This window comes from Onychomys torridus, chromosome 7, assembly GCF_903995425.1.
Source record: "Onychomys torridus chromosome 7, mOncTor1.1, whole genome shotgun sequence".
In the NCBI taxonomy this organism is placed as follows: domain Eukaryota; kingdom Metazoa; phylum Chordata; class Mammalia; order Rodentia; family Cricetidae; genus Onychomys; species Onychomys torridus.
Window position 1 is genome coordinate 114807560 of NC_050449.1, and position 144179 is coordinate 114951738.

General features: G+C 44.0%; 1 protein-coding gene, 1 long non-coding RNA gene and 1 pseudogene across 8 annotated transcripts; 1 reads left to right on the forward strand and 2 right to left on the reverse strand.

The window, feature by feature from the left end:
- Nucleotides 1–709: 709 nt before the first annotated feature.
- LOC118587171 lies at nt 710–40221 on the reverse strand. 6 transcript variants are annotated; one of them, XR_004945436.1, is made up of 6 exons: nt 39849–40216; nt 7666–7771; nt 3403–5027; nt 2633–2809; nt 1542–1647; nt 710–741 (listed from the first exon to the last, which is right to left on the reverse strand). It is a non-coding gene; the product is annotated as an uncharacterized LOC118587171 (long non-coding RNA). The 6 variants fall into 6 exon arrangements; XR_004945437.1 differs by lacking the exon at nt 710–741 and having other exon boundaries at nt 1347–1647; nt 3403–3616; nt 4627–5027; nt 39849–40148; XR_004945434.1 differs by lacking the exon at nt 710–741 and having other exon boundaries at nt 1347–1647; nt 2928–5027; nt 39849–40221.
- On the forward strand, nt 40106–73428 carry Abhd5 (abhydrolase domain containing 5, lysophosphatidic acid acyltransferase). 2 transcript variants are annotated; one of them, XM_036192912.1, is made up of 7 exons: nt 40106–40317; nt 52825–52910; nt 55750–56122; nt 64007–64161; nt 67900–68011; nt 70668–70854; nt 71352–73428. In XM_036192912.1, the coding sequence occupies exons 1-7, from the start codon at nt 40271–40273 to the stop codon at nt 71439–71441; spliced, it is 1050 nt and encodes a 349-aa protein (XP_036048805.1). In that variant the 5' UTR covers nt 40106–40270; the 3' UTR covers nt 71442–73428. The 2 variants fall into 2 exon arrangements, with proteins under 2 accessions (XP_036048805.1, XP_036048806.1); XM_036192913.1 differs by lacking the exon at nt 40106–40317 and adding an exon at nt 40325–40450.
- A 2241-nt stretch (nt 73429–75669) lies between these two features.
- On the reverse strand, nt 75670–76553 carry LOC118587506 (annotated as a pseudogene).
- Nucleotides 76554–144179: the final 67626 nt, after the last annotated feature.

The window sequence follows — 144179 nt, forward strand, 5'->3', positions numbered from 1 at the left end:
CTCTAGAGTTATTTTAGAATATCTTCATCATATAAGAATGACTCACTAAATAACCTCTGGCTGTCTCCAGCATGGCAACTCAGATCCTACATGACTTCCAGCTTGCCTCGGTTTTCAGACGGAGCCCTTGATTTCTTTCAGCAACAGAAAATGTCTCTTAGAGGAAATTCGCAAAACTGAGCCCTTCCTCATGTGCAGCGCTCAGAGCTGCAAATCAAACAGGTTCTTTGTCTGTCTGTCTGTCTTCCTCTTTCTCTGTGTTCCAAGAAGCTGCTCAGCCCATGGACCACAGCAGCACAGCAGTGATTTCCTTGTCCTCTGCCTCTGGATGGGTTTGGTTCCTGAGGCATGGGCAGAGGACTGGGTAGAAGTAGGAGGAGGTCACAGGCTTCAGTGTTTGGCTCTCTCTGTGCTGACTCACTGCAAGCTGGCGAGTTGGCTGTGTCATCCACAGAAGGCCATAGCTGTGACCAGGAAGTCTTCCCTATGGTTGAGTAACTCTCCTGCTCCTTGGCTCTAGAGCTGGCATGGTGGTGGCTCCCAGTCATCACTAGTGTCTTAGTCACTGTTCCTTTGCTGTGAAGAGACATTATGACCACTGCAACTCTTACAAAAGGAAGCATTTAACTAACTGGGGCTTACTTATAGTTTTAGAGGTTTAGTCCATTGTCATCATGGTGGGGAGCATGGTAGCAGGCACACATGGTGCTGGAGAAGTAGCCGAGAGTTCTGCATCCAGAGCTGTACTTAGCAAAAAGAGAAAGTGATAGTTGGCCTGGCTTGAGCATTTGAAATGTCAAAACCCACCCCCAGTGACACACTCCTCCTACAAGACCACACCTCCTAATCTTTTTTATCCTTTCAAATGGTGCCAATCTCTGATGACTAAGCATTCAAGAATATGAGCCTATGAAGGCCATTCTTATTCAAAAAACACTGCAACTAGGCTCAAATTGCCAACCGTGCTATATGGTTTCCCTGCATTCTACCCATGCCTTTTGGAATAGTGTCTTTAAAACTCTGCTTAAAGGGAACATACTTTCTGTGTGCTGCCCCAAACATCCTCCAGCATCTGGAAGTAGCTCTATAGTTGTTACAGATTTGCCTCTTCCCAACATGACTAAGATGTGACTTAAAATTCCATTTGTAGTATTTGCGTTTAAAAATCTTGGGATGGCATCAAACAAATATTTTTTAAAATGAAAAGTAGAGCTGGAGAGATGGCTCAGTGATTAAGAGCACCTGATACTCTTGCAGCGAGCCAGAGTTTGATTCTCTGCACCCACATAATGTAGCTCACAACAGCCTGTGACTCCAGCTCCAGGGAATCCAATTTCCTCTTCTAGCACACCCATACACAAACATACATACACTTAAAAACAAATACATTTTAAAGTGAAAACTTAGGACTTAGGGCTAGGACATAGTCCAGGCAGAAAAGTACTTGGACCTGGTTCATTCCCATAACTCACATCAAAAAGGAAAGAAAAGAAAAGAGATGAAAAAAGAAAGAAAAGAAAAAGAGAAAGAAAGAACTTGACCTGGTGCTGTGGGTTTGTAATCCCATATGAAGAAAGCAGACAAAGATAGATCCTGACCCATAACCAGCCAGTGTAGCATGATGGAGTTCCAGGCAAGTGAGAAGCTCTATCTCAAAAAATCAAAAAACAAACAAACACCACATTTCAAGTTATGGCCTCCACATGCATATATACACACGTGTATCTGTATACATATGAACATGCACACACATGAACACACATATAACACACAATGTAAACAATAAGGTTCTAGAGAGTGATGGATAAAAAGTCTATATAAATAGCAATGTTGGTGGAGAATTACCATTCTGATTAGACAAATTTACATTTAAAATGTAACACCTGACAGTAACCTTTAAACCAAATCAATTATAGTCAAATATTTTGCACAATGTTTAAAATGTCTCAACAGATCAAATAGAAATAAGTGGAAAAGAAGATGACCTTTAAATTTTCATTAAGATTTTTTGATGTTTTGTATGTCGATATTGAGGAATGAAAAACAGAAGCTTATTTTCATATTTTAAAGATCTGTTCCATCTGTCTGGAAAGGAAGAATGCAAATTCTTTGCATCGTCCTGTAGTATGGAATGCAAACCCCTCTTTGTTAGGATGGGGTTGTATCATGTAGGTATCTTTAATATCTGACTAAAAGTGCTACTTTAGTTCTGATGTGTTTTGACTAAAAGCCTATACCATAGAGTAAGACCTGTTTCTCATCTGTGGAATAACCAAAGACACAATTTGGTTCCAGTTGCCTTTTCAATTTCTTATCTTAGCAGGGAACAGGCTAAATGGCTCATGGCTCTTTCTCATTCTTTTGTGAGTCTAATACATTCCTGGGACAGAGCCATTGGAGTGATAGAATCCTCCTGAGATTGCTCACCTGAGGAGAACCGCACACTGTCAATGTTGGGTTTCGATTCCATGGGTAACTTAGCTAGCAGAGTCTGTTATCAGTAGAGCCAAGAACCACACATGGTTTGAGATTTTATTCACTCGTGAGTTAGCCAGTTAGTTGGTCTCAGCTTCACAGATGCTGCCAAAACTCATGAGTGGGCAACTGGGTCAGAGACCAAGGACACTCTCACCTTGTGCTTTGTGATAGTGGTTCCTGTATTGCCCACAGGGTCACAAGAGCATTTAGGCAGCTTCTCATATTCATCCTATTGGCTGTAACATGGACAGATGCTCAGTTCCATGCTGTCATCCTCAGCAGAAGACTTCTCTTATTCTTTAAGGAACTGTATGCAAACTGGGATTTGTGGCTTTGAAACAGAAAAGAATTGCAGAATTAGCCACTGGGAAGCAGAGTTGAAGTTTTATTAAAATTCAAAAAGGCTCAAGAAATGACTGACAGGCTCTAGAGTCACATAGGAGACAGACCTTGGGTGTGTCTGTGAGGGATTATCTAGATGAGATTGAGGTGGGAAGTCCCATCCTAATGGACAGCACCATCTCATGGCTGAGGACGAATAAAAGGAGGAACTGATCTGAGTGCCAGCATTCATTTCCTTCCGTGAATGCAGTGTGACCAGCACCTCACACCCCTGTCACCATCACTTCCCACCATGATGGACTGTACCCTCAACTATGATCCAAAGTTTCTTAAGCTGCTTTAAAAATTTTTTCAGTTATATATATTTTTAACCATAGAACAATGTTCAGTAGCAGCACAGTGTGACTGGGTGATAGGTCAATGCTGGGGTTCAATAGACAGCAGTTAAAGTTGTTTTTGTGGGAAGGATTTTGTCCCAGTGACAGGAAAAGTAGCTAACACATCACCTTCATTTGTTGTTGTTGTTGTTTTTATTTTTTTTTAATTAAAAGACATGAAAAGGATTTTCCTTTTGCAGTCTACCTGCTTCATTCAGAGACTTTCAGATTTCCTTCACCCCCTGCTGATGACCACAAGCTGAGTATGGCCAAGGGATATGGGCATACTCAGCCATTCCAGGAAGAGGACCCACATGCAGGGACGCAGGGAAGAGTCCATGGAAGGTGGTGAGAAAGAGAGAATCTTGAAGTGGGTGCTGAGGCCAGGGATGTGTGCAGCAGCCTGATCTCCTACACTCCTGTAAAGAGCAGGGAGCCTGTGAGGCAAGCTACTTGGCGGCAACCTTCTCACTGGGGATATCCTTCCTTGCTTCACTGAGCCTCACTGAACATCTCAACCCCAGCCTAAAGCACGTACAGAACAATTGAGCTTTTTCTTACCCTGTGTTTTCTGCTTCCTTTCCCTCCCCTGAGCCTCCAAAACTGAAAACAACTGATTTCTATCTGGGTTGAGAAGCCCACATCCCGCCCCCATCCCAAGAGCAGCCAGAGAATCAGGGCTAAGGGTAGCTCCCTGGTCCAGCATTTTATTCTCATTGGGCACCAGGGTGGAGTGGTTATCAGAGATAAGAGATTGACTCTTAGATGCCCCATTTCATGGAGCTAAACCAGCTCAGCTGCCCCTGCACCTACATTTTTATCCTTTGTGTCAACCAAAATGACAGAACAAAAGATAAAATAAAATCAGCACCATTGGATGATAAGCCTGGAGCTGCCACTTGTTCTGATTATATCATACATTTAAAATTATTAATGAGATAACTTTTGGAACTCAAGCTCAAATTATGCTTGGCAAGAATGGTTTCCTTTCCATAATGAAACATTTAAGTAATCCTTGGCTAACTGGACTACAAAGTATCATTCATAACCTCCCAGTTCTCACTATAACAGAGATGAAGAGGTCACTCATTTTTCTCCAGCAAGAAATTGGTGTAAACCAAAACCACATTTTTAAATGTAAATCTTTGTTGATCACAACTGAGGGGAAAGTTAAGGGAAAAGCTTGCTTCTGATATTTTTATACAATGCTAGTAAAAAGACTATAAATTTGAAAAATTTGAATCATAAGTACTCATTTGAAAGCATATGTCATTGTGGTATGATTTTTAGCTGTCAAAAATCAAAGCAATTAACAAATGTCATGTGGGATACTCAATCTGCTCGATGGGATATGAATGGGATATTGTGACAAACCTTACTAATCATGAAAATCGAATTGTATATTTAAAAGGTAAAGTACTTAACTCACAAGTGTCCAGTGACAACTTGATTTGTGGGTCTGAGTCCCATGGAAGTGTTTCTCCTTAGCCTGTTGAGGAGGGATTCATAGGCTGTACCGCTGTACGACAGCGCCCCCAAGTGGAAGGGTGAGCTCAGTGTCGCTCTAAACAGTTACTGGGGCTTTACAAAACAACTAAACAGCACGTATAAGATTGCTTTACAGAGTTCCTGAGAATTAGGACAGGATGGCTCAGCACGGGGCTTCAGGCTGAGTCTTTCCCACTCAGATTGTCACTTGAGGCTTCAGTTGCAGGAGGCTGGGGGTCTGATCACACAGTGGCTGGCACACATGACTTGGCAGGAGGTCTCAGTTCCCCACTGACAGCTCCAGAGTGGCCACTGGATACCCATGACATAGCAGCTGACTGCCTGCAGAGAGAGAGAGAGGAGGGAGAAGGGGAGAAGCTCTGGAAATTGTAATGATTTTGAATCAGCTAATCTTCAAGTCATGCAGCATCATTTCTGCCTCTTTCCTTTTGTTAAAAACAAATTAAGTCCAGCCCATGTTCCAGCGCTCCACTATTTGAAGAGAGTGCTAAAGACTGGCATTTCAAATCAAGGCTGTAAGGCAGTGAAGTTAGACACAGATGCAGCAGGCTCCATTTACACCTTTCCGTGATCAAGGGGCTGTGATCTAATGTTAGATCTCAAAGCCACACTTCTCAAAGAAAGCTGAGGAATCAATGTGTGCTGAAGACAGACAACTCTGCTTTCCATAAAACATAATCTGATGTGCCAGGGCTTCCTGAACAGGAGGCACTGTCATGGCAGCCCTGCTCCTACAGAGGATATTCATGTATTATTGGCACAAGGGGTTGAACTCATGGTAGTGTCATTGGTCCAAATGAGCCTTGTGCTGAGAACTGGGCTTGCAGAAGTTATGTACTGGGACAGAGTGGAATGGCAAGAGAGGATTTTCAGGGACTTTGGAGCATTCCTGGACTGCACCTCAAGTGAACCTCTGGATGAAGCTTCACCAACACCCGAGGCTGTCCTCTGACCTCCAGACAGTCACTGGCCTGTGGACATGATGGCTAATCTTGGTTGTCATCCTGACATACCTCAGAAGGGGGAACCTCAACTGAAGAAATATCTCCATCAGACTGGCCTGTGGGCATGCCTATGGAGCATTTTCTTAATTACTAATTGATATAGGAGAGCTTACCATCCCTAGGCAGGTAGGTGTGGGCTATATAAGAAAGCTACCTAAGTAAACAAGAAGATCCAAACCATTAAACAGAGTTCCTCCATATTCTCTACTTTCAGTTCCTGCCTCAGTTTCCCTTGATGATGTAAGTTGGAATAAACCCATCTGAAAATCCCTTTTGGTCATGCTGTCTATTACATTAACAGAAAGCAAACTAGAACATACCCACACATACCCCCACACAAAGAAAGAGTGACAAAATGTAAGATAAAAATGTATGCTAGCTTTTATTGTGGGGAGAATTTCCTTAACGCTACCCCATCTGCTCCAGTAAATCTACTGTGGTGTTTCCAAACCGGCATGGAACCCAGCACAAACAGAGGCATCTGGCCACTACTGACTGAATCAGAAAATCACCTGGGGATGTGGGGGAGACAGAGTGCTTTCTGCAATGGCCCCAGCTCATTCCTCATTCTGCATCAGCACCCCAGTGTACCAGGCTTTTTCTTTTGGGCCACCAACCAGCTCCCAAATCATGTCATTGAGACTTCTTAGTTATGAATGCTCGGCCTAGCTTAAGCTAGTTTCTAGCTAGTTCTCTTTAACTTAAATTAACCCATTTCTCTTTATTTAATCTTTTGTCATGGGGCTTTTTACCCTTCTGTCTGTCTGTCTTACTTTCCTGCTGTCTCCATGTCTGGCTGCTTAGCAGCTGCCTGGCTTTCTGGTCCCAGGCCTGTCCCTCTTTTTCTCCCTCATTCTCTTCCTTTTTCTCTCTCCTCCTATTTATTCTCCCTGCCCACCAGCCCCACCTGTCACTCTCCTGCCTAGCTATTGGATGTTTAGCTTTTTATTAGACCAATCAGGTCCCTTAGGCAGGCAAGGTGAAACAAATGAAACATATCTTCACACAGTTAAAATAATAATATTCTGCAGCATAAACAAAGGTAACACATCTACACAGTTAAAACAATGTCCCATAACACCCCAGTCAGCAGGCACCTCTCCCTCCAAGTCTCTGCACAGGAATTTTTGCAGACTGGCATAGATCCCAAGTGCCAAAAAGACCCTAGAAGGTTTACTTTCCATTTTTTTCTCACCATGTAGTAAAACATAAATTCACACTAACCCAGTAAAGGCATGAATTATTTCACCAGCAGCATTCTACAACTCAGACTTTTTCAAAATATGTTTTTCTATTCTATTGCCACATTACAATAATTAATGTCCAAGTGATGACCTTGAAGGTCTGCCAGACTTGAGAAACCTAATGAATAATTAAGACAATGAAATGGTTTTCAATGAGATTTCATGCTTAGTGAGTTTGGATTCTAAGGTTTTTGATGGATGGTCACGGATGGTTGTCTAATTCCCCAGTCATGCAAGTAAACAGATTTGCTGTATTTCAGAGGCCAGCCAATTCTAACATGGCTATGCCGGCATCTCCAGTCACAGCCACAGGGAGGTGGGAATGGCTGGAACCACCCAGAACCTTGTAGACTGGAGAACAAATATTTATTTACAAGGCATAATCAAAAGCATAATATTTTAATAGTAGTTGAAATGATTTAGTGATTGAAATTAACAATGGCTATAAAGCACATACTAGAATATTGTTCTTTTAAAAATATTTCTATTTATTTGCACATGTGTACCTGTGTCTGTGCCACATAAGTGCACGTGCCTTGGAGTACAGAAGAGGGCGTTGGATCCCCTGGAGCTGGAGTTATAGGTGACTGTGCGCATCACGATGTGGGGGCTAGCACTGAGCTCAGGTCCTCCGCAACAGCCATCATTCCAGCTCTGCTCTTCCCCCAAATACGGGTGTCTTTGCATTAAGGAGCCGTATGCTGAGCTTACCTGGACTTCAGGGTTCTTTTCCTACTGCAGGTACCATCTCGAAGTCCCTCTTGCTGCTCCTGTTACTGGCAGACATGTTGCCCAACTTGGAGAAAGTTGAAAATCACTGTTTACAGAGGCAGAAAATCAACTCTCACACCCATGTTTGATAGATGAAAACTAAGATCCAAAAAGGTGCAAGACTTGCCCTAAATCTATATAACAAGCCGGGCCCGTGACATTGTTCCCCAAGCAGAAGCCTTTGTGCAAATAAAGTCTTCTACCATTAGTGCAAAGCTCTCCACCCACCGTAGCCAGAGGAGCAAAGGGAAAAGTTGAAAATGCTGGGAAATGATATTTCAATGAAGCATTCAACTGATAAGGCTGAAGTACCACTGGTTTATTAAAAATAACTCAATTGGAAGGATGCCAATATCCTTTAGCAGATCAGCACCTGCCTGGAGTTGTTCACCTTGAAGGGTCTCTGCATTTCAGGGCTGGAGAGGAGGCTCAGTGGTTAAGAGCACTGGCTGCTCTTCCAGAGGACCTGGGTTTGATTCACCATCCCCACATGGCAGCTTACAACCACCTGTAACTCCAGTTCCAGGGATCCAATGCCCTCTCTGATCTCTGTGGACACCAGACATGCATGTGGTGTGTAGGCATACATACAGGCAAAACACCCATACATATGAAATAAAAATAAAATTTAATTAGAAAGATCTTTGTATCTCAAGGACTAGGAACACATTTAAATCTTCCCATAGTGTTCTCTCGGCTCTGCCTTCAGCTGGAGGCCATGTGTATATGAGAGTATGTGCGGCTCAGGTCTGTGTGCGGCTCAGGTCACACCAAGCACAGGGCATGGGCTGGTTTGCTTGCCACTCACCCACATCCACAGTACAGCTGAGCCACTGGGAAATTGATCCTTAACAGCTCAACACACATCTTTTAAAGGCAGGGACATGTTTCTTGTTGGTGAGGAAGCTATTTTAACATTAAGATCTGGAGTGAGGTGTGTTGTCAGTGTGCTGTCATTCTTGTGGGCCCTTCCAGTGGACGGATCTGAGAAAAGCAAATAGTCTTTAAAGAAGACGGTTTGTGCAGAATGACTTGACTCAAATTCTGGCTTGTTCTAACCTTGTCTTGCACTTATTTAGGTTGGAAGACAGCTTGAGGACTTTGTTCCATGTGGGTTCCCTTGAGTAAACTCAGGCTTTAGCTGTGGCCCCAAGTGCCCTCACCAGATGAGCCACCTCACCAGTCCCTAATATTTGGGTTTATAGTTATGAACCATTTCTTCCAGTTCTGAATTACATGTATCTCTACTAGTTTAGAACTTTAATACTGTATTAACAACAAATAACAAAACGCCTTGGCTTTCATTTATCCTTAAACCATCCCCTGCTGAGGTACATAACAAGACTTCTGAAATAACTTTTGTCTGTTAACTGTTGCTGCCACATTTGAAATGAAGTTAGGCTCATTTGTACCAATTTGTTTTCCATTTTAGGATTTTATTTTTAAGTTGTGAATATATGAAATGTTTACACAGTGCCAAAGTTAAAAACTGAGCAAGCTGGGCGGTGGTGGCGCACGCCTTTATTCCCACGACTTGGGAGGCAGAGGCAGGCAGATCTCTGTGAGTTCGAGGCCAGCCTGGGCTACAGAGTAAGTTCCAGGAAAGGCGAAAAGCTACACTGAGAAATCCTGTCTCGAAAACCCAAAAACAAAACAAACAAACAAACAAAAAAAAAAAAAACTGAGCAGAAAGGTAATCAGGTTCAGAGATGTCACTTCCAACCCTCTCCCCCAACAACCTTCATATCCGCAGGAAACTGTTTTCAGTGGAAATACCTGAAAGTATTCTTACTCTTTCCTTTCTCCCTCTAGGTTCTGCTGTGGGTTCACATCGTAAATCTAAAAATGAGTTCTGGCGATGATGTGGTTCACAGACATTTTCCTGTGTGTTTGTAGGACATCCTGTGTGTCCTACAGTATGTCTGGTGCCTTGCTATGACAAACAGCATTGCCTTACACAAACTTGTGCAGATAACTGGTTATCTTTGATGTATTTTCAGGATAGATTCCTAGAAGTGAAGTTGCTGGGGGGTCAGAGGCCCATGCACATGTTAGATTTTTCCAAGTCTCTGTATTTAGTAGGGGTTCTGCAAAGGAAAAGTTTGTTATCTCCTTACAGGGATAATTATTCCTCCCATGTCTTTACCATGAAGCTCTCTGTGCTTAAGAACTCTTTGTGTTCTTGCTCCATCTGTGAGGTAATTTGCAAATGTTCTTTCTTGTCACTTATCTTTTGATTTAGGAGTATTCTGTGTGTTTTAGGTAACAATTGCATTCCTCTTCCCCCAATTTTGTTTGTGAGCTTTTAAGAGGTTCACCTCATTCTTTGTTTCTTATGTTTTGTTTTAACCACTGACTTACTGCAAAGTCATTTCAGTGTCAAGTAGAAACTTACTTCATTCGTCTCCAGATGGCTTTCTCCATGTCCCTGTGCCATCATTTTGAGGCACAGAGGCCAGAGTCAAACTGGAATTTGTACCTTTAACACAGAAAAGACTTTCAGGATCAGCCTGTTTATGAAGCAACATTGGGACTTAAGGAAGATATTCTAAGAGTTGGAGAGATGGATCAGAGGTTAAGAGCACTGGCTGTTCTTCCAGAGGTCCTGAGTCCAATTCTCAGCACCCACATGGTGGCTCACAACCATCTGTAATGAGATCTGGTGCCCTCTTCTGGTGTTCAGGCATGCATACAGGCAGAACAGTGTATACATAATAAATAAACAAATCTTAAAAAAGAAAGATATTCTAATAAAGGCTTAGGCACAGACTTAAGAGAAAGTAGTACTCAAAAGAAAATAAGACACACTCAAAAGTCAGGGCCTAACTTTTCTGAGAGAGTCACAGAATGGGGATGGGCTCTTCACAGGAATCATGGCTCATGTTTGGGTTTTGTTGCTTTGTTTCATAATAGGTATATGTTATGGAATATTAGTTTAAGATATGTTACATTTATTTATGATGTGGAATATTTGTTTAGTGATGTAAAAATGTGTTGCATTCTTTTATGTTAACTCTGTAAAGCCGTGTTACTTTGCCTGTCTAAAACACTTGATTGGTCTATAAAGAGCTGAATGATCAATAGCTAGGCAGAAGAGAGAAATAGGCAGGGCTGGCAGGCAAAGAGAATAAATAGAATGAGAAATCTAGGTTCATAAGAAGAGTGAGGAGCAGGCTGGAGTGATGGCTCAGTAGTTAAGAGTACTGGCTGCTCTTCCAGAGGCCCCGAGTTCAATTCCTAGCAACCACATGGTGGCTCACATCCATCTCTCATGGGATCTGATGCCCTCTTCTGACATTCAGGCATACATACAGATAGAGCACTCATACACATATATAAATAAACTTTTTTAAAAAGAGCAAGGGGAAAGAAAAGAAGGAAAGGACAACTCCCAGCCACACAGCCAGCCACAGCATGAAAAGAAAAGAAAGATATACAGAATAAACAAAGGTAAAAAGCTCAAAGGCAAAAATGTAGTTAAAGAAAAACAGGATAATTTAAGTTAGAAAAGCTGGCTAGAAACAAGCCAAGCTGAGACTGGGCATTCATAAGTAAGAATAAGCCTCTATGTATTTATTTGCAAGCTGGATGCTGTGCCCCCAAATGGTAAAAAACACAACTATAGGTGTATATAGGATTTTGGCAGGCTTTGAAGTTACTCTTCTTTGGGGGGGGGGGGGGGTTTTTTTTCAAGACAGGGTTTCTCTTTGTAGCTTTGTGCCTTTCATGAAACTCACTCTGTAGCCCAGGCTGGCCTCGAACTCACAGAGATCCGCCTGCCTCTGCCTCCCAAGTGCTTCGAAGAAAGGCATGCACCACCAGTACCTGGCTTGAAGTTACTCTTCTTAAAGCTAAGAAACCAGGAAGCCATCACAGGGAGGTTCTTCAGGAACAGTTGATAGGATTACAGCCATAAAAGCCCCAGGATTCAGGAAGGTCAGAAATCTTTACTAAAACCAAAGGTAGCAGCAGTCTTGTTAGAGAACCTACCCCAATGTCTGGGGGAAGGAATGAGGCCCCACCCATGGGCAGGGAGGATCCACTCATGGACACGTATACATACACTGTGCCTTTAAGCTTGGTTCTTGAATGAAAAATACCGGTCATTCAAGGAGTATTATTTCTATGCCAGCAGCCTTCATAGCAAATGGTAATTGTGTTGGAATTGTGTCCCTTGCCACCTCCCTTTCCTCTCTACCCTATCTCACCGGCTCCTTCTACTAAAAAGCTCACCTTTTCCTCAGACAGGGATAACTTAGTTTAAGTCATTAACTTGATATCACGCACCCAGAAACAAGTAACTTAGGGAGATAGATTAACAAGGTGAGGGCCCTCCTCTCCTTTCCTGGGACCCGCACAGCCTTGTCTAGTGCTTTCTTCCACTGGCCTCTGGACCCAAGCCCCCTCTCTGAACTGCTGTTGCAGGAGGCTGAATTCGCTCAGCTGCCTCATTCTTGACTCCTTGTTAGGTTGGCTTGGGGTTGCACTGTCTCATTCTCTCCACGGCGCTCTCTTCAGCGGTTGTTCCTCCACTCTTCTGGGCTTTGGCAAAGCTCTTCCTCCTCTTTGCCCTCGTGGGGGACTCCATGTGTCTTCACCTTGCCCACACTTCTGTAAAGAGGCCTCTCAAGGGGGTGGGGTGAGAGAATCGACAGATGTGGTGGCAGAATTCAAAAAAAAAAAAAAAAATGAGGACTGGACACTCAAACAGAGCAGGATCCTGGAGGCAGGAGCTGATGCAGAGGCCATTGAGGAGAGCTGTTCACTGGCTTGCTTCCCCTGGCTTACTCAGCCCACCTTCTTATAGAACCCAGGACCAGCAGCCCAGGGATGGCACCACCCATCTTGGGCTCGGCCCTCCCCATTGATCACTAAATGAGAAAAGCATTTCCTCAGCGGAGGCTCCTTCCTCTGAAGACTCTAACTTGTGTCAAGTTGACGCACAAAACCGACCGGTACGTCATGCAAAATCCGCAGCATCAGGACATGCCATCAGACTACAAAGTGCTTCCTCTAAGAAGAATTTTGCAGTGTTTGCACAGTCCACACCACACTGGCAGAGACACGGTTTGTGTGGCTCACACAGTTATTTAATCGTCTAAAAGAAGAGGGCAGAAAATCTAGGGCAAGAGGTTTCTTTTGCCTGTATCATGGAAATACAGAGGGGTGAAGGGCAGCACCCAGGTGTAGGTGGGGTGATGAAATCCGTAAGAGGAAAAAAACACTCTAAGCAAACAGGTTCCCAGAAGGCTCCGCCCACTGGGTTGCACACACGGAAAACATGACAACTGTTCCAGTCTCTCCCCCAGCCATTCTATAAGAATCTCCTGCCTGGCACTTAGTGACTCCCAGGACAAACCTTTCCTGAACCTCTGCTTTTGTCCGGCAAAATCCTAAACCCAGTGTCCTGGCCGGTGGCTGCAGAGCTTTCCACTTTTCTCATTGGCTCTTGGGAGTTGAGAGGAGACTGGAGGCAAGAGGGTGGGTGAGCTGCCTTCAGAACAGTGTTCCTCTTAAGGAAGGTCTAAATTAAAGGAAAGATACCTCACTTCCGAGTTGGGAGACTTAACAATACCAAGATGGCAATAACCTCAAATCAGTCTGCAGATGTGGAGCAGTATCTGTCGGATCCTGGTCACTTGTTCTGCAGAAACTGAGAAGCAGATTGTAATAATATTCATATAAAAATAGGGGGAGGGGACCCTGGAGAGCCAACTTCCTTTCTTACTGAGTCTGTGTTTTACGTCTGTATGAGGTATGGTTTGGTGATCTGACACCTCCACACAGTGTGTAATTACTAACCCAAGGGAACAAGCCCTTCCACCCTTTCAGACATCAATCATTGTGTTGGAAATTTTGGACATTTCCCTGTCACTCTGAAATATATCACAGATGGTTTGAACTGATGTTACTCTGCTGTGCTCAGAAAAAACAGAAGCAGTTCTTCCCCTCAGGGTCTTAGACCCCTTCCCGGGTCCCTCTGCTTCTCACTGCTCTCCAGGGGCTAGTCATCACCATTTCCGTTCTTAACTGAATTAACACTTTCCACAAAGTGAGAAGACAAGGCACTCAGCATTCTGGGGCTGGTTTGTTTCGTGTAACATAGTGACCTTTTGCTCCATCCGAGTTGCTGCTGCTGACAGGATTTCATTCTTTTTCACAGCTGGATAATAGTTCATGTATGTGTGTGACACACTTTCTCTCACTGCACATCTATCTACTGGTAGGTACATAGGCGGACTCTGTGTATTGGCGGTATGTGATGGTGCGTAACAAACATGCACTGCACAGATACGTTTGGTAAGTGATATACTCCCACGGGTAGAACTGTTGGATCTCATGGTAACTCTTGGAGCTTTTTTTTCACTCTTGTGGGGGCCTACCACCCAGCTCCCAAATAAATACACAGAAACTTATTCTTACTTATGAATGCCCAGCCTTAGCTCAGCTTGTTTCTAGCCAGCTTTTCTAACTTAAATTATCCTGTTTCATTTTGCCTCCAGGCTTTTTATCTTTCTTTATTCTATATATCTTTTTTTCCTTCTTATTCCACGGTTGGCTGTGTGGCTGGCCCCTGGCGTCCTCCTCTCCTTCATTTTCTCATTCCTCTCTCTTCTTCTATTTATTCTCTCTGCCTGCCAGCCTTGCCTGTTTCTCTCTTCTGCCCAGTTATTGACTGTTCAGCTCTCTATCAGACCAATCAGGTGTTTTAGGCAGAAAAAGTAACACAGCTTTACAGCATTAAACAAATGCAGTATGTCTTTGCATTATTATAACAAATATCCCACAGCACAAATGTAACACACCTTAAACTAATATTCCACAACAAATTCTAATAGGCATCTTTGTAGAATGAATCTTCAAAGTTCTTATTAATAAAAACAAACCTGGGGCTGGAGAGATGGCTCAGAGGTTAAGAGCACTACTTGCTCTTCTAAAGGTCCTGAGTTCAATTCCCAGCAACCACATGGTGTCTCACAGCCATCTGTAATGAGATCTGGTGCCCTCTTCTGCAGGGATATGTGCAGACACAACACTGTATACATAATAAATAAATAAATCTTAACAAACAAACAAACCTGGAGCTGGGTATTGGGGTGAATTCTGGAAGATCAGAGAAGCAGAACAAGCCACAGCCACCTCACCTTGCCAATTCCTCAGCTGATCCTGTTTCCTTAGACTGGAAGCTTCTGAGTCCTCATCCAGAATGGATCTCAGCTGAACTGCTTCTTGAAAGCCTGAAAGCTTAACCAGCCTAGTTCCTGGTTCTCATGCCTTATATACCTTTCTGCTTCCTGCCATCACTTCCTGGGATTAAAGGTGTGAGTCACCATGCCTGGCTGTTTCCAGTGTGGCTTTAAACTCACAGAGATCCGGATGGATCTCTGCCTCCCAAGTGAAAGGATTAAAGACGTGTGTGCCACCATTCTCTGGCCTCTATATCTAGTAGCTATTCTGTTTGTTCTCTGACCCCAGATAAGTTTATTAGGGTACACAATATTTTGGGGAACACAATATCACCACACGTCTTCAAGCTGTTTTCCATAATGGCCGAACTAGTTTACACTCCCATCAACAAGAAAAAGGTGTCCTTATCTCTGCATCTTCACCAGCACACAACAGGCAATCATATTTCAAAAGAAAACCAGAGGTAGATGGTTCACAGTTCCTGATTTCTAACTTTCAGTAGTAGACAGTGGCATACAGGCAGACACATAGAGCAGGGAAATAGAAGTGAGGCTCCAGAAAAAATCCTGTAAACTTGGGAGCGTCTGACTTTCAACAAGAACACCCACATAATTTAATAAAGGGAAGTAGGATTTTCAACAAGTGGTAGTCAAACAACTAGATATCCATAAGCAAAAGAATGAAATTGGACCACTTCCAAATATCACAAATATAAAACTCAAAATGAACCACAGATTTAAATTCATTTGTGGTAATGAAATTGTTCTAGTTAGCATTCACTGTCAAGTTGACACAGCTTAGAATCACCTGAAAAACTTACTCAGGTTGGTCTGTGGGCATGTCTATGAAGGATTGTCTTGACTGTTGATGTAAGAGGACCCAGCCCTCTGTGGGCAGCACCATTCTCTGGGCAGGGGGCCCTGGGTTGCATGAGGAAGCTGCGCAGCATAAGCCTGATCACTGAGCAAAGAACAAGCAGCATTCCTCTGTGGCTTCCTTCTTTATACTTCTTTGGCTCTCAGTGAGTTCCCTGGTCAGAGATAATGCTCTGTAAAATAGCAAGCAGACATGATTTTGGGTTCCTGCCTTGACTTGCTTCAGTGTTGGACTGTGACCTGGAAGTAGAAGTCAAATAAACTTCCTCCCTTGAGTTGTTGCTGGATTTGTTTTGTTTTATCATAGCAACAGAACAAAAATATTCTAGAGTAGTGGTTCTCAACCTCCCTAATGCTGAGACCCTTTAATATAGTTCTTCATGTTGTGGTGACCCTCAACCATAAAATTATTTTGTTGCTACTTCATAACTGTAATTTTGCTACTGTTATGCATCATAATGTAAATGTCTGTGTTTTCTGATGGTCTTAGGTGACCCCTGTGAAAGGGTCATTTGACTCCAAATGGGATCATGGCCCACCAGTTGAGAATCACTATTCTAGGGGCCCAGAAAAAAATATATCCTAGGGTTGGATCACCAGCAGCCATAACACATACAAATCTAAAAATGAGGTGAAGCTGACATTTGTGTAACTCCATGGATAAACTGTGTATAGTACATTATGGGGAGATTTTGTGGTTTGTAAATTATAATTCAATAAAGCTTAGAAGGGATTTAGGGATTTACAATAGCTGCTAGAAAGAAGGAACAGCTGAATATATTATCTATGGTCAAAGGCTTTTCTAAATAAGTCACTACAGAAAAAAAAGTGTTACAAAGACTATCAGTAAATTTGGTTATAAATTATGCCCATAATTTTCACATTAAAAAATCATTTTAAAAGCCTGCAATTTATATGAAAGATTGTTCACAATATTGCCATAGCTCATCTTCCATTGTTACAACAAAATATATAAGGCTGGAAAAGTTAGGCGAGAAAGATTCATTTTGGCCTACAGTTCTAGAAGTTTCAAAGCCTTGGGTCAGCCATTGCTCAGCATCTAGAGAAGGCAGATAGAGATAGTGGAAGCAACAAGAAAGGCCTGCAGCCACTTTATAACACACTTCAAAAAGACAAGGAACCTGGCTACTTTACAGCAACACACTAGGAAACTAATTCTATTATTTTTCTTTTTGTTGTGATCAAATACATACCTAGAAACAGGTAACTGGAGAATGGGTTTATTTTGGTGAGCAGCCTAGGGATGTGGTCCATCTAAGAAGGGGAGGCACAGTTTCCATGAGTGCTCTCTTGCCTTCAAAGCACCTTTTCCGTTCCCCATTACAAAGTGAGGCTTCTAACAGTGTTAACTGACTTATGGATTTCAGATACTGTAGCTAGAGTTTTCTCTCCGCCCAACAAGCCATGCAGTCTGACAGCCCACTTATAAAATAAACACACAGATGTTTATATTGTTTAAACTATTTGGCCTAATGGCTCAGGCTTCTTGCTAGCTGTTCTTATATCTTAAATTAACCCATTTCTATTAGTCTATAAGTTGCCCCGTGGGCTCATGGCTTACCGGTACCTTACATTTTGCTTGTCATGGTGGCAGCTGGCAGTGTCTCTCTGCCTCAGCCTTCCACTTTCCAGAATTCTCCCCTCTCCTTGTCCCACCTATACTTCCTGTCTGGCTACTGGCCAATCAGTGTTTTAGTAATTAACCAATCAGAACAACACATTTAACATACAGAACATCCCACAGCAAGATACTCCATTCATACCAGCTCTGTCCTCTTCTTTAGCCAGGTTTAGCTCCTATCCTGAATATTTTCCCCTAACAGTTAACTGAGTCACACAGTCTAAAAGCTACAAACATGGGACATGACTGGTTCCAAGTTTCAGCACCATATGAATGAAAAAATAAATAAATCAAAAGGAAAGGACATGACTTCCTAGATATGGAGGAGGAGAGAATTTATTGTAGATAAAAGTGAGAGCATAGCCAGAGGCCAGAGACATCTGGGAGAGTTCAGAGTAGACATGACCAGACTGAGCTGGGCCATATGAGGAGAGGGGTGAGGTGAGAGGGGAGATCCAGACCAAGAGGCCAGAAAGGTAAAGGGTAGACAAAAGGGTCAGGTAACCAAAATGGTTGAATTATATAGGGAAGGGCAGCTGGGGTAAGGGGGGAGAAAAGTCTAACCCAATACTTGGTGTCTTAGTTAGGGTTTCTATTGCTGTGAAGAGACATCATGACCACTGCAACTCTTATAAGGAAAACATTTAATTGAGGGGGCTCACTTATAGTTTCAGAGGTTCAGTCAATTATTATCATGGCAGGGAATATGGCAGCATGCAGGCAGATGTGGTGCTGGAGGAATAGCTGAGAGTACTACATCTTGCAGGCAACAGGAAGTCAACTGAGACACTGGCCAGTATCCTGAGCATAGGAAACCTCAAATCCCGCCTCCACAGTGACACACTTCCTCCAACAAGGCCACACCCACTCCAACAAGGCCACACCTCCTAACAGTGCCATTCCCATTCCCATGAGATTATGGGGGCCAATTCCATTCAAACTACCATGTCTTTCTGTACACATATTGTTCCCATTGGTTAATAAATAAGCTGCTTTGGCCTTGTGGCAAGGCAGCTTAGAGGCAGGCAGGAAATCCAAGGAGAGAGAAAGGAAGGAGAAAGGCAGAGTCTAGAGAGACACCAGCACCTCCAGGAGGAGCAAGATGTGAAAGTACCAGTAAGCCACAGCCATGTGGCAACTTATACATAGAAATGGGTTAAGTTATTAGACCTAGCTAGTGAGAAGCTGGCATATGCCATCCAGTTTGTAAGTAATATTAAGCCTCTGAATGATTATTTTATAAGCGGCCACTGGACCATGGAGAAACGTGGGACCATGGGGCTGGATGGGACTGGAGAAAACCTTCCAGCCACACTACCACACCTGGGATGAAGACATTTAGGGGAGGTGGTGGGGTATGCTATTAGGAGGACCCTGTAACAGGTAGAGACTGAGGGATGCTGGGGGAACCTGGCAGCCAGGTCTGCTTTGATATGATAAGTAGGCACTTCAGCTGTTTGTCCCAGGTTTGAGACCTAATAGTCCAGCATTAGGATTTTTCATTTTACAATTATATGTGATTTTAGTGTTGGCTATTTTTTGTTGAGACAAGGTGTCACATAGTCCAGCCTGGTCTGAAACTCATTCTGTAGTAAAAGATGACCTTAATTTCCTACCCTCTCTGCCTCCACATCTTGAGTGCTGGGATCCCACTGTACCACACTGGCAGTGCTGGATATGAATTTGTTTAGGCACCAGTATCACAGAGACAGAAGGGAGATGAATGTGGGTTTAAGCAATTTACATGTTAAGGAAGGCTCATATTTAAAATAATAGCATATTTCTGTCATACAATTAGGAACTTTAATTCACACCCTGATTTGTATGCTGCCCAACGTGCAGACTGGCTTTAGAATTCAAGCTGTATTTCAAACATTGACAATCATTCAAAAGGGAGCATTTAATGTCCCTCCATCTCTCTTTCCTTAGTAACAGCTAACTGCAGAGGTGATTCCAGAAAGCGGAGAAAGAAAGAACCGCAGTGTGGTGAGTGTTAAATGTCTAGCACATATATTCACACACATGCAAACTGAATATATCTGTGGTGGTGGGAACTGAAGGTTGTTTTGGTGTTTTTTTCTGGCCTCAGATTTGCCATCCTATTGCCGGCCTCCTCCTCAGCCTCCTGATTGCTGGGATGACAGGTGTGCACCATACCACCTGGCTTGTTTTTGCTGTTGTTGTTATAAATTGATGTTTAAGCACACACGTGTGTTTGTTTGAATGTGGGTACCAAGTCAGTGTAGGTGCTTGCAGAGGTGCTAGACCCCTAGACCCGGGCCTTGCAGGCAGTGGCAATCTACCTGACATGGGTGTTGGGAATGTAACTCAGGTCCTCTAGAAGAGCAGTGCATACTCTTAACTGCAGAGCCAGATCTCCAGAGACAGGAGCTTGCTATATAGTTGAGGCTAACCTAGGACTTGCTCTGTACCCCAGGCTGGCCTCAAACTTACAATCCTTCTGTCCCAGCCTTCTGAGTACTGGAGTTATAGGTGTACAGTAGTTTATATATTGTATCTAAAGTGATGAGTACTCTGTTCTCAATGTTGTTGTTGTTGTTGTTTGGTTTGGTTTTTCGAGACAGGGTTTCTCTGTGTAGCTTTGCACCTTTCCTGGAACTCACTCTGTAGACCAGACTGGCCTTGAATTCACAGAGATCCACCTGGCTCTGCCTCCCAAGTGCTGGGATTAAAGGTGTGTGCCACCACCGCCAGGCCTCAATTGTTTTTAACAACAACAAAATCTGGATAATTAATGTACACTAATAATACAAAGGAGAAAGAAGACATGTCTCCACTGGTCTATAAGTCAGACAGTCAGTTACAGCCCATATATCCATCTTGCCCCATTCTTGCTGTTGTAACAAAAAACAGTCACCTGGTAATTTACAAACAGAGGTCAAGGTAAGAGCAGCTGCGTTTGTCCACAAAATTGCCCTATGCTTTCAACATGGCTTCTTCTATATGCTTATGTAGCTGGAATTAGAGGAGCACACCACCACACTACCTTTACCCCTTTCTAATCAGCCTGAGACCCCACTCCACAAAATAGTCCTGCTCATACTCAGGGTGGGTCTTCCTTCCTTGGCTAAACTACTCTGAAAACACACTCACAGGCATACCTAGGGATGATCCTAGCTGACTCTAAATCCAGTCAGGTTGTCAGTACAGACAAGAAGTTCCCACACAACTCATCCCCACACTTGTGTTGATACTAGAACATACGGGGGAAAGTCAGGAGTGGCTGAAAAGCTTCTCTGGCATGTTTTATTTGAAGATGGTATGTTACCTGAAGATTCACTCTGGTCTTGTACATTTATTTGATCTGCAGAATCATACAGAATCCATGGGATGTTGATTTGAGACTGAGAGCAGAACACCAGTTCCCCTCAGGGTCAGCCTCTAATAAATAAACTCCCATGTTTGCAATGCAGTAGAAAGCAATGCATACTTCAGTCTGGCATGAGGGCCCATGTCTTTAATTCCAGTACTTCAGAGACAGAAGCAAGCAGATTTCTGTGAGTTTGAAACCAGCCTTGTCTACAAAGAAAATTCTGGGCAAGCCAGGGTTACACAGTGAGACCCTAATTTGTTTTAAATTCTCTTTGGGGCTGGAGAGATAATGGTTAAGAACACTTTCTGAGCCGGGCGGTGGTGGCGCACACCTTTATTCCCAGCACTCAGAAGGCAGAGCCAGGTGGATCTTTGTGAGTCTGAAGCCAGCCAGAGCTACAGAGTGAATTCCAGGAAAGGCGCAAAGCTACACAGAGAGACCCTGTCTCGAAAAACAAAAACAAACAAACAACAACAACAACAACAACAAAAACACTTTTTGCTTTTGCAGAGGACTGGAGTTGGGTTCCCAGAACCCACATGGTGGCTCATAACCATCCATAACTCTAGTTCCATGGGATTCTTTCACCCTCTTCAAGCCTCAGCTGGCAATGCATGCACGTGGTATGAAGATGTGCATTCAGGCCACACACACACACCAAAATAAATATTAAAAACTTTTAAAAAGACTTTCAGATTGTGGCTTCTGTTTAATATCAAGGGTTAGAAGCTGTCTCCACACTGCAGTGAAGTGTGAGTCAGGATAACAAAACTCTGAGAGAGAAAGCATCATACAGCTGTAAAGAGAACAATAAAGCAGAAGGCGGAGGGAAACAGAACAGGGGAGAAGAAAACTGCACACAGGTCCAGCCGCTTGGCTCCCCAGTGGGCAGATGGGTAGCAGAAGCCCCACCCAAAGCTAAGCCAGACAGCTTGGGCGAGAAGATGCTGGAGCTCCTTCCCACCACTTCTTTTAAGTACTGCCCGCTAACCGATTGTGCCACTGGAGCTCCTTCCTACCACTTCTTAAGCCTCAAATCTGGCTGCATGTTTTGGTAAAGCAATGGCTCTTCTGATGGGATGGGTTTGCAGCGGAGAACAGTTCTACTTTGCTACAACCCATGACTCGTAGGGCAGTGTTGTGGTGCCATCTTGAGTGGGAATCTTTTGTTTAAAACCTAGCTACCTTGAGGGCCTAAGGACAGGCACAGTAACAAATATCAGGAGCCATGGGTCAACCTTCACACAGTCCTACAGTGAGAGACAATCACAGGAGGAAGGTGTCACACTGAGGAGCCCAAAAGTGCTGGTGGCAGCAGGCTCTACCAGGCAGTGAAGTATACAGTGGTATATCTTTGGTGGCTTGGGGCTGATTTAATCACTTGAGAGTAACTGTTGGATTTTGATGGTGTGAGGTCAGCAGATGGACTGACTCTGGAGGTGCCTGTCATGAGGCTCACTGCTGTGGAGATGGGAGTTCCCATGGTCCATAGGACTCTTGGCATGCACAGCTGCATCCCTCCAGCAGGGCGTTCAATGTTTGTCAAGTTCAGACAGATCTCAGGACTGTGGTTGTTTCTCCTACTACCAGCACATACACCCTCCCCACCCCGCCTTCAAGCTAGAATGTAGAGTATACAAATGTGGGGATCTTGGGAGAGTGGGAGAATTTGCCTAGCCCAGACTGCAAAGTTAAGGATGGCAAACCATGACTGTTGGTACTCAAACTAGGGAAGCTACTAATATGAAGGCTATTGTTGGTTGGTCTTTAGTCTTTTTGGGGGGCCCACCACCAAGCTCCCAAATAAATCACACACAGAGACTTATTCTTAATTATGAATGCCTGGCCTTAGCTTGGCTTAGTTTCTAGCCAGCTTTCCTTAACTAAATTATCCCAACTATCTTTTGCCTCTGGGCTTTTCCTTTTCTATTCCTTTATACTTTTGTTTCTTACTCCATGGCTTGCTGTATAGCTGGGTGGCTGGCCCCCGGAGTCCTCCTCCTTCTCTGGCTCCTAGTTCTTAGATCTCTCTTCCCAGATTTTTCTTTTTATTTATACTCTCTGCCTGCCAGCCCCACCTATCCTTTCTCCTATATTGCTATTGGCCAGTTCTTTATTAGACTATCAGGTGTTTTAGACAGGCACAGTAACACAGCTTCACAGAGTTAAACAAATGCAACATAAACAAAAGTAACACATCTTAAAATAATATTCTACTACAGAAGGTGGCTCTGGAGGACATCTGGCACTCATCTATGCTCAGCAGCAGCATAGACTGTAGGACTGAGAAGTCTACAACCTCAAACGAGGCTCCACACACATCCACATAACAGGGATTAATTGTATTATTATTTTCAAAAAAACAAATTTCATTAATTCATTATTATTATTATTATTATTATTAGTAGTAGTAGTAGTAGTAGTAGTAGTTGGTGGTGGTGGTGGTGGTGGTGTGTGTGTGTGTGTGTGTGTGTGTGTGTGTGTGTGTGTGTGTGTTGTACCAGAGTGTGGGCATGTGCATGTCATGGCTCACAAGAATGTGGAGATCAGAGGCCAACTTTTAGGAGTCAGGTTTCTCCTTCTTCCATGGGTGCCAAGGATAGAACTTGGATCATCAGGCAGGTGCACACCTTTATCAGCTGGGCCATCTCATGCTCCCTCAAGTCCAACTTTGGGGGCTCTGGAAAAAGGCTCTTCCAAAGCTTTATCTTCATTTTTCCACACTGTGCTCCCCTTTCCTTCCTCCTTCCTTCCTTTTCTTTTTCTAACTATACTTTTAATGGTATTTTTGACCTTATTTTTGATGCTTCATGTTTTTATTCTCATTCTCACATTTACCTAAGGTTGTTTGTGTATTTCATCACACTGGGGAATCCTTTTCTTCTTCTTGGGTGATGATTTTTTTTTTTTTTTAATGTGAAGCTGAGGATCGAACCCAGGGGCTTGTGCTTGCTAGGCAAGTGCTCTACCACTGAGCTAAATCCCAACCCCCGGGTGATGATTGTTTTACCACTTGACTGTCTCTTTTTATTATACTTTCAGTGGTATTTTTTTTACTTCATCTTATTTTTTAAAACTTCTGTGTTTAGATTTCCCCCCTTTTGTTATATTTATCTAATTTTGTCAAAGCGTCTCTTTCATTATTGAGCAACCTTCGCCCCCCCCCCCCTTCTTCCCTCTGCATTCGTCTCTCTGCTGCTTCTTCCCTCCCCTTTTATTTATTTAACTTTGATTCTTGCTCCTTCCTTATCCTTTCTACTTCTGGGTCAGAGGTAAGCTCTCAGCTACTGCTCTAACTCTACATCTGCCTGCCTACTGCCATGCTCCTAGCCATGATGGCTATGAACTTGCCCTCTGGATCCTTAAGTCCTTTCTTCTATAAGTTGTGTGGGGTGGTGTGGGGAAGTAGGGTGGTGTCTTGATGCTTTGTTACAGTAGTAGAGAAGTAACTAAGACACAAAGTGTAGTTCTAAATGCTATTTGGCTCAGTGGTGTTACTGTTAAAATATTCTGTTTTTCCTACATGGGAGTTCTTGGGGGCTGAGCCCTGAAGAGTTGACTGCTATCTGAGGAAAAAAATCCCAAATAAACCTGGAATGGAGATCCAAGCCAACATGTGCACAGACACATAAGAAAATGAAAAATCACCAGGTGTGGTGGTGCTTGGGAGATGGAGTGGGCAGATATCTGTGAGTTCAAGGCTAGCCTGTTCCACAAAGCAAGCTCCAGGACAGCTAGGACTACACAGAGAGACCCTGTCTATAAAAACCAACAAGAAAAGGAAGGAAGGAAGGAAGGAAGGAAGGAAGGAAGGAAGGAAGGAAGGAAGGAAGAAAAAATGAAAAATCAAGGAAGTGGGACTTTAACTGAAGATGGTTAACTTCTAAATTTCTAAGTTCAAAGACACTGAAATGGCTAAGATACCAAATGAGGAATTTAAAATTTTATTTGTAAAACTATCAATGCCTTCAAAGAGGATATAATACAATTAAGAACACAAATGAAGCAGGTAAATCAGTTCAGGACATAAAGAAGAAAGCCTGCAACATGAATAAGAAAGTCAGTAAAGAAATTAAAAATTAAAGGGAAAAGTACTGTTTGGGATAAAAATTCAGTGAAAATTTTAAGAATGGGGAAAACATCATTAGATAAACAGAAAAAAAGAGTATCAGGGTGAAGAAAGGGTCAAAGAAAAAACAAACAGTAACAGCACACCACAAACATGACCACAAATCCAGGAATTCTGGGATATGATCATGAATCTAAACTTAAGAATCCATGTCAAATAAATAACCTAGTGACATGGCTTGAGGTCTTAAGGAAACAAGAACAAGCCAAACCCTTAAACAATATACAGGAAGAAATAATGAGGATATCAGTAAACTAGAGACAAAAATAAAATACAAAGACTCAATTGAACAAAGAGCTGCTTCGTTCAAAAAAAAAAAAAAAAGACTGAAAAATTCTTAGCAAAAAGAAACCCCAAGAGTGAGAGAAAAGACCCAATTGAAAAAAAAAAAAGCATGAATAAAAAGGCATCATAATAAATACAAATGAAATCAGAAGTCATTTGGGAATATTTTGAAAACTTACATTTAAAAAACCCTGGAGAATCTAGAAAAAATGGAAAAAGCCTTAGATGCATCTGTCCTACTAAAATGAAGGCAAAGTGATATAAAAACTTAAACAGATGTATTCCAAGCAACAAAACAGGGCCAGACAATTCACTGCCAAATTCTACCAAATCTTTAAGGACCACCCAATTGCAATGCTCACCTGGTCTATAGAGTATAGAGGCAAGTGAGTACATGTGGGTGCAGTACAACATGGAGACAAGAAAATGGAACGCTAAGTATCAGGATGAGAAAGGACTGGATGCAGGTAATGAACACAACTTCCAGGAGAGGATACAAAGCTAATTGTTTTTCTAGTTCTAACTCTGCCACGGATTTTCTATTTTTGGTGGTGGATGAGCGCATGAACATATCAGATAGTGAAAGTGTAAAACCCAACAAGAAGCTCTACAACTTCAGGATGGCTGTTTTAACTATACAGAAGGTTATCAAGTTGTATAGACTCTGGGTCTGGTTAATTTCAGTGTGATTTTTTTATTTGCAAGTTATTGGAATAAAGTTTATTAAAAATATTTGAAAAAATTCTGAACATCTTCAGACACAAGGAAATGCAAATTAAAATTACACGGAGAGACCATCTCACCAGTCAAGAAAATAAACAACAAATTCTGGCCAGGATTGGGTATAGTAGGGGAGGAGTCCTATCATTTACTGGTAGGGAATGTAAACTGGTACAGCCTGCGGTAGTACTGTGTACCCCAAAATATTGTGCACTCTAATAAACTTATCTGGGGTCAGAGACAGAACAGCCACAATATTAAACACAGAGGTTAGGCAGTGGTAGCACACGCCTTTAATCCTAGCATTCTAGAGGCAGAGATCCATCTGTTCAAGGATACAGCCAAGCAAGGTGACTCACGCCTTTAATCCCAGAAATCGAGCAGGGAGTGATGGCAGAAAGCAGAAACATATATAAGGCTCGAGGACAAGAAACTAGAAGCATTTGGCTGGTTAAGCTTTCAGGCTTTGGAGCAGCACAGTTCAGCTGAGATCCATTGCTTCTCTGATCTTCCAGCGTTCACCCCAATAACTGGCTCAGGTTTGATTTTATTAATAAGAACTGTTAAGATTCATGCTACAACAGCCTCCATGGAAATCAGAATAGGGCCTCCTCAAAAAACTGAAAACTCAACTGCCATGTGACCAAGCTGGGTACACACCCGAGGAGTCTAAGCCAGTCAGTATGCCACAAAGATTGACTGCTTGCCATCTGGAGATCTTTTCTAGTAAGTTATCCTTTGCCCATTTTCAGCTGGGTTATTCATTTTCATATTATTGTAGTTCAAAAGCTTTTTTAAAAAAATTGAATACACCTCTTTAAACAGTTTTTTTACATTCTCTCTCTCTCTCTCTCTCTCTCTCTCTCTCTCTCTCTCTCTCTCTCTCTCTCTGTCCTGACTGTGGGCCAGGCAGGAAAACTCTAGCTACAAATGGCGCCCTACGTGTTGGCTAGAGTTTCCACCTAAAACCTGAGAAAAAAGATTCTAAAACAGAGCTAAAAACAGCTTCCTAGTTGTCTTTCTCAAGTTAGCGGCAGCCTGCTGGTTTGAGCTACTATGGTGGGTTCCTGGCGTGTGCGTCTGACCTGCAGTGTGGCGGGAATGAGGAATCTACAAGAGGCACTTTACTCTGCTGCATGGTGGATTTAGCCTTTGCTAGTTTTTTAAAAAAAAGGTGTCTGGGCTATGCGCTGCTTTGATAGAACTGCTTCTGATAGTTGATGGTACACATGGCTCCAGACCCAGAGCTGGCAGTGAACTGTACCACCGCCATGTTGGGAAGCTGAGGTGGGCAGAGCCAGCAGCCACATCAGTGTTTAAGTCTTACAAAGATGGATATTACACAGAGAATCTGGTTTGTGTTGTCTCTGGCATTTTTAACTACAAAAAAAGATTTGATCGTAAAAGCTGTTGAGTTAAACAAATATGTAAATTTTAAAGGTACCTTGACTTCAAATTTTGGATATAAGGATATGTTGCTTTGGAAAAGAGTCTCTGCTTTTGTTTCCACAGAAAGCCAGAGGCTGTGGATTTGTTCCAGATTAAGATACATCAGGTTTGATCAGCCAAGACCACCTGAAAGGTCTCTGATGACACCATGGCCCAGATGATCCAACATCCAGAATGGTTTCAAGGCAACTGGCTCAGAGGTTTACCCTCATGGACTACTCCAAAATCCTAAAATTTTCTTTGTTTCCCCATAAGATACAGCGCCCCCCTCCAGCAGGAAGTAGTAAGAAAAACTACGCCCAATTTCCCAAAATTATCAAGCTGGCTTTGGAGATGGAATTGGCTCACTCCTTCTCTAAACCCAGACATAATGCTAAAAGAAAAGGTTAAGAGATTTTTGTGTCCCAAATCAGAAGAGCCCTCTGGTGTGGGACAGAAAAAAAAAACCAATATTTTTCTTTAAAGCAAGTTGATTATAAATGCGATCTCTTTCTAAAGAAGAAAAGGGGATATGATATAGATATAATAGGATGAAAGGGTAAATTAATGAACTAACTTCTAAAAGAGCAATAACTCATTTAAAATGTTTTACATTGGTATAGATTTTAGTCTATTGATACAAATTTAAAGTTAATTTTGTTATACTGTGTGTATATTTCTACTCTTGTTTAAGGTATTATGTTTGTACAGCTCATTTAAAATTGTAATGGATAATTAAAAATGATTAATAATTAGTCATCTATGATAATCATACTCGTAGCCATGTTAGTTAAGTCTTCTAGGTATTCACAGAGATATTTCAGATAGATAGGTAATCTTCAAATATTTCAAAGACCTACAGAATATGGCATTTAAAATATTTTTAAAATTCAGCCTTTCTGGACAGTGACACATGTCTGCTCCTGGCAGCACCAGATTTACTTCAGAGAGGAGGATGGGCATTGAAGACACTTCATATGGAATTTATCTTCACCTTGGCAAAAATAGCCATTTGGGCAAGAAACTGTTCTTGCCTGGGCTGCTTGATTGACTGGACATGCAGGACCCATAAAAAGGTGACCACTGAACTTTGCTTGACAAAATGGTCCTTCAGGTTCCTGCTTCACAGAGGAAACTGCCAGACATTCTACAGGACACTGAGAGAAGTGACAGAGAGACTCTAGCCCTATGGGCTGAATACAAATGCCCCAACTTTACAAAGGAACATTAGGTGACTGTCCAGGCTGCCAGCTGTCTCTGTCTACTCTTGCAAGAATCCCAAAAAATGCTTGCATCCTTCTCCCGGTTCTCAGGTAATATTATATCCTTCTGAGGTCTTTGATGTAGTTGAAGGCTAGATAGTTATAATTTCCTCAGTTATGATAAAAGATAAGTTAGATATAAAACCTTACACTCACAAATATAAGATAGATAGGATATCTTCTTTAATATTGTAACTGTAATTCTTGCTTGATAATTGTTTTGTTATATGTAATTGTACTATGTAAAAGTTGAAACCTTCCTTAAAAAAAAAAAAAAAAAAAAGAAAAGGGGAAGTGCTGTGGATATCACTCTGTGTAAATAAAATTCTGATTGGCCAGTGGCCAGGCAGGAAGTATAGGCGGGACAAGAGAGAAGAGAATTCTGGGAAGTAGAAGGTTGGAGAGATACACCTCCAGCCACCGCCATGAAAAGCAACATGTAAAGACACTGGTAAGCCACAAGCCATATGGCAAAGTATAGACTAACAGAAATGGGTTCATTTAAGATAGAAGAAGTAGATAACAAGAAGCCTGCCACGGCCATATAGTTTCTAAACAATGTAAGTTTCTGTGTGTTTACTTGGTTGGTTCTGAGCATCTATGGGCATGGCGGGTGAGAGAGATTTGTCCTGACTCTGGGCCAGGCAGGAAAACTCTAGCTACACTCTCTTAGCATGTTCATGCTATGGAGCACATATGGAGGTCAGAGGTCAACTTGCAGGAGTTGGTTTTCCCACCTAATTGGTTTGGGTACTGACTCTTGGTCCTCCAGCTTGGCAGCGATAGCCTTTACCATCTTGCTGGCTCTTAGGAGATATTTTTATGTCTTGGATAATTGTCCTTTTTTCAGATGTGTCTTTTGCAAATATTCAGTATATGGTCTGCCTTCTTGTTCTCTTGATATCACGTTTTAAAAATCAGAAGTTATTTTTAATTTATTTTTAACATAAAAACATAATTTTGTTTTTGTTTCCTATTCCAAAGAATCCATGTAAATGCCCGTATGTATATTTTCATAACCCCTAAAGCCAGTCTCAATGTAAGTCAGACCGTTCATCTATTGCCATGCTTATGATCTTAAATGAGATGGGAGTGAGAGACCTGATTCCAAATTCCAAGTTCACTGCTGAGTGACTTGGGTGACCTTTAGGCTTCCTGACCTTTCTTTTCCAAACAGAGACCATGCAGTCTTCATTGATAAAAAATGTCCTGCCCTCATCTCCAGGCTGCCGGAACATGTGACAGTGGAGTCCAGTGTAGTGCAGAGATCAGCGAGAACCTCGGGAATGTTGGCTTGGGGTAGCGATGTTTGTTTTTAATTTTAAAATAGCTAATTGACAAATAGCTTCATATTTCAGGTACAATGCTATGACTTGATGTATCTTCACTGTGTAATAATTTACACTGAGAATTACTGACTACACCCATCACCATCCACACTTATCATTCAATGGGTATCAGAACACAAGTTTTAGAGTTTAATCAAGTTCAGTTTACTGATTATTTCATGGATTATGATTTTTTTTATTGTATCTAAAAGTCAATGTCACATACAAGGCCATCTAGATTTTTGTTATCTTTCAAGACTTTTATAGTTTTTCATATCACATGTAAGTCTATAATCCATTTTTGTGAGTGTGAAGGGTAGAATCTATGTTACACACACACACACACACACACACACCTGTCCAGTCATTCCTGCATTGTTTATTAAAACACCATCTTTGCTCCATTCCTTTGCTCACTGTGAGTTTTCGTCTCTATCTCTTGACCTGCTTGTCTATTCCTTTCCAACACCACACTGCTCCAGAGTGCAGTTTCATTACACCTTCAGAGGTCAGGTAGTGCCAGCCGCCCCCCCCCCTCCACACACACACACACACACACACACACACACACACACACACACACACTTTTCCTTCAGTATTTCATTGACTCGCTGGGGCTTTCCTTGCCATATAAACTTTAAAATTAGTTTCCTGATATCAGGGAATAACCAGCTGGGACTGTGATTGTGATGCTATTCACTATGTATATCAAGGTAACAGGGCTGTTCTGACGACAAGCTCCGACCTTCTTATCCATGGACATGGACTATCTAATCACAACAGTTCTTTGACTTCTTCACCAATATTTTATCATTTGCCTAAATATTTAATTTGTAGTTAAGAGACTAAGGTTTTAAAGCCAGATTTTAATGAAATTTTTACATATTTGTATTAGTTACTTCTCTCATTGCTACAACCAAATACCTGAGAAGTCAACTTAAGAGGAAGGGTTAGTTTGGCCTACAGTTAAGGAGGCACAATCCATCATAATGGGGAAGGTACAATGACATGTGGTGATACTGTGTTCTCCATATGTTGTGCACCCTAATAAACTTATCTGGGGTCAGAGGACAGAATGGCCATTAGATAGACACAGAGGCCAGAAAATGGTGGCACACACGCCTTTAATCCTATCACTTGGGAGGCAGAGATCCATCCCGATCTCTGTGAGTTCACAGCCACACTGGAAACAGCCAGGCATGGTGACACACACCTTTAATCCCAGGAAATGATGTCAGGAAACAGAAAGGTATATAAGGCATGAGGACCAGGAACTAGAGCTGGTTAAGCTTTTAGGCTTTTAGCAGCAGTTCAGCTGAGATCCATTCAGATGAGGACTCAGGCTTCCAGTTTGAGGAAACAGGATCGGCTGAGAAGTTGGAGAGGTGAGGTTAGCTGTGGCTTGTTCTGTCTCTGATCTTTCAGAATTTACCCCTATAGCTGGCATTGAGGTCTTATTAATAAGACCATTTAAGATTTGTGTTACAATGACAGAAGCAGCTTGTGGCTGTGGTAGCAAGAACTTGTTCACATCTTAGCAGACCAGGAGGTGGGGGGTGGGGGTTAGGGGTAGGGAGGAGGGATGCAGGCCCTCATCTGGCTTTATTCAATCTGAACCCCCAACTGATGGGACAGTACCACCCACTTCAGGATGGATCATTTCTCTTCAGCTAATCCTCTCTGGAAACACCTTCACAGACATACCCAGAGGCTTGTGATACTAAATCTCATCAGTTGACTATATTTCTGTGACAAGGGCTAAGATGGTTTCCTGTGGGGCATTTACCCACCAACCCCACAGCTCCCCAGAGTTTCCCTGAGTGTGAACAGCAGGAAATATTAGATAGAAGGAGTTATATTGCAGGGATAAACAGATAGAAAATAAAGGATAACCTTGAGAGGGCCTGGAACCTTTTCCTACGGGCCCTGTCTCTGCCCCAGGGTATTTATAGAAATGCCAAGGGGTGGCGCAAAAGACCTCCTCCCCCAGCACAGCCAAGTGCAGACCATTTCAGACACCTGCACCCAGGCCCGTGGCCCCAATCATCCTCTATGCGGACCTGCTGGGTAAAGCCACAAGGAACCCGAAAACGGGCTCCCACAGTTTCCCAGTGACTTGGGTAAAAACAATCCTTCCAGGACAAATTGAAGAAGGCAAAGAGAAACCTGGGCATTCTTATATCTATTTTTCCTAAGTATAAGTGATTAACATTTTAGTTGACAGCTGTGATCTCAGTGCCCATTTACTGGTACAGCATAATTGATGGGATGATTGGCAATACAGGTAAAGTGGTGGATGACAGCAAATCTTGGCTCAAATTTAGGTTTTCAGCTGGAGCACAGTGCTTATCTCTCCATGGTGAGTGAGCTGACAAAATGAGTCTTGTGAGGTTTGTGGTCACCTTGCTACCTCTTTACAGCTGAACCAAAACTGATATAGATCCACCTGAGACATGGTTCCTGAACTGTGCTTTAGCTAGGGGGTGGAGTAGGGGCAGGGATGGGATAGCCCTTTCAAACCACCACCACCCTCATGTGGGATACTCACTGTCATCACACTCGGGCACATAATACACTAAATCAAAGGGACATATCAGCCCCTTAGCTCTGCTACCACCTCTGTGTGAGTGTTGAAACGTCACAAAAACTTCTAGTCACTGATTGCTTCTTATTTGATGAAAATATTAACTACCAGGAATGAGGTAAAAATTAATTCCTAGAACTGGAACCCTATCAATAAAAAAAATTTATCCAGTCCCCAAGGTGTGTGGATTACACATTTTTTCCAAGTACTTACAGGAATTATAGAAGAAGTAGAAGTAATTATTTTGCACACGAGAGAATTAATCCCAGTGACAGCTGGTAAGCGTACTAACAAATACACCAACTGCAGCTGCCACCAAGGACTCCCACGTTCCTCTACTCATCCTCCATACCCAGATCTAGATGTTCTGAGGTAGGTGCTCTGAGGGAGTCAAGGGGAAAACCTATGCTTTAGGGTGGTGTCCCAGCTGCATTTCTGTTGCTGTGATGAAGTAACCCAGGAGCTAAAGATACAGCTCAGCAGTCAAGAGCACATACTGCTCTTGCAGAGGACCAGGGTTCAGTTCTTAGCACCTGTGTTGGGCAGCTCACAACAACCTGTATCTAAAGCTTGAGGGGGAAGTAATGTTTTCTTCTGGCAACCGCAGACACCTGCAGACAAATGCACACACCTGCACAGATATACATGCACACATAATTAAAAATAAAAACTTTAAAATACCTTGACAAAAAGCAACTCATAAGGGAAAGGATTTACTTTAGCTCACAATTCAAGTTTATAGTCCATCATAGTGGACAAGTTAAAGAGCTGGAACTTAAAACATCAATCCACAGTCAGGAGCAGAGAGAAAAGGATGCAGGCATGCTTAGTGCTCACCTAGCTTTTCCACTCTTAATACAGTCCAGGACCCAAACCCAGGGAATGGTACCGCCCACTTTCAGGTTTGGTCTTCCCACAGGCATGTCCACAGCTCATCCTGACTAGACAATGCCTCTCTGAGGCTTCTCCCTTCCCAGGTTATTCTATGTTATGTCAAGTTGAAAGTTTAAAACTAACCATCACAGATGGGTTCACTACTGAGAGCTTAATTACTTTAGAAAGTTGTTTTAGAATAATTTCATGCTAGTATGCAAAATTAGTTTATGCTAAAAAAAGAACTTTTATAATAAATGATAATCTAGTATAACCACACGTTAATTATCACCATAATTGTCACTTTTGTTCAATATATGTCCCTCCAGGAAAAGCACAGACATATGTAAAGAAATAATGGTTTAAATGTATAGGCTTAGGAGACTAAGGAGTTAATAAGACAAAAGTAACAGCAATACATATCCTGTTTACACTTCTGAATCTGAAGTTCCTGACAACAGCCGGCTCCTAGCACCTGCAGCAGAAGAAATTACATTAGATCATAGACTACACTAAGAAAAGGGGAAAGTAGCTAAGCAACACCTTCAAGTTTCAAAGAAGAAAATGTTTAAAATAAAAGCCCTAAATTTAGCTATCAAATGTATATTCATCAGCACTGCTAAAAATGTCTTCATAACTGATTTGCAGGATCTAATAAAGTAAAAAAATAATAATAATAAAATCATCTGGCTCTGGGCACATCACACAGCTCAATGCCAGAAGGTCAGAGATCTTTTCTTCCACTGGGGATCATCCTCCTGCTTGCATGCCTGACTGGACTGCTACACTAATCCTTTCTATCAGAGGTCTCTTTTCTCCTTCATACCAGCTCAATATTCTGGATGGTGCTTAAGTGGGTGTGTCCCTGGGTGGTGACCATGATGATTTGTATTTCATACTTCAATTAAAAAGGAAACAAAGCTTTATTTGAGGCTTACTTTCACAAATTATTTCCATAAATGTGTGGTGTAACAAAGTCTCAATGTCTTTTGAATCTGGAAAGATGCGTATCCACATCTTCAGAGAAAGGTGTCCTACTTGGTCCTCCATCTTTGTGTGTTTCCTGTTTGCTTGTGTGCTACTCACTACTCCTGCTCACACCTCCACCTCTCTATGTGGTGCTGAGGGTGGAACCCAGGGGCCTCAGGCCAATGCTCCACAACTGGGCTGCACCTTCAGTTCCTACTATTTAGTTTTCCCTGTGAAACTTTAAGTTCTTTACATGCCATGGCCTTGGTAATTTTACACCCATATAGAGCAGACAATGGTATTCAGAAATCAGGTCACAAAGGAAATTTTTTAAGGCAGCCCTGGTTTGAAATGATTAACAATTTCTGTGACATACATAATTTGCGATTTGGAAGTTCCATGGCTCAATATGGTTCATGCTAACACTATTTAACAACTGGCTCTCCCAAACGGACCAAAAAGAAACACAAACAAAACAAAACAACTCTAGTCACACAAGCAATGTGCATGGTAGACTAATACCAGCTTAGGGCTGTATCTTCACTAATGCTCGTTCACTTACAGCACAGAGCACCTCCAGTTATAGGAGCTGACAGTTTTCTGTGTGGAATCCATGACTGGTGAAAATCGTTCCATGTGTATCCCTGTGGAGCTGAAGCTAAATAAGCCACCTGGCCGAGTTATGTAGGACCAGGCACTTACTGCACTGACAACAGGTGATTTTCCACTTTTCAGGAAATGTACTGGAGTCAAGACATTCCGCCACAAGTGCAGACTCAATGTAATGGGTGTTCAATAACCCACAGTAAACTACAGGATGGGCTTTCGGGATGGTTAGGGATAGATGAGCTGGCAGCATTACCATCACAGGGAATTGTGGGTATGAACATTCTCTTTCTGCTACTGTATAAACATGTCCCTGCTAAAAACTGTTCTGTGGCATACATAATGTCTACATAGACCAGTTTTGCTCTTGAAAGTATAAATACAAATAAGCAACTGACATTTTTAATGCTATTGTGTTTAGGGCACTGCTTTTTTTCTTATTAGGATGTTCATTATTTCAGCATGGATTTACCAGAAATTAAAAAGTCAGAATAAAAATGAGGCCAGGCAGCGGTGGCCCACACCTTTAATCCCAGCACTGGGGAGGCAGGGCCAGGCGGATCTCTGTGAGTTCGAGGCCAGCCTGGACTACCAAGTGAGTTCCAGGAAAAGGCGCAAAGCTACACAGAGAAACCCTGTCTTAAAACAAAACAAACAAAAAATAAGACAAAACAAAAAGAATAAAAATGAAAGGTAATAGATCTAAATAAGGTAGGGAAAAATGTAAAAGCATTTATTTTACTGAAATTAAAAACCTAGGCTCGGGCTGGAGAGATGGCTCAGAGGTTAAGAGCACTGGCTGCTCTTCCAGAGGTCCTGAGTTCAATTCCCAGCACCCACATGGTGGCTCACAACCATCTGTAATGAGATCTGGTGCCCTCTTCTGGCATGCAGGAATACATGCAAACAGAATACTGTAAACATAATAAATAAATCTTTAAAAAAATCCAACCAAACAAACCTACGCTCTTCTATAGCTTCAGATGGGATGTAAGGCAGAGGAAAGGAAGACTCAGAGTCTCTGGCCAACCAACAAGATTTCAAAATTTCTAGGGCTAAGGACATCAAAATGAAGTTAAAGGTTAGCCCTCCTAGTCTCTTCCTCATTCTCCTGGCAACAGTCATCTGAACTTGAAATGAGACAATCAATTTTGTGGCTTCCTTCTCAGGAAAATTGAACCATAAGCATCAGGATTAGAACTGGGATAAACTCGGGTACTATGGATTGCATTTTAAATGCTCCCATCAAAGGACCATGAGCTAAATAAAGCCTGATCATTAGCCTGCTGTTCTGAAGGATGGTGCAACTAGGAGGTGGACCCTTAGGAAGATGGAACTTTGGGAGGTAGACCTTGGGAAGGTGGACCCTTAAGGAGGTCCGGCTTTAGAGAAGTGGGCCCTTGGGGGAGGTGGAGCCTTAAGGAGGCAGAACTCTGGGAGGTGGAGCCTAGATGTAGGTGGGGCTTTGTTGGAGGAAGTGTTTCACTATGGGAGTAGGCTTTGAGGTCTTATATATTCTCAAGCTATGCAGTATGGCACAGTTCACTTCCTTTTGCCTGTGGATCAAGATGTAGACCTCTCAGCTCCTCCTCCAGCACCATGTCTGTCCATATGCCGCTATGCTTCCTTCCCACCATGATAATGGACTAAACCTCTGAAATTGAAAGCCAGCTCCAATTAATTGTTTTCCTTTATAAGAGTTGCTATGGTCATGGTATCTCTTCATAAGCAATAGAAATCCTAACTAAGACACGGTCCAAGGACTCACAGATGTCATGGTGTTCAGAATGGAGCTGCAGGGTTTCAACACTGCTGCTTAGGCTCAAGTTTAGTCAAGAACAGCTCCTTTATCAGCAGCAAAGTAAAGCCAAAGCAGGTATTCCCAGAGTTAGGGAAGGTCATCAAATCCCATAGGCCTGGGCACAGCTCCATCAGTTTCTACACAAAACCTAGCATTAGATGATGGTGTGATTTTTGTTAGTTTTCACTATATAACCGTCACACTTTACAAGAGCAAGCTTGAGGTCCACAGAGACAAGTGTGCATGCTTGCCAGCCCAACTACTTGAAAGTGCCACAGGAGTTGGAGCCTCACTTTGCAGTTTTGTTACTGAACTCAACACCACTAGACTGTAACTGTGTGGACAGTAGAAGCCCTGACAGTCAGGCTGGCCTAAATAGTGAAGGACACAACCTTCAAGGTGGAGATGGTCAGTTTCTGAAGACACATTACAAGCTGCTGGTCACCAAGAGTTTCTATAAAAGTATTTTTTATAGGTTCCTGTGGTAGATTGAATGTAACTGGCCTCCATAAGCTCATAGAGGAGTAGCACTATTAGTAGGTGTGTCCTTGTTGGAGGAAGTGAGTCACTGTGGAGGCGGGCTTTGAGGTCTCATATGTTCAAGCCATGCCTAGTGTCTCACTTCACTTCTTGTTGCCTACAGATAAAGATGTAGAATTCTCAGCTCATTTGCCAACACCATGTCTTCCTGCATACCACCATGTCCCACCATGATGCTAATGGACAGAACCTCTGAACTGTAAGCCACCCAATTAAATGTTTTTCCTTGATAAGAGTTGCTGTGGTCATGGTGTCTCTTCACAGCAATAGAAACCCTAACTAAGACAGTTCCCATCTTCTTAGAACGTTTTATGAACTGTATCAGACACAATGAGAACCATTAAATGCTTACTATATGTTCAGGGGTTATGGATGGTTCCTCCTGCCTTTCAACCACAGAAGATACTAACATCTTTGAAACGCTTTCACTGTCATCAGAAGAGTATTTAGTAATATCAATTAAAAAGCTGTAACCATGTGCCAGCAAGATGGCTCAGTGGGTAATAGTGCCTAGCAACTTGAAAATCAATTCCAGCAAACTGTCCTCCGACTTCTACATGCCCATCATGGCATGTGCACCCCCACACAAACATGTGCTCACAAAATGCAAGTGTTTCTAAAAAGCTGTAGCCATTATAGAATGTTGAGAACATTATGGAGAGAGGCCCAGATGAGGAGAAAGGCTGCGGTGAGAGAGGAGCATCAGAGTTTAAGTGTCCCCCCACATTTCTCACCCCGGGGGCTCAACCCCAGTAGTGGTGTCAGAAGGTGAGGCTAATGGAAAATGAGTGGGCCACAGAGACACTACCATTATGGATTAATTAATGCCTTCATCTCAGGAGTCAGTTTTGGGGTTGTGGGTTTCTCATGAGAGAGGAGTGAAGCCCCTTTCTTGTCCTCCTCACCCTCTGCCAGGAGGTGAAGCAGCAGCAAGGCCCTCACCACAGACACATACTCATGGCATTCCTCACAGCCTCCAGCACCAGGAGAGATGCATTTGTTACAAATGACCAGTGCTCTTCTACAGCAGCAAACAAGGTCTAAGATGGAGAGTGACGAATGGAACCCAAATTAAAGGGTGGTACACTAGCATAGGCTTCATGAAGGCCAGAGTCCTATTACCCAGCCTCAACAGCAGCGCAAGGACACACTAACCATGAGTGAGGACATGGGCATGAACAGCACACCACAAAAGCAGGAAAATAGGTAATAAAAAAGTTGATATTTACATTATCCACTTCTCTTCAAAAAAAAAAAAAATAAGGAAAGGGGATGGCAAGAACATTTCTGCTCAAACCTCAGTTCACATACCTGCTATTTGTTAGATCTTTGGGAACGAGAAAAGTGTCACTTACGTATGATCTTATTATAATATGGTTTGAAGACTCAACCAATTAGCTTACATCAGGCGACTGAGCAGCCCAAGGCATCAGTACCACCCAGGTGTGGCTGAACTAAGTGAGCTGACTGCATATTCTCAGGATCCTTTTTTATGGGGGGTGAGGTGGGTAGGGGAGGGTAATGGGAATTGAACCTAAGGATGGATGTAGACAAAGCCCACTGAGCTACAGCCCTAACTGTACATAGCTTGTCAAGACCACAAAGAGCTAGGCTTCTTCATATCACTTTCTCCTGAGCCGAGGGACCTGCCCTAGCCAAGGAAAACATCCCTTATGCAACACCAGGATGCCTCTATTTGTTTAAACACAGTGAGTGTCATGGTTCTGAATTGTGTTTTTAAAACACAACCTTGGGCTTGCTTGCTAGCTGCTGACTTCTAGTTGCCTGTACTGAGCTTTGCCACCGGTCTTTATCAGTTTCATACATTTGCTTATGTCCCTTGACCAAAAACCAACCAACCAGCCAACCAACCAAGCAAAACATTAAAATTATTCCGTGTGTGAGGGAATGCTTTAAGGTTTACAAAAAGATTGTTTTAAAATGTGTGTGTGTGTGTTCACTTGCCTATATGTGTCTCATACACATCGTGGTGCTCTGAGGCTAGAAGAGGGTGTTGGTGCCCGGGACAGGAGTTACAGCAGTTGTGGGGCCCTACATGGGTGCTGGACAACAAACCCGCCCTCCTCTACAAAGACAATAACCACTGAACCATCTCTCCGGCCTCCCTCCCCTTTAAATTTATTTATTTTAAAGATAGGGTCTCACTGTGTAGCTCTGGCTGGCCTGGAACTCCCTAGGTAGATCAGGCTAGCCCTCAACATTCAACCCAGAGATAGGTCTGCTTGACTCTCAAGCGCTGTTATGAAGGGCATGTACCAACATGCCTGACTAATGGGAATATTTTCATGAGCCATTCATCATTTCAGAATGGATTCTAGGAAGTTTCTGTTTCCCTCCCTCCCTCTCTCAGTTCTCTAGAGACCAAGGGGGTGGGGGTGGGGGTGTCCAATTCTAAGTACCCGCACATAGGCTCTCAGCCTTCCCATGTGTCTGGAGTCTGGGTGGGTGAAGTGCAGGTTAGGGTCGGAGCAGTGCTCACTTAGACTGAAGGGTCCAGTGAGCTGCCCTCTCCCGGTGGCCACCACACAGCACGCCCACCTCTGGGTGCCGCAGACGCAGGCTCTCTCCGGCTGGAGTTTCGCTGCAGGCCCTTGGCTGAGGACTGCTTGCCTCGTGGCGCCCGGGACAGTCCATCCAGGCGGAATGACGCCTTAATGGTCATTATGCAGATGAATGACTACCTAAACTCGCGGAGGCCCTCAGCGTCGGGCTGACCTTCCTTCTTAGCGACCCAGACTCCCCGAGATAGGCAGGCGGCGCATGCGTAGCTGGGAGGCCAGGCTGCGCGGAAGTAAAGCGGGCGGTGGCGTGGCCGCGCCCTCCAAGCGTCCTAGTGGGTGGACGACGCATGCGCGGGCGGCGCGGACTTAAGGGCGGCCGCGGCCCGGGGCCGCCCAGTCGGCCCGTCAGCCGGCTTCGAGGTGTGTCCCTGCGCTTGCGCGGCGGCGGTGCTGAGCGCGATGGCGGCGGAGGAGGAGGTGGACTCGGCGGCGGACACCGGTGGAGGGTGAGGATCACCCGGAAAGAGGGACGACGTGTTTGGGGGCGCCCCAAGGAGGAGTGACGCTCTGGCGATGCCGGCGGCCAGCTGAGGGAAGACGCGGGGCGGACAGGCCGCGGGGCCACTGGGAGAGCGGCCGGTGAGGCGCCCGGCGGGGCGACCCCGTCAGCGTCACCGCCCGCTTAGAGCGGGGCTGAGATCGGAACTCCGCGCCGGGACCCAGCGACCTCGCCTGGACGCGGGGAGTGGGGCGTCACCAGGGTGGGGAGTGGGCATGTGGACTTCCGGGACCCTCCTGGGGAGGTTGACAGTCAGCTGTGCGGGAGAGTCCCTCGGTGGCCGGCTGCGCTGGCGTCACAGCTCCCTGGTCCCCGGTGCGCTCCTGTGACCAGGCGTTCTGGCTTTCCTAGACAAGTCGGCCCGAGTCTTCTTGGCAGCAAAGTTTGTGGAAGTTGAAGGGCAGATGCCTAACAGGAAGCCCTTAAGTTTTTTTGTTTTGTTTTTTTTGAAACTGTGTGTGTAGCTCTGGCTGGCCTGGAAATCAATGTAGAACAGGCTAGCTTCAGATCTGCAGAGCTCCAATGCTTTTGCCTCAGCTGCTCAGGGGTAGAATCAGGTGTGAGGCACCACATCCAGCTTTTTGATGGACTCGTTTGAAGTTATTCTTGTCTGTCTTTGACATATGACATGCTCTTGTGAGTAGAATACTAACTGTTGGAAAGATTAAATTACCATGAACTAAGTTATTGCATTGATTCTCAGAAGGCTGCTCTTTTGTATGGAAAGTACTATACAGCTCTCCCTTATATTTTGACAGTTCCTCTTCAGATATTTGGAGACATTTGCATAGGAAAGATAGCTTATGATACTACGAAAGCAAATATTTTGGAAAGATGCTAGGGAAGGAATATTTTGAAATATTTGAAACCACATTCTCCTGGTTTTGCTTTTTGGGTTGTTGCCGAGCTTCCTAGTTACATTGGTATGAAATGCAGAGTGTCGCAGGGTACAACCAGGAACTGGCAGTTTGTGTTCCTATCACATTTGTCAAGACATTTTTGGGCTCTGAGACTACTCATTTGTGGACCTTTTTGGTCTTGATGGTGTGAGGCTCCAGAGTCCAGAGCACAACAATGAGAGTGAGTTATGGCTTGGGTGGTGTCTGGAGGTCACGGAGGGCAAGACCAGCCACAGACAGTGGTAGCCCTCCCTAGTATATTCTTGGCAGGACATTTGAGCAGTCTACTTGGAGATGGTCTTCTGAACTGTACCAAGCCAGCACAGAGAAGGCTGAGTTCCTGTTGGGTGTTCCCCCAGTATGGTCGTAATCCTAATGTCTACCCTGTGTGCTAGATCTGACTACTCCCATTTTCATTTGGAACTACCTCTAACAAGTAACAAGCTAATTGGAACCTACCTCTTCAGGTGTCCGCATTTAGTTTTAAGGCAGTTCCCTCATATTTCTGCTGCTTCTTGATTGGATTGGGACCCCTGGGATATTTGCCTTCTGTTCTGAGTCAAGTTCTTCAAGGCATTTGGGCTTAGGCAGTGCCATATGATCTGAGGTCCTAAGAGGCTTCACATGTTGAAATTTAATCCTCATTGTGAGGAATTAGCAAGTGGAACTTTAATCTGATGATAGTCCATAGAGGCAAGGCTTTGGGGAGTGAATAGGATGGGATAGTCAGTAGAATGGAGTACTGGTGATTGAATCTTTGTGGTTTTATGAAAGAAGAGGACAGATCAGTGTATGTACCAACCGTATGTTCTCAGCTCCCTGTGTCTTGCCTTGTGCTACCCTGGGATTTTACCAGGAAAAGTCCGACATTAGAACTATGACCAAAACACCTCATTTCTTTGTAACTTCTTAGTACATATGGGGAGATGACATTAATAAAGTAAGCAGTTATAAAGCAGTCCTCTCACAGCTATGTAAGTCTTGTCTTTCCTCTTGTGGAGACAAGTGTACCCGGAAGCTTTCAAAATCCAGTCTTTTTCAGTTGCAAAACAGTTGAGAAAGCCAAATATAATAAAAATAGGACAAATTTCTGCGACTGGCTGGCATAACGTCCCAGAGAATTAAGTGCTGACTGGGTTAGGGGAAAGCTATCACAGAACTCCACTACTTCAGAATAGACTATCAGATAGGTGGCCTGCAGGGCATGCTGGAGTTGGTGTGTCCTGGCAGACCATCGCTGAATTTTCAGGAGTTTTATAGCACCAGCATCCTGAAAACAGCCACTGTGGGAGAATTTACACCATGGAAGTCATCAGATGCTATTAAATGAGACAGAATTTCTCCCTTGCTGCCTCAGTTGACTTGCCAGCATCCTGCTGAGTTTATGTTAAAGACTGTGGATAGTCCTGTGCTTTGGAGATTCAATCATGAGCTTCTTTATCTTACTTCCTAAAGAACTACTAAGATCTGTACATTCCTTCCTGCTGCTATTGCTCTGTAATCTTTACCCCATGACTTCTTTAAAATCATGAAATTGCAGTGTCAGTACTTATCTGACTTGGGTCAGACACACACACACACACCCCACACTGACCTCAGGACCTCATGTGAGCACTGTACCACTGAGCTACATTCCCCCCCACCTTGAATCCTTTTCAGTATTCAGTATTATAGTGAAACTCTTATTAGACAGCTAACTCTTATGACATTTTGTTTATTCTCTTAACTGAGACCAGCAGTTACTTTTATTAGGCTCTATTCTTTTAACTATTTTCTAAATACAATAATTCCCTAAGTGTAGATGTAACCGTCTTGTTAAATAAGAAACAATTGCAGAGTTAAAAGCCCAAGAGGTCAGAGCAATAGCTGAGAGCTGAAAACCTTACCTTTCACTGCTGCTCTGTCTTTCCTCTCCCCAAGAGCCCTGCTTCCTGTGTCCTGTCTTTAAATAGACTTTCTGTTTTGCCTTCTCATTGGTTGTAAACCCAGCCACATGACCTCCTCATCACTGCCTATCTGTACAGACCTCCAGGTCTTCTATGGTTGGTATTGAGATTAAAGGTGTGTGTCTCCATACTGGCTGTATCCTTGAACACACAGAGATCTGCCTAGCTCTGCCTCCCAAGTGCTGGGATTAAAGGCGTGTATTAATACCGCCCAGCTTCTGCTATGGCTTGCTCCGACCCCAAAGCAACTTTATTAATATACAAATAAAATCACATTTCAGTACAAATAAAATATCACTATATTTCCCCTTTTCTATTTTAATAAAAAGAAAAAAGGAAAAAAGTTATTACTAATATAAGAAAAACTATATACAAAAGTACAATAACTATAAGCAATAAATACATAAACAATGTCTAGTCCATTTGTATTTGACAAATTCAGAGAAAATAATTCCATTATATATATTAACAATGTCCAGTCCAGTAATATTTGATAAACTCAGACAAAAAAATTTCGTTACTTATCCTATTTAGAATAAGTAGTTCCTTTTTAAAAGTTGATTAAGTAGTCTACCTTTTGTCATTTTTATATCTTTCCCGTTTTCTTTTTAGTGTAGATTCAATGATCTACCCATTTATCCTATTATTTCTTTGTCTTTTTTCTCAGGGTAGATTCAGTGATCTACCTCATATATATATTCTCCTTTTTTCTTTTTTTTTTTTTAAACAAAAATTCTGAATCTAATCTCCTTGTTCAGCTTTTTTCCTGACCATTAACAATTAACAACTTGTAACCAACCATTGTAAACAATGACAATATCCAAAACTCATTAAACGACCAAAAACCTCCTCCCATCCCAGCTCTTGGGAATGTGGGTCTCGTTTTCCTAAAATTACTTCCTGCTTTCTAGGGGCGAAGACATCTTTAGGGGATCCTGAAAAGAAAATTTTTGGGTAAATTGTCACATCCTGTATCATTTGTCCAGTCACTGCATAATGAGAAAGTGCAGGGCTTGTCACAAGTCCTTGTTCAAGTAGTCCGTCAGGCTGAATCATCTTAGCCAGTCATCTCGAAATTGTCCTGAGTAGTTTGTAGTCCAAAGTCAATCTCTCTGTGGTGTTAATCAGCTTAATGGCTTTACCATAGTCCTTGTGAAATCATCTTTGCGGGGTCCCATCATCCTTTTGAAGATTTTAAAGTCACCGTTAGGTGTGGTCATGGTTCCCTTTAGTTTTTGTTGTTGTTGTTGTTTTTGGTTTTTGGTTTTTTGTTTTGTTTTGTTTTTGTGCCTCCTCTGTGGTTTGGAGCAATCACAGTCTGATAAATGTCTGTCTTTCGGAACCATGAATGTTCTTCCCTAGAAGAGAATATCTTCACAGCAATTTCTCCCCACCATTTGTCATGCCAAACTTTTCCAAACTGACCTTTGCTGATGCTTTCTTGTAACATGATGGTCCTGGCAATTCTTCTCTGAACAAGCAGCAGTAAACCCTTTGTCCCAGGTAGTAGCATCATTGCAGTCACCAACACGATGAGAAGCAGCCTGCAACTTGGAGCAGCAGTCACTGCCTCTATGGTACCATTGCCACCGTTTGTCCCTGGCGGGCCCTAGCTTCTCCTTAGCAAGCCTCCTAGGCCGGCCTCAAACTTAGGATCCTCCTGCCTCTCCCTCCTTCAGTAAATCCTACCGGCATGTGCCACCACAACGGGCCGAGTGTGGCTCGGGCCTGAGCTGGGGCTTGCAAGGCCACAGGCAAGAGGCTTTTTCGTGAATTTGTACCACGAACATTGGGCGCCAAATGTAGATGTAACCGTCTTGTTAAATAAGAAACACAGAGCCAATTGCAGAGTTAAAAGCCCAAGAGGTCAGAGCAATAGCTGAGAGCTGAAAACCTTACCTTTCACTGCTGCTCTGTCTTTCCTCTCCCCAAGAGGCCTACTTCCTGTGTTCTGTCTTTAAATAGACTTTCTGTTCTGCCTTCTCATTGGTTGTAAACCCAGCCACATGACCTCCTCATCACTGCCTGTATGTACAGACGTCCAGGTCTTCTATGGTTGGTATTGAGATTAAAGGTGTGTGTCTCCATGCTGGCTGTATCCTTGAACACACAGAGTTCCTCCTAGCTCTGTCTCCCAAGTGCTGGGATTAAAGGCGTGTATTAACACCGCCCAGCTTCTGTTATGGCTTGCTCTGACCCCAAGGCAACTTTATTAATATACAAATAAAATCACATTTCAGTACAAATAAAATATCACTATACCTAAGAATTTATTATTTTCTTTTTCTTTTTTATTTATGCATAGTTCTTGAGCTATCTTGTGTTTGAAGGACTGAAATTGCATTCTCTTCTGTACTGTAGTATACCATTTTTGTTTGCCAGCTGTTTGTATCTATTTTTTTAAGTTTAACATGTCTTGACCATAGCCTTATTTGTGTCTCCTTCCTTTAAATGGTGTAAAGTACACAGCTCTTCCCCTACTCTATTTTTTTGAAGGCAGTTTTGTTCTTCTGGTTGTCTGCACTCTTATAACTGGCCTCTAAGTATCAAATCTGTTCCCTTTATTGTCTTTGGATAACAAGTCCCCACAGGGTCTAACAACCTGCCCGTTATTGTCCCACTGTTACCTGGGAGCCACTTAGTTCAAAATTTTCATGTTATTTCCTTGAATTTTTGCAAGCTTGGTAACATACATCAAACCTAGCTCCTTTCATTAGTGCCTTTTCTACTTCCAAGAGGAACTCTCTTCACACACAGTGGCTCTGTTATAGTTACGGTATATCCTGAGCCTGACTGTGAAGCCCTTGGAATCTGTGTGGCTTCCATCCAGCTTTGGAGTTTTATTTCCTTTCTATGCACTCTAACTCTGGAAAGCCATATTTTTTCATGCTTCCTCAACCTGTCGCCTGTTTCCCTGTCAGTCTTCATGGTTTGTTTTACTTTGTTTTCTGTAACCCAAAATAGATTATTACCTTCCTTCTCTAAGGTCATGGTATTTTGTGTGTTTGTGTGATGCATGCTGTGTATGTACATATGTGTATGCATTGCATGTGGAAGCCAGATGAAGACATTGGGTGCCTTGTCAGTCACTCTCTACCTTATTCCTGAGAGACAGGGTCTCTCCCAATGTTGGGGTTATAGGCATGCTAGGCCATGTTGCGTCGCATGGGTGCTAGGATCCGAACTTAGGTCCTCATGCTTGCATAGCAAGTGCGTTTACCCACTGAGCCATTTCCTCAGCCTCCATGGTATTTCTCTTTAAAAAATATTACGTTTTTTTTTACTATTATGGCCTTCAACTTTTGAATTTTCTGCCTTTACTTTCCAAATGCCAGGTTTTCAGTCATGTACCACCACACTCAGCTCTAAAGTTTCTTTGTCTCACTTAAATACTGTTTAATAATGTATTTATGTATTCATCTTGTGAGATCAGAAAAAGGCTTTTGTCCTACTCAAATATTTAGCAGAGTCCAAAGGGGCTGTATAAGTAGTAATCTTCAATAATTTCTTATTAAATCTTTAACTATTATAAATTTATGCTGACATGAATCCTGAGCTTACAAACCTATTAGTTAATTATTCATATTTCAGGTGTATGGCTTGTTTGCTTTCCTAAGATATTCAGAAATTTTTGTATATTAGTGGGACTGCAATTAGAATCACTCCCTTCAGTTTTCCTAGGATGTTAGAAACAGGTTTCTGTTTCTTGACCTTAGATGAACCAACTCACGCCTGCACTCCAGAATGCCAGTCACAGACCAGCAAATGCGGATGTCAACCCTGTGACAAAAAAACAAAGATTATAAAATCAGCAGTAGGCCACATAATCAAAACAATGCTCAGCAATATGTTTCAGGACTCAGAGATATGACCCATACCATTTATTTATTTATTTATTTATTTATTTATTTATTTATTTATTTATTTATTTATTTATTTATTTATTTATTTATTTATGGCAGGGTTTCTCTGTGTAGTTTTGGAGCCTTTCCTGGAACTCATTCTGTAGCCCAGGCTGGCCTTGAACTCACAGAGATCCACCTGCCTCTGCCTCCCGAGTGCTGGGATTAAAGGTGTGCACCACCACCGCCTGGCAACCCATACTATTATAATACCTATTCTGAAACATTATGTTTCTTTTTTTAAAAAAAAAGCCTTGCCTAATTGTTAAAGTTTTAGTTAAACTTTATGTGCCCCTGATTGTGAGTTATAAAAAAAAGTGTAAAGATAATTTTATTAAAAATAATTATTAGGTTTGAGATGTAGGATTTTTAATTTTATTGTCTGATGGATCAGCTTATTTTATAACTGACTTAAAGAAACATTTCTCTGACTTATTGAATAATGAGTATGAGTGTTCACATGTAACTGCTTCAAGTGTATCTGACGTGAGGTATCTGACTCTTCTCCTGAGTGGTTGTTTACTGTGTTAGGGAATGTAGAAAATGCCATAGGAAGGATATATGTGTGTATGCAAACTCCTGGTTTTATAAGAGAGGGTGTTTCTGTATAGACTAGACTGGTATCAAAATCTTAATCATTCTGCGTCAGCCTCCTGAGTGCTGGCATTGCAGGCCTGAGTCATACCACTCAGCTTTAAAAATGTTCTAAATTAATATGTAAGTATATTAGAGGGCATGTGCTGTCATGGATATAATGGGCAGTGATAACTTGAATCATTTTAGTAACATAAATCCAAAACTGTTACGTTCATCACTTAAGTTGTACTTACATATGGCATATTCTCTTTCCCCCTCTTTCACAAGAATGGGATTTAAAAATTCTCTTCCCAAGAAAAAAGGCCTTTAGTTGTGTTGCAATTAAATTAGTTTGGAAGATTTTAATTCTTGGAGTGAGGAATTATTTCGGAGGAATTGTATATTACCTCAAATTTACTTCTTTGTTTGTTTGTTTGTTTGTTTGTTTTTCGAGACAGGGTTTCTCTGTAGCTTTGGAGCCTGTCCTGGAACTCATTCTGTATCCCAGGCTGGCCTCGAACTCACAGAGATCCACCTGCCTCTGCCTCCTGAGTGCTGGGATTACAGGTGTGCGCCACCACCGCCTAGCTCTAATTTATTTATTAAAGAAAATCAAAGCTTCATGGTTTCTTTATGATAGAATTTTGTGCTTAGATTACAGGGAACAATAGTAAGCACACTTTCTCCTCTTAATTGTACCAGTAGAGAGATGGGGCCTATTTTAAGCAAAATGGTAACATAATGAAATTCTCTTTACTTATAACCTAATTAGAAATGTTACATTAAGTGGCCAACAGAGTGTGTGGAAATCAGCCAGACTTCTGTATATTTTCTTCAGGATACTTTGAAACCTCTTTCACCATTTCACAATATTTATAGATTGTGCAATTCATGTTTAGTAACACTATAGATAGTCAAATGTCTCAGAACAAAACAGGAATTACCAGGAACTTAAGTGTCCATGGCATGAGGGACAAATACATTGTTAATGATAGTTATAAAAAATTAGGTAGAAAATTCAGGAGAAAATTCAGGATACTTAAAATCAGATTTTTTTTTTTTTTTTGGCAAATATACTCTAATATATTAATCACTACTTGGCTTTCCTAAGAGTTATCACTTTTAGTGTGTCTTCTAAAACTTACCTTACTAATTTTTTTGTTTCCACTCCAGTGGTTATAGATCTAGATCAAGAATCTTTTAATTTTTTTCTTTTTTAAATTAGATGCTTCAGGACTTGCACTTTTTGTCTTACCAGCAAGGTGCCCAGGTTGTAGGGCTTTATAGAAAACGTTTTGGCACACACTGGTGAGCCTTCCTGGTGTTGTGTTTACTTTGGGGAAGTTACAATCTTTGCAGTGAATGACTTTTCTTTGTATTGCACTTGATTCTTCCATCTCTTCTGAAATCAGGCTTAGCTATGGATAATAAAGCTTATTGAGTATTGCTCAAATAGGTCATACATTTCTGTTTTACAAAACTGTGTAGAGAATTTACTATTCTACAGCTGGACCTTGTGGGTTTTTACCTTGAATCTGTGACCTCAGAAGAATGGCTGGCTCTGACAGCCTTAGATTCAGTGTCCACATGCTAAGTCCGGGGAATGCCAGACAACAGAGTGGCCTCAGACACTCGGTGGAAAGAAAGCACAGTCTATTTAGAGATGTAGTTAAGTTACTCTGCAGACAGAAGAGAGGGCTGGCTAGGGAATAACAGAGGTAGCAAGAAAGGCATGAGGACTCCTGAACAAGAGCCTGAAGGGTGGGTAGACAGACTGTTCACTCCTTACACGTGTTCCTTGGGGGCTGCTGTATGTGTGGGACTTGGTCTTACACATACAGAATAGAAGTCCACTTCTGTAAAAATCTTACCAGTAATCTGATTAAAGCAAACTGCTGGGTTCAGGGTTCTATTAGGAATGAAAATATGTGAGTTTTTTCTACTTCACATATGCTATAGAAAAAACTCATCTGTAAAATCTGGCCTTGTGTTGATGAAAAGGTAGCTATGAAAATATAATGAGAATCTCTACCCTTAATTTTTGATGTACCCACTAGGCTTACAGACACTGAACTAGTCATTAGGAGTCAAAATTAATAGATCTAGCCTTCGAAGGTTGTTTTGTGAGCCAGGTGTGGTTTGTACCTCCAATTCCAGCACCTGGGAGACAGAGGCAAGTGAATCAAAAATTCAAGGCCATTCTCAGCTGCTTAGCAATATAAGCTTGGGTTTGCTTTTTGAAGTGGTGAATCAGTGGAGGAAGATCTATGCCTGTACTACAGTCTGTTTCATAACTTTTAAAATTCTAATCTCCTGTACAAAGAAGGTTTAAGTCTGAATTTTTTGGCGTTTTGTTTGTTTTTAATGACTGAAGCACATACTGCATTTGTACTTTCTTTGTCCCAACTTGTGTATGTCATTTGAAGCAAGTAGATTATAGTTCACTTTGGGTTTTTTTGTTTGTTTGTTTTTTGTTTTTGTTTTTGTTTTTTAATTGATTTCTGATTGTCTCTGACAAAGAACTGTGCTGTGATCTGAAGGATATTTGTTAAAGTCCTGAGATTCAGTTATAAGTAACTTCCTGTTCATAATTTTATGATCAAATAGAGACACACAAAAGAGGCACAAAAGAGGATGAAAGAACTTCAGTTTAGTGATAATTTAAAAACAAGCAAAACACATTACTCTCTTTTTGAAAATTAAAAAATTGTTAATAAATTAAAAACAAGTAGCAGAAGCAACTTTCCATTTTGCAGATAGATTTGCATACTCATCAGTAGACTAGTGTTAACACCTTCTTAGGTTTATACCTCAACAGTTGATCAGTGTAGCACTTGTGAGGGGTCGCCAGAGGTCTTCCTGTCTTGTATTGTCAATGCATAAATTTGAAACTGACATTTTAGTGCAGGCCATTATATGTCTATGAAAAGCTGACCAGATATATCTGCTAATATTCTTGTCTTGATTCTTTCTATTTGTGTATACATCACACACACACACACACACACACACACACACACCCCTAATGAACCTACTAGAAAATTTTGTCTAAAGACTGAGATAAGAAGAAAGTTAACTGTAACTATAAAGGATGGCCCAGCATCCATTAGAGAGTGAAGCTGTTAGGATATTGTCCTGTTCTCCAGTCACCGTTTGTGTTACGTGCTGATGGCTCTTTCCTGGATTTCTGCTTTGTGTCAACTTTCAGTTATGCTTTGTTTTGAAGTTTCAGACCTTTGCCCTGCCCACATACCTTGTCGTAGAACCCGAGGTGCACTAAGTGTTCGTTGCCTGGAGAGAGCCCATCTTCCTTTCTTCATCCCACTCTGTTAGGCTGCTGACTGCAGCCTCCAGTTTCCAGTCACAGTTCTCAAGGGCTCACATGACCACCAGCTGGTGTATTTAGCACTGGATATTTAAGGTCAGCTTTGAGATAGATTTAACTTTTGGTGTGTTCACCATGCGGTAGGCAGATAAACATGTAAACAACAGTAACTGTATCTGTAGTAAGGATCATGCTTCTACACCCTAGCATCAGGAATAGTGTTTCTGGAGAAGTGAGGTATTAGGACCAAGGAAAGAGCTGGGTGGACCATAGAGACATGTAGTAGTGTGACCTTTTGAGAGGGATGAGGCAAAGCAAGAGAAAAGCTGGGAAGGAGCAGACTGAAGAGGACCAAGAAGCCTGGGCCACCTGTAGACAATAGCTAATTTCTCAGGCATTTTGACGGCGGTACTCTCCTGTGGACAACAGGAATTTGGGGGTCTTTCAGAATTGAGCTCTAGCAGTGCATCATCTATCCTGGTGTTAACATCAGCTTTCACATCTGTGAACTGGGCCTAATCTAGACTAAGACTACCCTAAACTGTAAGTGACCTAATCATTCATCAGACATTAGTTACTGAGTACCTGTTATATATAAATTATTTTATAGGAAAAGGAAATGTTGTAAGGAGAGTCTATGAAGTTTAGAAAAAGCTAGAGGCTAAATCATCCCTTCCCAAACTTAGACTAATTCTCTACTCACAACAATTTTTTTATTTCTCTTGTTGCTTGTTTTATTCTGTTTAAGGTACAGGGAGTCAAACCCAGGGCCTCCAGTATGCTAGACTAATGATTATCACAAACTGTACCCATTTTTGTATTTTATTTCTATTTAGTATGTTGTCTGTCATGATTAGTGGTACTCGGAGGCAAAACCCCAAGAATTTTTATTATACCTTCTAACCATTGATCAAATTTAGCTTGTTTCAGTTTTAAATAGTCTTAGGCTAAATCTTCATGTCTTTGTCCCTCTTACCAGTGCTTTGGTTCAGGCCCTTAACTTTCATCCAGAATTGATCCCTTTTCCAGATTTGTTTTTCTTTTATTAGGAATGTCTCACTACCATGACAGAATCCTTGCCAGCTGTAGATGGCTGCTAAACTCTGTATTTCATCATATCACTGCAGTAGTTTTGGTCTGCTGCCAGGCCTGAAGTTGAAGGTTCTCCCACCTCATAGTTGGCTCCTAGCAAGTGTCAGTTGTCACCTCTCCACATCTTCCCTCACCTGTTGTCTCAGTTCCTTGTTCTCTTGGTTCCACTGTGTTCAGGCAGGTGCTGTGTTATTCTTCTCATCTGCTGTTTATTGGAGCCAAGGCTGTTCTGCCCATCAACAGTTAACCAGCTGCTCTAGGAGGTTAAGCACAGGCCATCAGCTCTTTGCACTTTCTTGTGATATCTGAAGCTTTCCTTTTTTCTATTTTCTTATGAGAGTTTTTAATAGTTTTCTTCTCACTTTAAGCCTGCTGCTCAGGTGAGATGAACCCATTCACACATAGTCTTTAGCAACTTTGCATTTATCCTGTTAAGAAACTGCCTTACTTTGGGAGTGGTGTCCCTGTCTTCTTCCCCCACTGCTTCCCTCCCTTCCTTCCTTTCTTATTTTAATGATTGGAATTTGACTGTCCGGAAAGAGAAGGTGGACTTGGTTACTTCCCTGTAGGCCTACCCCATTGACTTGTACCACTTGTAGCTTGCCCTCACGTAGGTGGTGGGGTTCCTCCGAGGCTTTGTTTTTCAGGATGTAGTAGCTGAGACTTGAGAAGAGCGTGACCTCACCTATCTGCATTTTGTTTTTGGCATTCTAGGTCAGGATGGCTAACAGGGTGGCTTCCTACCTGGTGTCCTACGTCTACATCACACCTTAAAGAAGCTGAAGAGAAAATGTTAAAATGTAAGGTTTTCCTCTTGTAAGTTACTTGAACTATTTACTAAAATAGACCTAATATATTGCATTGTCCTGAAACTGAAGATAAGATTCTGTGGTGTGTTAGCTGCTGGCAAAAGAACCTTCTTGCTCTTCTGTGTCAACAAGTGGCACGGTGTCAGGGGGGCAGTGATTGTCAGTTTTTTGGGTCTTAGATCCCTGTTAAACTCTTAAAATAGTAAGGATCCCAAGGAGCATGTTTATGGATTATAGTTATCAATATTTTATTAGTAGAATTAAATTTGAATTGAACATTTTTTTAATTGAACTTTTTAACATGTTAATTTTTTTGAAAATAGTAATAAACCATTGCATGTTAAAATAATGTTTGTAAAAACATTGCCTGCTTGCCAAAAACTGTAATTAAAGGAGGAACATCGCTTTCATGAGTACAGATCTGTCTGATGAGTTGGACTCTCTACCTGTTTTTGTGTACTTACTTGTTACGTGACTGAAACTCATCGAGAATGAGAGTAGGCAGGGCGTGATGATGCTCATCTTTAATCCCAGCACTCAGGAGGCAGAGGCAGGTGGATCTCTGAGTTCAAGGCCAGCCTGGTCTATAGAGTGAGTTCCAGGACATCCAGGACTACACAGAGAAACCCTGTCTTGAAAAAACAAAACAACACAACACAAAAGAACGAGAGTAGAAGGGCAAACAGGGAGCTAGAGAAATGTCAGCTTTAAAAGCATGTACTGTTTTTGCAGAGGGCCAGAGTTCAGTTTCAGCACTCACACCAGGTTCTGAATCCCCTGTAACTCCAGCTCCAGGGGATCCAATGCCTCTGGCCTCCATGGACACTCCACTCACATGCACACACTCTTGTGTGAGTTCTCAGCATGCACACACACAATTAAAAAAACAAAATATTTTTTAAAGCATGACAAATAAAGCTTTAATACCAGTGTTAAAAGCCTTTAATAGCCTCAAAACCTCTCAAAGACCCTCCTGCTATGCCCAAACTATGTACTTGAGAACAGATTCCTAGTGTTCTAGAGCCCCATTAGTGGAACATAGTCTAGACTGTAACCAAGTAACTTGGCCCAGACCTGCTGTGAAGTGGTGCCAGCTCTTGGGTAAGTCACCTTGCTCAGCCTCCCAGTCCTTAACTATAGAACGAGGGGAGAGGGTACTCCTTTGCATTGATTCTGACTGTACCATTCTTTAGATCCACATTTGTATTGGCACAGAATACTGTTGTTTTTTCTTAGAACTGGAATTGATCCAAACTTCTGGTATTTATTGTACAGTTTTGTTCTGCTAATAGAATCTACAGGAGTGGATAAAATAAGGGCTTCCTATTGTGATTATTCCTTATGTTTCTGCTGATGTCTGTCTATACCTGTTTTTCACCCTCTTTACCATCAGTGAATTTTCTTGTTTATACACTTAGCAATTGCAGAGTAGGTGATCATAACTGGTTACTTTCTTAGAAATGAGTAGTTAGCCCTGTTATGTAGGTTTTAACACAAAAATGAATTTCTATTCCATATACCTGGATAATGTTGCTCTGTACAAAGCTAGCAGAAATTTTAATTGTGGTTTGCCAAAATAAACTTTTTTTGTTTGGTTGTTTGTTTTCTGAGACAGGGTTTCCCTGTGTAGCTCTGGCTGTCATGGAACTCACTTTGTAGACCAGGCTGGCCTCAAATTCCAAGAGATCCACTTGCCTCCTGAGTGCTCGGATTAAAGGTGTACACTGCTTCCACCCAGCAAATAAAAAACTCTTGCTAGGAGATTTATTAAAAATGCTAAATTCCCAATATGTGTATGGATGTCTGACTGTTCTGATGTCAATCATGAATGTAAGTGACTGAACATTGGGATGAGCGCTCTACTAGATGTTACAAATAATTTTTATGGGAATTCTTAGGCCTGTTTCAAAAAGCTGAAGAGATTTGGCTTGTGAATTCTGTGAGAGAATTTCTTCCCAATTAAGGGGAGGTATCTATTAAGTTTCTAAATGCTGCCTCCATGAATACAAAACCTAAAGTTAGTTCTTTGACAAAGGCAAGAAACATGTGACTGTCCATATTTTGTCTGTTGCACATATATATGCACAAATGATTAAAGATATTTCTAGAAGGTAGCTATTCAGTTGATATTTAATATCAGCCGACTTTAATTTTATCTTTGGTCAATTTAAGGCATTTAATTTTGCCTTTGGTCAATTTAAGTTATTTAGTCTTATGTAATTTTGAACACAAGGGTTTTGATCTATAAAATTATCATTTTTATTTTCTGGGCAATTGGCTTGAACTCAAGTTGCCTTATGATGAGGTATTCTTGTCATGCCCTATGATCCCTCTTTTTTACTAAGCTTTAAATGATCTAACTCATCAGGTTTGTGTTTAGTGTAGATATGATCAATCCTTCCCCAAGTTCCTGATGACTTTCCATGGTTGACTTCAGTCTCAAGCTAATCCATCTAGTGCTCTGCAAATTCAAGTGGTATTCTTTTGTTATTGCCTGCAAATTAGAGACCTTAAAATAATGGGATCAGTGACCACTAAGTTCTTCTCCAGTTCTAGGCATGTAATACCTTCATAAGCTAGAGTGGAGAGAAGTCATATGACTTGCAAAAGACTTTAACCACAGATACTTGTGGCTTGTCTAAGGTAAGTTTTCCCACATAGTTCTAAAACATGGTCATTTAGATTTGCTAGCTTTATTCAGGTATATATTCTTTTAGGGTTGATATAATAAAAGCAAAAAAAAATATGACTGACTATTCATTATTCATTGTGTTTGCTCTGAGAGCCCTCAGAGACAGTGAAACTGAGCAGAGTGCTCTGTTCCCACCAGGTGTCCCCTGCACTTACAAGAAAGAGCCTGTTCGCATATCCAATGGAAACAGAATATGGACACTAATGTTCTCTCACGACATTTCTAGTAAGACACCACTTGTCCTACTTCATGGTTTTGGAGGAGGTCTTGGACTTTGGGCCCTGAATTTTGAAGATCTAAGCACCGATAGGCCTGTCTATGCCTTTGACCTGCTGGGCTTTGGAAGAAGTAGTAGACCTAGGTTTGACAGTGATGCGGAAGAAGTGGAGAATCAGTTTGTGGAATCCATTGAAGAGTGGAGATGTGCCCTCAGGTTGGACAAAATGATCTTGCTTGGACACAACCTGGGAGGGTTCTTGGCTGCTGCTTACTCACTGAAATACCCATCAAGGTAAGTGTCAGCAGCAGAGGAGAGGGTCACAACCAGCATCCATCAGTCTCTGGTTCTTATTCTTGGTTAGCCTTGCATGATAGACATTCTCTTAAAAGACCCTAAAGATAGATGACCACAACTGGTAACCAATTTTGTAGCTAAAAGAATGAAATCAGCTGGGTGGTGGTGGTGCACACCTTTAATCTCAGCACTTGGGAGGCAGAGCCAGGCGGATCTCTGTGAGTTCAAGGCCAGCCTGGGTTACAGAGTGAGTTCCAGGAAAGGCACAAAGCTACACAGAGAAACCCTATCTCGAAAAAAACAAAAAAAAAAAAAAAAAGAAAAAGAATGAAATCAGCCCAGTGGTGGTGGTGCACGCCTTTAATCCCAGCACTCGGGAGGCAGAGCCAGGCAATCTCTGTGAGTTCGAGGGCAGCCTGGTCTACAGAGTGAGTTCTAAGACAGACGCCAAAGCTACACAGAGAAACCCTGTCTTTAAAAAAACGAAATAAATAAATAAATAAATCAGATTTTCCCATTACATGTACTATATGTTGATAAGCTTGACAAAGGACATTATATTTGTTATCCATAATTATACAAAATCTAATCTATAAGTTCTTTTGAGACAGGGTCTCACTATGTAGCTCTGACTGGCCTGGAACTCATTATGTAGACCAGAATGGCCTCCAGTTCACAGAGATCTACCTGTCTCTTCATCCCTAGGGCTGGAATTCAGGTGTGTGCCACATGATTGGCCAAATGTATAACTAACTTTAAGCCACCAGTGAAAATACCATGGTGTTATTATTTATTTTTACTATAACAATTAAGCCTTTGGATCTGTCAGGCTTCTCCAGACTTTTTGCTAAATTATAGTAAGGTCTAATGGGAAGCAGGCTATGTCTGTGACAGAGCAAACTGTGAGCTCCGAACTTCAACTTTTCATTACAGAGCTTTTAAAGAAATAATTATTTTTGAAACAGGATCTTGCTGGATGCTAGGCTGACTTCTAACTTACTATGTAACCCATGCTGACCTCAAGCCTTTTTCTTCCTGAGAACTGTTCTGCTCAGCTAGAACTATTTTTCAGTTCTTGAATTAGTGGGTGTTTTGCTTTAGAATTTTTCTACTATTTTTTTAACTGTTTCCTGTGATATTGATGTTCTAGCAGAAATCACATTTTAGTCCAAAGAAAATAAAAGGAAAAGTTAGCTCCATCTTGAGCCTCCTTCATATAGAAGAGATAAATATCAGTGTTATAAATTTAGAATTAAAGAGGTCATGGACATTGAGGATTGTGAGTGAGGCATGGGATGTTCATTTTCAGAGTGTTTGTACCCATCCACGAGGCTACTCTGTTCCACATGACATGTGGTCTGTACAGTATTGGGCATGTGGTACAGTATACTGTGGTTTGCCTCTGCCACAGTTTCTTTTTGACACAGATTTGGTGTGCCAACTTTAGCCTTTGTACTGAAGTCTTCTGGTGTATTCAAAGTTCTTTATATGCTTGACAGAGGTAGTCTTGTCAACCAGAAGACCTGCTCATTAAAAACAACAATAAAACCCATCACACTTTCTTCCTTAGTGGACATTTTAAGGCCAGCTTTTATTGCATCCTACTCATGGTGACAGAAATTTAATGATATTTGTGAGAAATAAAAGAAAGATATAGTTAAGACAACAGAGCTGTTTGTGGGGGTTGACTCCCTGTGTGTGTTATGGCATCGCTGGAGCTATGACATGAGGCTATGGACTGGACTGTTATTAAGCTCTACATTGTAAACCCTCAACCCTTTATAGCTTACTGCCGATTAGTAGAGCTGGTGAAATTTCCATTTGTAGTAGTGAAATGCTCTGAAGAAGTAGAACTTGGTGAATGCTTAAAAAACCATATGTGGAGAGAATAGCAACAACTGATCCCTCATAGAGCTGACTGTATTTCAGAGATTGTGTTATGAATGTTTGTGCCTAGCACTGTGGGAATCAAAAACCACTAAGTAGGAGTCTGAAGTGTAGTGTGTCTAAATTCCTCTTCTTACTAACAGAAGATTGTACTTCAAAGAGTTGGTCGCCCAAGACTATATTCTTTTGTTCATTTTTCTTTCTCTCTCTCTCTCTTTCTTCCTAGATTTATTTTACTTTGAGTTTGGCTTTGTTTTGAGGTAGGGTCTCTATACAACCCTGGCTATCCTGGAATTAGCTGCATAAACAAGCTGGCCTTGCACTCACAGAGATCTGCCTCCCTCCCACTTCCCGAGTGCTGGGATCAAAGTTGTGTGCTACCATGTCTGGTATAATTGTATTTTTTTTTTTTTTTACTCACACTTTTGACTTCATGACATTTGTTAGATGCAGGTGAATTTCAGAATCACAGTGGCTTACCAGATATCGCAGTCCTGATAACTACTAGTGTAACCACCGTGAGGAAGTCTCAGGGTGAGTGGCGTTTGGCGTTTCCAGCTGTAGGTTGCCTGCTGTATGACCTGGAGTGCCCACCTAACCTAGAGAGCTTCTCTGCTGCAGTTGGGAGTTAGCACCAGCTCAGCCAGCCAGCACCCAGCTAGTCTAAATGTTAGTCTCTTGGTTTGAGTAGCATTTGTATCTCCTCTCATGAGAATAAAATGAATCTTGAGTTTCAGAAAGATGAGGGGTGAGGATATGGGTGAAAGGAGGGAAGATGTGTTCTAGAGAGCACAGAAATTCAGGTATTTTGTTCTTTTCTTTGCCTTTTTAGGTGTGACAAATACAATCTTTTTAAAATATTTTAAGTAAAAGAATGTAATTTTTTAAAATATTTTAAAATATTTAAAATATTTTAAAATCCTGGGGAAAGCATGCATTTCATTTGGGGGTTCTGAGTGACCCAGTCCCACCTGTTTCTATCCATGTCTTATATGGGCAATCTCATTCTTCCTTTCTATATTTCTAAGTGACAGTTTGAAAAGAGTGAGAATCCCTAAGAATCCTACTTAAGAAGGATTCTTAGAGAAAACAAAGTTGGTTTGTTTTTGTTCCATTTTGTGTGTTAGGTCAGTACAGGTGGTGCATTTCTAAGTGCCCCTGTCCATCAGAGCCGTTTTACAGCCTTACTGTGGCAGTGTTCCTGTGTGTTCCCCATATTCCACCAGCTGATAAAAGCTGTGTGCTATATACTTGACTCCTCAGGATGAAGCACCAGGTCTTCCATTGAAATATTGGTGATGAATGAATTGTTCCAATAGTGTATTCTAGGAGATTGGTTGTTTACTGATATTCAGTGACTTTGTGTTTGGAGGAGGGCATTTTGTTTTAATTCTTCATCTTTAAAAAGAAAATGTCTGCAGAGGCACCTGAGCTCTGTGTACATTCTAAACTTTGGTGGTGGTTTTGAGTCACAGATGCATTTTCCCCAGATGCTGTTAATCATATGCTACCTAAAAAGATGCTTCAAAATCATCATACCTTGTTGGTATGTCAGATATATGCCTAGTTGTGCTGTGCACAGGAGGGAATGTAGCTTAGGATCATGTGTGTGTGAGGTTTATTGGAATGGCACTTTAAACACCCACATATTGGCTCCATCCCTGGAATGAGTACTATGGTGGGGAGGTGGACAGTGTTGTGAGAATCTGATCAGGTCTCCCTCCAATGATGGTCTAAAGAAATATTTCTTGAGCTGAGATCTAAAAGAGGAATACTGGGCAGCAAGGGATTATTATAAGCAATAGGCATATATTACGGAGGCCCCATGCTAGGCAGGCACCTGGGCTGTTTAGGAAAGGCCAGTGGGCAGAGAAGTTATGGGCTACCTAGTAGATGACTGCAATGAATCACAGCACCTCCTTGTTCCTTCCCACACAGCAACCTCAGTTCATCTCAGTTTTTTGTTTGTTTGTTTGTTTGTTTTTGTTTTGTTTTGTTTTTACTACAGTGTGATGAGTAGTGATGCCGCCTGGAATTTCATGAGTAGATTAATATGATGGGTCACAAATAGAGCTACTTGCTGCTTGAGGTGTCTTGGGCTGTCTTCCCTTAAGAGTGAAGATACTTGCCTCTTCCTCTCAACTGTTCAGATTTTCCTTTTAGATCTCTTTTCTTTGCAAAGAAATATCTGTGTTACAGGTATTGTCTATACACTAAGAAAAGGATGTGATAGAAGCTTAGAAGGTTGTATAGTACGGTGTACCATGGTACAAAACTGCAATCCCAGCACCTGGGGGACAGAGGCCAGAAGTGCAAAACCTGAGGGTCACACACCTGGAACACACAATGAGATCTTGTCTCAAAAACGAAACTAGTAGAAAGGAACTAGCAAAGAGAGCCATCCTAGGTTATACAGCCTGTTAGAACTTGTCTCCACTAATAAAAGATTTTTGGACAGTATTATCTTGAGTTCCTATTGCCTTTGCTTGATTACTTCCTGACAATGCAGACCTGGACTGAGCAGCTTCCTGGCTCCTCTTAAGAAGAAAAGCTTTTGCACTTGAGCTGGAAGTGCTTTGGTGGTTTCAGGTCCTCCCTTTCTCCCCAGTGGTGTGGTGCCAACAGGAAATACCCTGGGCTAACTCCAGTCTTACAATGCTCCTTTGTGTAGACTAGAATTCTTTCTGGTCATCTTCCTTGCTCCTTTCCTTGTTTCAAGGAAGCCCTGTAGATTTTCTGGTGCATTTTAGTTCTGGGTGATTGTTCTGGTTGTATCATTCTAGCTGGAAGCTGACTGAATCTGTAAAAACCAAGTGTCTGTAGTCATGTCCTCATTTAGATAGAACAGCATCTCATCCCAGCATGTTAGTGCAGATGTGACCCATTGCTTTGCCTTAAAGGTATAAGCTATTTATGTGCTACAGACTCAAGAACTCTGGTACTTATCATGTAGAAGAATGCCTTTTTGTCTCCAAACTAATGGGCTTTCCTCTTATTCCTGCTCTTCTGGTTCTTCGTTTTCCCTGTAGTTTAACCACTCTCCAGTTCTTGAGGAAGGTGTCTGATAGGATGATTCAGGGATGCTGTCTTCTCAGACTCGTTCCTTACCTCTGTGTAAGCTGACAGTCTTGTCAGGGTGGGGCCAGCACAGTGGCTCATGTTTGTAATCTTAGCTCTCAGGAGGCAGAGAGACAAGAGAAGCACTACAAATCCGAGGCTAGTCCAGGCTACATAGTATCTCCAGAAGATAATAAATAAAATAAAAGTTTAAGAATCCTCCAGGCCAAGCAGTGGTGGTGCACACCTTTAATCCCAGCACTTTAGAGGCAGAGGCAGGCGGATCTCTGTGAGTTTGAGTCCAGCCTGGTTTACAGAGTGAGATCCAGAACAGTCAGAGCTACACGGAGAAACCCTGTCTCAGAAAACAAAACAAAACAAAAATCCTCCAGTGTATCCTCTGTGGAATAGATTTTGCTATGATAGCTTCCCTTACTGAATACTTATCATGGTAGCCACCAAGTGTGTGCTGTCTTTTGTATTCAAAAGGCTCATAATGGAAAACAAGGGAATTGTTTTGTGAGGTCTTTTAGATATAGCTAAAATGGATGCAATCTAACTACATTTCTGATGTAGGAGGCTTTAAAAATTTATTTTCAAACTTTTTTTGCTATAGTGTTGTTAAGAATTTATGTGTGTGTGTGTGTGTGTGTGTGTGTGTGTGTGTGTGTGGTGGGGGGTAATGCTCATGTTTGTTGTGTTTTTCAATTCCAAATAATACATTTTATTGAAAATAAACAACACTGGCTTTTGGCCCTCTATAATATCATAACAAACAGCAGTATGATCCAGTGCCATCTGGGGACCACAATGTTACATACTACACTAGGATGGTACCATAGAACATTTGGATATTGTTACTAAGGACCAAAACAAAACTACAAATGCTTACTGAGCATCTGCCACCTTTGCCACGCTGGGTCCTAAAGATAAGCCTGAACAGTCCTTTGTCAATTTACTACCTTTCAAAAACAAACAAACAAATAAGGTTCTTCACCCTGGTTTGTTTACTTTGCACAATGTATTAAGCTGACATCTTCCAGGGGATGATATTTTGAAAATTATATTAAGAAGGCAAGCAAAACAATAGTCACTTACCTAAAGCAAGGTAAGACTTTCCTCCTCAAGCACAGTGGGGTGTTTAAATGAAGAGCTCATTTCTTGTTTAGGAGATTTGTTGGTAGTGAATATTGCTAGCTGATTCCTCCCATGAATGTGTGGTGTTTTCAGTAAGATGGCCGTTCTGTTAATTCTGCTCTTACCGCTGGCATCGTCTCTCCCACTCTCTGAATTTAAAGACTCTGCCATTTTGTTTTCAGAAAAAAAAAATGTATTTACAATCTTTTTCTCATACACCATTAAAAAATATTTTTCCAGGCAGTGGTGGCACACACCTTTAATCTCAGTACTTGGGAGGCACAGACAGGCAGATCTCTGTGAGTTCGAGGCCAACCTGGTCTACAGAGATCCAGGACAGGCACCAAAACTACACAGAGAAACCCTGTCTCGAAAAAACAAAAACAAACAAGCAAAAATATTTTTAAAACTTTTAGGCTTGAAAACACACTAAGTATGCACAACTGTCATGTGCCACATAAGCTCCCTCCAAATCCACAGTTCTATCCCACAAATGGTCTCATGGCTATACAATTTGGAAGACAGTGTTTGAATTGGCTAAGGGTTGGTAAACTAAAATTTACTGTTCTGTTGCTGTGGTTACTTCAGGAATAAAAGCCTGCTGGGTGAGTAGTTGTCCTCTGTGAGCATACTAGAGTGGGAAATGAGGTTCAGCCTTATTCTGCATTAACAACCATGTTGGAGCATGTCCACTATAGGGCTCAGCTTCCTTCCGTCTGGGGAAAGCTAATGAGAGGTGAGACTGAATTTTCTCCATGCTCCTGAGCTCTGTTCTCTGGGACCATGTTCTAAGGCTCTCTGTTTGGAAATAAAAGCCAAGTAAGAATTGTTACTCATGTGCTGACAAAATAATAAAGCAGATTTCTATGTAAGGAATAAAATTATGTGGACAGTTTTCAGTTGCTTTGCCACTGTTTCAGGTGTGGCTGGGGAGGCTGTCAGAGATATTGTCATCTTATTCTGGGGGGTTTACCTGGCATTGGGTGACTTCTTTGGTTACAGTTGAAAATGCACTTGCATTGAGGACGGGTTGTGCTTCAGTTACAATCTTTATGATGCCTAGAAGAAATTACACCTGTCATCTGGTGGCAATTCACAGTTCTGTTTTTTTCTTTATCAGGATAAGTTTCATAAGACAAAATTACACCTATTAATGGTGTAATGAGTCAATTTGTATGAAATTGGAATGACAAAGTTTGCTAGTAGAGAAGTTGGGATGGATTAGGAAGAGAATTATGGCAAGTATATCATGATGTCATGGGTGGAGTAGTTAGACATGCTCCAAAATTCACCACATCCAGACTCCAAACTAGAGTGCTTTTTGTTAGCCCAGGTTATATAATTGTCAAAGTTTGTGGGAAAATCCTAGCTTACCTTAAAATTTTATAATTATTGTCCCTTAAGAGATTAACCATTCCATGAGTGCAATGTTGAGATGCACAGAACCATTGGACTCTTCTGAATGGTCAGTGATGGGTGTCAACTGCTGAGTGCCCTCTCCTCTTCTTCACTTTCCCCTTCTCCTTTCTCTTTTCTTTTTAAGAAACACAGTTGTGTATTCTACTTTGGTGTGCTTCTTGCTACCTAAATTTACATATAAGCAGAGCCTTCTTTTTACCATAAATCTCTCAAATCCTTCCAGTCTTAAGAGCTGACAGAGCAAAAGCATCATATTGCCTGATTAACAATTGGTCTTCTCTTTAAGGGGGTTCAGTCTACCTTGAGTTTGTTCAGTTAGCTCTTTACAGTTAACGGATGAATTTACAAAGTCAACTTAAATCTATTATTTTTCCTCAACAGGGTTAGTCACCTCATTTTAGTAGAGCCATGGGGTTTTCCTGAGCGACCAGATCTTGCTGATCAAGAGAGACCAATTCCAGTTTGGATCAGAGCCCTGGGAGCAGCATTGACTCCCTTTAACCCCTTGGCTGGCCTCAGGATTGCAGGGCCTTTTGGTGAGTATTCATGTCCTGGGAAAGAACAATGTTTATAGATGAACAGTAGAATGTGCCTGATTCCTCTCCTTAGGATAGGACAGGGCTGCATCCCATTAAAGCCACTGTCAGCTCAAAGTACCAAACTAACATCATAGAGCAGCAGCAACAACATGGTATGCTATAGAGCTCTTATGTATGGTTGGTCAAGTGGGCCACTGTCACTTCCTGTCATCACAGGAGAGTCTGGTTCCACATGTCAGCTCAGGAAACCATCAAAATTCAAAATATGATTTTTACTGAACACCTATTGCTTCTCTACTGTCTTAAATTGAAGTGTCATAAATAGGGGACCATCTGTGTTTACTGATCACCATTGTTAGTCAAAGTCATGAATAAATCAGAGCTCTTACTTTCCTGATTTTCCCTTAATAAGTGTCAGGCTGAATAATAATAAGATGAAGCCAATCACTTTCCTTGAGAGGGAGCTTTTATATGGTAAAACATTACAAGTAATTAGCAAAGCAGAGACAGAGGGAAGTGCTGGGGACAAGGTAGGTCAGTCTCAGCACCCTAAAATCCAAGTAAATGCAGTGTCAGATACGGGCAGGCATGAAGCATGATGACCTCTGGTGATCATTTGAGAGTGTGTGACTACCAGAGAGAATTAAGCAGAAGATCATAAAACCTAACTGATGGACTGTGGAGCTGACCAATGTCACCATACTCAGATTTCTTCTTTCCTCCTTCCTGTTAGTGTGATGAAAGGTAAAACCATTGTTTGCATGAACATTTTGGGGACTCCTGATTATTTATTTACTTTGAGTACTTATTTGTTTTGAGTATTAATGTTTAGACTCTTAGTTCCAATGTCTTAGATCATAGCCACAGAAATTTCCTTCTCTTATTGACTTAGATAATGATGATCTGAACCTTTACTCTGCCCCCTTACAGTTTGTATAAGTTGGTAGTGCTTTTAGCAATAAATAACTGAATATATGATAAATGCCTTAAACCATGAGGTCTTTTATTAATTTCCTAACAAGCAGTCTGAGGTGGTGGCTCTATCACTTTCTGGTAGCTTCTGTGATGTTGGTGCTTGTTTTTATGCCTCTGATGATGAAAATTATCAACTGAGACAGAGTTTCACTATGTAGCCCCGACTGGCCTGGAACCCAAAATGTAGATCAAGCTGACTTTAAATTCACAGAGTTCCACCTGTCACTGTCTTCCGAGTGGTAGAATTAAAGGTGTATACCACCATCCTGGCCTATGTCTGTGATCCTTTTAGCAATCTTAAAAAAAAAATTCTATATGTATGGGTATTTTTTCTGCATGTATGCCTGTATACCATGTGTATGCCTGGTGCCCTAGGAGGCTAGAAGATGGCATCAGATACCCTGGAACTGGAGTTACAGATGGTTGTGAGCCACTGTGTGGGTGCTGGGAACTGAACTCAGGAAGACTAGCCAGTGCTGTTAACTGCTGAGTCATATCTCCAGCCCTGTGTCTATGATCCTCTCTTCCCTGGTTGTTATCCAATGATTCCATGACATGAAGTCTCATCTCACAAAGCAGCTCCTGGAACAAAGAGGAAAACAGGAAAAATGCTCTCTAGAATCGTCTATGTCAGTGAAAAAGGCTCCCACAGACCATCTCTTCTCTCTCTCTGCCTACCACTAGTTCTTTGGCTAGAAGGATAAATTTCTTTTCCTGATGACAATTTGCTCCAGAGCTCAAGGGAAGTTAGCCTTCCTTGGCAGTTGCTGCCTAAATCAGAACTATAGAAGAAAGCTGCATTCTATTAGCAGGAAAAGGTTCACTGTAGCTGGAGAGCTTCTCTCCAGGTGCCACCAAGCCCCCATGGTTCCATAACCCATGTATAAAATAATCACTCAGATGCTTATATTACTTATAAACTGTATGGCCATGGCAGGCTTCTTGTTATCTAGTTCTTTTATCTTAAATTAACCCATTTCTATGAATCTATACTTTGGCACATGGCTTGTGGCTTACCAGTAACTTACATCTTCCTTGTCATGGCGGCGGGTGGCAGTGTCTCTCTCCCAGCCTTCCACTTCCCACCATCCTCTTCCTTGTCTGCCTACTCTATCCTTCCTGCCTGGCTACTGGCCAATCAGCACTTTATTTATTTTAACCAATCAGAGCAACACATTTGACATACAGAACATCCCACAGCAAGAGACACATGACCACTACCTGGCTGGCTAGATTCTGTTCCCTCCTTTCCAGTCCTGGAAATCTCCTTGTCCTTTGGGTGAGAACAGTTGGGTAAGGGAGTCATAAGAAAGTACAGGGTTAAACTAGTGACATGTGACACTTCTCCCGGGCTCATTCAGATACAATTTCTCCTCCTTTAGTCTTCAGTCTGTCTTAAAAACCACTCCTTTCTGGATATTTGGCCACCCTTTGGTGAGCTCTTTGGACACTCATGAAATGAACAGATTGCACTGCGTCACCAGCACACAAATAACGGTTGTGGGGAAAGGAAAGAAATTGAGCCCAGCAGTGGGCACGCACGCCTTTAACCCCAGCACTTGGGAGGCAGAGGCAGGTGGATCTCTGAGTCTGAAGCCAGCCTGGTCTACAGAGCGAGATCCAGGACAGGAACCAAAACTACACAGAGAAACCCTGTCTCGTAAAAATATAAAAACAACAACAAAAAAAAAAAAAAAAAGAAAAAAGAAAAAAGAAAAAGAAAGAAAGAAAGAAAGAAAAGAAAGGAATTAGAAGGCAATCTTAATGAATTTTCACATCACTAACCAAATACTTTACCAAAACAGAGAGCAGTGGATTTATATTAATTCAGTTTCAGGGGCTTTGGGGTCATTGTGACTGGGAAGGAATTCACATCATGGTCGTGGAGGCTGTTCACATCCTGCAGACCAGGAGACATCCGTTCTAGTAGCCTGTGTCCACCAGCTCAGCCCTGCCTCCTCAATTCCCTATCGCCTCCCAAAATAGTGCCACAAAGCTGTTCAAGTTTAGAACCTGAGCCTGTTAGGAATGTTGAAGGTTCAGACAGGCAGTGATAGGTGAGGGACGCACCGAGGAGTGGAATGCAGAGCCGGTTCTCTGTCTTCTGCTACTGCTTGTGCTTGGGCATAGCTGAGGTGACACAGAAGTCTCCCAGTGATGTGGGAGAGCCAAGCAGAGAAGGGACATTGGTAGAATAATGAGCAGTGAGCGGTCCAGGAGAAAATAGCTAGTGCTGGAGACCTACAACAAACACTGGGCACAAGAGGCCTCTGCTCTTCTGTTTTTTCCTTAAGGCCTGTGCCATCAGTATGACTCAGGAGGGAATATCTGAGTGTCCCAAATAGAAGTTATGAGTTTATTTTATCATAGAGAAAAAAATCATATATCTCCTAGTTTGCTTATTTAAACTCTAACATATTCTTGCTATGTTACTATTGAGAGAAAAGAGTTCAAGCCAATAATGTGATTTTATGTATAGGCTGCTCTATTCAATGACCTCAGTTAAAAAATTTATTCTACAAAAACAAGTTCTAGGAAATTGAGATATTTGGAGCTTCTACAGCACACCTGTAGGTCAATGTAGAACACCCCTCAAGGGAACTGGAGAGCATCTTTCAGGATGCATGCTTTTTTCCAACCTAAAATATGTATTTTAAAACATGTATATACATAGCACTTACCATATAAACAAACACTATTTCTATGCTGTGAGCAAGTTAATAACTTAGAAGATATGTGTTTTTATTTTCTGTCAAATAGGGTTAAGTCTAGTGCAGCGCTTAAGGCCTGATTTCAAACGGAAGTACTCCTCTATGTTTGAAGATGACACTGTGACAGAGTACATCTACCACTGTAATGTACAGACCCCGAGGTAAGGTTTATGATTCTAAATTTTTTCTCATTTGTATTAGTTCCTTGAAAATCGTATACAATCTATTTGATCATAGTTACTTTCACCCCAACTCCTCTCATAATTACCCTTCCCTACTTAACCCAGCTTTGTGTCCTCTTTTTTTAACCCTTAAATACAGTTGGTGCTGCTCACATATTTTGGATGTGTGACCTCCTACTAGAGGGTGGTTGACCTGACAGGGAACACACCGTAAAGAAAACTGGGTCTTCCTCTCCCAGCAGCTATCAGTTGCCAATAGCTCCTTAACCAGAGGTAGAACTTCATGCCTTCCTCCCCGTTCCAAGCTGGGATTTTGTCTTGTTTGAGCTTGTACAGGTTTGTGTGTGTGTGTGTGTGTGTGTGTGTGTGTGTGTGTGTGTGTGTGCATGTGTGTGTGTGTGTGTGCTGTCACTACTGCCGTTAGTTCCTGTGTGTGTGTGCAAGTGTGTGTGTGTACAGCCACTACTGCCGTTAGTTCTTGTGTATGTGTGTGTGTATGTATGTATATGTGCGTGTATGTATGTATGTATGTGTATATGTGCATGTGTGTATGTATGTGTGTGTGTATGAATGTGTGTGTGTGTGTGTGTACTGTCACTACTGCCATTAGTTCCTGTGTGTGTGCACGTGTGTGTATATGTATGTGTGTATATGTGTGTGTGTACTGTCACTACTGCCATTAGTTCCTGTGTGTGTGCATGCGTGTGTGTGTGTGTGTGTGTGTGTGTGTGTGTGTGTGTGTACTGTCACAGCTGCCATTAGTTCCTGTGTGTGTGTGTGTGTGTACTGTCACTACTGCCGTTAGTTCCTGTGTGTGTGCACGTGTGTGTATATGTATGTGTGTATATGTGTGTGTGTGTGTGTGTGTGTACTGTCACAGCTGCCGTTAGTTCCTCTGTGTGTGTGTGTGTGTGTACTGTCACAGCTGCCGTTAGTTCCTCTGTGTGTGTGTGTGTGTGTGTGTGTACTGTCACTACTGCCGTTAGTTCCCCTGTGTGTGTGTGTGTGTGTACTGTCACTACTGCTGTTAGTTCGTGTGTGTGTGTGTGTGTGTGTGTGTGTGTGTGTGTGTACTGTCACAGCTGCCGTTAGTTCCTGTGTGTGTGTGTGTGTGTGTGTGTGTGTGTGTGTGTGTGTGTCACAGCTGCTGTCTGTTCTAGGTGAGACCCCTGCTGTGCCTAGAAAACTGTACATCTAAATTTACTGTTTGTGCTTCAGACTTTTCATTTTATAAATTTGTATTTATTGGTACTTAAATATATTTTAAAAGAGATATTTCCGCTACATAATTTTCTGTCTACACATAGTGACCATTATGTAAAAACATCATGTATTCTGATGGGTATTGTAAATAAGGTACACTTTCTCCCCCTCAAAGAGTATGGCTAATCCGAGGACAGCTTAGGTTAGGAATCTCAAAGAGGAGGTCTAGGTTGAGAGATAAAAGAAGTTCACTTCAAACTTATTTTCTAAACTGAGTGTGAAGGCTCCACAACACAGGAGGTGCCCTGTTAAACAAAGGCAGTGGTCTGCAGACTGCTTCTAGAGCCTTGCAGGCATGTGCACATGGGAAAGGCTAGGCAGCACTCTTCAGTACACGTGGCTGTTATCACCCACCTTACTGAGCATCTCCTAATGTCTACGCATCAATGTGAGAAGCATAGCTTCACTGGGTTAGAGCTGAGAAGGGTGAGTGGGGTAGCATTCTGCTTGTTAACTTTAGGACTAGAGAGGGAGAGAATACTCAAACAAGTGCAGAGCAGCCAGAAAAAGCAAGGGAACAAACGTATGGTTCTCTAAAATAGGGCTTTGGGGTACTAGGTGCAAGGTAGCAGTAGAGAGTAAACTGAAGATGTGGGGCACTGGGAGGAGCCTCAAGCGGGGAGCTCCAGGCTCTGTGGTTTGTGGGATGTCAACAGTGGGATCCCTGCTGGGTGTGGGGCATGAAGTTGAGGGACATTCATAGGGAGTTTGAAGCCAGCCTGGGAGACCACCAAAGCACAGTGACTCCTAACCCAGTTAAGGCTCGGACTCAGGAGTTCTAGGCTGCATCAATGACAAATGCTCAAGACGTCTTAGTACAGGTAGGCCAGGGATGGGTACTGCAGCACTGCCTCATTAGGCAGGCCTGGGGCAAGGCCAGGATGCATACTCCGCCTCCTCCTGTGTTCCTCCTGCCCTCCCTGTTGGCAGGTTAGACCCATGGAACCATTGGTGGGTGGAGCTGCAGCAGCAGTGTGTGAAAACAGATCAGTCTCTGTCAGTTGAGGAGCTGGAGGCTGCTGATCCTAAGAAATTGCAGTTTTGTGACGGGCTGGCTGGCCACTCATTTCTCTGTCGTCATTGACTTGTCCAGCAATTTCTAGGGGCTTCTGCAGAGCATCCATTACTCTCAGCTTCAGTTTTTATTTTGATTAGAAGAAAACTTTAAATTAGCTACATTATGCTATAGTTTTGTTTATCTAATAAGCAGTAATGTATGGATTTCCCCTTTACATTATCTAGTAAATTATTTAAAGGTTTAAATAAACATTTTTCTTAAATGCTGGAAAGCCAAATATGAGTATGTTTTAATGATGAGACTGTAGTACAGACCCATCCCTAGGATCATGCAGTGCACTTCTCCTCTCCACAGTGGTGAGACCGCTTTCAAAAACATGACAATTCCTTATGGGTGGGCAAAACGGCCGATGCTTCAGAGGATAGGAGATATGCATCCTGACATTCCAGTTTCTGTGATCTTTGGTGCCCGATCCTGCATAGATGGCAACTCTGGTACCAGCATCCAGTCACTGCGACCGAAGTCCTATGTGAAGACAATAGTGAGTGTGGATCTGGCCTTGTTTTTCATTCACAGTGAAGTCTGATTGATTACTCCCTTGAGGTTCCCAGTCTGGGCCCCATTCAAAGACCTGATGCCACAGGGATGTGGGAGGCTTTGGGCCATGCACACTTTTATGTCTCAGTAGTGAATCACCTTTCTGAGGGCCTTCTCAGTCTCTGTGGGGACACTGAAAGACTGGTCCAGTATCATATAGGCTCACACTCACCTCCCAACGCAGTACACACAGTTGAACTGTTCACTGGCTCCTACATTAACCCATCAGTTTAGAGTGTCTTTGTGTTGGCTCTTGCATGGTGGAGTTATTAAGATTCAGGAGATTTTCCTGTTTATCTCAAAGCCTTCTGATGGAAATCCTCAGTAGTTTGTGGATGAGTCTCACTTACCTTTTAAGACTCAGTGGCTTTTGTTTCTGAGCACATTTGTTACATACTGCTGTGTTTCACTTACTGGCCTTGCTGGCTTTTCCTTTACCAGGCTATCCTGGGGGCAGGGCATTATGTGTATGCAGATCAGCCAGAAGAGTTCAACCAGAAAGTCAAGGAGATCTGCCACACGGTAGACTGAGCACGTGGAGCTGTGGGAACACCTGTGACTGACGCCGTTCTTGAGCAAAACCCTACAACCACGGGAAGAGTAAGAAGTACAACTCAAGAACCAGGCAGTCTCCTGGACTGGACTCTTCTGGACTTACAAAGTCACTTCCACATTTAAACCAATTAGTGCCTTCTAGAAAAATGGCTTTCCTTTCTCCTACACAAAATTGAAATACACAAAAGTCTTCCAATTTAATAGTAGCCTTAAATAAAGGTTATTTGTCCTTCTGATATACTGAAAAATTGTGGTTTTTCAGCTGAGACTTTTCCCATTTTTACCTCACTTGGCTAGTTAGGTGCTTTTCATATTTCAGTCTATATGCCAATTTAACTAAGTGACTTCTGGGTCTATTACGTTAAATATGTGAAGGTGCACTTTATTTTGTTTGCATGTATTTACCATCTCTAACAACTAACATAGTTAATCCAAGTATTTTTAAGTAAAAAAAATTCATTTTAGAATTCTTCATTTTTGTAATGGAGTTTAGAATATTTCATTTTGAAATGGAATGAAAAGATAAGTTTTGATTAAGAAGACGAGAGTCGCTTGCTAGTATTAACTCTTCTGGTTTTCCTGTTTTATGTTTAAGGCTGCAAAGCTGTGTTCAGCATTTTTAGTGTGCTTCATGGTGACATGCAGGTTGCCACAGCACAGTTCCTTGAAGCCTTCTGTGTATGACCCTGTCCTGGGCTTCTATGAAAATATTATGTATATACTCAGTAAGTAGTTCAGGTACTGAGAAGCCTGAACCCCAGGTGTACCCTTTCCTTCCCGTGAATGCTGTTCTTTTCCAGGAACCAGGATATAGTGAATGAACAGGTTTTCTCAGTTACAGGGATATTAAGACTGTTATCTTCCAGTAAACCAAGTCATACTGTGTTTTCATGAACAGCTAACTTATATGGTGCTTAAACTGAATTACATTTTTAACCACTAACATTTAAAAATAAGTGGTGCTGTTATATCTCATGGCACCAGAAATGAGCTAGAACTTGTATTTATTTTTTATTGAATATTATGTTAATTTAATCATTTATATACTTGAATCAAGATTATAAAAAAAAAAATCTATAATGTTGTTTGAACTGTTTGGCAGAAACCACCATTGAATTTATAACTTTTTCACAGTTAAAATGAGGGAAACTTTGAAACTATGAAAGAGCTCCATGTGGTAGCTGGCTGCTAAGAAAGCCCCCTGTACAGAGAACAAAGAGGGTTGTTTTTTCCAACATTGTTTGATAGATCACACAAAAACTGGACCAGCACAAATCATGGCTTGGTGATTTGGGCTATTGCATTTTTAGTAGCTAATTAGGAAATTTTTTGGAAAATATAAGATTATATCATAGTTAATTAACTCCCAGAAAGATTAACTGTTCTGTTTTCAACACCCTTACCTACAGGAGAACATGTAAATTATACTAAAACAGGAGAAGCAGCTTCCCAGTGACCCTTTATCTGACTTGTTAAATGAACTAGGTTGTTACAAAAAATCAACACGAGACCAGAAGTGCTTACTTTCTCCACCTTGAGAATAAAAATAGCTTTTTCTTTGTAGTTAGTGTTTTGAATGGCCAAGTTCAAACTTGAGAGTGGTACAAAATCTGGGTGGTACTTTAGTTTGACCCTCACCAGTCTCAGTCTCTGCTAGCTGAAGGAGAAAGTTTCTACACAAGAAACAGATCCACCCAAATTTCAAATGAAGCTGGCTTTCCTGCTGACTGCTTTGCTTTATTGGAAACATGTTATGATGCTTCTTAACAATTAAACTTCTCCTTGGTATGTGTGATTTTGTAAAGATTGAAGCAGAGAAGTTTATAATCTGAGAATTCTTGAGAATACAATGGTTGCTAAATGTTTTTCTTATAATAGGCCTCTTAACTATACTTGACCTTTGCTAAGTTATTTGTACCTTTGCTTTATTTTACAGAATAAACTTGACAGTGTTGGTACCAGAGGGCAGCTGTGTGTTTTCCTGACTCTTTGGCCTGGACCCATCTGTTAGAACAGTTATGACAGGACCATGATCTAGTCACGTCCTGTCAACACTGGTTCTGAGGGCGGGCTGCTCTGGGCTGTGCCAGTTTTGTGGCCACCACACACAGCTTCACTCCTGTCCATGCGGGTCCCAGAAATGGTTCTGTTTTCTTCATTGTAGAGCGCATTTCACAATGTCAGCACTCTTTGAAAATGTCCTTATTCATGTGTGTCTTTGATTAAGCAGCCACGCCAGGTCCAGCAGCACACTTGTACCAAGTATAGGAAATAAGAGCCCAGAGGAAAGTAGTGGAGAAGAAAGGGTGACAGATGGGGTGTCAGCTACAGACAGCGAGTGTACACAGTGTTGATGGGACACATAAAATGGTACAAGTGTGGATGATCATGTGAAAATTAACACATTCTCTTGTGTGCAGGGATAAAGTCTGAATAGATCAGTAACCTAATTAGAAAAGTGAAAGCCTCTGAGCACTGTAAAATTAAAAGTATGGAACCAAATGTGGTTCAGCTATAACACGATCATTGTATTAATTTCTCCATGCTGGGACATTAATTTGGGACAGAGGCAGTTGGGAGAAGAAGAAATTATTTCACCTCAGCTTTGTAGTATTTGTAGTATTGTGTGGCAATATTCAGGGTGGTAAGGGCGGCAGGCTGCTTGTTCATTTCTCGTCACTGACCAACCAGGAAGCAGAATGCTCAGGCAGGGATCAGAGCTGGCTCTCATCTTTTAGCCTTGGCCTCCATCTGCCAGCTATGGCCAAAAGCTTGCATGACCTTCTAAGCCAGCTGCCAGCTGAGGACCAAGCGCATGTCTGTATCAGTAACAACCCCCAGCTGGGGACCAGGCACACATCTATATCAATAACAGCCATGCACTGGACTATTATACAGTCTCATGAATGAGGTTGATTTGTAAGTGGCTATACAGAAAATTTCTAAAACATCAAATTTTGAAAACCAGAAAAATGCAGAACATTCCATGTATATGTATTCAGGCACACAAAAATATGTGCCTGCATACAGAATAGTGTGTGTCTGAAGTTTCTTAAACTTATGCTTAACACACATATGCTCATAGATATGTATAGACAGTTTTTGGAAGAGAAATGTGTACTTGAGTTTGTTAACAGTGGTTAGCTTTGAAGAGGGACGCTTCTGTTTATATACATATATAAACTTTGGAGCCTTGTACATTCATTATGTTTTAATAAAAGCCACATAAAATACAGGGAAGAAAGCTTGGTTGCTATAAAATAGCTAAGAAAGTAACTATGGGATTTTCCTGGCTATGTTGACTTCTGTATGGCTATGTAGATCCATGCTGGGGCCAAGGGTTGGAGTCAATGTGTGAGCTATGAAGTCATAACTTGGAAGCACAAACTCTCTGTTGTTTTGAAACAGGATCTTTCTGTGTCACCTGGACAAGCCTCAAACTCTGATTCCTCTGCCTCTACCTCCCAAATGTTGAACTACAAACATGTGCTAACATTCCTGGCCCACTTTCTTGGCTTAAACTTGCTGAAAGGGTCCCTGGCACTAGAATATACATTTCTCTATATTATGACTTACTTCTTGAACTTGGGGTGTAGCTCACTTTAATTAGAGTGTTTGCCTAACATGGGCTTGGTCTCCAGCATTGATGGCACATACCAATAATCCCAGCACTGAGGAGATGATGGAAGAAAGGTCAGAAATTCAAGGTCATTCTTAACTATGTAGTAAGTTTGAGATCAGGCAGGGCTATGTGAGACCATGTCTCAGCAAATAAAAACCACATTTCGTTATTCAGCTCGTGTTTGCTAGCATATCCTCATGCTTTTTTCCTAAAAATCTCCTTGGAAGGTTTTTTTTGTTGTTTGTTTTTGGTTTTTGGTTTTTGGTTTTTTGAGACAGGGTTTCCCTGTGTAGCTTTGCGCCTTTCCTGGAACTCACTTGGTAGGTCAGGCTGGCCTTGAACTCACAGAGATCCGCCTGGCTCTGCCTTCTGAGTGCTGGGATTAAAGGCGTGCGCCACCACCGCCCGGCTTTTTTAAATGTTATATTAATTCAAAACTGGCTGAATTTATTTGCCCAGTTACAAGTAATGATCTGGCTTTATGGTTACCTTAAATTTTACAGCTGAGAGGTAAGCTAACTAAGAACTTATCAATTTTTTTTAACAGATTTAATTCACTTTATTTTTATTTTTCTTGCATAAAAACCCTTATGTGGTGGCCACAGCTGGAGCCTGGGTCATCTGAACAGACACTCTGGTGTGGGTTTTCACAAGATGGTCAGTGAATTCCTGATAAGGCAATTCGGGTGAACACAGTCTCTTTCCAAAGGTTGGGGGTCAGGTAGCTGTAGGTCTTGGAGATGGCATCAAAGGTGGCCTTGGCAAAGTTGCCCAGGGTGGCAGTGCAGTCCCTGGCTGATGTGTAGCAGTCAATACCGGCCATCATCAGTAACTTCTTAGGCACAGGAGCAGAGACGATGCCAGTGCCTCTGGGGGCAGGGATGAGATGAACCAACACAGCCACAGTGGCCTGTCACTTTGCACGGCACAGTGTGGGGCTTGCCAATCTTGTTCCCCCTGTAGCCTCTCTGCACAGGGACAATGGACAGCTTGGCCAAGATGATGACCCCTTGGATGGCAGTGGCTACTTCCTTGGAGCACTTAACTCCAAGACCAACATGACCATTGTAGTCCCCAATAGCGACAAAAGCCTTGAACCTGGTCTGCTGGCCAGCCCGAGTCTGCTTCTGCACTGGCATGATCTTCAGAACCTCACCCTTTAGGGATGCGCCCAGGAAAAAGTCGTAGATCTTGGACTCCTTAATGGGAAGGGAGAACAGGTAGATCTCCTCCGGGGACTTGATCTTCATATCTTTAACCAGGCGGCCCAGCTTGGTAACGGGGATCCACTCCATGTCTTCAGCTTTACCTCCACGAGCCCCGCGGCCTCGACCACAGCCACAGCCTCGACCATGACCGAAGCCCCTAAGGCCACTGCCAAATCCTCGGCGGAAGCCGCCCCAGCCTCCTAGTCCTGCGCCCCCGATCTTCCGGGCCCCTCCCGCTGCACCAGTGTCGTCCGCCATTTGGTGTTTTCCCAAAGAAGAAGCTCAATTTTTTTTATAAGTGAGTTAGCTAGGTTTCATTACATCATATTTTTAATCCTTAAAGAATTGTGCATTCACTTAGGGCTCTTTTTCCCCCCCAGAAGAAAGGGTTTATTTTAGCTTACAGTTGTGGGGGAGAGAATCCATCATGGCAGGACAGGGTGCCAGCAGAAGCCTGAGGCCTGCCCGGCAGCCAAGAAAAAAAGATCACATGTTATCTTGCACAGGAAGCAGAGAGAGAAAGCCAGAAAGAGAGTCACTTAGGGCATAACATGTTCCATAAAGCACTCAGGAGACAGAGGCAAGCAGATCTCTAAATTCAAGGCCAGCCTGTTCTACAAAGAGTTCCCGGACAGCCAGGGCTGTTACTCAGAAAAACCCTGTTTCAAAAAGTAAACAAACAAACAAAGGAACAACAGAAGTGTTTCCATGAAGTGCCTATTAATTGAAGATTTAGAATAAACCAGGCCTACTTTTTTTCTTTCAATATATTGCACTCATTTGTGAAGGAAGAGTCCCTTGGCAGACAAATGAGAAGGCAGGACATTCTTTGTCACATGGTCTGATCCTGGACTCTTGTGGACATGGGTGTGTAGAGGCAACTGAGGCTTCTTCCATGGTAGAGTTAGGAAGACGTCAGTTGTGGCAGGGGATAGTGCCCCATACACTACTGCAGTGTTGACATGCTACTGTGAGCCTGTTTACCAGTTTTCACAGCTAGACATTACAGCAACAAAAACAATTGGGTGTGGAGTCTAAGACGCCAACACCAAAGACTAAAGGTATTTCCCTACTGGTACTAACCAGCTTAACACATTTCTGCTGACTATAAAATCCCATCCGACCTCTCCCATGTGCCTGTTCAAGAGGCAGTGCTGGGTGGTGGTGGTGGTGGTGGTGGTGGTGGTGGTGGTGGTGGTAGTGGTGGTTTTGGTCAGGGCATTGAGGCTAGGGCATGTGGAGACTTAAGGAGTGAAGAAGAGAAGCCAGGACATGAGAGGGCCGCATTCTGATGAGATAGCTGAGGACAACCTCTGCCTTCTGTGGGGCCCCTCCCATTTCACAGTGTTTCCGTGGCAGCTGATACCAGAGGCTGTTACTCTCATGCAGGAGCCTGCCTCAGCAGAAGTCTGAGCATGCCATGGGACTGTGCCAACTCTCAGAGCAGCAAAGTGCAAATTCGGGCACTTAAGAGTCCTCAAAGCTGTCTGGTACTGATACAGAGCCAAAGCGCTGCTCCTAAGAGGGTGTCACTCTGAAGGTAGTGGGCAAGGCCTGGGAACCTGCACTTTAACAGGCACCTTCCCCAGGCCCTGGGACGTGGAAATGCTCAAATGTCTCTCAGACAGTTCATTTGGCCAAATTCAGAAACTACAGATGCTAAAACAGCATTTTGTCCTTAGCCCAGTACCCCACAGAGATGGGCAGAAATTACATTGAGAGTTCCAGGAAAGGCGCAAAGCTACACAGAGAAACCCTGTCTTGAAAAAAAAAAAAAAAAATTCCCTTCTGTAGTCCAAGTGCTGGCCTTCCCTGAAGCGCCATGCTTGTTGGTCTCCCTGTGTTCCTGTTGTCATTTCTTCATACTCTGGGTGAGTGGTTTGGCCCCAGCAGATCCTCATGCTACTGTGTAGGAGGATGAATTCCTGAGTCACTCTTCCCTGGTGTCCCTTAAGACCTAGCTTAGACAGCAACTCACAGTGCTGAAGGACAGGCTTGCACCCTGTTTCCACACTCACCTCCTGCCAGCCTGCTGTGACACATCTGGCAAGCTCTGGCTACTCCAACTGTGCTCTAGGTTTGGAATCAAGAACTAGCCAGTGCAGGGAGAGCAGTGTGTTTTTTCACTGCTTTTAGAGAACAGGCTTATGTGAAAGGGTGGTTTGCAGACATCTTGTCTGGGCAGAAGCTGTAGCATCCTGTTTGTTTGTTCTCTTGTTTGTTGGATGATGGTTGAACCTCATCCTGGGGTTCTGTTCACCTTAGCTTGGTGCTACTGTGGTGGGAGCTTTGTGTTTCATTGTTATCTGACGGTCTTCATGCTGTGGATTAAACTATGCAAACAAAAGCAAATGGTTAAAATTGGGGGAAATGCCAAATTCTTGTAAATGGAAGGGAAATTGGGAGGCTTCTAAGAACTTTTGCAAGGCACCTCAATGTGCTGTTTCACTCAAAATCTCAGAAGGTCAGCTACAATCAATGAACAGGCCAGGAAGTCAGCAATGTTGTGGGAGGAATGTTTTTCATACTTCTGCACTGTTGATGGGAAAACATTTTAAGACAGGCTAGAATGACATAAAATCAAAGGGATGTGGAAGGGGTAGAGCAACTCACCCCAGAATCTGGAGTCTGGTCCACATTTCCAGTGAGTCAGAACTTCCACGCCGCTGACAAAATCAAGACTGGTACAGACTACTGCAGAGTTATGTTAAACCAGCGGTCATGTTTGACTGGGGCTGGAACAGATGTAACCTTTGAGTTGATCAGAATCAATAGCCTCTCTACTCCCAACCCTGAACAATGTGCCTCACAGTTCATTTACAAGAGAAAATTCTTTAAGAGAAATAGTAAACCAGCTCATGTATTTTTATGTAATCTTTGAACTTTGCTTGTCTTTGAACTGGACTGTAAATTGTGTATCCTCTGAGCACTTTGCCTTTATAAGCCACAAATCCTGTCGATGCTGTTTACTCTGGCAGGAGCCCTTCCCCCATGCTCTAGTGGATGACCTGTCTCATTTTTACTCTACTCTGTGAGCCTAGGTCTGCTTCACACTGAGTCCTCCTGAAATTCTTTTCTGTAGTAAAACCAAGCTCCCAGTTTAATGTGAGTGGATGTCTCAGGGGGACAGTCCTCAGGCTACAGGTAGCTGCCATTCTACCAGTCATGGTCCCCTGAACCACTACCTTCATGCCCAAGAGGGGATGCTCCTGAAAAGATTCCTCCACACCTGAACCTGTCATTCTTGAGCTGACACCAACATGGGACTGGTGCCAGGTCTCCTTACTGCCCGGAGATGGGTGAGATAAGACCTGTAATCCAAGAGTCAACATCATGTGACCTACTGCTACCCGCCTTGTTATCATTCCTTTCTGACCTATGCTCCTAGAAGCCAATCATCAAGTCAGTCAGGCATCATGTGCAGAGCAGCTTTGGCTATCAGACTTATCTGGAAACCCAGGAAGGAAGAACAAAGGAGGCCTCAGTGGGGGCTCCACACCTGTCCAATAAGAACCTGCACTTCACAGTGGGCCAGGAGACACTCCCCCATTCTCCTTGCACTTCCGGAATGCTTTGCAATCTGCTTGGTGGGTTAGAATCCCTTTGTTAAAGACATAGAACTCCTTTACTGGGAAACAGTGGGGAATAAGCTGGTTGCTTTTCACGAAGTTTGCATGGCAAGTGCCCCCTATGGGGATACTGATTGGGTACACAATAGTAGTGACCTCAGAATGAGAGAAGCCCAGAATACCTGGCTGGAATGTGAAAAATGATCAGATCATCTCGGGTGATGCAGGACCAAGGCATCCTGACTGTGAAGATAGGCTGTACCAGGCTTGTTTTCTTTTGGGCCTCCAACCAGCTTCCAAACCATGACACAGAGACTTATTATTCGTTTTGAATGCTCAGCCTAGCTGAGGCCCATTTCTGGCTAGCTCTTTTAACTTAACCTGTTTTTCTTCATCTACCTTTTGCCTCGGGGATTTTTACTGTTCTTTCTGTATGTCTTACTCTCACTGTTCCTTGTGTCTGTCTGTCTGGTGGCGCCTGGCTTCCTGCCCTGAGCATGTCCCCCTCTTTCTCCTTGTTCTCTTCTTTCATTCCTCTTCTCTCTTTAACCTAGATTTCTCCTCCTATTTATTCTCTCTGCCTGCCTATCCTGTCTACTGCCTAGTTATTGGCTGTTCAGCTTTTTATTAGACGAATCAGGTGCCTCAGGCAGGCAAGATGAAACAGATGCAGCACATCTTTACATAATTAAACACACATCCTCACATCATTAAACAAATGCAGCATAAACAAAAGTAACACACCTTTACACAGTTAAAATAATATTCCACAGCATAAACAAATGTAGCACATTTTGACCAGTTAAAATAACTTTCCACAGCAATGGGCACAGCACGGCTCATGGGTACCACAGATGCCTCTCTTCTTACTAACCATCTTGAAACTTCATAAATTTTGGGTCTCATCCTAGGGGTAACATGTACTTGTGAATAAAGTGAGTCCAGGTCCAAAGGGAAATGAAGTGAGATAAAGTGAAATGTGTGGATAAAGTGAGACAGGGGACTGGGCACATTTACAAAGGGAAATAAATAAATAGAAAGAAAGAGAGAGAGAGAGGGAGGGAGGGAGGGAAGGAAGGAAGGAAGGAAAGAAGGAAAGAAGGAAGGAAGGAAAGAAGGAAGGAGGAAAGAAAGAAAAGAAAGAAAGAAAGAAAGAAAGAAAGAAAGAAAAGAAAGAAAAAGAAAGAAAGCTCACAGCACATAGCTAGGGTCTGGGAACCAAAAATCTTCTCACTCCCTCTGTAATTCTTTTCTGTGTAGTATTGCCAGAGATTACAAATAACAGGGTCAGGTTGGTGTGCCATGGGTTACAGTGGTCAGAAAATTATAGACATGACAAATGTAGATGGCTTTATTGTTTGGCCAAGTTTTGATCAAGATCTTTCAAAGCTGCCAGTGCCGTGGCAAGGTGGGGCAGGTGTGTTCAGAATGATTAAAGGTGTTCTGCATTCAAAACAGTAACAACAGCACAGACAGTCCATGCCACAGACTTCACTCAAAAACATGAGTAAGGTGTGGACACCTTCCTGCAGGGTCACAGCCTATTTACAAGCAAACATCTGTCCCTGAGTCCCTTGTGCACTTTCTGTTAAACTCAGTTACAAGACAAACTCATGTCCAGACACAGACTGCATCTGACCTGGAGATTGGCAGAGCTGAGGCAAGAGGTGGCATCAACAGAAGGAGCTGGTGGTTACACTCTCTTCACTGTGAGTAAGAAGCAGTATTGATGGGACACTCACCACAGCCTTCAAACTCCCACACTGTGTCCTTTCTTCCTTGGAACAAGCCACAGGGGAAGGTAAGTTTATTTCACTGTAGAGGATCCAGAAACACAGCATTTGCTGAGAGATGTTGGTGGAGTGGGGCAGGGGCAGGGGGCAGATGGCCTTTTCTGGGCCAGCTCCTGCTGGTGGTGGCTGCCACCTGACTTCCACCCACCTTCCTTCCAAGGGTAGCTCTTGGAGTATTCTGAAGGGAGCCTGGCTTGGAGATGTAATATGGAAGGTGAGATCAAAGAAACCTTCTCCCTGACAGAGACAGAAGGTGAGAAGCAACTGACAAGAGATGTAATCATAAAGAGGAATGAATTTAGTCTGTCTTTACTGTAAGATGGCTTCTCAGCCTAAGATGGAGGCAGGCCGGCTCGTCAACGAGAGACATTAATACAAGGCTGCCCTGGTTTTCACTTTACCTGATGCACATTCCAAATAGAGAGGCTGAACACTTTTTTATTTAAGTGGGGAATAACAAACTATTTTTAAAACAAGCTACTTTGAGATTCTCTCAAGTGTTAAGCAGTAATAGTGGAGGAAGAGGCAAATAGACATCACCCAGGGAGACTACCATCTAGGATGGGTGCCAGGGATCCTTGACTAGAGCTGATAGAGCATCCAGAGAGAGGTCACACACTTTCAGTAGTCAGGATGGGAGCCTAACAGTTCATCTTCAAAGCAGGGATTATCTAAAAAGTTTGAAATTCTTTTTTGTTTTTTTTGTTTGTTTGTTTTTTGGGTTTTGTTTTTGTTTTTGTTTTTGTTTTTGTTTTTTGAGACAGGGTTTCTCTGTAGTCTTTGCTGTCCTGGCTCACTCTGTAGACCAGTCTGGCCTTGAACTCACAGAGATCTGCCTACCTCTGCCTTCTAAGTGCTGGGATCAAAGGCATGCGCCACCACTGCCTGGCTGTTTGAAATTCTTTTTAAGGAAGATGATTTGAGCTTAGAATTTCATACTGCATTTTCTCTGTTATAGTTTGAATCTTAACTGTCCACTACAGGTTCATGTCTTGAGAGCTTGGTGTGCACTGGGTAGTACTACTTGGGGATGTTGTGGAACCATTGAGTGGTAGAACCTAGCTGGTGGGAGTGGGCAGCCAGGCCACTTCCTGGCATTACATCATCTAGAGTTCTCTCTCTGCTTCCTGGTCACCATGTGAGCAGTCTGTCTCACACTCGTGTCCACCATGCATGCCTTTCCTCTCAGTAGTGGGTTGAAGTAGCCAAAATGAGCCTTTCCTCCCATACCTGTCTATGTTGAGTGTTTACTCACAGAAGCAGCAAAATAAGTTATACATAAGAAAGAAACAAAGAGTGGGCATTCTTAGACATACAAAAATAGCATGCCATGTGAGGTGGTGGATCTCAGTGCAAAATGAAGATATGGGACTTCTGGTAAAAACGTGTAAGGAAGGTCAAGACAGCCACTGCAGAGCACAGCAGTGTGAAACCCTCCTGAAAGTGACTCAGTTGACCAGGCATGCACAGATCACATGGCTAGGAAGCTGACCCCAAACCAAGAAAGCTCCACATCTATAAGCTCTTTCTACATAAAAGGTGTTGTAGCCCAGTTCGACTCTGGCTGTGTAAATGGTACCCCTGCCTCCTTGTGCAATGTACAACCTGTGTGCTGGTCTTCAGATTGCCATGACAAAAAGAAAAAAGACTTACAATCTAGAATGTCCTATCTGGGAATGGTTGACACTGGGACCCAGAAAGGACCCTGCTCTGTGGTGACAGATTGTAAACGAGCCTCAGGAAAGAAAGTGGGAGGACCACTCACTTCTTGGACAGCCAGGCTCCTGTGACCATCAAAAGGGCACGGGTCTTGTGATGTCCTATTTTCCAGAAGGGGAGGGAGGTGGGCCCACTACCTGGTGGTCTGGCTGTATGGAATTTAGCCATCTTATCTGTGGATATCACTCTGTACAAATAAAATGCTGTTTGGCCAGTGGCTAGGCAGGAAGTATAGGCGGGACAAGAGAGAAGAGGATTCTGGGAAGTAGAAGGCTGGGGAGAGACTCCACCAGCCACCGCCATGAGAAGCAACATGTAAAGACACTGGTAAGCCACAAGCCATGTGGCAAAGTATAGACTAACAGAAATGGGTTAATTTAAGATAGAAGAAGTAGATAACAAGAAGCCTGCCACGGCCATACAGTTTGTAAACAATGTAAGTTTCTGTGTGCTTTCTTGGTTGGGTCTGAGCGACTGTGGGTCTGGTGGGTAAGAGAGATTTGTCCTGACTGGGCCAGGCAGGAAAACTCTAACTACAAATGGCGTCCAACGTGTTGGCAAGAGTTTCCACCTAAAACCTGAGAAAAAAGATTCTAAGATGGAGCTAAAAACAGCTTCCTAATTGTCTCTCTCAAGTTAGCGGCAGCCTGCCGGTTTGAGCTACTCTGGCAGGTTCCTGGCGTGTGCGTCTGACCTGTACTGCGGCGGGAATGAGGAATCTACAAGCAGCACTTTACTCTGCTGCGTGATGGATTTAGCCTTTGGTAGTTAAAAAAAAAAAAAAAAAAGTTTCTGGGCTATGCACTGCTTTGATAAAACTGCTTCTGATAGTTGATGGTACACATGGCTCCAGACCCAGAGCTGGCGGTAAACTGTACCACCACCATGTTGAAAAGCTTAGGTGGGTGGAGCCAGCAGCCACAGCGGCGTTTTAGTCTTACAAAGATGGATATTACACAGAGAATCTGGTTTGTCTTGTCTTTGGGATTTTTAACTACAAAAAAAGATTTGATCGTAAAAACTGTTGAGTTAAACAAATATGTAAATTTTAAAGGTACCTTGACTTCAAAATTTGGATATAAGGATATGTTGCTTTGGAAAGGAGTCTCTGCTTTTGTTTCCACAGAAAGCCAGAGGTTATGGATTTGTTCCAGATTAAGATATATCAGGTTTGATCAGCCAAGACCACCTGAAAGGTCTCCAATGACACCATGGCCCAGATGATCCGACATCCAGAATGGTTTCAAGACAACTGGCTCAGAGGTTCACCCTAATGGACTACTCCATAATCCTAAAATTTTCTTTGTATCCCCATAAGATACAGCGCCCCCCTCCAGCAGGAAGTAGTAAGAGAAACTACGCCCACATTCCCAAAATTATCAAGTTGGCTTTGGAGATGGAATTGGCTCACTCCTTCTCTAAACCCAGACATATTGCTAAAAGAAAGGGTTAAGAGATTCTTATGTCCCAAATCAGAAGAGCCCTCTGGTGTGGGACAAAAAAAAACCAATATTTTTCTTTAAAGTAGATTGATTATAAACACGATCTCTTTCTAAAGAAGAAAAGGGGATATGATACAGATATAATAGGATGAAAGGATAGATTAAGGAACTTACTTCTAAAGAGCAACAACTTGTTTAAAATGTTTTACATTGGTGTAGATTTTAGTCTATTGATACAAACTTAAAGTTAATTTTGTTATAGTGTGTGTATATTTCTAATCATGTTTAAGGTATTATGTTTATATAGCTCATTTTAAATTGAAATGGATAATTAAAAATAGATTAATGAATGATTAGTTATCTATGATAATCATACTCGTAGCCATGTTAGTTAAGTCTTCTAGATATACATAGAGATATTTCAGATAGATAGGTAATCTTCAAATACTTCAAAGACCTACAGAATATGGCATTTAAAATATTTTTAAAATTTAGACTTTCTGGACTGTGAGACATGTCTGCTCCTGGCAGCACCGATTTACTTCAGAGAGGAGGATGGGCATTGAAGACACTTCATATGGAGTTTATCTTCACCTTGACAAAAATAGCCATATGGGCAAGAAACTGTTCTTGCCTGGACTGCTTGATCAACTGTACGTGCAGGACCCATAGAAAGGTGACCACTGAACTTTGCTTGACAAAATGGTCCTCAGGCTCCTGCTTCGCAGAGGAAACTGCCAGACATTCTACAGGACACTGAGAGAAGTGACCAAGAGACTCTAGCCCTGTGGGCTGAAGACAAATGCCCCAACTTTACAAAGAAACATTAGGTGACTGTCCAGGCTGCCAGCTGTCTCTGTCTACCCTGCAAGACTCCCGAAAAAATGCTTACATCCTTCTCCCGGTTCTCAGGTAATATTATATCCTTCTGAGGTCTTTGATGTGGTTGAAGACTAGATAGTTATAATTTCCTCAGTTATGATAAAAGATAAGTTAGATATAAAACCTTAGACTCACAAATATAAGATAGATAGGATATCTTCTTTAATATTGTAACTGTAATTCTTGCTTGACAATTGTTTTATTATATGTAATTTTACTATGTAAAAGTTAAAACCTTCCTTAAAAAAAAAAAAGGGGGAAGTGCTGTGGATATCGCTCTGTACAAATAAAATGCTGTTTGGCCAGTGGCTAGGCAGGAAGTATAGGCGGGACAAGAGAGAAGAGGATTCTGGGAAGTAGAAGGCTGGGGAGAGACTCCACCAGCCACCGCCATGAGAAGCAACATGTAAAGACACTGGTAAGCCACAAGCCATGTGGCAAAGTATAGACTAACAGAAATGGGTTAATTTAAGATAGAAGAAGTAGATAACAAGAAGCCTGCCACGGCCATACAGTTTGTAAACAATGTAAGTTTCTGTGTGCTTTCTTGGTTGGGTCTGAGCGACTGTGGGTCTGGCGGGTAAGAGAGATTTGTCCTGACTGGGCCAGGCAGGAAAACTCTAACTACAAAGGTGGGCCCACTACCTGGTGGTCTGGCTGTATGGAATTTAGCCATCTTATCTCATGGCATTTAGTAACATTGGCATTACATCTTAAGTCCTCATGGTCCATCTAAGAATAGACCTGGCAAATGACAGGTCTTGCTTCCTTGGAACTTCGTTCCTGGGTTTCCTGAGCTGTTAGGAGTGCAATTCCATGGTAAAAATCAATTAACCTTTGGCCACTATCTCACCACCAGCTGCTTCAACAGATCTAGGGCTGAACAAAGTTCGGGTGAGAATTGACAGTGGTTACTTGTGAGAGTCCACAAAGGTTTCCTAGTGAGAGCTGAGCTTGCTTTACCAGCAGGGCTGCATAAGAGGATGACTGGACCACGAGCCTGGGTACCAGGTGTTTGGAAGGGTCTGCACTTGGCTGTATCTATCAAGGGGGAGGTCTTTTGCTTCTCCCCATGGCATTGTTATAAAAAGCCCTTTTGAATAAAGTTCTGGGCTGTTGGGTATTGACCCAGGTTCTCCCAAAGCTGTCCTGTGTTTCTCCTTCTTGGCCAGGTCTATCATTATATCTACAAGTTCCTTATTCCTCTCTCCTCCTCATAGGAACCCTGTAAAAGATGGGGGCTAGTCACCTACAGTTACTGTAAACATTAGGTAGACAGAAAACCCATCTACCAGATGTGTTCCAAACTATTGGCAGAGACCACCCATGGACAGTCTACTCTGGACAGGGGGTCTTGTTCAGCAAAGGCTCATGAACAAGATTTCCTGTTCATGAGCTGGGAAGCAAAGGGGACAGTGCTGGACAAATAGACTTGGAGAGAGGAAGGGACAGGCCAGGGAGAGGCCAGGGAGGTGCCAACCAGAGTCAGAAAAGGCATTTCTGGGGCTGGAGAAAAGGCTCAGTATAAATGCCTGCCATACACCTATGAGGACCTGAGTCCAATCCCCTGCATCCACATAAAAGCCAGGTTCTGGGAGTGAGGTCAGAGACATTCAGATGCCTTGAGCTCATTGGCCAGCTAGGCTAGCTTGTTTAGTGAGTTTTGCATTAAGTGAGAGACCCTGCTTCAAAAAAAATTGGGTGGGGAGGAGCTGGAGAGATGGCTCCGAGGCTAAGAGCACTTACTGTTCTTGTAGAAGACTCAGGTTCAATTCCCAGCACCCACATGGTGGCTCACAACCATCTGTAACTCCAGTTCCAGGGGATCCAATGCCCTCTTCTGACTTCCATGGGCACCTGCATGCATTTGGTGCACAGACATACATGTGGGCAAATATTTGTATACAAAAATCTTTTAAAAATAGGGTAGGGAGCAACTGAGGAAAACACCTAGTATCAACAACTGATATCTATGTGCACCACACACATTTTTACATGTGCACCAACAGGTACACACACACAAAAAAATTTTTTTGAAATAGAAAACACTGCTTTGTGAGGGTCTAGCCTGCTGTTTTGGGAGGTGCCAATCCTGGTTCTAGGGGAAAATAGCAGCTTCTCTTCCTGCCTTTCAAGCTCCTAGTGTTGGCTATGGATACAGCTGAGGACCCAAACTGCTCATCAGGAAATAACAACAGAGGCAAACTCTTGGTTCTTGGTTTTCAGGAAAGGGTAACAAGAGAGAATGTTCTACAAAAACATCCAGGAAAAGAAGCCTTCCTTCCCATGGTTCCCAGAGTTGTCTTACCAGGCTTGCTTGGGAGGTTCCATGTAATAGAATGTCCTGGCCCCAGCCTCATGAGTTAGACCCTCCTGGTATGAAGAAGAACATTTCCTGAATGAGGTGGATGTGCAGCCTGAGCTGAGACCCACCAGAGACTTCTACTACCCTAGGATAGAGCTGCTATGTCTGCCTCAAGCTGTATTCAGGCTTCTGCCTTGCTCTGCTATGTCTGAGAGGAAGATGAGGAGTTCATGACCCCACAATTCAATGTTAATGTCTTCTCCAGCTACATAGGGACCCTTGGTGGGGGTAAACATGACCTAATGAGAGTGATGGCTCAGGGGGTAAAGATGGCTATGGCAAACCCAACCACCCGAGTTCAATCCTGGGACCTTTATGATGGAAGGAGAGAGCTGACCCCCACAAGTTGTCCTATGACTTCCAAATGAGCCCTGGGGTGCACACACACACACACACACACACACACACACACACACACACACACACACCAATACCACCAGTCACTAAATAAAAGTTTAATAAGTTGTCCTATCTCCTCTTTTCTTTCATATTAGGTAAAATTAGATTTGTCATCTCAGGCCATCCTTGAACTCAACGTGTCTCACAAGCTGGCCCTGAACTCTCAATCCTCCAGCCTCTGCCTCTCCTGTACTAAGATCAAAAAGTATGCCATCCATGCCAGCCTGCTCTACTGTCTTAATCTCTCTCTCTCTCTCTCTCTCTCTCTCTCTCTCTCTCTCTCTCTCACCAAGACTCCTCTCAGATATCCTGCTATAGTCCTGAGTCATGGAGATTTTGAAGCTATGGATCCACAAGACTGGCCCCTTCAAGTGTTCCAATAGCTCATTGATGGGGTAACTGTTGGGGTGGGCCAACTCAAAGCCCTAAATCTGAGCCTGGGTGGCAGCTGAGTTGGTCAGCCTCCACCACCAGGGCCAGTTCTCCTGAACTGCCCAGGTGAGGGGTGGCAGGACCAGCTCAACACATCCCTCAGAATCCCATGGCTGCAGACCATAGACATCACATGGTCTTTGGTGGTAGCATGGGTCGCAGACATCAACACAGACCTTGGCTGCAGTAGGATCACAGACCCAGACATGGGGCTTAGGCCTCTCACATCATGCTGTTCCTCAATACCACTGGGTCTCCAGTTCCACCTCTCTTCACAGGAAACAAACTGCTCTGCTTCTCTCCTCTCTCCCCTCTCCACCTGCATTCCTGCTCATCACATCAACCTCCCACACTACAAGGCAGTGGGTAGGCTTCCGAATGCAGAACTTTTTGAACTTCCTGAAAAATAAATCATCTTTAAAATTTTAGATCTGATATATAAAAGCTGGAAATCATCATTCTTACTCCCAAAGAGAAAAAAAGGAAAAGAACTGAAAAACCAGTAGCTTTGTGTGGCCTCGATGGAGAACTGAGGTCATAGGGCAAATAGCAACCCCAAAATCTGGAGAGAAGAGCAAACCCAAGAATTGCCCTCAGGGGCTGAGCACATAGCTCAGGGGTAGTCTGGCATGTGTCAGGCCCTGAGTTGGATCCCCAGACTGCTGGGGAGATAGTCTCTAAGCCATGGGCACTGTGGTGAAATGGGTGAGCTGTTCAGCTTTGGAATGACAGCTTTTGAGATCTCTCTACATGCAGGCCCTTGGGAGGCAGTTGGTCTAAAATTGAGGGAGAGGGTGGGATGGATATCAAGACTTGGGCAATGGTCTGAGAGTGTAGGTCAGTGACAGAAGGCTTTGCCTAGTGTGTTGTAAGGCCCTAGGGTTCAGCCACCAGCACCACTAAAATAAAAGCAGATCTGTTAGGAATTGGGTGACCATTGCAAATCAGGCAGCAGGGTTGTTGAAGAGTGAGGGAAGTGGATGGAAGGGAGCCAGACCCAGGCTAGAGTCCTGGGAAGCACACACATCTAATAGCCACTTGTGAAAAATGTTGAAAGCAACACTGGCAGAACTGGGCCATTTCTGCCTGAGAATCAGGGAAGAGGGAACTCTCAGGCATAGGATTTTGAGAGTGGAGACACTCAGCATGGTTTGAAGCTGAAATGTCTCATAGGCACATGTGTTTGCACACTTGGTCCACAGCTGGTGGCACTGTTTGGGAAGGCTGTGGAACCTTTAAGAGGTGGAGCCTCACTGAAGAAAGCCAGCGTGTCACCGGGGTGGGCCAGGAGGCTTTCTAGCCTGCCCCCACTTCCCACTCCTCTTTGCTTCTGGAGTATGGATGCAATATGACCAGCCAGCTTCCTAATCCTGCTACCATGCCTTCCCTGCCTGTGGCTGCATCTTCCCAGCCCTGATGGACTATATCTCTTTAGAACTCTAAGTCAGAAAAGCCCTTTCTCTCTTAAGTTGCTCTTGGGTGCTCAGTCAATCACAGAGACTGGAGAGAAATTCAGCTTTAGCACTCAGCAGAACATAATCCATGCAACACTCAGTACATCAATGAAGAATATTACTGCCGGGATATTTTTAAAACTATTTGAGAAGAAAAATATCCATGGAGAGCTGTGTGTGCAGCTGGATTTGCAGGTGCATTTCAGATAAAGCAGAATAAAATGCATGCCTGCACCTTCCCATGCTTTGTATTTTTACCTGAAGCTTTGATCTTATGTTTCTATATTGGTCTTTGTTGTTTGGCTCATTTCAAAGGCAAAGACTGATAAACTATTGTCCACTCACCAAAAACTTCATAAGCCAAAGAGGCAAAGGTAAATGACAGAGAAATGTTTGTCAAGATATAACAGCAAACAGGATCTGGAGAGATGGTTCTGTGGTTAAGAGCACTTTTGGCTCTTGCAGAGGTTCTGAGTTTGATTTCCAGAACTTACATGTGCAGGAGCACTTACATACACTCTCACACACATAAACACTAAAATTAAATAAATAAAAAAGTTAAAAGATATAAGAGATGAAAGGATGCTTGGTAACTGATGAATAACTTACCACCATGGGCAGGGTTACACCAAAACTCAGAGAGAATATGGGGACAGACCATCAATACCTTGAAACAGCCTGGGAAGGATGCTCAGATCACCAAGGGAGGCAAGGAAACAGAGTTTTCCAAGCTCTCGCCCAGCAGACCCGGGTGCAGACACCATGGTGGCCACTATACTCTTCCACCCTTTTTGGAAGACAATTTAGCAACTAGTATCAGGAAACTTCAAAACTTGAGCCTGTGCCCTTTTACCCAGGAACTTTGATTCTAAGAAGCTGCTGGAGAAAACAGACATATTGAGGTCAAAGGTTCACACAGACATGTTTGTCTCTGTGCCCCAATTATAACGAAGGAACAGAATATGCTAAATGTTGGCAAGTTAGGGTTGCCTAAACAATCCACAGAACTTGAAAATGAATGCTAAGGAGACACTGAAATTACACTTAGGATTTTAATTATATTGTAAAATATTCATGATGTCAAGGGAGAAAAGGGATACAAATTTGCATAAATCACATATTTTTGCTTTTAAAAATATGAACAAAAAGAAATACACAAAATATTAAGAGATCGACATGTGGGTGGTGGCTGGTGCTCTCACTGGAAAATGCAGATATATCTTTTTTTTTTTTTTTTTACAGCTCAAACTTCAATAATAAACACACTCATTATGTATTATTGACTCTAAAAAACCATTTTTCTTGAGCTTAAAAACCCTTTGTGACTACAAAATTAAATCAACTCTGAAAAGTTAATTAACTTGAACAATGTGTTGAAATATTAAATTGATAAGAAAAGTCATTGAAATTTTTAAAGGCGCTAGGACTACTATGAATGTGCAAGTTCTGTACGCAGACAATTATTGGTTTTAATGAGAGGAAGAGCGATGGGGATTGACAATTAGCCCAAGTGTGAGTATGGGAATTGGGAGGTGGAGAGAGAGCGAGAGACAGAGAGACAGAGACAGAGATGGAGAAAAACAAAGATGGATTTTTTTTTTAAAGATCTATTTTCATTTTATGAGTGTTTGTCTGCATGTATGCATGTGCATGATGTCTGTGTAGTGCCTGCAGAGGTCAGAAGAGGGCATCAGATCTGCTAAAACTGGAGGCACAGGTGGTGGTGGGCTACCATGTGGCTTCTGGGAACTTAAGTCCTTTCTAAAAGCAGTCAGAGCTTTTAACAACTGAGCCATCTCTCCAGCTCCAGACAAGTATCAGAGGATCTTCAGGAAATGATAGTCCCATGGTCGATAACATCACTTTGAGTAGGCAAGTGTTCATACCAAAGCTTTCCTTCCTAGCTGCTCCTCGAGTACTGCAAAGAAGCCTATGGAGCCAACAGTCTCCATGTGGAGCATAGTACTCAGATCTTGGGGCATTTTAGGGCTCACAACTCCTTTAAAAGTGCCCTAAGTTGGGGCTAGAGAGATGGCTCAGAGGTTAAGAGCACTGCTTACTCTTCCAGAGGTCCTGAGTTCAATTCCCAGCAACCACATGGTGGCTCACAACCATCTGAAATGAGATCTGGTGCCCTCTTCTGGTCTGCAAGCATGCATGTAGGCAGAACACTGTGTACATAATAAATAAATACATCTTTTAAAAAAAAAAAAAAGTGCCCTAAGTCTTTTACCTAAACACATATTGAGGACTAGCTTTTGGGCTGTCCCCACAAAGGGCTGGAGAGAGGCTAGGCCTGGTACCTCTCTCAGATAACCTTGGCTCTATGCTTGTGATTCAGAGATGGTCAATATTTTGCCAGCTCCAAGGAATTGTCCCTCCTCATGCCCATGGCCACTTCTACCCCCAGGTCTGGGGCAGAGCAGCCTCTGAGAGGCTTAGAAAGATGGGTAGAGAGAATCACAGGAAGGAGGAGGGAGAGACTTGGGGATTCACAGTCCTTTTTGGTTTGGGGTAAGTGGAGAGATGCCCTCTTGCTGGGTCTCTGACCAAATAAGGTCAACTGGTCACTTCTTGGCTTCTCTGATCTAGCAAGTTTTCACCCCAACATCTGACTCCTAACACTTTATTGGTAAATAGAACTACTTAGATTAAAAACAACACCTGTGAATATGTGTTGAACACATCACACAGGGGCAGGCTTTGAGTTCCATCACCATGAACTGAGGGATCTTGTTACTTCCAATATGACCAAGAAGATTTATGGTTTCCCTGGAACAGAATTCTCTGACTCCAAGTGTCAACATGCCAGTGGTTCTACTAAAAAGTGCAAATATGTGAAAAAGATTTTTTTTCAGGTGGTGCACACATGCGTGTGTGTGTGTGTGTGTGTGTGTGTGTGTGTGTGTGTGTGTGCGTGCGCTTGCTCCTGGGACTAACCCTGTGGGAAGAGATGGGAGGTGACCCACCCCGTAAGGGAGAAGTGGCAGTTTAGCTAGGATGGAGGATGACTTTACTGCCTTTACTACCATCTGTGGTCTAGGGGTCAAAAGAAAGAGAAGGAGCAAGGAGACTTGGCAGTGGAGACCAGGCTAGATGCTGGAAGACTGTGAGTCACAATTGGGTGTGAAGTTAGAGAGGTGAGCACAGAGCAAGGGCCCTCTTTACCCTTCCAGATGGCCAGAGACATAGTGAAGGATATCCCTTTACCAGCCACTGTCAGCCTCTCTGTCCACTTCCTCTTTTTCTTCTACATCAAGATAATGGCAAACCTAATTCTAAACCGACTTAAGGTAGAGTGTGGGGCACCCCATCTGCAGACTCAGGATTCCCAAGAAACGAGAAGCATCTGGCTGAGTCTGGAATACACAGACTCGTTAAGTTGAGGGTGAGTAAAGAATCCAGAAGGATGCTCCAGGGTAGGAGTGGGTTGGATGAAATGCCTTGGGTCTGGATAGCTCAGAATTCAGCTCTGACACTTCAGGGAGCCCTCCTGGAAGTTGGAACTCAGTTAGCATTGGAGATGTTACCTCTCGTCAGAGCAATGCTGTCTCTGGAAAGCTCCAGCTTCCCGTTAGCAAGCTCAAAATCACCCAGTTCAGTGAAGAACTTCCCCAAATAAAACAAGGAATGTTGCAAACCCTTATCCTTGTTAGCCAGGCTTGTTGTCACCCCCAGCCTGGATCCCTGTCCTCCTCATCTACATACCCAGGACAAACTCAGTCCTCCACCACAGACCCTCCCCAGCTGTGTGTGGGGTTGTGAAAGGCAGACGCTGGGCTGGGGAGGCTAGAGGCTGGGGAGGAATGGGATAGGTGCCCAGCCCAGGGTTCAGCCTTGCAGGGGAACATAGTGTTGTGTGCTGTTTCCTGTCTCCAAGAGACTGCACATTAATTAGTAGCTATTTTGCCTTACCTATTATGGGATGAATTCCCTAAAATAGTGGAAGAGGAGGAGAGCTCTCCCTGGCCTGCACCCCCAGGCAGTTCTCACAGCTGTAAGTGCCATGGCAGTTCTTTACCCTCAGCTCAGGGTGAGAGGGAGGAACTGTTGGGAGGGGCTGAGGAAGGTGTTAATCCACACACATCAAAGATGCATGCTTCATCGGCTGTAGAAAAGAGAACAAGGAACTCACACAGCTTTAGTCTGATCAATTAGCTTACATCCTTCTCAGAGAGGTTTGAAAAGAAGAAAAAAAAAGAAAGAAAGAAAATCAGACTAAAGAACGTCTTCCTAGTGTCTTCTACAATTCAAAGGACCTTCTTTGCCATGTGCCTTGCTTCAAGGGGCCACCCTGGTGTCTGCTGGACTTCAGGAGGGGTCTTGACACCCCTGGGGTGCAACCAGCAGGTCTCACAGCCAGACCACCCTTGAGCCTGAGCTCCTGAGCCTGGCAGGGGTGGGGGCTGGGGTTTGGGGAGCAGGAGGGTGCAGTTCCAGGTCAGGTCTCCTGTCTATCCTTAAACTGTTAATGGTTGGATGCAGAAACTCTACTTCTAGAGGACACTGACACAGCAAATAATTGAACTAGAATTTGAACCCAGACCCTGCTGCTGACAACCAAGTGATACTCTGGGTCTGGGTACCAGAAACAGACTGGAGACCACTATTTGCATAAAAGTCTCACCAGGGCCAAGGGAATGGCTCACTGCATGAAGGATGCTTGGTTATGAATCAACACAGATATAAATTCTGGGTCTGCCTGACTCCTGAACTGCTCTGTCAGTTTTGGAATACAGGGGTGGGTGTGAGTCCCTTCCTCCCTTCAGCCCCATGGAAGGCACAGCCCTTGTAGATCACAACATTTGGATCTCCCTGTTGGAGCTGAAATAGCAGCAGCAGTGTCAGCCAGTTTGGGCTGGGTGGGCGATAAAACTGTTGCTGGCGTTGAAGAAATAGAAGCCCTGCCAAAGCAGGTGGCTCTTCTCGGAGCCCTCTGGTGTGACTCCCCTGCCTCCAAGGGCACTCTTTCTGGATGCTCTATGTTCAGAGGCCAGCCACTTGCTTTGAAGATGTAGACACTGATTAAAACATTTTGGACTGGTCGAGGTGACATACATCCACCCAGCACCTGAGAGGCAGAGGCAGCTAGATCTCTGTGAGTTCAAGGCCAGCCAGGGATTCACTGTAAGACTCTGTCTTCAAACAAACAAACAGCCATTTCTGGAACTTTTCTCTTTGTTTTCCTTCAGAGCCCACCTAGCTCATGCCCACAGCAGGCTCACTGTTTACCAAGTATGTACTGTACTATATGCCACACATTCTGCTAAGGGCTTGACAGGCATTAACTACTTAATGTTCACAGCATTTTGTGAGCCAGGTACCATTATCACCATTTAAACATTCTATCAGAGTGAGAAACTGTTTCAAAAACCAAAATATTTTTAGCATATACCACTATCTTAGTAAGCATCCTGAGCAATTCAAAGATAATGGAAACACAGGCCTTGCCTACCCATGAACTATCTTTGCTGCCAAGGCCCGAATCTCTAGTGATGTTCATGGACTCCTCTGGGTCTGTCCAACTGCTTGATGTTCACAAAACTCCCTCTGGAACCAGAACTGCCATTGTAGGAGATTGCTACATTCCCTCTGGATTGCGTTGCTCAACCACAGCTTTATCTGCCCCATCCCTCCCAAATGGAAACTGGTTTGGATTTGCCCCTTCCATACACATCCTGCTGTAGTTAAGAATGTATGTCACCTTGCCCAGCCCCCAAATGCCAAGATCGGAGTGCAGTGTGATATGGTAACAGCTTGCTTGACTGAAGCTGCAGGGACAGAGGAGACACGGATACCACAGGAGATGGTGGAGTCAGAGAAATGGCTGAGGAGATGGGTGTGATCATGTGTTCTAACCTGGGTGCTTCTTACTGGTGTGGTGAGCTGGGAACATTTGCATGTGGGCCACGTTGGTCCTTTCAGGTCTTGATAAATGGAAGAGGTTTTAAAAGCTTTCAGGTGAAAAGAAGGATGTGGCACCCACAGGAAAACCAGAGGGGAAGAGTCCACAGGTTTCCTGCCACCTCACTACTGAACAATAAGCCACTCAGCATTTATTCCTCAATGCTGAGCCAAGGACGCAGGGTGTGAAGAGGCCAGTGGGACGGGCCAGCAGAGTCAGGCCAGTCTGCAGAGCAGATAAGCAAAGGGGGAGGGAGGCAGGAGCCCAGTGACTCCTGGAGCCACCTCCCCCAGGCCTTGGAAGTTCCCAAGCTTAGTGCCTGATTACCCCACACCTTCCCTGCAGGCATCTCTAGGAGACAGGTGAGCCAAGTTAGGACACATCACTCCACCTGTGACTCAGCTGCTGCCACCTGAGCAGAGTCCAGGGAAGTCCTGCCCTGACATTCTGAGCAATTAGGTATCAGTCCACTGTATGAGTCTTAGCTCTGTCGTGTGTGTGGTTATGTGGTGTATGTATGCATGTGGTATGTGTGGTGGTGTATGTGTGTTTGTATGGTATGTAGGGGGCATTATGTGGTGTGTAAATATGTGGGGTGTGTATGTATGTGTGTTGTGTGTGTGGTGGCATGTGTGTGGTATGTGGTGTGTGTGTGTCATGACACCTACTGTCTTTTAAAGCCTGTAGAGCCTCCTGTTGTCCACAAATACAAATGCAGAGCTCATGATGACTGCATAAATCACCACCACCACCACCACCACCACCACCACCACCTACACATGTGTAACATCTGGGCCAGAGATCATTGGAAACAGAAATCTACAGTGAGGGGTGAGGATCCAGAGCCACAGGACTGCCTGAGTTCAGAGAGAAAGGCAGCATAGGGGCCTCTGCCTACACCACAGAGCAACAGTGTGCACTTAAGTAGGCGGGTCTCCACCTCCCCACTGTGGCTCTTTCAGAGACACATTCTGCCTCTTATGCAAATTCTCAGGGTTCTGGGTGGTTTTCATAAGGATCCAGGCACTGTGACATGAGCCTGATGTTCCAGCATTTGAGATATGGAGGCAGGAGGATCAGGAGTACTAGGCTGTCCTGGGCTACATAGTGAGTTTAAGGTTAACATGAGCTGCCCCCTCCCCACCCCCAAACACACACAGGCACACACTACAGAAAGGGAGGGAGAGAAATGAGCTGGGTGGAGAGATGCCACAGGAGGCCCAGAATGTGAGCCAGGTTTCCCATCCCACTTGGATGACTTTCAACCTCTCCCAGGTTCAATTTCTTTATCTGCAAAATAAGAACAACAGCACCTACACTGTCTCTGTGGATTAGGAGGCCAGGTCTCTAACACACAGGAGCTGCCATTGTTTTGCAACTTCAACACATTTACAAGAACATTTGCTGCATGTTTACGGCTTATTAAATACTATATGCAGCTGTGAACCACACCTGTTATCATCCTACAACAAGGAAGCTGAGGGTCACAGCGGGTTGGGATCTTGGCTTCACTCAGAGTTCAAAGGTGGAGCAAAGAGACACCAGAGCAAAGCATGACCAATGAAAGGCCTGTGCAGATCCACAGCCAGGTGAGGGTTTTATTATTACTTTTCAGTTCGTCTGTCCACATGACAGGCCTCAGCAGTGCCTGACCTCTGCATGCCCTCCTCATATGTTCAATGTTATCTGGAGACAATGCATTTTCATTTATGTGATCTCTCAAGGGCTTCCTCAGTCTCTGGTTTATCTTTTCATTTTTACATTTTTTTTGTTTTTATTTTTTTCTTATTTTACAAATGTTTTAAGTTCTGATATCAGATTAGTGAGTCTTTTCCTTTAAAATGTGTTTTTATCATTATTAAAGATAATGTATCTTTATGTGTAATATATAATATAAATTATATACTGTATGGTTATTCTATAATATAGCTGTGTGTACTTACAATTTTGGATCCTCCACCCCTGACATGATGGGATTTGAACCTGGGGCTTTGCACGTGTCAGACAGGTGCTCTGTTCCTGAACTACACCTCTGTGCTGCTTTGCAAGGCTTAGTTGAACTCTTTCCCACCCTGTAGACATTTACTTCTGCCAATTACCTTTTCTGGTTGGCTCTCAGCTCCCTTGTAACAGGCTGGCAGGACTGAAGATATTCTAAAGACACCATCAGACTATGGAAACAATGGACCACAAAGAAATGAGAATTTCTCCCGGGATTTCATACTGGGAGAAGGAAAGTGCTCCCTCCAGAGGGAGCTTGTCTCCTGGAAAGACATTTCACACAGTTCTAACAACTCCAGACCACCTGACAGGGTGAGACTGAAGTCCATGGGTCAGAGGTGGCAGGGCCCCACCTTGGCCAGGACTGCTTTGATGTGCATTCTCCTTCAATTTAAACTCTGATCTCAGTTGCAGGACCCTGAAGATGCACTTTGAGGTCTGCTGGATCTTGGTCCTTCTTCTCAGTGTGGCCATATTGAAATAATCTCCTTTTCCACTATTAAAAAGTATGCTTTTTTTTTATCGGATTATTGAGGACAGGTGACTAGACCTGATTTGGGATACGGGTTGTATGTGATTCCCTCAAGTTCCATAACACTCTCCTACTCGGCTGCCCACAGCTCTTTCAAATCTGTTTGCTCTACATCCTTACACATGCTCTGCCTTGTGTCTGTTTTTACTTTACATAATGGGATTTTTCCATAAATCTTATTCTGGCTCCAGCTCCTGTTTTTCCCACTCTGGCTCTTGTACCATGGACTCTGTTTTATTCCCTGGTGTTGTGTATTCAGATGGTACTGTCTCAGCTTCTGAATCTACCTTCTAGGGAAACATACCTATGTAGCTTCCCAAGATAAAGGCACATTGTGAACCCCTGGTGCTTTGTGGGCATTTGTGTGGGCAGGCAATGAATGGATTTTGGATTACTTAATGCTACTAGGAAGTTTTCCAGAGGGTTGGTTCCAGCTTACAACCCCACAGGAGTGTATGCCCCTCCCCCTGTATTTCTCCTTGTACCGTGACCTCTGGTGGGTAGTATTTGAATGTGGACTCCTGCGGTCACCACTGTCCATGCACTTGACTGGCTGGTCTCTTCTGTTCTGCCTCATGACCACTTTCTACTTATCTCCTGTTGGAAATGGAAACAGCTTCTTTGACATGCTTTGCACACTTGAGAGCAGAGACAGTCATCCTTAGATTCTGATAGCACAGATGCCTTCTCAAAGGGGGCTGGTACTTTTCTCTGTGGCTTTCACTAAGGAAAGCAAGTGCATATGTGTGCAAATGCACACACACACACACACACACACACACACACACACACACACAAGTATTAGCTGGACACACACTGCATGCCTATACTGCACTAGACATTTGTCTTAGTTTGGTTCCCCCCCTGAAGCTGACCCTGACACAAGGATATGGCATGAGCAGTTTATTTGGTCAGTGAAGGTAGAATGTTAGGGTCATGGGGAAATAACCTGTGGAATGGGGCCAAGCTAATAAATGACATGTTATCAATGTTATCAGTCAAGCAAGTTACCATGCAGCCTGCATGAACCTTAATACCATAACCCTGCAGGGAATTCTGGGAGCTACTGTGGAATTTGCCACTCAGAGGTCCACACTTTCTGGGAAGCAAGGGAGTTGGAAGGATGAAATACTCAGCACTTCTTGTTTACACCAAGGCAAAGAAACTTCTCCAGGAAATCAATATGGATGCAGGCAGTCTCCAGAACTCTAGCCTTCAGGCAGGCACAGAAATGATGGAGGGTTGAACAGGCCAGCTGGAGGGGGAAATGCATGTATATTGCTTTCTGCATATTATCCTAAATGAAGATGTCAGATAAAACAAAACCCTTACGAGAAGGTAGAATATGATGTCATCTTAATCATCAACATGACTGAATTTGGAATCTCCTAGGAGACACACCTCTGGGTATAGATATTTCCAGAAAGGTTTAACTAAGGAGAGAATATCCTCCCTGGATGTGGATGGCATCACTACATGGCCATCCTAGGGGCCCAGACTGAATAAAAAGAGAAACAGGAGAAAGGATGGATACCAAGAGCCAGCATCATTTTTCTCTGCTTCCCAGTCCTGCTCAGATGTGAGGGCCCAGCCACATGCTTCTGCTGCCATGAATCTTGGGTAGTTTTTCATCAACTTGACTTAGGCTTGAGTTATCTGAGAAGAGCCTCAGTTGAGAAAATGCCTCCATCAAATTTCCTGTAGGCAAGCCTGTGAGACAATGTCTTGATTAATAACTCACATGGGAGGGCCCAGCTCGCTGTGGTGTTTTATGGGCTGGTTCTTCTCAGTGATATATGAAAGCAGGCCAAGCAAGCCATGGAGAGCAAGCCAGTAAACATCATTCCTCCATGGCTTCTGCCTCAGTTCCTGCCTTGGTTTCTGACTGTGGCCCTGGGATATATAAGACAAATAAACCCTTTCCTTTCTGAATTGTTTTTGGTCACAGTGTTTATTACAGCCATAGAAACCTAACTGAAATGCAGGCCTTCCTCGAGGGGTGAACTGCAACCAGGTAAGCCATGAGTGAAGATGAACTCTTTCCCTTAGGTCTCTCCTGTCCAGCATTTAGCCACAGAGATGAGAAACTGAACCATGTGGCTACACCCTTTTCAAGGGGCCAGAGCTAGTGGAGTGAAATAAGCAGCCATGTCAGTGGTGGAGCAGGGGTTCAAAATAAAAAATGCACAGCTGAGCCACCTGGGTGGACTTCAAGAGCACAGTCTGGACACTGCTCTGAGAATGGCCTTCTTTTTTAATTAAAAAGATTTTTAGCCGGGCGGTGGTGGTGCACGCCTTTAATCCCAGCACTCAGGAGGCAGAGGTAGGCGGATTTCTGTGAGTTCAAGGCCAGCCTGGGCTACAGAGTGAGTTCCACGAAAGGCACAAAGCTACACAGAGAAACCCTGTCTTGAAAAAAAAAAAAAAATATATATATATATATATATATATATATATATATATATATATATGATTCTATTTTTATTTTATTTATGTGTGCTTGTACCTGTGTGTGTCTATGTGTACTGTGTGTGCCTGTGCCTGTGTGTGCTGTGTATGCCTGTGCCTGTGTGTGCTGTGTATGCCTGTGCCTGTGTGTGCTGTGTATGCCTGTGCCTGTGTATGCCTGTGTATGCCTGTGCCTGTGTGTGCCTGTGTGTGCTGTGTGTGCCTGTGCCTGTGTGTGTCTGTGCCTGTGTGTGCTGTGTGTGTGTTGTGTGTCCTGTGCATGTGTGTGCTGGTACCCTCTGAAGCTAGAAAAGGTTGCCAGGTCCCCAGGAGTTGGAGTTGACAAGCAACTGTGAGTCATTGGATATGGGTGCTGAAAACCACACTCATACCATCCAAAAGAGCAGAAACACCCCTAACTACTGAGCCATCTTTCCAAGGCAGATAGCTGCATTTTTTTTTTGAGATAGCTGCATTTTTTAAAATCAAGGGTCTGATAGAAGCACAGCTTGAATACTCCAAATCCAAAAATCCAAAAGTCTCCAAATCTGAGCACTAACTTGGTGTAACAGCTAGAAAATCCCATCCCTGATCCCATGGGAAATGTCTGAGTCAAAATGCAAGCACATTCAGAATGTAAAACAAAGCTGCATTTAGGCTACATGCACAGGTATGTCGGAACACAAATAAGCTGATGGACTTGAGTGTCATCCCTAAATATTTCATTATACAAATATTCCAGTGCTGGACCTGGAGACAGCTCAGCAGTTAAGAGCAATGCTGCTCTTCCAAAGGACCTGGGTTTGATTCCCAGAACCCACATGGCAGTTCACAATGCTCTGTAATTCCAGTTCCTGGATATCTGATGTCCTCCTCTGGCCTCTATGGACACTGCATGTACATGGTTTACATACAAACATGGAGGCAAAACACTCATACACATTAAAAAAAATTCAGGTGCCTAGGAGATGGCTCAGCACCTAAGAGTACTGGTTTCTCTTCCAGAAAACTGGGGTTCAATTCCCAGAACCCACATGGCAGCTTACAACCAGCTGTAACTCCAGACCCAAGGGATCCAATACTCTCTTCTGGCTTCCATCTGGCACAAGGCATGCATGTGATGCATAGACATACATTCAGGCAAAACACCAATACACACAAAAAATTTAAAAATAAATTATATCCATACATACTAGCTTAAAATAAAAATTAGCATCTCACATAGTGTGTGAGGGTCAGGAATCCCATGGTTTAATCACATTGTTGCCCAATCCATTTTCAGGTTCATGTGTAAGTTCCTCCCTTGTTGTTGGTGATAGAACTGTTTTGTGGTTGACTATGGTGGGCTGTGTAACCCTGTATAGATGAGATAAAGAATAGAATTCAACACACATGCTGTGAAAAGGAAATCTGAGGGGCACTCATGGTTCATATCAACCACAGTCTCTTGGTGTAATATTTTACTATAGTTTTGAAAGATGTTGTAATTAAGGAGACTCTGTGTATGTGTGTGTGTGTGTGTGTGTGTGTGTGTGTGTGTGTGTGCAACTATCTTGACTATTCCTCACAATCATAGAAACACCTACAATTATCTCAAAATTAAAAATGTAAGTTTTAAGAAGTATTGAAACATGACTTCTCACAATAGCTTTATTCATAATTACTTTATTAAAACCATCTCTGGGCCCATAAAACATAAGCCTGGATTAAAAAATCTCGGTATGCTTGCACAGAGGATCAGTTCAAACTATGAGCAGTGAGAGAACACAGCTATATGCACTGTGAACAAATCTCACATGGGTGATGCTGGGTAAAAGCCAAGCACAGAGTATGCCCATGAAACACCAGGAGAAAAAAGCAGGCCCAGAGGTTGGAAAGCAGGAGAGTAGTTGCCACAGGTGCACAGGCACTTTGGGTCCCTGGTTACATCCCCCTTAGTCTTGCTTAGGGAGGAGAGTACCCTGATCAGGAAGTATATCAAGTACACTATGATGGTGTGAGCACTTCTGTACACAGGAACTCAATAAAAGCTTTGTGTATGTGTATATGTATGTTCATGTGTGCACTGGTGTGAGTACATATGTACTTGTGGTCAATGTTGAGGGTCTCTACCCCATTTATTTATTTATTTATTTATTTATTTATTTATCTATCTATTTATTTATTTATATTGATGTGTTTGTATGTATATGTGCCATATGTGTGCTGTGCCCTTAGGAGGTCAGAAGAGGGTATCCAATTCCCTGGGTCTGCCTTCCAGGATGTAGTGTGTGCTCATGGGTGCTGGGAGCCAAACTCGGTCCTCTGCAAGAGCAAGACATGCTCTTGCCACTGAGCCATTTCTCCAGCCCTCTGCCTTATTTTTTGAGACAGGGTCTCTCAGTGAACCATAGCTCATCAACTTGGCTAGTCTGGCTGATCAGCAAACCCAAGACTGGAAGGACAAGTGTGCACCACCAACCCATTCTTTTTGTTTATTTTTATGTGGATCTGGATTATCAAATTCAGGTCCTCATACTGTCGGGCAAGCATCTTGCTGACTCAGCCTTCACACCAGCTTAGTAAAAGTTTTCTCAAAGTGTCTAGCCTATGTATAATAGTCCTGAGTGTCACATGCTGGAGTTCCCAGACAACTCACATGCAGTGTGTCCTTTGGGTTTTTGTTTTTGTTTTGTTTTGTTTTTTAATGAGGCTTCTGATATTATTCTGCTGTGCAGGTGAGGAAGTTAAAGGTAAGGGATGTTTTATAGGATCACCTATCTTGCCATATTTGACACCTGGAAACCACTGACAAATGGTCTTTATCACCTTGAAGCTGGGGCTAAGCCATCAGTTCTGGTGATATTTTGTGATCTAACAAATAAAGCTTGCCTGAAGATCAGAATGCAGAACTAAGCCACTAATTAGCCATAGCAACCAGGCAGTGGTGTCATACACCTTTAATCCCAGAGGCAGACGAATCTCTGTGAGTTCAAGGCCAGCCTGGGCTACACAAGACTGAACCAGTCTAAAGAGAAACAGAGCCAGGCAGTGGTGGCACACACCTTTAATCCCAGCACTAGGGAGGTGGAGACAGGAAGGGATATGGCTGGGCAGAGAGAGGAATATACGGCCAGAGGAGCCAGGAGCTCAACCCTTTCAGTCTGAGGATTCCTTAGAGGTAAGGAGTCTTTCTAGTGACTAGCTGCTCTGCTTCTCTGATCTTCCAGCATTTATCCTAATATCTGACTCTGGGTTTTTATTATTGAGACCAATTAAGATTTGTGTTACAGTTAGTAGCATCAGTGAAAACAGATCTGTCTATCCAGCAACAGGCAGAGCATGGAGTGCTGCAAAACAAACCTTCAAATCCAATTCTGTATTGTCAGAGAGGGTAGGAGAATCCCTGCACCATGCAAGTGTGACACTACAACCTAACTGCTCTGCTGACACTGAATATGATTATCTTGTTCACACCAAACATGACTCTCTGCCCAAGCTAAAGACCCCTGCAGAGAAAACTTGTGGAATTCAAGCCCTTTGTCATTTATAGAAGCCAGGGAGGGGCTATGGTAGCTGATGAACTGTTAATTGCTAAACACTGTAATTAAGTGGGGAGGCTTCCCTTTATAACTCCAGGATTGTAGTTGACCGTGGAAGTGTGAAAGAGACCATGATTAATGAACTTGCTAACCATGTGTCCTCTTAATGGCATCCTTTTATGTCTTGAGTGGGAGTGTGTGCAATGATTACAAACTGGTAAAATGGGAGTCTGTGGAAAGTTTCCTCTCTGGGTCTCATTTCTGTCCCGGAGCCAGCCTGATGGTGGAGGAAGAAAGGACATTCAGGCCCCAGGGGTGCTTAGCAGGGTGTCTGGTCCCTGTTGCTTCTGCCCACACTGGCTTTCTGATGTGGTGGGGTCTGAGGTCACTCTGCCACTCTGTTTTTGCCCCTTCTGGTATGTCAACCTATATCCACCGTTCTTTTCTAGGCCACAGACTCCTCTGTCACTTCCTTCATTGCCTAATCAGAGGGGTGAAAGGCACTTGATGCATTGGTTCCCTCACCCCTTTCTCTGGGCCTCTGCAGTTCGCCCTGTCAACAACAGTTCTGGTCAATGGGAGATGCCAACTGTCTGTGGGAGGAAGGCGAGTCCATTTCCTCTCTAGGGTTGCCCATGGCTAACAACTGATTAGGCAGTGTATAAAAGTATATAAAAGTTGCTCCCTTGCCTTACAGTGAGCAACCTTGAAAGGCCTAAATGCTGCAGTGGGGACCACATCATCACTTGGCTCTTCCTTCTTTCTTGCTTCCTTCACTCTATCTTTTAAAACCTTTTTTTATTCTTATATTTTTGTAGCTGGTAGGGAGGTGCTTATAGAGCACACCCTGGAAACATGACCTCCACAGCATGCTCCATTTCAACCCCAGCTTCTGGGGACCTACCCTAAGTCAGTGTTCAGTCCCATGAGACTGGGCATGCCAGGATATGTCTGAGGCTGTGAGTCTCACTGCAAGGATGTATGGAGCCCTCCTCAGCTGTCTCCTCCGTGCCTCTCCCTCCCCAGAGGGGTGTGTGTGTGTGTGTGTGTGTGTGTGTGTGTGTGTGTGTGTGTGTATGCATGTGTCTGGGGTGAGAGAGTAAAGCTTGTCTCCTCCATGCCTGTCACCTTCTACCTTCCTTTTGCATACAGATGCCTTCACCTTTTGCTGTGATTGGAGCGTGTAATGTCCCTCACAGGCTCATGTGTTTGGACACTTAATCTCCAGCTGAAGATATTATCTTGGAAGGTTGTGGAACAATTAGGAAATAAGGACCTAGTGGGCTGGGTTTGGGAGGAGTGGATCTTTGCGAAGGGGAGACATGTTGAAATTTATAACCTGGACATTTTCTGTCCCACCTCTGCTTCCTGGTCCACAGAGATATGGACAGGAGGCTATTCTGTTCTTCCCTCTTATCCTGCCTCTGCCCCAAAGTTGCTTGCTTGCCCCCATGCCTTCCCACAGTGAAGGACTATTTCCCCTCAAACTGTAAGCCAAAACGAACCCCTTCCTCCCTTAAATTGATTCTTGTTATATTCTTGGTCACAGAGATGAGAAAAGAAACTACAATAGCCCTCAACTCTCCATTCTCTATTGTGACTGGGGGTGTTGCTCATGGGGAGAGTGCTTGCCTAGTGTGCAAGAAGTGCTGGGTTCAATCTCTAGGACTGAAGAGAAGAAAAGAAAAAAAGGGGTGCAGGGATTTCTGATGGTTCCAATGCCTTGACCTAAAAGTAAAAAACAAACTGCCTCAAATCACTCTAGATGACTCAGCTGAGCCCAAATGTTGTGTGGCTTTGGGGCTCAGTTTGATGGTAGCCTTGCCCTGCTTCCTCAGCATCCCCCCCCATTATCCTCTTCCAGTCATCACTGTCTTCTGTCAAAGCAGACAAGGCTTAGGTGTCGCCCCATCCAGGTGCAGCTCTGCTCGAGGGTAGGCAGAGAGAATGATTCTATACGAGCTTCCAATCTCATGGCAGAGTGGAGCAAGCTCTAAAACCTGCTAATCTGACTTCACTGACCAGTTGTCTGGGGTGGGGAGTACACAGCCAACTTCTGAGGGACTCAGGTTCAATGTCAGCGATGCCAAGTGGCCCTTGTCATACACCACCAGGATTTAGCGGCCAGTTAATCTTTTTTCTTCTTTTTATTTTATTTTGTGTATATGAGTGTTTTGCCTGTGTATGTGTATGCACTGTGTGCATGCCTGGTGTTCATGGAGGCCAGAAGAGGGTGTCAGATCTCTTGAAATTGGAGTGAGAGATGGTTGTGAGCCACACTGTGGGTGCTGGGAACTGAACTCTGAAAGAGCAACGAGAGCATTGGAGCCATCTCTCCAGTCCCTAGCTGCCAATTTTTATGGTGTATATCCTACTCACTACTCTCTATCATCTAGGTGGGGGATGATACAAGTTTTCCCCTCAAAAGGCTACATAGTAAATATTGTAGGCTTTGTGAGTCTGTGTCACAGCCCTGCAGCTTTGCAGAGGTAGCACAGACATGAATGAGTGCAAATGTGAGCCAATAAAACTTTATCAAAAACCAACAACCAGGTGGATTGTTCCTGTGTCCTGTCATCTGCCCTTACTCTATGCATTAATATCTTGCTTTAAGCAATGCAGAAGAGTCTCTGAGCACACCCAGCTTCTCTGTTTGTCAACAGCATTACTTGTGAACAGAATCCTTCATTTCAGTGTAGCACAATTCATCTGATTTTGAGTTGTGATTTTTGGTTTTTAGATTATGTGATGATCCTCTTCTCCCCCACTTCTTTCCTATTAGCTCAAATTTCTGTTGGCTTTCACGCTGTGAGGTCTTGGATCGTTCCACATGTGTGATATGTGGTACAGCTTGCTTCTTTTCCCTGTAGTGAGCTATTTTTCTCACCCCAGCAGCCAGACAAAGCTTCCCTCCCAGGTCTGTAGTGAATGGGACCTTTAATTCCAGAAAAAAAAAGAAAAAAAAAGTCTGTTGGAAGGCTCACCTCAACAACCCATGCTGCCGGGGGTTCCTGTTCACCTATGCTGGGGGCATCCAGGTCCTCTCACCTCTGTTGACCATCACCTTGCCTCCTATTTCAAGACTCACCTCAACAGCCACTCCCCACAAACAACCAGCCTGGACCTCTTTCCCTACTACTTCACGCAACTGCAGATTTTGTTACTTTGCTTCCTTGCTTTTTCTTTGCCTCTCTCTCTCTACAGATTGTGAGCTCCATGGTGAACTGGGAAATGATCATCCAAGCCCCATGAATAGTCACCTCCTGGCACACAGCACTTCCAGGAGGACTGGGGATGTGGCTCGGTTGATAGAGTGCTCAGTCAACATGCACGAGGCCCTGGGTTCCATCTCCAGCGATGCATAAACCTGCGTGTTATGTGGCACACCTGTAATCCCAGTGTTAGAGAGGGAGGTGGATGCAGGAGGAGTGGAAGTGCAAGGCCATCCTTGGCTACATGAGTTCAAGATCAGCCTGGCATGCATGAGACAGCTTTAAGAAAAAAGTCCTAGAAAAATAGAACCAGGTGTGTTTGTTGCACCTGCGTTTGTGCGTTTGTTCGTAGTTGAATCTGAGAGTCCTTGTTAACTCCCTAAAATATCTGATTGAATTTCATGTGGAAGCGAGTGCCACAGATTAAATATATGTTGTGCTAAGAAGTTTCCCGATTTACCACAGCCTTCATACTGCCAGAAAAGCATTCTGCATGTTAATTACGATGGCTGGGGTTTCTAAGTCTTCTTTTTCTCCTGTTAACTTTCTAATGCATGCAGGGAACAGGAGCACACAGAAAAGCTGTAAAGATCAGCGCCACTTCAGGGTAGCTTGTGGAGTCCCAGGGAGCCCTGCTGACAGGCTGTCTGAAGGCTGTGAAGGAGCGAGAGAGGAAGCTCTGACTTCTGGCTTCACTAGGAGCTGTGCCCTTTTGGCTGAGACTTAAGTTTCATCTAGGGAATAGTTAAGCAAGAGGCAGGAGTGAGGAGAGATCAAATCCCAGAGTACACAAGATGGACCGGAACACAGATGGTGTGGAAAAGCCTGACCTTGCTCCCCATTTGAACATCAGAGGAGCCAAGTCGGTGTGGCAAGACCATGGTGGTGCCACCAAAGCTGATTTGGCTGCAGATAAGATACCAGCACCCCAACCCTCACACACAATGGGCTCAGACTCAGAGGTACCTAAGTGATGTGAATAAAGTTCTTTACTCTGGTTAGAGTCCTCGCTCAGAATTTGCTTTGGCAGGTCACTCCCTGAGAACCCATTTCCTCATCTATCAGATGAGCCCAGCGTCATCGCTTGGTGTAGAGGTGATGGGTGCGGCCCATGTATGGGTGTGTCACCTGCTGCTATGAGGGAAGAATCTACAGATGAAACTCTGGGCACCGCCCCTTACCTCTGTTGCCCCTGCTTTGGTCTCTGCTCATAGATGGCATCTTGAAGTGCAGGGAAGATGTTGGTGCCACTACTTCCAAACATTTTCACAATTGTAAACTTTGCTTAGGAACACACACACACACACACACACACACACACAAAACACACACACACACACACACACACACACACACACACACACACACACACACACAAATACACACACGGTTCCAGAATCACACTGATTGTCTGGAACTTCCTGACACATTGCTTATGAATTAGGCAAGCTCATGCAGAGTCAGCAAGCAGATGTCTGTTCATAACCCGGCACTCCCTCTCCCTCCCTTGATGTTCACCCGGCCGCTGTGCCTTTCCCAGCTGTGACCAGCAGGGGGAGACCTCCTCTTGTGTCCATTTCCACAATACTAACCCGTATCCCTGGCTCCCTACCCTATCAGACCTCCCAAACACTGAGCTAAGGCCCATGTTTCTTTCTCCTTTCATTGGTCAAGTCTTAGAGACCTGCAAGAAGCCATCATGGCCAAGAGCAGAGCAAGGATTCCTTCTAGGCTGAAGAACAGGGATCCTGGCATCCTTGGCAGTATGTTGGCTGGTGTCTCTCCTTCCTGGTTACTTACATACATGTGGCAAGACAGGCCACAAAGATGCTTAGACCTGTCCTATCTCCAACATGCATAAAAGGGACTAAGAGACTCTGTCATGAGACACACCTGTCAAAGAGGAGACATGCCCAGAAGGTATGCCACCTTCCAGAGATGACACGATGTCTGGAAATGTTATATTCTCTGAGGAGGTGACATACCTCTATGGGTGACATGCTCCAAGGTAGGTAACATGCTCCACAGAGTCCACAGGCTACACTCACAGAGGCATCATGTTTCACAGAGGTGACATGTCAATCGAGGCTCAGTCCTACTCAGCCTTCAGGTGTCAAGCATGTCCTGCAGCACCCACCTTCAGTTCACTGAGTTAGGTCCAAAACCTTGCAGAAAGGAGCCTAACTCTCATGTCCTGCTGTCCTTGGGGTCCTCAGAAAAGGGCCTCTTGAGGCCCTGTCCTTCTGCTCGTAGGAGACTATTGCTTTTTCAAATCCAGTAGATAAAGATGAGATTCAGTGAGAGAAAACATCATTTATGATTTATGAATAATGAACTGATTTAATCCCGGGTTTCTCTTGTGCCTCCCATTTAGTAAATTGTTCCATTTCTTAATGGCTTGAGTTGTTCATCAGACTGTGACAGGGGGGTGCAGTGAACCATCACACTGGGGACTGGAGGGTGGCCTATATATCAGGACCAGGATGACTAAGCTCCACCTCCCACGCCTTCCCACTGGGGCATCGCCAACTTGGCACAGCTCCTGTTTCTGAATCCAGGTAGAGGAAAAGGAGCTGGCTTGGGTGGCTATTTGGGGGAGCAGGGTGTGTTCTCTGCCGATGTCACTCTACTGGGCTTGGACTAGGTGCTGGGAAAAGACAGACGTGATTGGATCTTGCATGCTCACATAGCCTCCCTTCAGCTACACTGAGAGACAAGATTTTGGGGTCAGGCTGCTTGAGCTCAAATCCTGGATGGTATGCTCTATGACTGTGGCTCTGGCTGCTATCACTTTACCACCCAGAGCTGGAAAAGATGCTCCCAGTACGGGGCCTCTTGCCTCAGTCCTCACTGTGTTCATCCTGTTCTCCTGAACTTGTTGCTTTTTATTTTACACATAGGGAGGCTTAGCAAAGAAAAGCACCTTAATGAAGATGAAAAGAGAGTGGTCTGTGACTAGAGAAGCAGAGAGGGGAGCCCTGGGAAGGCTGGAACAAGGACCCAGATGGACCCTCAGAAGCCAAGGGTGCTTTGCTATTGTGCTCAGCTCCATGGTCAGCCAGCAGGGCATAGCTGAGGCAAGCAAACTACAGCACAGCCCTGGGAGCACAGGGCTTTAGATTAGCTAGATGGGGCTGGGGGTGAGTAGGTCTCACTCACAGATCTAGTGTTCACGACATGGATGGCACAGTTAGCAACAGCTTGTGGGTACTTATCAGAAGTGAAGGTCATTGTGCCCACTTTGTAAGTAGATAAACTTGGGATGAGGATAATTGCCTAAGTGGCCCAGCTGGTGTGGAGTGGAATCTGCCTTCTTCCAGACTCTTCTCTGAACGCTGTCACACTGCCTTTGCCAGCCCCAGTTCTGACGGGTGTGGGTGGACGAGGCTGACTGTTCCATGGCGATGGCTGTCCTCCCCTGACACTTGGTGGTGTAGAGATTGTTATCAAGGCCATCAGCCCATTTGATTCTCACAGCACACTGAGGTAGAGGCAGGTCTGAATGAAGGTACAGTATGTGGAAGCAGGGGAGAGAAGAATGAACTTAATTTCTTAATTCCTTTTTCAGCTCTGCAAATGGACCTTATGGCCTTGTATATTCTAGCAAGTGCTCTACTACTGAGCCACACCCCAGCTTCAAGAATAAACTTGTTAAAGCATAATGTCAGATCTGGAGAGATGACTCCTGCAGAGGACCAAAAGTGGGTTCCTGTACCCATGTTGGGCAGCCCACAACTGCCTGCAACTCCAAACCCTGGAAACGAACACCCTCTTCTGGCCTCCTCAGGCACTGCACTCCTGTGTACAAATACATACATGCATAATGAAAAATGAAACCTTTAAAGTGCAATACACAAGCAGAAAAGTGTCCCTGTTGTAAGTACACGGCTTACTGGCTATTCATGAGACCCATTGCCTGAAGCTCATTTACTAAAAGAAAAGTGGGATTTAGGTGATGTGACCTCTCCAGGTCTGCTCATATACCAAGCATCAGAGACAGGATTCCAGTCTGCACCTCTTAATGTCCACACTTGGAGAGGGATCCCTCCTTTCCATATGTGTGTGATGTGTAATGTGTGTGTATGTGCATGTTTTTCCACTTGTGTGAGTATATGTGCACATGTGCAGGTGTGCATGTGGCCCGAGGCTGGTGTTAGGAATCACTCTTACTCATCTCTCTCTTTGTTCTTTGGGGCAGTGTCTCTCAGTCAAACCCAGGGCTTATTGACATAGCTAGTCTGGATAGCCACCTTGCTCTGGAGATCCCTGCCTCACCTTCAGGGCCTAGAATTACAGATTGGCCACTACATCCAACAGTATTTACATGTGCTCTGGGGATACAAATTCTGATTCTCACAACTATGCAAGCACTTCAGCCTCTGAACCGTGAGACGGATTTTCATACTTAAGGTTTTGGCTTCTTTTGAGAAGAATAAGCTTCATGGAGGACAGCGGCACTTCTGTTTGATTGGCTCCATTACCATAAGTGGCTATAGGAGAGAGATGCTGGGTGACTTAGCTCACTTTTGTATTTAAATTCTTTATTTGGAGGATGAGAGTTTCTTCTGCAGAGTATTGTAAACAGCATTTGTTAAAGCACCATAGGATAGGCCTGGGGATGTGGCTCAGTTGGGAGTGTTGTATGCATGAGCCCTGGGTTCACCTCCTGCACTGCATAAGCTGGCTGGAGTGGCACACACTTGTAGTCCCAGCACTTGGGGGACACGTTGCAGGGGGCAAAAGGATGAGGAGTTCAAGACCATCCTTGACTACATAGCAAGTCGGAGGCCAGTCTGGACTACACGAGACCTTATCCCCCAAAACAAAAATAAACTCCATGGTAGGCAGATTTAGGAAGACCTGAGGAAGGTGCATAGTATGCAAATTGTTTCTTCCTGCAGCACTGAGTTTAGCAGCCATTTATACCAACCCTTTGTAGAATCCACAAAGCCATTTTAAAAGCCACTTGATCTTCACTTACAAATCTTTTCTCTTTTCAAAACTGTGAAATGGCCTTTAAAGATAATCTACATTCTAAAAGGAGGACAACATGCCTGTTAGTTAGAAAGGAAGAGGGGCGCCTTCCATCTGTGGTCAGTGCAGAGACCCTGCTTCTAAGATGCTTTTTCTAGGGAGTTAAGCGAGGGAGGGGAACCTTCCCTTGATGCTGAGAGACTTGCTTATTTGGATGATCTTGGGGGGCCCTGAGTGAAGGCAGGATGAGGGGTGCACTGAAGCCCCTTCCAATTCCATGGGAGCTTAATTTAAGACAACTTGAAAGCCACCTACCTGAGTCCTCTCTCCTTCAAAGACAAGCCTGAGGACTTTCCCAACAGGCTTTGGAGCATGCGTCACAAAAACCAAATTGATGAACCAATATCTGCCAGAGACAGACTGTATCTCTAGCTGGGGTTGCTGGGGAAGCAGAGCCTGGGAAAGAGGCCTGTCTGGCAGGTGGGGGCTGGGGAGAGATACACACTAAGTATGGGAGAACTGGACCCACAGCGCTGTTTATAGTCAGACTAGACCGCAGCCCTTCACCAAAGGGGTCCTGCAACTTGATCAAGGTAGCAGCGGCTGGGGACACTGTTCTCAGGTCCAATCATGCTAGGAGGGAGAAGGCTCTGCCAGGAAAACCTGCAAGTCACCCTGCCTCTGCTGCTGGCCTGCAGAGATCCCGGCCCTGGCAGCAACGAGGGTGTGCAGAGGAGGGCTGCCTCTTACAGCATTTTGCTTTGGGCTAGAACTTCCTGGCAAGGTTTCAAAAACAGTTTTACCCACCAGTTAACTCTGTTCTGCACACCATTCTCCAAAGGCCATATCCACCAGCCAACCAGGCAGTCGACTCACACATCTCCCCACACAAATATGCTAGAGTACCCACTTCTGCAGGCCACCTAGAGAGAGAGGGCATACTTTGAGTAGGGATGATTGGCTAAATGATCTTGTGAGTTTGAGGAAATCGGTCCCAACCTCTGAACTCTTGACATTTTACACACAAGCCCCAACTTTGAGCACGCCAGCATCTCTAGTGATACCTACTTGCCTGCCGCCATAGCCTGTACCCTTAAACTGTAAGGGAAACAAACCCTTTCTCCCTTAAGTTGTGTTTGCCAGGTACTTTGTCTCAGTCCTGGCCTAAGCATTTTGACAGGCACTGTGCAAGATATGGCTAGGACTCTCTCAAGCATCTGGGATGATGCATGGGTCTTAGCAGTCCTGAGGATCACCTGGGCAGGGCAGTGACCTGGTGACCTGGTGACCTGGTTACTGGTGTTTTGTCAAAGTCCACCTTAGAGTAGTTCACCACATGCTGCTCTGTTTCTTTTGCCTGTGCTAATGCCCAGGACTTTAAGGTGTTTCTCCTCCCAGAAGAGATGAGAAACTCTCCCCTGGGATAAATAACCTCCTAGTCAAATTTCAGCAACATTTTACAATGTTTTCCTCTTTGCTTCTCCCATAAGGAACTGTGGCCCAAGAAAGAAGTCAAGGGCCCAAATACCTAGTAAATTAGAGCAGATGTCGAACAGCAAGTGGTACAGCTCACTGAGAGCAAAAATGTCCTCCACAGATGCTGTAGAAAGATCCCTTGATATCACCGTTCTCTCTCCCCTCCCTCTTAAAAAGTGTTACTTTTTATTTACATGTGCATGAAGGAACCCATGGATGCCAAAAGAGGGCTGGCATTATTGAGCTGCCCATCCATCGCAGGGGCGGGGCTGAGAACCAAGCTGAGGTCCCCTGCAAAAGCAGCAAGTGCTCTTAACCGCTGAGCATCTCTCCAGACCCTCCTCACTTTTTGGTCTTCTATTTGCTCAGGCTGGCCTGGAACTCTTAATGCTCTTACCTCCACATCACATCAGCGCTGCTGGGATTATGGGTTGCCGCTATTACACCCATTTCACTCTTCTCTTTACCAGGTCCCCCTTCCAGGAGCCCCTGGGACCTTGATTTCAATGATCACAAAAGACAGGAACAGCAGCACCCACATCCTCCTGCAGATCCATAGATGAGCTCTTGCTAAAAGTCATTCGAAGCCCTAGCTGGATACCACTCTGGTCCTTCCTCCCAGCTTGGAATTGGAGGCAGAATCTGCAGCAGAAAGAGTAGGGACCATGTACCTAGAACAATAATGGCAGGCTCTTGAGGACTTGCTTGGAGAAGATGGCCAATTCTCAGCAAGGCCAGCCCGGGGTCCTGGGGGAGGAGTGATGGAATCCCCATTGTCCTATAGCCCCAAAACAAGACCAGCAGAAAGGCTTGTTCCGGTCTCTGAAAACTCAACATATATGCAATCTTATTAAAAAGCAGGGTGAGGATTCAGGGATGAGGTGGAATTGGGAATTCTGTCCTTTGTTCAAGTGGCCATGCAATGACAAGGATCGATGGGTCATTTTACTTAGTACAGTGTTAGACACCATTTCTTTGTACTTTACCAAAAGAAAGAGGCTGGAACGGTCTAACCTGAAGAACCACAGCTCACAGCAGCTTTGCTCAGACCCTCCACTGAAAACCATCTCCACTCATCCTATACACATTTATTTGACACCTACCGTATGTATGTCAGACCCACTCCAAGTCCCAGAGATCCAGATGGAACAGAACAGCCCTGACCCCATGAGAGCTTGTGGTAGGGTGTGTGGTAATTGAGGCACACAAGAAGTCTAGTAAAGAGTAACCAAGGAGGTAGTGCACACCACCAGAGCACAGAGAAATCCACTTCTTTGCCTGGAGATGAGAGCAGGAGTGTGCGTGGGCAGTAGAGGGCACCCGACTCAGCCTTAAAGGAAGAGTTTGTGGGCCGGATGAAGAAGACCTGGTGAGGGAAGAGGGAAGCAGAGACAAGAGAAAAGAGATGTCTTTGAGCCTAAGGGAAGTTTTTTTCTTTTTCTTTTCTTTTCTTTTCTTTTTTTTTTTTTTTTTTTTTTTTTTTTTTTTGAGCTAAGGACCGAACCCAGGGCCTTACGCTTGCTAGGCAAGTGCTCTACCACTGAGCTAAATCCCCAACCCCTGAGAAATTTTTTTTTTCAAGTCTCCCAGTTAAGTGGATCCTGTGGCACACACAGGCATGTTGAGCAGGTGGCCATGATGTCCACCTTTTGTTTGATCGTTTTTCCTTGAGTGTGGGCAGGTCTTGCTTTTAACTGAAGGGATATGGTAAAGGTGCCACTCCTTGGTCACATTGGCAAGGTGACGTCCACCTAGCAGAGTTACTCTGTGGAGGTTTGTAGAGGAATGGTTCTCTTGGACAGAATATGATGGGTTACTGGGAGCCAACTGGACTCACTCGGTAAAGGAAGCTGAGCCTTTGGTCCTCAGCTCCATCTAAATGTTTCTCATCACCAACCTATGTGACCTTGAAGGATGCAGATTCTTCCTCAGGTGAGTCAAATGAAAACCCAACCTGAAACCCAATTTTAACCTGGGTGACCTTAAGCAGAGGCCCTGGCTCAACTGTGACCAGACTTTGGCCCTAAGACCCTTCGAGATAGCTTATATGTGTTGCTTTAAGCTGCTAGTGACCTTGGAGCTGGACAGGGCCTGAGTCACAAAAGGCAGGCAGAAAGGTTTTTTATTTGACTAGCTTTGGGGAGAGGAGGGCACTGGAGGTCAGGTTAGTGGGCACAGGGTGAGTTAGAGGAGGACAGTGGGACTGGAAGAGAGCTGTGTCCAGGTGGGCAGTGACTCTGGCCTGGCCGGTGGGCTATGGGGGCAAGCTCAGACACCAAGTTCAGGAGAGATTGGTAGGGCTGGAGCCTAACTGGATGTATGTGGTCTGGGGAACCACCCAAAGTTCTCTTGATTAGCTGAGTCCTCTTCTGATATGTGGTCAAAGTGATGAGAGACCTTTAGCCTGGCTGTCGGACAGAACTGGCTCCTTCATGCTGGGTCTGAGCTCTTCCTTCCAGCAGAGCCCACAGCTTAGGGAAGGCCACAGTTCCACAATGAGATCTGAACAAAGCACCGTGTGACTTCTTGTCCCAAACTCCTCTATGGTCTGCCATCTTTAGCTACTTCCTGGCAGCTAAGTGTGGTCAGCAGGAAATGAGATCTGCACGTGCCTTGGGGTCACTTAATGAGGAGTGACACCTTCCCTTCTCATTTCCTCCTGTCAGAAATAGCATATGCAGGAAGCCATCTTTGAGCAGAGAGTGGGGGCTACACCCCAGGATGGCAGAGAAGTCTGACCAAAGGAGACAAGGCTTTGCTGGGCACTCTCTTGTAAGCATGGGTTCAAAGCTCGTGGTAGGGTGTCCCCACGTCCTCTCTGAAGCACAGCTCACATTGAACCCCTTCCTGTGGTCCCATCCCACCCACCTCGGGTGGTCCCCTCCCATTCCCCTCCTGTGGTCCCCTCCCCTGGCTTGTGGTTGGAGTGAAGACTGTAAAGCATGGTCTTCTAAATTGTGCAGAGATGGTGAGAATGTGCCAAGGCATGTGGAGCCAAGGACAGAGTAGCCCTGTGCTGGTTTGGAATCCAAGGCAAGCTCCACAGACATGCTGACCTGTGTATTCTCCTCAACCCCACCCCTGTCTCAGTCCCCACGGCAATGCACACGTGCCCAGCCCATAAATATCTTATTTTGTGTTCCTGCCAGTCCCCACTAATAGGGCTAATGCTTCCGGAGGAGCAGCCCAAGGCTGCATTAGTCGCAGATGTTGGATTGATTTAAAACAAAGAGCCTGACCACCAAGCTCTCTCCATGGTTTCTCTTCCGGCCACTTTGCTTACAGGGTTATCTCTGAAATGCAATTAAGGCATTTAAAAGTACATTTTCAGGAAGATGTAGAATTGATGAGCAGAGCTGGTCCTGTGGGTACCTCCAGATTATTACAGTCCAAGGGAAGGGAGCTGGTCTTGCCCTGAGTGTTCACATCCACAAGAAGTTTTGGGTCTTCAAGGTGGGGAACTGTCCCAGGAGGGAAGGTGGGAAGGTCTGCCTGTTGGTGGCCAGCTCTCCTCCCTGGGTCTAGATCTCTCTGAGGGGCCCCTAGGAGGGGACAGGGTTGCAGAGATTTTCTTGACCCCCAGCTTTCCACTTCCTGTTGCAGAGAGTCCAGCACCAAGCATGGGGGCTCCTGTCCAGATTCTGCCACTGTTAGATTCCATCTCAAAAGAGCCCTCTGCTAGAAGTCCAGGTGAGGCTGTCTTGCAGCAGCTGCTTTCCTTCCACATCAGCAGAGTGATCCATGCTTGTGGGGGCAAGAGGATGGGGCAGCTGAAGAAGCCACCATCGGGCATTCACATACCACATGAGCATCACACAGACACATAAAACATAAAAGACAGGCAGCCCCAAACTCCAGCAGTGAGAGCAAAGTGAGACAGGTGGCCTAGAAGGGGTCGAGAACCAGGGCGTATTAGTGCTGCTACAACTCAGGAAGAAAGAGGAAGGAAAAGACTGTGTTTATGAGAATTTCCTTTAAGAAAATGCTTGCATAGGTGAGGGACAGTCTGAGATGCTGACTGTAAGGACTGGAGAATCCACAAGGGTGGGTGCCAGTCATGACAGAACGTCACCCAGGGCTGTCTGCTTAAAAGTTGTGATGGGTTGGAAGCCATTTGCTAATTAGTAAGTTCAGGCTCCCACATCCTCAGCTTTCTGTGTGTCACCACTTAGTGTTGAACACCGTTTAAGAATGTCAGGCAGTGAGGGACATCACATACTCAGTCCATGGATGTAGGAGTCTTACCAGGCTCCTCACTGCTCCTTGATGGGACCAAGAGCATCTTTTGCCGAAGTCATTGGTGAAAGGTTCAGCCTGGCACACGGACCCAGCAAGAAGGGTGGCCAAGGTCAAGAGTGGTAAAAGAGTTCATATGGACAAAGGAATAAAGGAAGAAGTGAGAAACAAGAAGTCAGTGTGGGTACCTATAGATACTTGGTTGGTGAGGCATGATGGGAAATGAATTAGGAGAATAGGTTGGAGATAGATGGTGAGCACTCCAGGTCCTATTGAGAAGCTTAATACCAGGCAATGGTGAGCCATGGAAGATTCTAAGTCCAGAGAGGCCAGATAGAACCTTCTGGAAGATCAGCCTGGCTGGGAATGGGAGAGGATGGAGATGTTTATACAATGCTTTTACCTTCTTTGGTTCTAGGAGATGATTTCTGTCTATATAACGTGTAGTTTTGACATAGTGGGATCACAGGCTGCTCAGTGACCACCTGGTGCCTACCTGTCTCAAACACACTCTCTGCTCTCACTCTTGTATCCCTCTGGAACCTTCGAGATGGCTATTGCCTTCCTTGCTAATCCACTGGAAAAGTAAGGAAGACAGGACTCTCTTCCCACTGTGCTTGAGGATCTGGAGCCTGAGGTGCTTACCCTCCAACTCGCAGCCTTCCGTGTCTGAGTGTTACCCCAGGCAGCAGCCCCTGCAGATCCTAAGTGCTAGTTTCTGGAGAGCATAAAGGCAGGCAGGCAGGCATGGAGGACTGTGGGCATTTCTGCGGCTGAGTCCCTTTGCCATCCATGTTCCTTGTCCTTCATCTCTTCCCTTCAATTCATACCTACCAGAAGTGAGACCTGTGGTCACCATCCCCATGCCTCCCTTCTACTGGCACCTCAAGCCTGTTCAGTCTGGTCTGGGCCCTAAAGTGTTAGCTCCATTGGACCATTCTCAATTCTCAACACGCTAACCCGTCCACACCATGGAACATAGTTGCCCATTGCCACCTTCTCTACTTATTCTTTTGGAGTGCACAACCTCACTCTTACTTTACTGAGGATGTTTTCTGACAAATTAGGAGCCTGTAGGCTGGCTCATATGACTTCAAAGGACACACAGGGTCACTCAGGACCTCCATTCCTTTCCACAGAGGACCACACCTTTAGCTTCCGCCGCTAAAGAGATGACTCATAGGCTTTGTGTGGCTTGAATCTTCCCAGCTACCCATTTGGCATTTTTCTCTGGGAAGACTGAGAGGTACCCATGATTTTCCCTTCACCCAAATAGCACATCTGGACCTTTGTCCTATTTCAGATCACGCACACAGGTGCAAGAGTCAGGGACTTCCTTGACATCTTCTTGCCTGCTCCCTAAGGTCCTGGCATTGTTCAACCCATCCCTGAGACTGGATGAATTTACCTCCTACATCTTCCCAATGTCAGCTCTGACTTTGTCTCTACCACCCACAAAGGTCTAGATGCTTGCTACCACTTCTAAGCTGGTGTCCTGTCTGGCTCCTTTCCAGTCTTCTCAGCCATGTGTGTGTGTGTGTGTGTGTGTGTGTGTGTGTGTGTGTGTGTGTGTGTGTGTGAGAGAGAGAGAGAGAGAGAGAGAGAGAGAGAGAGAGAGAGAAACTGTATTGTTTTCTACCTCTGTTTGTCACCCTTACTTTCTTCTCACTGCTATCCTGACATGGACTGGGAGACCTTGGAGGGCCCAGCCTCCACCTGCCTACAGCCACCTTCCACAGGGGCTTCCCTCCCCTCTGAAGCTTCATGGGTCTTCATGCAGAAGACACCACTGCACCTTCCCTCATACTGGGTCTTCTGTCTGGAATGTTTTTCCTTTCTCTTGTGAGCTTTGATCTCACTCTTGGATGACAACTTTCTAAAGGGCTCACTTCCAGAGATGAACTCTCAGGATGTCATAAACACAATTTTAGTTCTGATTCATGCTTATTCCTGTCATGAACTGTGAGTAAGGTTGATGTCTGGTTTGGATAACCATTGGATCCTTGTTATTTGATACAGTATCTGGCCACCACAGATGCTAAATCAATGCCCCCACCCCCACCCATGAGTGACTCCATGTGGGTATAATCCAATCGTGTGATATCTGGGTTTGGGTCAGTGTGTCTACCGGAAACATGATGGTTCTTAAAGGAAGGGGGCTACAGACACCAGCATCTCTGCAAAGGGACTAGATTCCTAATTTATTCAAGGAAAAACAAATTTTAAAGTCATTTGATTGATGGCAAGACCACAGTTTGGGTAACACCCTGGCTTTGGCCCTTGCCAGTCTTCATCTCCTGCTGAGTTGTCCGGAACGACAGTCTAAGGGACAAGGAGGCACTAAGAAGCATCTTGCTCTCAGGGTGGGAGGAGACATTGAGGAGCTATGCTGAGCATACTCAGTACAGTCCCATAGGGAGCCAGGAGCTCCTTAGGGTTGACAGGAGAGAGGAGCTGGGCATCTGGGTACTGGATGGAAGCTGCCTAATTCATCCTGACTAGAAGTTAGCTCTGAGAAAGCTGTGTTGTAGTACCCTGCTTTTAGATTCCCATTCTCTTGGCTACTCCTCAAGCAAACTAGGTGAAGATCTGGATAGCTTCATCTTAGGCCCTCATCTCGCTTTTTGGGCCCTTTGTTGACCCATCTGCCACTTTTGGGGATTACAAGGCAGAAGGTTTTAAAATAAGGTTATTTCATTGCCAGAGGGTTTGGTTGTTTTTTTCCCTAACTGTACAACTGAGCTTTCAGTAGAGTGATTCATGATCATGCATTTATAGCTGAAGTTGTAGATCTGTTTTTAGAAATTATTATCAGGCATTAAACAAGAACAGGCCTTATTAATAATTCACCAGAAAAAGATATGGTGCAAGATCCCACAATAATAATCTTTAATGCCAGAATAAGTAGTCTGTTTTCAAAAATTCCTTCACCCTAACTCCATGATCTGTAACCTGAAATAAAGCAAAGCCAAGAAGGGATATTTATCATCTGAGCAGGGGTTGGTTCCATTTCTAGAGTCCCCCAGAATTCAAGACAAATTCTTGGTGTGAGCATTTAGAAGCAGAGTGGAATCATTTGAAGGTAAAATGAAGCACAAAGGTTAAGCTCCCAATGAAAAGCCAGCCTCTGCCTTCTGGGCCTCATCTTAGCTCCAGCTTTAAGCCTCCAGAACCCCATAGATGTATCTGACCCAAATTGGCACCTTGCCCACACCTGGTAGACAACACCTTGGATGTTACTGCAGGCAGTTCCTACTTCCTATCTTTTTCTCTAGGGTTTCTCAAGCATGGAACAGATTTGAGAGGTAGCAAGAAGTGTTCCCATCCAGAGGTATCTCCACCAACAAGGGAAGGGAGAGGGTAGAAGAGACCCCCAGCTTTCTTGCCTCTCTACAGGGCAGTATTGACTATGCTCAATACATCTCCCCAATGTCTCTGCCCCATTGCTCATTAGTGCGTCCTTTACCACATTTCTCTCTTCCTTTCCTTGTTTCTTCATGGACAAACCAACTGCACCCAAGTCCTCACCTCTACGCTTTGGGGGACAGTAGCATAGGACCAAGAAAGGAGGAAATCAGTGAGAACATGCTAAGGAGCCAGCAGCTTCCTGGGATGTGTATAGGGGCTTCTGGGAACTCGAAGCCACACTGACTCTTCCTAGGAATTCCTTTCCAGGAGAAGAGGAAGGCTGGAGTCTTTTATCTCCAGATTGTGTCCATAACTGCTTGTAGGTTGGTCCCATGGCCCTTAGCCCTTCTCCTGCCATTCACACCCATTTCTCTGACACAACTCCCTTGTCAGAGAAAGTTCCTAAGCATGAGAGAAGGACATATTGCTAGAGCCAAGAATGTGTCAACATGTTGGAAATACCTCTGGTGGCTGCTGAGAATCCAGGTGGCTCATCATGAGGACACGGACCACTCAATGTGGTAGAAGAGATAGAGGGGCAAGATATGACAAGCAAGGTGAGGATGAAATATGGCTACCAGCCCCCACCCATGCATAAGGATTTTTAGGATCGTATCCTCTGCAGGAGAAACTTTGGGTATAGCTGGATCTTGAGTACCAGTCCTGAGGGCAAACGAAGCTTCCTGGCCATAGAACATGAAAAAAGCAGCCAGGAGGACCCAGGGTGGGGACACAGGTAGCTTTCACTAACTGGTACCTCCCTGCACATGGAGTGCAGGCCCGGTCTCTTTGTTGCTCTCCCTCCTTGCGATGTCTTTCAGACTAGAGCATGCTCTCCTGCTGCAGCCCCAGCTCTAATTTCATTTCTGTCGCTATGATGGAACACCATTACCAAAAGCAACAGAGGCTTTGCAATTGCAGGTTGCAGTCCGCTACTGGGGGTTTAAGGCAGGAACTTCAGCAGCCGGTCACACATCCACAGTCAGAACAGAGAGAAGAACTGTCTGCTTGCTCAGTACTCATCTTTTTCTACTCTCACATATAGTCCAGGACCCAGACTATGAAATGATGTCACCCATATCGAGGGTGAGTCCTTCCATCTCAATTAATGGGACAATCAGGAATAGACGTGACCACAGGTAAACTTGCTCTAGATAATTCCCCAGTTGAGACTCCTGGGTAATTCTAGGTTGTGAAAAGCTGACACAACCACCTCGCCTAGTGCTCTCTGAATGGGCTGTGGCTACCCAGAGCCCAATGCTCAGGGCACTGCAGGGCCTCTTCCACAGTTCATCTCTTTCTCTCTGAACAGACATTTCTCAGACACGAAACCCATTCCTCTTCCTCAGACTTGTTCAGAGAATGATTACCAGCTGAAGGAAGTGAGTTAGATTGGTGACCAGATTGCTAAGCTCTCTTGGGGTGGGGGCAGTGTAGTTGGTGTCTTTGCTCTTTTGGGGCCCATCACCCAGCTCCCAAATAAATACACAGAGATTTATTCTTACTTATAAATACTTTAAGCCTGGTCTTAGTTTGGCTTATTTCTAGCCAGGTTTTCTAACTTAAATGATCCCATTTCTCTTTAACTAAGTTTTGCCTCTGGGCTTTTTTTTGTTGTTGTTTGTTTGTTTGTTTGTTTGTTTTTGTTTTTCGAGACAGGGTTTCTCTATGTAGCTTTGCGCCTTTCCTGGATCTCGCTCCGTAGACCAGGATGGCCTCGAACTCACAAAGATCCGCCTGCCTCTGCCTCCCGAGTGCTGGGATTAAAGGCGTGTGCCACCACTGCCCGGCTGCCTCTGGGTGTTTTACCTTTCTTTATTCTATATATCTTTCTTTTCTTCTTGCTCTGTGCCTGGCTATGTGGCTGTGTGGCTGTGTGGCTATGTAGCCGTGTGGCCGTGTGGCCGGGTGGCCAGGTGGCTGTGTGGCTGGCCCCTGGAGTCCTCCTCTCCTTCTCCTGTTCTCATTCTTTTCTCCCTTCCCTAGATTCCTCCTCTATTTATTCTCTCTAACCACCAGCCCCACCCACTTCTCTCCTGCCTAGCTATTGACCATTCAGCTTTCTTAGACCAATCAGGTGATTTAGGCAGAAAAAGTAACACAGCTTTACAGAGTTAAACAAATGCAACATAAAAGAATGCAACCCATCTTTACATCATTAAACAAATATTCCACAACATAAATGAATGTAACACATCTTAAACTGATATCCCACAATGGGGCAGTATTTGTAGAGAAGATTGTGCACCAAAAGACAGAATCTCCTGCAAACAAGTGTTACAGTAAAACACATAAACACAAAAAGTCCTTTTGTATGGGTATATGTATTCATATGTGTTTGGGTATACATACATGTGTACAGGTGTATGTGCATGTATGTGTATGTGTGTGGAGGCCAGAGGACAACCTCAAGTGTCATTCCTCAGGAGCTGTTCACCTTGGCATTTTTTGAGGCAGGATCTCTCACTGGGATGTGAGGCTCACTGATTAGGCTAGGTTGACTGGCCAGCCACAGCTACCTGTCTCCACTCCCAATGCTGAGACTACAAACACACACGGCGTTTCACATGGGTTCTAGGGGTCAAGCTCAGATCTCATGTTGGTACAGCAAGGAATTTACCAATGGAGCTGTTCCCCAACTCCTAAAGTTCTTTTCAAAAGAAAGGCAGCATACCATACATAGTATGAGCTGGGAATGGTAATGAACTCTGAAACGAAGAGATTTAGGATAAAAGCTCAGTGGTAGTCCCATGCCACAAAACCACCACTTAACACTGGCGTACACTTGGGCAATTTGGTTAGCTTCTCTATGCCTCATCTTTCTCCTTTGCAGAATGAAATAAAAGCGACACTCATAGGGTGAGAACAAAACAAACTAACACCATCAAACGGCTTTGAAGGACTCCTGGGACACAGTTAAAGCCTGACAAATGTCGGCCAGCCACTGCTTCTCTTGGGTCTTCCTGACGACCAGGAATAGAACTTCTCTCCGACTTCAGCCTGTATCATAACAAACTTCAGCGGTATGACAATCTAGCGAGTGGGTTCTGGTCCTAGGATGATGCAGTCACGGGCAGTGCTTCTGGGCCTCTCATTTCACTGAGTCTGGATTGATAAGGCACACAGCTTTATATATACCACCTTCATGGGCACAATGGGAAAGTACCTGGCTTCTCGCTTCCCTGTCATCTAGGTAGCTAAAGAGAGACTAAGAGGTCTTCAGTTCAGCATGCTTCCCAGGAGATGTTCTCAAAGTCCTACCAATGCTTAGATATGGACTCAGTGAGACATTCCTTCATAAGTCTGACCACCAGAAATGGACTCAGTGTGAAAAGAGACTTGATTTTGGACTTTCTTGGTGTTGATTTACAAATACCTTACTATGCATGTATGATGGCACACGTATGATTCTCTTCAGGTTGTGATAGTGTTTTTATCAATTTGACAGAATTTGGAATCACCTGGGAGGCAAATCCCCAGGCTCACCTGTGAAGGATTGTTTAGATCATTTAGATCTGCATGTACCTATGAGGAATTTTCTTGATTAGGTGAGCTGAGGTGGGAAGACCCACTTTGGGCTGGGGTTCTGGACACATGAAAAGTAGCTGTTCCCTGACTGCAGAAGCAAGGTGATCAGTGCCTGAAGCTCCCACTGCTGGAACTTCACCGCCATGTGAGCTGCAACCTGGAACCATGAGGGGAAATAAACCCTTTCTCTCTCAAGCTGCTTTTCTTGGGGTATTTTAATAAGCAACAAACAAATAAACTAAGACAGTATCCTGGAAATGATGAATTTACCTGCAGGGACCTCCAGGGCCCGGACTTTGTGGCCCCAGTTTTCTTGATTCCCTGTCAGAAGAAAAAGAAAAGAAGAGGAAGAAAAGAAAAGAAGACCTCATCAGAGACATACCTGCCACTTTGGTTGTGGGTTTTCAGTTTCCAGACTGTGAAGAAGTAAGTGACTTTTTCAGGACACCTGGTCTGTGGCAGTCTGCTCTAGTAGCTGGAATAGACTCAACCAACAGGTGTGTTGATATTCCCTTATTAATATTCCTCAACTTCCCATTGCCCTCTCCTAGGGAAGTACTTTCCTGTCCTTTTGAAGTCAGCATGGCCATCTAATTTGATTTGGTCTGTGACACATGGACATGTGTGGACTGTGGCTCCAAAGCCGAGTTACTCACCAGGATTGGGGTCAGTGCCAAGAAGATTCATCTCATAGTTCTTTGAAACCACTCATCCCAATTCCAGGCCTTCTGCAGTTAACCTTCATGACACAATGGCTTCACCATTCATAAAGAAGAATATGTACCCCAGAAGGATGAGAAAATGAAAACTTGAAAGGATGTTCTTGCCTCATTTGATGGTAAAATACACCACAAGCCTCCCATTGTCAGAGCAGTGTGGTGATAGGAAAGGAATAATGAATCAGAAAAGGAACCTGGAAATATGTCTCAGCATACATTGGAGTTTAACATACAGGGTCATCATAGCTAGATTGATGGAGAAAATGATGCTTTGATAAATTAAAGTGACATCACTTATTATCGATTAGGAAGGAAATAAAGTTGGACCCTACATTACAGAAAAAATATTTTTGTTATATTAAAAACTTAAATATGAAAGTAAAATGATAAGTTTTCCACAACACAATACATGAGCGTGAGACCACTCATGCTTATGAGAACCTCTGTCCTCTGATTCCCCTTGGGCATCCTCTATGACTGTTGGTTTCCTGTTAGCTGTTCAGTGGAAGCAAAAGGCAGAGCCCAAGGTCTCCTGTCAGGAGGGGTCCTGATCTAGCTCCCTACCCAGCCTTATCTCCACCCCAGAGGGTACATACTCAGCCACCCCATTGGGGTGTACTGTTGGGATGAAAGTTGAACTGCTTCCCATCTTCCACTCAGCAGAGGCAGAAAGTGCCCCTCCTCCAGTGTTCCACAACCTCCTGAATCAGCACCTGGGGCCTAACAGTTCAACATAGGAGCCTGTAAGGGAATTTTTATATCCAAACCATAATATCCTTCCCAGGTAACATCAAAAGGAGTCAGGCTGATCCTCCATCCCACCCAAAAGTATGTGGGGTCAGGCAAGCCTTCCAGCACTGCCCTTCTCCCTCTCTCTGGTGTCAGTGAGATGAATGGAGACCAAGACTGTCATACACCACTGGTGTCATGAGGCAGAATGAGTAGAGGGTTGCAGAAGTAGCCAACACTCTTACTGGCTGTTGGACCCAGTAGGCTACTAGATTTGCACACCCAGTGGAGGCAAGGGGGTAGGGCAAACAAGCACCCACTTTGACTAGAATGCGTAGGCCAAGAGGGAAGCTGCACGTCCACTTAGCCTTCCTGCATCCAGGAAGTGGAACTCTGTCTGCTGTCACTGAGGTGGAGTCAGTGCGGGCCAACTAAGTGCTCAACACCTGTTAAGCCACATGTGGGGTTGTTTGTATAAGTGAGAGGTAACAGGGCCCTGAATCCATAATAAAGATGAATGAGTAGTCAAAATGCAATAAAAGTTATCACACTAAGAACCAAGAAGTCACAACTTGAATGAGAAAAAGCAAAAAATTAAATGTCAACACTGAGATGCATTAGATGTTGGGATTATATGGCAGAACTCTTAAAGCAGCCATTGTGAAAATGCACCAACTTCAGACAGATCGTCATGACATGAATTTAAAAACAGAAAGTCTCAGCAAAGAAATAGAAGCTGTAACAAAACCCATGATTCATAAAACCCCAAAATACAATATATGAAATAAAACTAAAACTATCAAATTCTAGGAGAAATGTGAACATATGAACATCTTTGGTTTGATTAGACAGAAATCTGAGAGATGTGAAGGTTTTCTGTTGGCGTTGTGGTTCATCTACAGATAACACCATACTTAATAGTGACAGACTCAGTGAGCGCATTCTCCCTGAGAGGAAAAATAACAGAAGATGTCTGTTCTAACCACTTCTATTCAACATGGTACTGGAGGCGCTGCTGGGAAAATTAGGCAAAAAAAAAAAAAAGATCATAAAAAGAAAATGTTGAACATATCTCTATTTGCAGATATAAACTATTGTGTAGAAAATTCTAATAAAAACAAGTTATTGAATTAATAAATGAGCCCATGTGGTGGTGAGTGAGACATAAAACCAATATACAAAAAATCAATTGCTTTTCCATATGCCAGGCACAAACTTAGCCAAGGTTATTGAAGGCATCTGCATTGGCCCAAGCAGTAGGGAAATGATTTATTTTAAGGAACAAATGTTTTCAACAGAAGAGAATATAAAGGTCAACCTTGCAGACTTATTACAGAATGACCAGCCACCCTCTTGACAAGTCCAGCATGGAGACCTTTCCTTCCCGACTCCCCACCAGTCCTAGATGTTGTCTCCCTGTGGTTTCATCTATGCATCACTAGTGACTTCCTAAGTCACCAAAGGACATCTCTATTTCCTGGTGGGGGCTGCCAGGAGATGGTGTCAAGCATCTGGGTTCTAGTACCTCTCCTCACAGTCTGATACGGTCAGCACTGTTTCAGTTCTCAGCTATGAAAATCAAGTCTAGACCAGAGGTTCTGTTAGAAGAATGAGAGGCAGGAAGTGGCCAGTAATCTAAATTCCCTTTCCTACCAGCAGAACCCATTTGCCACTGTGCGTTTCATTCATGTGCACACACACACACACACACACACACACACACACACACACACACACACACACACACACACACACACAGAGAGAGAGAGAGAAAGAGAGAGAGAGAGAGAGAGAGAGAGAGAGAGAGAGAGAGAGAGAGAGATTTCACAACACATTCTCTTAGGCTGCTAGAAATTTTCAAAAGTATCAATTAATCTTTCCAAATTACACTGTTGGATTAGACTACATCTAGATCAGATGATGAGAACTTCTTTTTATATATGCACTTGCTTTTATTATATGTTTATGGGTGAGTTGCCTACATGTATGTCTGTACACCATGTGTGTGCAGTGCCCAAGGAGACCAGAAGATAGTCTTGGGTCCTCTGGAACTAGAGTTACAGGTAGTTGTGAGTTGCCATGCAGGTGTTGGGAATCAAACCCAGATCCTTTGCAAAAGCAGCCCATGCTCTTAACCCCGGAGCCATGCCTCCAGCTGCTGCTGCTGAGCACTTCTGGCAGTCAGTTTCCTAACAATACTTGATTATCCCCTCTGTGTGACTGAGCAGTTGTGTTGCCGCCATTTGTTTTATTATTTTCAACAGTTTGAATGCTTTTTGTCCCTATGGTCTCTTCAAGTATTTTCATTTTCTATAGGAGCAATTCCCAGAGATGGAGTTAATAGCTCAAAGTGTCTCGGTTGATATTAAAAACCTCTTTTCTTACAGGTTTCACTGTGTGTTGCTCGTACTTGTCCCCTCTGGAGAGGCCCTCAGAGAGGTCCTCTAGAGTCAATTGAGTTTGTCCTGTTGTCACTGCTGAGAGGTGGGACAAGGAGCCTGTGGGGCTGGAGTGAGAAAGTACTTCCCTCTCCTGTGAAAAGCCAGTACTGGAGAGAGAAAGTCCTGTGGCTTGGTTGTCTGCCAGTCTAGCATACCCAGTGAGGCCCAGGCCAACAAGAGGCCCCGTCTCTGAGAAGTGGATGGCACTCCTGAGGATGACACCCAAAGTTCTCTCTCTCTCTCTCTCTCTCTCTCTCTCTCTCTCTCTCTCTCTCTCTCTCTCTCTCTCACACACACACACACACACACACACACACACACACACACACACACGCACACACACACACACATACACACAATTTTTTAAACAGTGTCCTGGAAGGACTCTCCCTCCTGCCTAGCCTGGGATTCTCAGGAAACAAATCCCAGAAATGACTGAAATCATATCTCACTGCCACATCCAGTCTGCTGCTGTCTGCAAGGCTTTGCTGCCATCTGAGCTAGCCTGGAACTCACTTGGTAGCCCAGACTGGCCTCAAACTCACAGAGATCTTCCTGCCTCTGCCTCTTGAGTGCCGGGATTAAAGGTGTGCACCACAACCGCCTGACTGGCAAATCTTAATATTTTGAATCCAAAGATTTTCATAGGCTAGTAACAGCAAAGCAGGATGATGGATCACAGTGAAATCAGGATCACAACTGAGTCACATTTGGATGTAGATGACATATGCACTGCTCAACCCCCTGTTTCTCTGCTGCCAGAGGGGATGGGCCACTCCTTTCCCACCTTGAGTCTCATACCTGTAAGCCTTGAACATAGACCGATGAAGATGGCACCTGCTGCCGTGGCTGTGCTTGCTTCCCGGTGCAACCAACTAGGCTCAGCTTCCATTCTAAAATGAACCTGTGGTTTCAAGCTTACACTTAGGCTGGAGAGGAACTTCCAGTTTGTGAGGAATTGAATGAAAACGTCTCCCATAGGCTGAGTTACTTCAGCACTTGGATCTCCAGTTGGTGGTGATGTTTGGGGAGGTTTAAGAGGTACAGCCTTGCTGGAGGAAGTACCTCTGGGGGCGGGGTTGCTTTGAGAGCATATAACCTCACCTGATTTGTAATTCACTCTCTGCCTTGTTCTCTGTGGTTGAGACATGGGATCTTGGCTCCCTGTTCCTGGTGCCATGTCTACCTGCTATCATACCTTCCCACAGAGATGGGATTTCATCAGAAGCCAAAACAAATTCTTTCTTCCATAATTTGCTTTTGGTTATGGTGTTTTTTCCAAAACATGGACAGCTAACTAGGATGTGATCTTTGCTGTGATTCTCCCTGAGTCCACCCAAGCAGGGTTGGATCACTGCTCTGGGGGTTCCTAAAGTGGGGGGCATCTAGTTCCTGGACACCATTGTATGTGGGTTTCCTAAACTTTGATGGCCTACAGGGGCCCTGCAAGTGTGGGACTCTCTGTTGCTGCTTCTGAGAAATTTTTATATTTGGTCATCTCTGGGGAGGCTGTCTCACCTATGGCAGCTCTGCACAGTCATTACTTTCTGGGGGCCTTAGAACCCCTGGTGAAGCTAGGGGGTGGGAAGGGAAAGCCTCCACTACCACTGCTGTCCTTTGAACAGCTGCCTGCCACCTGCTGAGTCTCTCTGCACCCTACACAAAAAACCACAGACTCAGGGCCAGCCTGAGCAACTTTGTGAGACCCTATTATTACATTTCAAAAATAGAGATAGTTTATTTAAAGGGTAAATGAACTTCCAGGAATGGAGTGGACTGGTGGCTGAGGGAAGCGCCCCTAAAGCTGTTGAGAAACTTGACTCAAGATAGGAAGCAACAAGAAGGGTGGGTTGTAAGGATCCAGGTTGAAGCCTCAGTGCTGCAGAGGATGGGGAAGAAGAAAAAGAAGTATGTGTATACACCACGACCTACTCCTTGGTTCTCAGTTGCTCCTCTGACTGACATTCTGTCAGGAAGACTTGGGATGATACATCACTGTGAAGTGCCCACCCTGGAGCCAGGAGAGCCTGGGGTCAGTGTAGATGGAGATGTGTATAGAGGCAAGCTCGAAGGTTTGTGGGCCATCATGCCTTAGGCTAAGAGTTCAACCACATCTCCCGCTGCTTCTCCATGGGCATCTGACGACCCTGAAATGTATAGGTCACTTGCTGAGATACTGATGGGTAGGACTGGTCCCCCAACTAGACTCCAGTTGGCAGCTCAGGTGGTAGTGGAAGGAGGAGTCACAGTAGGAGGGGACAGCTTGACCTCAGTCTTCATCATTACCCCTCCAGGTGATCAAAGTGTGACCAAGCAAGATGCACTGTGTTCTAGGATCCTATAAAGAGAGTGCCCACAGGTCATGTCAGACAGGAATTAACACAGTGGCTGGGCTTGGGCAGGTGTCAGAGTTGACTGACTCCTAGATTCCACAGCTCTGGTCCACAGTACTATCCAGGCAGATGATGAGCTCTAACTCTGCTCCCATAGGACCCCTGGGTAATCACCCTTGTATTAGTTGGGGTTCTCTAGGCACAGACAGAATGAATATAGGTGTGTGTGTGTGTGTGTGTGTGTGTGTGTGTGTGTGTGTGTGTGTGTGTGTGTGTGTTGTTGTGTGTACATATACATATGTAATGAGAGAGGAGCAGTGAGAGGATTTATTATAATGGCTTACAGACTGTGGTCTAACTAATCCAACAATGGCTGTCCACTTAACAGAAAGTCCCCAAATCCAGTAGTTGTTCATACACAAGGCTGGATGTCTCAGCTGGTCTTCAGTATGTGCTGGAATCCCAAGGAAGCAGGCTCTAATGCCAGTGAAGGAATGCACTTGCCAGTGAGAGCAAGAGCAAGAAGGCAAAGAGCAAATGCTTCCTTCTTCCATCTTCTTCATAAAGGCTGCCACCAGAAAGTGTGGCCTGGATTTAAGGTGGATCTTCCCACCTCAAAAGATTTACTTTAAAGGTGGGCCTTCCTACTTCAAATTATTTAATTAAGAAAAATCCCTTACAGTTGTATCCAGCCACTTGGATTTTAGTTAATTATAGATGTAGTCAAGTTGACAACCAAAAATAGCCATCATAACCCCAGTTGGGCATCAGTTCCATCCACTGCTGTCTGTCCAAACTATCCAGAGTTCCTAGTGAGACATAGGCATTGGTCCTGCAGGGGACGCTGTCTGCAGCACAGACTACTGACAACCTGGAGCAAGGGAGCTGCACTGATTGTACATCCATACTTAAGAGGTGTTGGGTAAAGGACACCTTGGTCACTTCCTACTCTCTTTATCAATGTTAAGGATGGTTCCTAAAGCCCAAGAAAAACCTACAGATGCTAGCGGCTGACACAAATAAGCTGTCCAGTGACCCACTGTGCAGCACCGTGAACTGCCACCTCTGAGACATTAACTGGATGAAGGATAGCGGGAGTCATTTGGAAGACACTGATCTTGGAAGAATTGAGCTCCAGGCATGCATTTCCTCAAATTAATCGTAGAGAGATCCATGGGGCAGGATACCGTAGCAATAAATAACGAGATTCCCTCATGGTCAGTCTTAGCAATTAAAATCAACGGCCGCCTTGAGAAGTATTAATGACTTCCTGTCAATTGACTCAACAGGAAGACCCCCCTTCCCACCAGGCCCAGGACAAATGACAGGCCTGGAAACTCAGACTAAAAGACTCAAAGGCTGTAGACTGAAGGTGATTAAAGTTACACCATGGATGGTGAGGGATGCTCTCAGCCTCTCTGTCACAAGAACAAGATCAAACTTCTAAGCATATTTTTGAGAAAAAGAGGCAGGATAGCTAGTGTCTGTCTCCAGTTCCCAGCAGACACTTCAGACAACCCATGAGTGTTGTAACCCACTGCCCTAGAGGGTGACGAGGACCTCTGCGTAGAGTCCTCAGACCCTCTACCATCTTGACACTAGAAAATGTTGGATTTCCCTTCAGGAAACATTATGGGGTTTTTTGGAGTTGACCAAATAAACAGGATATACTTTGGCGGAGGCGTTACCCATTACTCTAGTCTAATCAATGCATTCTTAAAGTCCACGGTTTGTCATCTATAAACGCTCTCAGTCTGCCCTTGACACGGACGCAGTAATGAACTTAAATTCTTCAATTCCACATTCACTGAGTGCCTACTAAGTGTCTGGTGTTGTGATTGGCCTTGAGGGGTACATTAATAAGAATCAGATGGAAACAGGAGGTAACTCCATGTCCAGACACCCATCAATCAAAACCAAAACAGACTGGGCCGGCTGGGTTAGCAGAGTTACATGCTGGTAGGAATTGTCTGATTATGGCTGCCTTTGAGCTGAGTCAGAGCAAGGCTGACGAGGCACAGTGTCAACGAGAACATGGGCCTTTCTTTGCAAGGCTATAAAACCAGCATCCAAGCAAACCCCTTTGAACCAAAGAGAAGGCAAGGCAGAGGTGGTGGTGAGGATTTTATTGAGCTGAAAGAACAAGAAATAAACTTGAGATCTTGTGCATGAGACCAGAAACAAGCTGAGTGATGAGACAGGTGAGCCCCACAATGTCATAAACAGCTTTTGTTCATATTTAATTTTCTTTTCTCCTTTTCCCCCTTTTTCTTTCTTAGTTCCTCCTTCTTTTCTTTAATTTATTTAATGAAACATTTCCTGGCATTACAGAAGTAAACTTGAGAGGCCAGCTTTGTGCACTCAAAGCATTCAGCACTGTGATTTGACATGCAAATTAATGAAACTACCGCCATATGCACTGATACCCTTCAACCTCCATTCATTGTCACCTTTCCATTCTCCCCTTTTTTTTTCTTATGCCTTGTTGCTAACTGATACCTATTCAATGGTGTGCCTATACTCATTTCTCAATTCAAAGATCCTGTTTTAAAATGAAGTTAAATAAGAGTCTAAGGCAGACCAAGGCAACAGTGAAGATAAGCTAACTGTGATACAGGCCTCTGTTTCTCCTGACCTCTTCCTTACTCTCCCTGAAACTAGCTATATTCACTTTGGCGGTATTAGTCCTTGTGTCTGGTTAAACAAATGAACTTTCAAAGTTCATGGATCCATGTGGCTATTTATCTACGTATTTATTTATTATGGAGTGTGTTGGCATATGCATATACATATATAGGCACATGTATGTGTAGATGCAGAAGTCAGAAGATACTGAGTGCTCTGCTTTATCATTCTCCTTCTTATTCCCTTGATACAGGGTCTCTTACTGGAGTTGGGCTGGAGGCCAGTGAGCCCCGGAATTTCTGTCTCTCCTTCACCCTCTCCCAGCACTGGGGCTAAGGCATGCACACCCACAGCTGGATATTTACATGGTTTCTGAGGGTGACAATCAGGTCCTCAGGTTTTACAGCAAGCACTCTTAGCCACTGAGCCATCTTCCCAGTCTCTTAAGATTCTTACTATTTTCCTTCCTTCCAGAGTGTACTGGATGGCTTTATGTCAACTTGATATAAGTTAAAGTTAACTGAGAGGAGGGAACTTTAATTGAGAGAATGCCTCCATAAGATCAGGGGTAGGCAAATCTGTAGGGGTTAATTAATGATTAAGTGATTAGTGATTGATGGGGAAGGCCCAGTCCCTGGTGGGTGGGACCATCCCTGGACTGGTGGTCCTGCTTCTATAAGAAAATAGGCTGAGCAAGCCATGGGGAGCAAGCAAACAAGCAGCTCCCCTCCATGGCTTCTATATCGGCTCCTGCCTCTAGGTTCTTCCCTGCTTGAGTTTCTGTCCTGACTTCCTTTGATGATGGACAGTGATACGGAAGTGTAAGCCAAGTAAACCCTTCCTCCACAGGTTGTTTAGGTTGTGTTTCATCACAGCAACAGTAACCCTGAGTCATGACGCTCCTTTCTTTAGGTGGCTGCTTGGCATTGAGAATGAAAATAATTATCTTCATCATTATTATTTTAAGAAATGTCCTCATTTTTCAAAAAGGCATGGTGGCTTACACCTGTAGTCATAGGACTTGGGAGGCTGAGACAGGAGGATTACTAAGCATTTGAGGCTAATGGAGATATATAGCCCAGAATACAGTGTGTGTTTGTGTGTGTGTGTGGGGGGGGGGGGGTGACAGCACATACATGGTATGTGGTAGAAATACCCCAGAAGAAAAAAATGAAAACGATGTCATTTATGACTGCTAAAAAGCAAAACAGAAATAAAACTCTGTTGTTCCAAGGATTAAATCAATCAGAGCAGCTGAGAGAGAATAGAATTCTGTGTGCTTTATCCTGATGCCTGAGGATTTGGGGTTCACTCCCTGGCTATTGCTTTTGAGTCAGAAGCCATTAGTGAGCTACAAAATCCATGCATTAGATTGAGCTGATGAAGTCTCTTTCTCATAATGAAGCAGAATAGAGAATATGGTGTAGGACACAGAGTGAGGTTGAGCATGGGTGTGTGTGTGTGTATGTGTGTATGTAAATATGCATGTGTGCCTATGTCTCTGTATGTCTGTATATATGCATGTGTATATGTTTCTCTCTCTCTCTCTCTCTCTCTCTCTCTCTCTCTCTCTCTCTCTCTCTGTGTGTGTGTGTGTGTGTGTGTGTGTGTGTGGTGTGGTGTGTGGCCCTTAATGCATTTCTCCTGTGGGTTGTAGTTATGGTATCAAGGTCAGGTCATGACCTTAAGATCCTTGTCTGATGCCTGGAAATGAGCTGATAGAATGTCTATCCTTGAAGGAATGTTTCAAGGGGATTCTGCTATGGGGAGCGGGGGCAGTTGGAATGAATGACCTCTGAGGCTCCTTCAATTTTAAAATCTCCATCATAGGCTAGACAGCAACCTGGTCAATAGGATGTGGCTGCCCAGGTTTTAAAACATAGGTCGTACAAATCATTGATCAAAATTATGACCCTATAATAAGCCCTGCAGTGACTCAGGGTTTCTCTCTCAAGTGTCTTGAGATGATCACAAGATATGAAAGTAATTTTCCAAAGCTCAGTCCCATTCAGATTCTCCTTCCACTTAATGATTTGTGACTTCTTGCTGGCAGGATGTGAGGTATAGATTGGCAGGACAATCCATGTCAGCGTCACTCTGACCAAACCTTCAGCAGGAGTGTGGGAGCCAGGGGCCTGGTAGATGGACAGAGGGGAGTCTGTAGAACTGGGGCGGCTCTTTCTTGGAAGAGGGTATCCAGGCTGCTTCGGAAGGGTCCTTGAGGGCAGTTCTCCCTCCCCTAGTCGCCACCCTGCCCCCTTTCAGCAACTGGCAACTGCGTTAGTGATCTAGGTTGTGTTAATGATTGCTACCGTCATCAGATACCTGACAGGAAGGAGCTTAGGGAAGAAGAATTTATTTTGGTTCTTCGTTTAAGGTTGCAGTCATGCTATTGAGGAAGCATGGTGGTAGGTGCCTCCCCAGTGGCAGCAGAGTGTGCCTGGGGCCCTTCTCCTCCTCATGACTTGAGAAATTAAGAAGGGGAGATAGGACAGAAAGCAGGCTGGGCCGTGAAACCCATAGTCTTATCCACCGCTTCTTCCTCCAGGGAGACCGTCCTCCTAAAAGTTCTAACCCTCACACAGAGCCACCAGCCGGGACCACGTGTTCAGGCTCATGAGCCTGTGCGACTGTCACGCCAGTCAGGGATCCTCTTGCGGGCCCTCCCCTCCCCACAGTGACTGGGCATGAAAGCCCTGCCTGCTACACTGAAATCGGAACTCCAGTCCTGCTACACTTTGGGCAAAGCCACCTTCACCTGCTGCACGCCCAAAGCCACTTCCGATTGATCCTGCATTTCTTTTCCGCTTCTCACAACCCGAGCCGCCTGGTGCTTCCTGTGGGTCTTTCATACCGGCAAACCAAATCCCTTCCCTCCAAAGGAGTCACAGCTGCAAATTGATGCTGAAACAGATAATTCGAATCTATTTTAGATTATAGCCCACCTTCACTTAGAGGACTCATTCTGAATTAAACCTCCCTCTTTCTTTAATCTGTAATCCTTTTTTGCCTCCTCCTCCTCCTCTTTACAAACTTTTCCACTGGGGACCAAACCTGGTCCTCATTCAAGATAGGCAAGCCCAGGATCACCGAGACACGCCCCCAACCTTCCTCCTTTCTCTCATTGGTCCCTCCTTCCCCCCCCCCCCCCCCGTCCCATTATGCTACCCCGCCCCCAGTTCTTTCTTTCCTGTCTTGAGATTTGGGCTAGAACAAAAGAGGAACTGTTTTGGAATGGGGAACCCCAAGTTCATTCCTCACATGGTTCCCAGGAATCTCACTGCGTGCCTCTGTGTCACTGGAATGGCAGTCTCACTTCCTAGTGAGTGTCCACCTAAAGAAACCCTCTGCTTACTCAGCACATCTGTGACTGGAGCCCCACTGAATCGATAAGGTGATAGGGGATGAAGTGACATTACTCCGCCTTCCCCCAGGTTCCATTTAGCACCTGGCCCTGGAATTCAGCAAGGAGAAACTCATCTAGGATCGATAATGCCATCATTTCACAAAAGTGCAGTATTATGTACTGAAAACGAGCTATAAATCAACTTCACGCTTCCCTTGTGGGGGAAACAGTGTTCCTGAGAGACACAGGGAATCAGAGGGCCAGCCCCACCCACAACTGCCTTTCTCTAACCCGGCAGGCAGGAGCAGACTTGCAGAAGGCCCAGCTCACCCAGAGAGGAGGGGCAGGTCTGTGATCCTGGGGACTGAAGGTCAGTGTGAGCAAAATGGGGCAAAATCTGAGTCTCCATAGCCTGTGGGGCAGAAACTGCCACAGAGGCAGCTGGGAGGATCTGGGGGGTGGGAGTTCCCAGCTGTGGAATTCCTGATCCAGCAATCACTAACAACCTTGCCGGCCTTCTCTCTTGTCTTTAGGTTCCTGTCACTTGTGTGTGAGCACAGCTGTGCTGGGTTCATTTAACACTCAGCTTGCCTTGGGGGAGGAGAGTTACAGGGTTATCAGAGTCAAGGGGTTATCCCAGTCTCCCTGCAAAGCTCCTTGAGTGTGAGCCAGGCTGCCCAGCCTTGGGATATACAAATGGTATCCCCTGAATATATCTTGGGGGCCTCCTTGCTGCCTTACAAAAGGATAATTGCTGAAGGGCACAGACCGCACTCTTTACTTGATACTCTCCCCTTGGTCTTAACATAGTGCGGAAACCTGCAACTGCTAAGATTAAGAACTAAATATAGCCCCTAGTTTTTTTATTCTCAAGGCAGAAATGGAAAATAAATCCATGTTACATAATTCTAATTATCTAGGTTCTTATCTGCCACTAAATCTGAAAGGAGTTTATTTTGAAGTGTACTTACGTAAGAGATATTGGAAAGCATAAGGAAAATATCTTCAATATAACTTTTTATAAAAGATCAAGACATATTCTCAATAAGCTATACCACTTACCTGTGGGTCCATTTCCTCCTCAGTAAGTAGGAGTAATGATGGGACCAGCCTTTCCTTGGGCTTGGGGTATAATGGCACTTCAGTGGGTTTTAAAACTCAGCAGTGGGGCCAGAGAAACAGCTCAATGATTAAGAGCACGGACTTCCTTTCTAGAGGCCCCAGGTTCAATTCCCAGCATCCACATGACAACTAACAACCATCTGTAACTCTAGTCCCAGAGGATCCAAAGCCACCTTCTGGCTTTTGCAGGCACCAGATGTAGTAGGCCAGGTCCATAGGGTCCAGGAAATTGGCTCAGACCAGTTTCCAAGGCATGCACATCACGCTGCTTAAGAGTCAAACTGGAGTCTGCCTCTGAGGGCCCTGCAAGAGTCTCAGTCAGATTCCTGATCATGCCCAGCCAATGAGGGATGACCACACAGACTGGGCACTGGGAGGAAGGTATATAAGGCCTTCTCTATTATTAAATAAATTAGTTCCTTACTTGCTTTCAATGGACTCCCGTCGGCTGTGTTGTTGACTCAGCGCCTTCTCACCCCCTTCCCCAAGGGAACCATTAGAATCCAAGCAATAACCAGACATGCACATGGTGCACAGGCATACATGCAAGCAAAACACCCATAAATCTCAAAATAAAATAAAATAAATAAAATCTCAAAAACAGTTTTTAGGTCAACACAGGGCTCTAGTTCAGCGGTAACTCACTTATAGAGCAGTTGTTTTGCCTGAGAGAGGCCTGGGCTATAACCTTGGCAGATGGGTATATAAACAAACATACATATGTGTATAAATGTCCCTTTAAAATAGAAAGGTGGGGTTGAAAAGATGGCTCAAAAGACAAAGGCACTGTGCCAACCCTGGATCCACGTGGTGGAAAGAGAGAACCAACTCCTGCAAGCTGTCCTCTGACCTCCATGCACACTCCTGGTACATGTACATACACCCATGCATGCACACAAGTGAGTATAATTTTTAAAACTTTAAACTGCCTAGGTGTCATGTGAGCAGCATTCTTATTTTAACACAGACCCTGCTCAAAATCACACTCACAGTGAGTACTGTAACATGAATTGCTAAAATGGTCTTTTAATAAAAACCCAGAGCCAGAAATTGGGGTAAATCCTGAAAGATCAGAGACAAAAGAACAAGCCACCTCTTACCTCTAGGACTCCTCACCGTGAAAAGCTTTCCTCAGCTGAAAGACTTTAGTTCCTGTCTCCTCATGTCTTAGATACCTTTCTCTACCCACCCATATCATTTCCTGTCTCAACTTTCCTAGTGCTAGGATTAAAGGCATGTGACCCCAAGTACTGGGATTGAAGGTGTGTGCTACCACTGCCTGGCCGCTACATCTAATCTAGTGGCTTGTTCTGGTCTCTGATCTTCAGGCAAATTTATTAGGGTACACAATAGATCACCACAGAGTACCGCACTGGATGTGGACAAAGACTCTTTCAGACAGCCTTCCAATTTTCTTAATGTTCTTTTTTTTTTTTTTTTCAGGACAGAGTCTGTGTAGTTCTGACTGTCCTGCAAGTTGATATGGAGACGAGGCCGGTCTCATAAAAATCTGCCGGCCTCTGCTTCCTGAGTCCGGGAATCAAAGGTGTGTACCCCCCATGCCTGGCCTTCTCAACCCTCAATGTTCTTTTCACTGTCTGGGACACTCAGTGTCCTTGTACACCACTTGCCTGCACCTCTGCCCAGAGACCATTCCCAGTCTGCCTCCCACCAGAATTCATAGGCTATGTAATAAGTTTTCCAAGCATGTCTCACAGACTTTATTAACACCAATGGGGGTGCATGACTTTCACAGGGAGAGCAAGCTATATGAGTGTGACGGTTAATCTTCACAGTCAACTTGTACGGATTTAGAGTTGCCTAGGAGGCACAGTCACAGGCTTGTCTGTGGAAGTGTTTCCAGAAAGGGTTAGCTCTGAGTATGAGAGACACCATCCCGCAATCTTAGGTCTTGGACTGAGTAATAAGGAAACCACAGACACCATTTCTTGTTGTATGATATTTTGTTTGTTCTGACAAATAAAGCTTGCTTGGAGATCAGAGGGTGAAACTAGTCACTAGTTAACCATAGAGGCCAGGCAGTGGTGGTACACACCTTTAACCTCAGCACTTAGGAGAAGGAGGCAAGAAGATTAGGAGTTCAAGGCCACCCTGGGATACACAAGATTGATCCAGTCTAAAAGAGAAACAGAGCCAGGCAGTGGTGGTGCATGCCTTTAATCCCAGCACATGGGAGGCTCATGCTTTAATCTAGGGAGGTGGAGACAGGAATATAAAGTGGGTGGAGACAGGATGCTGCCTCATTCAGTCTGAGGATTCGTAGAGACAGGATCCACATCCCCCACCTGCCCCTTTTCGGTCTGAGATTTCATAAAGGTAAGAACTCTCTGGTGGCTGGCTGCTCTGCTTCTCTGATCTTTCAGCTTTCACCCTGATATCTGACTCTGGGTTTTTATTGTTAAGATTAATTAGGATCACACTTCAATTGCTCAAATTTCTCTGCTTCCCAACTGTGGATGGACCCCGCTGCTCCATACTCCTGCTGCCATGCCTTCCGCCATGATGAACTGCACATTCAAACTCTGGGCCATAATAAGCCCTTTCTAACTTGATTGGCTTTCTCAGGCATTTTTGTCACAGAAATAAGAAAAGTAAATAACTCTGCCGTTGGAGAAGACTTCTAAGACAAGTCTCAAAGTGATAATAACAAAAGACCGGAAGGAAGACACAAGTTCCTGAGGTCAGCTGTCATGTTGAGCCAGAAGCAGAATCCTGACTGTGCCATGATTTAGTCACCTGCTACCCTAAATGTCATCAGAATGATGCTCAGTGGCACTTGTCTTTGTCTGAAGCCAAATCTAAAGGCCACAGGGGTAACATGTCTCTGCTATCTGTTCATTTTCCCTTTGTCTCTGCTCTTCCCAGTCCTTCTAGAACAGTGGTTCTCAAACATGGGTCATGACCCCTTGGTGTCAAAAGACCTTTTCACAGGGGTCACCTAAGACCATCAGAAAACACAGACATTTACATTACAATTCATAACAATAGCCAAATTACAATTATGAAGTAGTAGTGAAAATAATTTTATGGTTAGGGGGTCACCACAACATGATGAACTATATTAAAGGGTCACAGCAGTAGGAAAGTTGAGAACCATTGTTCTAGAATCTCCCTCTTAGCTGTAAGTGCCTAGAGTTCCTTCCCTAAGCACACCACCAGCGCTGGACCACCCAAGCAGGAGCCTGAAAGCTGAGCTGACCTCCCTAAGTGAAAATATTTCTAAGCAACACATCTTTTTAGTCGGAATCTTAGTGACTTTTCTCATTGCTGTGACTAGACAAGAGGCAATTTAAGGGAGGGATAAGTTGTTTTGCCTCGTGGCTTGAGGGCACATTCTATTGTGAGGGGATTGCATGGCTGTATGGTCTCTGCAAGAAAGCTGCTTGCTCACGTTTGCAGAGACCAGGAAACAGGGGAAAGACTGCTGACTGTCCACTGGCATTCTCTTTCCCTCCCTTTGACTCACTTCAGGACCACAGCTCACAGGCTGATGTCATCCACATACAGAGTAGGTCTTCCCTCTTTAGATAACCATCTCTGAAAATGCCTTCACTTACATTCTCAGCACTGTGTCTCTTGGGCGATTCAACATCTGATCGAGTTAGTGATAAAGATTAACTCTGACAGAGTAAGCAGCAGAGAATGCCTGGCTTGGGCATCAAAACCCTGAGCAAGGAATGGACCTCTGTGTGCAAAGGCTGCCCTTCTGTTCTGAGGTGACCTCAGGCTGTCCTGTGGCTCCTATGGCTGGCAGCACATCCTCACTTCTCTCTGTGAGCCTTGGCTTAGAGGGTTGCCAGTAAGGAGACATGCCCGGGAACTCTAGGGACCCACTTTAAGTCAGGCCTCTGTCGTGCTTGACTCCATGCACTTAAGGAGCCTGGCATCCTGTCTCACTTTTGTGAGTCAACCACCACCTTGGGCTTCCAGGAACCCAGGAGGCAGAGAGTGTTGAGCTCCTGAGGCTCCCCTGGGGCCAATTCCTGCCTTGTCACTGGCCATGTGCTTTGCACTGTATCAAAACACCACGCCCCCTGTGATCTCAGAAGAAAGTGTTCAGCATTGGGGCACTGTCAAGCTCAGAAAAGTAAATACCAGTTTCCCCAAATCTCATTTTTCTTGAAAGCTCAAATGTTAGCATCTGTAACAAATACTGTCAGCCATTTTCTCCAAAGCAATACACCTATTTCATGACTCGCTAGGAAATGTCTTCCTGTAATGTAATCTCAGCACACCGAGGGCTGAGGTGGGACAGCAGGAGTCTGAGGGCACCCTGGGCTGTGAGGCAAGACTCTGGTGTTTTGTTTTGTTTCATTTTTTAAAGCTAGGAGTGTTACATTCCTGACCCTGAGACTTAAAACCACTGCTGTAGAGCACACAAGAGCCCCCAGATTGAAAAAAATTAGTGTATTTTCCTCTAATACATTTCTGAGGGAGTGGTCCTCAGACTATAACTCCTTATCTCGGAGAGGTTTCTCATCTTCAAGCTTCCCTTGACCCTGAGGAGAACTCCCCCAGAGAGAGTTCTAGCAAGCTCTCTGAACCTTTTCTACAAAAAATAGTGTGTATGTGTTTGTTTGTGTGTGTGTATGTAAATGTGTGTATGTATGTGTGCATGTGTGTATATGTGTGTGGTGTGTGTATATATGTATGTGTATATGTATGTATGTATCTGTGTATATGTATGTAGTGTGTGTATATATGTATGTGTGTATGTGTATATATGTATGTGGTGTGCATGTATATGTATGTGTATATATGTGTGTTTATGTGTAGCTGTGGGTACAGGTGTATGTGGAGAACAGAGATCAAGCTCCTGTATCCTCAGGCACTGTCTACTGTCTTTTGAGACAGGATTCTTCACTAACCTCAGACTGGACAAGCAGGCTAAATTGTCTGGCCAGTAGGCTTCAGAGATCCTGCTGTGTCCACCTCCCCAGCACTGAAAACAGATGTACACCACCACACCCAGTTGTTTTTTGTTCTGTGGACCAAACTCAAGGCCCTATGCTCAAATAGCAAGCAGTTTACCTCCTGAGCCTCCTCCCAGCCCTCAAGATACCATTAATAATACATTCCTAACATGTACTAGGAAATGCAATCTTAAAGATGTACCCTTGGGTTTATTAAAAACATTATTCTCAGTGTTGTGAGACAGGCTCAGACATGTCCACCAGCACATAGGCCATTTGGTTTGAAATCAGGTGACTTTCCGTAGCTATATCACAAGCTCAGGGTTTGTTACAAAATGA

Excerpts from the sequence above, each read along its gene's own strand:
- Abhd5 (XM_036192912.1), top strand. The coding sequence starts at position 40,271 with ATGGCGGCGGAGGAGGAGGTGGACTCGGCGGCGGACACCGGTGGAGG. Across the intron at positions 68,012-70,667 it reads TGTAATGTACAGACCCCGAG|TGGTGAGACCGCTTTCAAAA; the intron begins GTAAGGTTTATG and ends TCCTCTCCACAG. Across the intron at positions 70,855-71,351 it reads AGTCCTATGTGAAGACAATA|GCTATCCTGGGGGCAGGGCA; the intron begins GTGAGTGTGGAT and ends TTCCTTTACCAG.